Source organism: Rhinolophus sinicus, linkage group LG02, assembly GCF_036562045.2.
Source record: "Rhinolophus sinicus isolate RSC01 linkage group LG02, ASM3656204v1, whole genome shotgun sequence".
Classification (NCBI taxonomy): domain Eukaryota; kingdom Metazoa; phylum Chordata; class Mammalia; order Chiroptera; family Rhinolophidae; genus Rhinolophus; species Rhinolophus sinicus.
Window position 1 is genome coordinate 59,442,264 of NC_133752.1, and position 144,179 is coordinate 59,586,442.

A 144,179-nucleotide genomic window follows, 5' to 3' on the forward strand; every position below is an offset into this window, starting at 1 on the left:
GTTGGAAGATGATGTTATTTCCGGACTTTGGACTCAGACTCAGCCATCGTGGCCTGGGACTTTATGTGTCACCAGTAAAAACTTCAAGGGACTTGTAAATTGGATTCCAGTGTTCAGGTGCCTGAGGATTAAGAAATTGCTCTTTTCAGTTAGGGTTTTGTTAATTAATGAGGTCTGGGTAGCCTTGAGAAAGGGAACAAAACAGAGTTGTTAAGTTAATCAGTGAGGGGAGAAACAAAGAGAAAACAGCTGAATATCAGAATAACCCAAACTGCAAACAAACTAAGTCTGGCCAGAGAGCAGTTTCCAGGCTCTCGGCCTCACATGGAAAGGTGCTGGCTTGGATATTAGATGGTCATCAGCTGTAATCAGACAGCCATCCGCTGTGACTGGGTGGCCGTCAGCTGTTACCGGTTAGCCATTAGCCACTAATATAACTGCCGTGGCTACGCTAGCAAGGGGATTGGTTGGTTAGTTGGCAGGCAGAGAGGCGAATGGCTGATTGTGGATCATGAGGCTCCTGCTTCCTGTGTCTCCAATCCAGTCGCCATCGAGAATATAGTGGTATGTGACTCCCCTATCTATGGCTCCGTTGGTGTTCCTTTTTGGCCTCACCATATACTGCGTTCTTGTGCGGGGAGCGGGAGCTGAGACCCCGCATGACACAAAGTTTAATAACAGGTAGCTAGATAGCAAACTATGCAGTGAGTTAAACTGCAAACTGGCAAAGTCTAACTGCATTGTTGAGTTACCAATCACCCTTACATGCTCTTTTTTTCATGCCTTCCTCCCCTCTGAAGGCCCAGGGTGACTTGCCTCATCCTCAGTTCAAAATGTCATATGTAGTTCATTTTCGCTTTCTGTCTCTGAATCTGTGTTGTATGAAGGGTCCCTTATGCTCTCACATATGGGGAGTTCTGATGAGCACAAAGTGGAATTTGGTTTTCTTCGTCAATTTGTTTCATGTCAATTTGATTATTCAGCAAACCAAAAGAACCAGAGGAAGGGGAATTTTTCCCTTCCCTCACAGTATTCAATGAAGGGCACTGCGGACTTCAAAGGGAACAGATAACAATATTTGATTCCTAATCTTAATATAGTCACAATTTTGTGACATTTCTGACAATGTTGAATTTTACCTGAGGCCTGTGTTCCTGGAAAACAATAAAGGTTAAAGAAGTCTACCATTTTGAGGTCTAAAAATGGGCTTACTGCAAATAAACACCCTTCTCCATATTGTTACTGGAGAGCTGACACTTCTTGCAGCGATATTCAGGCTTAGCTTTCACACCAGGGGTCGAACCTAGTAAAGTCCAGACTAGATTCTCAAACTGGGGTTCGAACCCAGGTCTTGTGCAAAACTGGGAATCTTAGCTGCTCCAGCTCTCACACCAGGGGTTGAACTCGGCGGAGTCCAGGCTAGATTCCCAGACCGGGGGTCAAACCCATGCCTTTGAGCAAAATTGGAAATCTTAGGGGGCTCTGGCTGCCAGAGAATGGGTCCTCCTTGGCCCAGTGTTCAGGTGCTTGGCAATTCAAGCAAAGACTTGAATCAGATAGTGAGGCAAAATAGTGAAAAAGCAATTTATTAGAAGAAAAAATACATTTCAAAGAGGGCGTAGGAGGCCTGAGCAGAAGGCAGTGGCTCAAGGGCCATTATTCGAAGAGAAAATACACTCCAAAGAGTTTAGAGTGGGTCGAGCAAAAGAAGGGGCTCAAAAGTCTCAAAGGCACTGACAGGCAAGGACTTGGAGTTTTTATTCTTTTTTTCTCTAGAATTGGCTGTTCCTTTCCAGGCATGGGACAACTTGATTGACACCTGTGATTGACAAGAGGCTATTACCTCTTTTTAGACTGCACATGTTCCTTCACAGAATTCAGTCTGTTATAATAATATTAATGAATTTCTGGGCATATGATTTTATAATGATGGTATGAGGCTGAGGTGAAATGAAGGTCATTGTGGCCTTTACTGTGCAGGTATGAGTGACTGGTTTAATCTAGTTGGGTATTTTATACCCATTTGTTTCCTTATAGGGTAGATAATTATGGTGCAAAGGAGAAGTTTTGGGTGGAGAAGGGAGGTTTTTTGGGCGGTTGCATTCTGTGGGTTGTATTGGACATGCAGGAATGCAGAGGCCCAATGCCTATCTCTAACAGCCTGCCTAGTTTTTCCTTGAGAGATGTGATCCCCATAAAATCTCTGTGGGAAATTGAGGGACAGGAGGCCTTTTCTTCTATATCTGCTTCCTGTTGGGCAGAGGCATAGAGCTGTCCATACCTACTGGGGGATTCATGGAGCTCTCACCCTCTCTGATCTTAGATGAGTAGAAGGGGTCTCGAGATCTGCCTGGAAGATCATGTTGGCTTCTTTCTTTGAGACTGACAGTCTTGCTGGAGTATCATTTGTATCCCCAAAGCTCCAGAATGAGGAAAAAAATAGATTTTAATTAATAAATTTCTTAAAGAGCAGAGCTCAAAGCTATTGATGTGAGGTAGCTACATGACGGAAAATCCATCCGTCCTATGGAGCCCATGGCCACTTAACCGGTTATTCAGGTGACATTAATTGTCCAGGAGCTGGGCCCAGAACGGGTGGGAAAGAACATTAGGCTTCAATTATTATAATTAACAAGTATGAATTACAAGTTTTAGGGTAATTGTTTAAAGCAGGGGATAGGAACTAAAAGACTGGGGAAAAGGAAACTTTAAGGAAAATGAAACTTAAAAGTTTTTCAGTGGGGGAGGCTACTCACTTGGCCCATATCATTCCTGCTCTGATAGTAGTAGGGTCTCGTGTTTGTGAGACTGTTGGTAAACTATGAAATTCCCGCCCCACTTGGTTTAAATGTGAGAGTAGTATTTCTGGGTTAGCTCCAACCGCTGAAACTGGCCCAGAGCCCTGTTGAAGTGTCATTTGGAAGTTGATGGCTTATAGGCAGGAAGAAATAAATCTGTTAAAAGATTTAGCATGCAGGGTCCAACAACAAGGGTTAAAATGTTCATTAACAATGGGAAGAAGCCAGGATGCCCAACTCCAAATCTTGAATCAAGATCCCCAAGATTTGCTTAATTGTTGACAGATCCTGGAAGCTTTATCTTGTAACTTTTGGGCGGCATCTCTGACTATGTCAGGCTGATTAACATAGAAACAGTAGTCTTCTTCTAAAAATAAGCATAGCTCCTCTTTTCTAGCAGTTAGGAGGTTTAGTCCTCTGTGATTTCGAAGGACTACTTTTGCCAAGGAGTCTAATTGGTTTTCTGAAGCAATGATGCTCCTAGATGTATCATCTAGGCTATCAGAGAGATGTTTAGATAGGCTTTGGTAGTAAGTGATAGAGGTGGACAGCCCTGCTATGCCCATGCCCACTCCTGTGGTGATACTGAGGCCTATTAAGAGGGGAATGAGTTCTATGGTCCATTTGGCCCTTATATGAGTCTTCAAAGGAACTGTTAGGGACTGATTATTGGGGGCTATGTTGATCTCCGGAGCCAAGTAGACTACGGTATAGGTTCTTATGCAATTAGCTAGAAGGTGTAGATGAGACCTAGTCCCACACAGGAAAAATATAAAGCAACAGTGAGTTTTGTTTGAAGAGGAGCTTAAGGTCTTCAACTGGCTCACAGGAACAAGAGTGACAGATTTCCTTCTGGGGGCGTCCTGTGGAGACTTAAATAAAATAATTTTAATTTGAGGGAAGTGGAACCAGCCACTGACTCTCTGCACCCCAACAACAGTTGGGGTGCTTGGAAAATTTGCAAATGGTTCCTTTTTTGTAGGAAGAAACCAGTTTGTTAGAGACCCCTGGCTTTCCAGGGCTACAATGTGTAAAGGGGTGGGCCTGGGGGAGGTGCTAGTTCCCCATATTTCCTAAATGCCTGTTGAATCTTTCCCAAGCTAACAGCATAGGACATAACAGAATTGAGGTGAGAATTTAAAGCAATGGGCAGCAGTTATTGCCAGGGCTTAGAGTTCTTTTGAAAAAACGTTTCCAGAGTTCTTTTTAAGTTTAATTTGCTTATTTTACATTTCCTCTAAGGTATAGACCAATGATAAGGAACAGGCTGAGTAAAATAAGCCCAAATCTGGAGGCTCTCTTTATCTTAACAACCAAGCAGTTTTCAGAGGAAAAAGGTCCAAAGTGAGCAGTTGAGACCAAATAAATGGCTTCTATATCAATTAGGAAATGAACAGGCTTACCGGCCACGACATGGTCGCCTGCATTTAACTCCTGCGACGAGAATGGCTTGGGAGCCGCTGGGAACTTCAGGCCCAACAGTGATTGCAGGTATTTGTGGGGAAGGAGTTGGTCCCTGCTCCCTTCAGAACAGGGGCAATTCTTTCTCCAGTGCCCTTTGGAGGATTAGGACACTCCTTATTCCAGTGGTCTGTGCTTCCCCATCCAAAGCAGTCTCCTTTATCTGGCATTTCCCCTTCTGGAGACTTTGGGGTGCCTTGAGGTGGCTTTAGCCCTGAGTTGTCCATAACTGTGACCAAAATCTGGCCTGTCTTTCATTGTATTCTTTAGCTTCACTGTTCCTTTATTCCTCGTTTTTCGATCTTGGTTAATTTAATTTTTTAAATTAAAATTTATTGGGGTGACAATTGTTAGTAAAGTTACATAAATTTCAGGTATACAGTTCTGTTTTACATCCTCTATAAATCACATTGTGTGTTCACCACCCAGAGTCAGTTCTCCTTCCATCACCATATATTTGATCCCCTTTACCCTTATCTACCACCCTAACACCTTACCCTCTGGTAACCACTAAACTATTGTCTGTGTCTATGAGTTTTTGTTTCTCATTTGCTTTTCTTGTTCTTTTGTTGTTTTTGGTTTATATACCACATAGCAGTGAAATCATATGGTTCTCTGCTTTTTCTGTCTGACTTATTTCGCTTAGCATTATAATCTCAAGGTCCATCCATGTTGTCACAAATGGTCCTATTTCATCTTTTCTTACTGCCGAATAGTTTTCCATCGTGTATATATACCACAACTTCTTTATCCATTCATCTATGGAAGAACATTTTGATTGTTTCCATGTCTTGGCCACCATAAATAAAGCTGCAATGAACATTGGAGCACATTTGTCTTTATGGATAAATATTTCAGATTTCTTTGGTAGACACACAGGAGAGTGATTGCTGGGTCATATGGTAATTCTATTCTTAATTTTTTGAGGAACCTCCACACTGCCTTCCATAGCGGCTGCACCAATCTGCATTCCCACCCACAGTGTATGGGGGTTCCTTTTTCTCCACAGCCTCTCCAACATCTGTTACTATTTGTCTTGTTGATGATAGCCATTCTAACTAGGGTGAGGTGATATCTCATTGTGGTTTTTATTTGCATTTCTCTGATGATTAGTGATGCTGAGTATTTTTTCATATGTCTATTTGCCATTTGTATGTCCTCTTTGGAGAAATGTCTCTTCAGGTCCTCTGTGCATTTTTCAATTGGGTTGTTTGTTTTTTGATGTTGAGTTGCATGAGTTCCTTGTATATTTTGGATATTAGCCCCTTATCGGAGGGGCTGCTTGCAAAAGTCTTCTCCCATTCAGTTGGTTGCTTCTTTATTTTGTTGATGGTTTCTTTTGCTGTGCAGAAGCTTTTAAGTTTGATATAGTCCCATTCATTTATTTTAGCTTTTACTCCCCTTGCCTTTGGAGTCAAATTCATAAAATTAGCCGCTTGGTTTTAAAAGTGTCCTTTTTTTCCCCTGTCAGTTACCTTAGCCTCAGGCATTCTTGGTTATAAGTGGATTAGGGAATGGATGGAGTCCCCTTTTCTTTAAACTATCGATTTAGTTTTCTTTTTTTTTTTTCAAAGTTTATCATAATTTGGATCTTTTGAATTCCTTTTTTTATGCTCCTAGTGAGGGCTTCTAGAAACCTGGCATGTCTGGCTTTCCTTTCTGCAATGTTATAGTCCCAGTTAGGATCAGCAAAAGGCACTATATCTGGTCCTGGGGCATTGCCTTGTGGCTTTCTGGCAAATGCTTTATCTGTCTCTGGGGTGGGCTGCTTCTAACATGTGCTCCTTTTCAATCGCAGTACAACGGTGGCCAAGATAAACTGAACGTCCCTCCATGAAACATCAAAGGCCAAAGTTAAAGTTTGAAACCCATCTGCAATTCTGTCAGGGTTCTCAGCATACTTGCCTAGTTTTTCCTTACATTGTTGAATGTCTGTTATCGAGAAGGGGACTTGAACTCTCACTGTACCCTCTGCTCTGGGTGTTTCTCTAAAGGGAAAGAGAGCGGAAGTGGATGGTGGGATGGTAGGAGAAATTGTCCCACTCCTGGTATGAGGAGGGCTAAGGATAATGTCAGGATCCTTAGAGGGGGCATTGGCTGGGGAGATAGATACGACGGAGGGAATGCCTTCCCTTGGGAGGCTGGGGGAGCTTGTAGCCTTCGAGGAGCAGAGAGAGAGGCTTAGATAGGGTGTCATCTATAAGGTCTAGATGATCTGGGCTTTGTTTTTGATGTTTGCTCATATTGATTCCTTTGTTCCCACGGCATAAAGAGGGGTCCTGATAGAGGTATATGAAAGCCTGAAAATATGGAATTTCTGACTATTTGCCTTCACTTCTACAGAAAAAAATCTAACTGTAAAATAGTATTATAATTTGAACTTTCATTAGTTGGCAAATTTCTTGGTCACCTAGTTTGTATTGGGGCCAAGCAACATTACAAAAAATGACAGGACATCTTTTCTTTAAATTATTGGGATCACATTTGTCCCAGTAGTTAAGGATTCAGCTGAGTGTTGAATCCGACAGGATTGAGGTTGGTGGCCCATTTCCCATGCTGGTCTGCAAAAGAAGGAAGAGTCTAGGTAAGGGAAAACTTCCCCCTATGAGGTGTCCCCCTAGGGGATAGTTAGTCCAGATTGGATCCTCCAGAGCATCCTTCTGAGAGGTTCCTGACTTAGCTAGATTCCCCAACTGGGGTTAAATCTGGGCATTCGAGCAGAACTGGGAACCTAAGGGTAGAACTCCTGGGGCATCCCCTGAGGGGTTTCTGGCTTAGGATGCCAGATGTCTGTGACTGTTGGGTAGGCACCGGTGCCACTTTGACTTAAACTTAGACGCGGCACTCTTCCAAAGACTATGTCCTATGATAACCTTTGGTATCTCTGGTTGGAATGTTCAGCTCTTTGCATCCTGCCAGTTGAGGAGACCTTCAAGTATGGCTCCATGAGTGGCCAAGGTTCTAGTAATAATTGTTAGGAAAGTTTGGAACAAAGGGAATGGGGGTGGCTCAGAATCTGTCAGGTCCCTCTCTAAAATTCATAGGTGAGCAAAGAAAACCCATAATCACCCTAAATCTTGGGTATTTTTAGGAAGAGAAGGAGGAGGTTTGAGGAGAATCCTCTGAGTCACGGAGACCATTGAGTTGGGCAAAAGAAAAGATGACGTAGAGGTGCAAGCCAGAAGAGTGGGTTCAACCTCTCAAAGGTGGCCTTAGTGAGAGGTGCCCAGCTGAAAACAGAAATGGGGCAGATAGAATGTGGCCCCTCACAGCAAGAAGTAAAGCAGAAAAGGAGGACAACTTGAGGTCCTCAGACGATGTTGGCAAGGTGAGAAAAACAACTGGGGGAATGAAAAGTCAAGTCTTCAGAGAGATATTGTGCCGTATAAACATAGACCTGATGAGTGCTTGGATTTGTTTTGAGCCTGGCATGTCCTGAATGACCTGTTCCAGGACCAGGTTATCCTGTTATGGAAGTCTTCAAGTGGCAGATGCCCCACTGGCTGTTAACTGTCCGTCTCATTCCCGCCAATGTTGGCAAACAAAAGAGGTCATAGAAGAATGAGTGAGAAGTTTTGAGATCTCCTAAACAGGGCTTACTTCCTGGCTGGCTCACCAAAATGTTAACAGAGAGCTGGCCCTTCTCAGACAGATGTTCAGGCTTGGCTTTCACACAGGGGGTTGCACCCAGCAGAATCCAGGCTAGATTCCCAGACCTGGGGTCAAACCCAGGCCATCAAACAAAACTGGGAATCTTAGCCACTCTGACTATGGGAGAATGGGCCCTCCTTGGCATGGTGTCCAGATTCTTGGCATTTCACAAAGACTTGAATGAGATACTGAGGTAAAGTAGTGAAAGGGCAATTTATTAGAAGAAAAGGTACACTTCAAAGAGGTAGTAGTGGACCCAAGCAGAAGGCAGTGGCTCAAGGGCCATTATTCAAAGAGAAAGTCCACACCAAAGAGTTTGGAGTGGGTCAAGCAAAAAAAGGGGCTCAAAAGTCTCAAAGGCTCAAAGGCGCTGACTGGTGAGGACTTTATTCCTTTTTTCTCTAGATGGGCAGTTCCTTTCCAGGCATGGGACAACTTGATTGACACCTGTGTTTGACAAGGTGCTATTACCTCCTCTTTTTAGACTGCATATGTTCCTTTCCAGAATTCAGTCCATTATAATATTAATGAATTCCCCAGTATATGCATATTATAATGATAGTATGAGGCCAAGGTGAAATGAATGTCATTGCAGCCTTTACTGCACAGATGTGACGGGTTTAATCTAGTTGGGTATTTTGTACCCTTTAGTTTCCTTATGAGGTAGATAATTATAATGAAAAGGAGAAGTTTTGGGCAGAGAGGGGAAGTCTTTTAGGTGGTGGCATTCTGTGGGTTGTATTGGACATGCAGGAATGTAGAGACCCGATGCCTATCTCTAACTGCCTGCCTCATTTTATTCTTGAGAGACGTGATCCCCATAAAATCTCTATGGAAAGGTGAGGGACAAGAGGTCTTTTCTTCTGTATCTGCTTTCTGTTGGTCAGGGGTGTAGAGCTGTCTCTACCTATTGGGGGATTCATGGAGCTTTCACCCTCTCTGATCTTAGATGGGTGGAAGGGGTCTCAAGATCTGCCTGGAAGATCATGTTGGCTTCTTTCTTTGAGAATGGCAGTCTTGCTGGAGTATCATTTGTATCCCCAAGGCCCCTAAATGAGGAAAAGATAGATTTTAATTAATAAAATTTTTAAAGAGCTGAGCTCAAAGCTATTGACGCAAGGTGGCTACTTGATGGAAAATCCGTCTTCTATATGGAGCCCATGGCCACTTACCCGGTTATCAGGTGATGTTAATTGTCCCGAAGCTCATCCCAGAATGAGTTGGAAAGGACATTAGGCTTCAATGATAGCAATTAACAAGTATGAATTACAAGTTTTAGGGTAATTATTTAAAGCAGGGGATAGGAGCTAAAAGACTGGGAAAAAGGAAACTTTAAGGAAAGGAAACTTAAAAGTTTTTCAGTGGGGGGCTACTTGTTTGGTCTGTATCAATATAACCTAGTAAGACTTATGGATGCCCCCTTGTTTACTGGTGACATGCCAGACACAGACCCTCCAGATTCCCATTCTTTGCCTTATAAATGATTAGCTAAACTGCTTGTCCTACTGATTGATGGAAACAAAATGCTTGCTATCTAAACTTTGGTTAATATTCTCTTCCTTCCCCCCAGAACCTTAAACTGTGTCTTATCCTCAGCCTGAATCTGTAAACAACCTTTCCTTAGCAGACTATCTCAAGAATAGGGTGGCCTAAGTTTCAAATATTCTTTTATCTTCTAGTCCATCATGCCACTCTTTCATCCCATTTCTACATGCATGGTTCTTTCTAAATTTTTTTATTTATTTGAATGAAAGAGAAACCCTTTGCCTAACTTCTCCCCACACCCCAAAGACCTACTCTTTAGCAAATTTCAAGTATACATACACTATTATTAACTATACTTACTGTACTGTATGTACATTAGATCCCCAGAACTTATTAATTGTATAAATGAAAGTTTGTACCCTTTATCAAACATCTCTCCATTTTGTTACCGGGTTAAGATCCAGCTGCCTGTCTCTCGCAAAGTCAATAATTGAGAGACAAGTTTTGTGGAAGAAAAGCAGCATTCATTCAAAATGCTGGCATTCCAGGAAGATGGCGGATTCCTATCCAAAGGCCATCTCCCTGTTCCCCACATGGCCAAAAGATTTTATAGACACATAAGAAGAGACAGAATAAAGGAAAGGGAGAGGTGGTCCAGCAATTCCTGAACAATTTGAAATAGAAAAGAAGGTGCTTCCCAGAGTCTGGTTTGTTTCAGGCAGAGTCATTGAAACTGGTATGTGTAGTCTTGAGTAAACAGAGTCATTAAGGAGGGAAGCAAAGAAAAGAAAAGTTTTAAAAGGTTTTAAGTTAAATTCTATTGTTGAATGGAACTAAATTTTGGGCACCCTTACATTTCCCTCCAACCTCCCAGTCCTCTGGTAACCGCTATTCTATTCTGTGCTTCTATGTGTTTGACTTCTTTAGATTTCATATATAAGTAAGATCATGCAGTATCTATTTTGCTTAACTCTTAAGATGCTTACTGATCCCATGGTCAGAATGTTCTCCCTATTGCAGTAGTCCTTCCCTCCACCCTCATACCCTGCCACGTTACGAATAATTCTTATTAATAAAGACCTGTCTTACTAAGTCAACATTTGTTGTTGTTTGGGGGTTTTATTTTATTTTATTTACATAGCAATACTTAATACCTAGTCTAATTGTAATTTCAAGGTCTCCTAGGAGTGGAATTTTAAGCCTACAGTCTGGAATTTCCTTTACATCACTAGTGAGGTAATCTGCCTCATAAAACCCCCTGACTTCCCCTAGGGGAATGTAACCTTGCCTGAAATAATATACTTTTTGAACTTCTTGTCCCACCCTCTTCCTGCTTATAAAAAAATCTCCATTTTGTACACTTCTTGGAGCACATTTCTTTTTACTAAATAGGATACTGCCTGATTTTTGAATCATTCAATAAAGTCAATTAGATCTTTAAATTTACTCAACTGAATTTTTGTTCTTTAACAATAGCTCCTCACCACTAAGTACATATGCCTTATAGTCTAGATAAAATAAGAAATGTTTGTTATACTTTAGAACGATGATTTTTTTCTTTAACTTGTGTGAAGCATATAATCCCTAGATTACTTTAGTGTCCTGTGTAATATTTTGCTAAAATACAGTTTTCTTCCCTTATGTTAGCCTATATTATATACATCATGATATATATTAATGCAACCATTATTTATTTATTCAGAAGATTTCATTTGAAAAAAATATAGATTTATTTCCTAGGACTTCTATTTTAGATTTCATTAATTGAAAGAACAGACAACTGCAAAGCATCAGTGATTTAAATGAGAAAAGTTAATTTCTTGCTCATGCTACTTGAGGGCTACAATCGTTATATCTTAGCTGGGTTGTGCTGAATTTCATGTGTCTTCTTAATCAGGGACTGAAAATGAAAGAGGAGGTATTATTGGGGATGTTATATTCTCACCATGAAGGATAAGAACAAGAGTAAGAGCCCAAACACATGAAGACATTCCAAGCTTTTGCTCATACATAGCCTATGACATGTCTCTCATATTTTATTGGACAAAGCAAGTTACACGGTCAGTTGTAAGATTATTGGAGTAGACAACTATATTCCATTGACAGGTAGCAAGATGTGGATGAAAAAAGGGGTGCTGTGATAAATCTGACTAAAAGTAACCTCACAGGATTATCTGATCATAATTGCTTAACTGGGCAGGTCACGGTGGGTAGTCACACCTTAGACATACGACTTCTTCAGTAAAAGGTTTGCCTTAAGCAAGCTCAGGTCATTGTTCTTGTGCATTTAGGTTAACAAACCTTTGAAATGCCAGAGTAATCTTCTTTTTCAGACCCTTGAGTTTTAACCACCCTCAAAAAGAGCACATAATTGGGTAATTGGAGATCCATGATGGTGGAGTAAATAACATCTGTGCTTGCTTCATCCCATGAACACACCAAAATCACAACTAAATTATGGAACAGTTGACCTGCAGAGCCATCTGAGGTTTAGCTGAACAGAAGGTATAATAAGGATATAAAGAAGACACACATTGAGGATGGTAGGAGGAGCAGAGATGTGGAACAAGCTGGCCCCAAACCTCTGTGTGATATATGAAAATTGGGAGGTATATATCAGCCACAGATGTTCCCCGTGGAGGAGCAAGGGACCCCAGCCCCACTCCAGGATCCCAAGCCCAGATTACTGGAGCAGGGAAGAAGAGATTTCACAACATCTGTCTGTAAAAAACAATGGGGATTCCAATCATCTAGGTGGGATGAAAGGTTGCAAGAAACACAGATGTCTTCTTAAAGGGACTGTATAGACTTGTCTGTAGGCACTCATCCTGGACTCAGGAGGAGGGACAGTGACTCGAGAAGTATTGGAGACATACAGAAGGTGGGGGAGGGGTGCAGACTGGGGTATGTGGTTTCAGGTGAGGGCGGGAAGATAGCATCATTTTCCTTGTGTGGGGTCCTTCTTGAGTGCAGCTGGCAGGCAGTCACCATCTTTCCTGTGTTGAGCCCTTCCCCATACACATGGTCAAATCTGAATCGGTCTGGTGAGCTTTCCTTGCCACACTCTAGTGACTCACTGAGACCGTGCAACACCCAACTCCTGTATGAGGCTTTATAAACAAGAGCTGAACCTTATGGAAACCAGCAACTGGCAGCAGGCCTTGTTGTGTCCTGGCTTTTTGTGGAGCTACCCCAGACCTAGTACTGGTGGCAGTCATCCTTGGTTCACACTGTGGTTTGTCCTATGTGCCTCCAGGTCCATCACAAGTAGCAACCAACCGTGGATTACTTTGTAGCCACTACCAGGTAGTTCCTGGCTAGTCACAGGCAGTGGATGACTTGGACCTGCACCAGAACCCCACCCAAGAGGACCCAGAGTAAACATACTTGGAGGTTGGCTTCAGACCACAGCAGAGCACCACTTAATTAGCCCCACAAGCAGCCCACCCAAAGGGCTGTCTTACCAGGCACTAGAGGCAACTGGGGTGAATCCCACTCTGTATGAAAAGCTGTGGACTTGGCCAAACCCCATAGCCAGTCAGCCTGAAGGTCAATCCCACTCACTGATGTGCCTATACTGATCAAGGCTCGCATATAACAGATGATCACACACAATCCACACAACTGACACTCCTGGAGCACCTAGCTCAGGTGACCAGGGAGACTGTGCCACTGGTTCCCACAGAACACCTACTACATAAGGCCACCCGGCAAGACTAGGAGACATAGCAGACCTACCTAATGCATAGAAACAAACACAGAGAGGCAGCCAAAATGAGAAAACAAAGAAATACATCCCAAATGAAAGAATAGGAGAAAACGCAAGAAAAAATAACTAAACAAAATAGAGGCAAGCAACCTACCAGAGACAGAGTTCAAAACAATGGCTATAAGGATGTTCAAGGAACTTAGTGAAAGATTCAACAAAGAGATAACAAGCATATAAAAAGACAGAAATGATTGAAAAAGAACCAGTTAGAAGTGAAGAATATAGGAACTGAAATGACGAATGCACTTGAAGGAGTTACCAGCAGACAAGATGAAGCACAGGATTGAATCAGAGATTCAGATGACAAGGTAGCAAAAAACACTCAATTGGAAGAGCAAAAAGAAAAAAAGAATAAAAAAAAATGAAGATAATTTCAGAGACCTCTGAGACACCATCAAACATAACATTATCATCATAGGAGTATCAAAAGGAGAAGAAAGGAAGCAAGGGATTCAGAACCTATTTAAAGAAATAATAACTGAAAACTTTCCTAAACTGGTGAAAGAAATAGACAAACAAGTCCAGGAAACATAGAGAGTCCCAAACAAGGTGAACCAAAATGGCCCAACCCAAGACACTTCATCATAATGAAAATGCCAAAGGTTAAAGACAAAGAGAGAATCTCAAAAGTAACAAGAAAAAAGCAGTTAGTTACTTACAAGGGAGCCCCCATAAGACTGTCAGCTGACTTCTCAACAGAAAATTTGCAGGACAGAAGCGATTGGCACAAAACATTCAAAGTGATGAAAAGAAGGACTTACCACCAAGATTACTCTACCCAACAAAGCTATCACTTAGAAACAAAGGATAGCCAAAGAGTTTCCCAGACCAGAAGAAACAAAAGTTCATCACCACTAAACCAGTGTTACAAGGAATCTTAGAGGGACTCCTTTCAGATGAAATAATAAATAAATAAATATAAATAAAAGATATGAATAATAAAATGGCAATAACTACATATCTACCAACAATTACCTTCAATGTAAATGGATTAAGTATTCCAGCCAAAAGACATAGGGTAGCTGAATGGATAAGAAAGCAAGACCCTTACATATGCTTCCTACAGGAGACTCACTTTAGATAGAAAGACACACACAGACTGAAAGACAAGGGATGGAAAAAGTTATTTCATGAAAGTAGAAAAACAAAACAAAACAAAACAAAAACAAACCTGGGTAGCAATACTTATACCAGACCAAATAGATTTAAAACAAAGAAGGATCCAGGAATTCCATTTCTGGGTATTTATCCAAAGAAATCTAAAATGCTACTTCGTGGGTATATGTGCATCCATATATTCATTGCAACATTATTTATAACAGCCAAGATGTGGAGACAGCCTGGGTGTCCACTGATGGATGAACCAATAAAGAGGAGGTGGTACACATAATACAATGGAATATTGCTCAGCCATGGAAGGGAATGGGTTTTTGCCATCTGTGGTGGCATAGATGGACCTGGAGGGTACTGTGCTGAGTGGAGTATGAGGCAGAAAAAGACAGATGCAATGTGATTTCACTTATATGTGGAATCTAAAGAACAAAATAAACAAATAAAACAGAAACAAATTTGTAGATACAAAGAACATTTTGATGGTTGCCAGATGGGAGGGAGTTGAGGAGGTGGGTGAAAAAGGTGAAGGGATTAAGTAGTACAAATTGGTTGTTACAAAGTAGTAATGGGGATGTAGGGTATACCATAAGGAATATAGTCAATAATATTGCAATAACTATGTATGGTGTCAGATGGGTACCGGATTTATCAGGGTGATAGATAGAAAGGGTTTGGGGGACAGGGTATAAAAGTTGAAGGGATTAAGAAGTACAAATTTGTAGTTAGAAAATAGTCATGGGGATGTAGAGTAAAGCATAGGGAATATTATCAATAATACGGTAATACCTATGTATAGTGCCATGTGAATACAAGTCAGGGGGATCACTTCTTAAATTATACAAATGTCTAACCACTATGCTATACACCTGAAATTTATATAAAATAATATTGAATGTGAACTGTAATTGAAAACTTAAAAAAAGAGGGGGCAAAATTGAAGAGGAATAAAAAGTTCAAATTTCCAGATATAAAACAAATATGTCATGTGAATATAACATAAAGTATGGGGAATAGTCAAAAATATTGTGATAGAATAATATAGAGTCAGATGGTTGCTGGACTTTTGGTGATCACTTCTTTAGGTATATAAATGTTGAACAACTATGGTGTACCCCTGACTGATATAATGTACATTAGCTATATTGTTTTTAACAAAAATCTTTAAAAAGAACACATAATCTTCTTAAATATTTTGTAATCCAATCCCTGCCTTTCTTTCTCCTACCTTCATTTAATCTTCCTTATATTACCTTCTTAATTCCAAATGCATAAACGAAACTGCAAACTGTCATAAGAAGCATTTTCCTCAGTCTGTTGAGATCTTGCTTCCGACCATATCATCTCTTTGGCTCAAATAAACTCTTATAAAAATTTTGGAAGTTCTTATGTAGAAAAAGGGAAGTTTTCTCGGGCTGCCATAACCAAGTACCACAAACTAGAAGGCTTAAAACAACATAAATTCTCTCACAGTTCTGGATTCTAGAAGTCTAGAATCAAGATGTCAGCAGGACCATACTTCCTTTGAGACTTTGGTTAGAATTCTTCTTTGCTTCCTCCTAGCTTCTGGTTCTGTCCATCAATCCTTGGTGTCCCTTAGTCTTGTGGACCAAAAAAAAAAAAAAAAGGGGGATTCTATGGAAATTCATAAAACAAACTGCAAAACAGTTATTCTCCAGAACACTTGAGCTCTTGCTGCCTGGCATATGTCATCAGTTTGTCTCAATAAACTCTTATCAAACTTCTCTACAATTTTGGACATTTCTGATATCAACAGCTTTCAGCTGCATAACACCATAACTCCAATCTCCACTTCCATCTCTACATGAACTTCTTCCCTCATATCTTCACATTGTCTCCTTATAAGCACATCACCACTTTGGATTAAGGTCCCACCCTACTACAGTTAGATTTTTATCTTGACTAATTGCATCTGTAATAACCCTGAAGGAGTAGAAAATATTCCTTTCTTCCCTTCTAGGTTCTTTGGCTGGTCTATTCATAAAATCGATATAAGACAGATGAACAGAAGAAAAACATGTTTACTGACATGCATAACTCCTGTATACACGGGAGAGACCTAGGAAAACTTAGTGACTCCTTGAAATGGCTGAAGGCATCACCTTAAATACCATCTTCAGCTAAAGACAAGATTTTACGGTTGGGGAATCAATTATGAGAGATTATTAAGAAAAGCACAGTAAACAGGTATATGGGTGTTTACAGATTTAAGTCTTTGCCTTCTCCATTGATAAGAGTTTCTAGAGATTTAGAATTATCCTTCTCTTCCTGGAACACAGAAGGAGGCACCCTTACAAATGGAGATTTCTCTTATACATGTAAATGTTTCTTACAAAATGGTACTTCTCAGTGCTCAGAGCTTCTTTCATGCCATGTGCCTTTTAAGAATAATGAGTTTAAAATAATCAGTATGCCAAAGGGGCATATTTTGGGGTGTCAAAATCTCCCTTAACTTCATTTCCGTATAAGGCCACATTCTGAGGTACTGGGGATTGGACTTTAGCATCTTTTGGGGGAGGCGGTACAATTCAACCAAAAACAGGCAGAGAGGGAATACATTCTGTTGATGTAAGAATGTCCAAACATATAGAGAAATTTTCTAATAGTTTATTTGAGCCAAACTGGTGAAGCATGCTGAGGAACAAGATCTCAAATGCTTTTGAGAATAATAGTTTGCAGCTTCTTTTATGCATTTAAAATTAAGAAAAGAATGTGAGGAAGATTATATGGAGGTGGGAAAAAGCAAGTCTGGGATTGAATTACAGGATTATGTGCTCTCTTGAGGGTGGTCATGCTTTATTTAGAAAGAGGGGACTGCAAAGGGAGACATTTCAAAGGTGTGTTAACCTAGATGCACAGAAATAATGGACAGGGCTTGCGTAAGACAAAGATTAGCCTTTTACTAAAGAAGTTATATGTCTGGGCATGACTACCCACCTGCCCTGTTAGGAATTTATGATCAGATCATCCTGTGAGCTTGCTTTCCATAGGACTCCTTATTTCGTCCACAATTCTTATGAACAAATCATAAATCTACTACCATTTTTCTTTATCCCTGAACTTTCAAAAGTATAGACTACAAACCTTACCTCAAATTGAGGAAGTAGAGGAGTGGATTAAGATGCAAAATGGATTCCTTTCTTAGAACATGGCTATGTAGGGGTTCAGAGCAGGTCATCCAAAATGTGCCACTTTGGCATATGAATTATTTTGAGCTGATGGCCATTAAGTCCATTCAGGCTCATGAGAAACTTCTACCTCTTCCTTAAAGAATTTAAATTAGGGACTTTGCCCATAATAAGAGTTATCACCAGAGATAACTTTTTATGACCTACCTATAGGACAAACTTCTAATTTCTAAATATCTGCTCTTCTTATCATCCTGTAATGACCCTTTGAAATCCCCAAGGAAACAACTCATCCTTAGCTCAGCATGCCATATATACCTCATTTTAGCTTTCTGTCTCTGAACCTCTCATATATGTGGAGTCTCTGACTCTCTCATATACATGCATATGTATGTATTAAATTTGGTTATTTTGGCTTATTAATGCTAATTTGATTATTAGGCCAGTCAAAAGAAACTTGTGAGTAGAGGAAAGTGTCTTCCACCACCACAGCTAAAATAGTAGAAAGTGGACTGACTACAGAGGGGTGATCAGTGCAGAAACTCATGGTTACAGTAGACCAGCATAGGTGTAAGTTATTTTTGTGTCTCAGATCTTTAGAATTTACCCCTAGATTACTAGCCCTCTGGTCTAGTTAACTCCAACAAAGATTCCTTGGGGAAATTTTAACATGGCAATTTCATCTGAATCCTATAAATGAAGGCAGATGCCTTTAGGTACGTTGGAATGATTCTGATATGTCTTGCCTCTTTCAGAATTGACTCAAGTCTGACTAGGTGGTTTTCTCAGAGACAGAACTATAGGGAGCTAGCGAAGAAAAAGATAAGAACTATGATGCAGAAATTCAATATGTTTTTAAATGTTACCAGATGCCACCAGGTTTGAGAATACTGGGCTAGATTAAGCAGTTGAGAGAAGTCTAAAAAGCAGTCTCTTCCTACTCCCTCCCCCAAAAGGCTTTCTTATATATCATTACAGAGATCCAACAACAGGAATCTGATAGAAGTCATATAACAATACTCCTAAATCTCAGCCCAAAACTTTCTGATTCCCACAGCTGTGTCATTTCCTTATGTTCTGAGGAATGAGGATGAAGTAGGAAGTGTAGAGATGAAACTAGGGGTGGTTCATAGAGATTAGCGGTATTGAGCTGGTTCAGTTATTTGTCATGGGGTTCTATGAATGGATTCTTGGGTTAGTTGGCTTGGGTTCAAATTCCAAGTCAGCCACTTAATGACTGTAAATTTGTGCAACTTACCTAGCCTACCTGGGCTTCTGTTCATTTGTCTTAAAATGAGGATAATAGTATTAAGTAGTAGGGTTATTGTGAGAGCGAAAATAGATAATCCATGTAAAGTACTTAGCATATTCCTGAGATATAATAAGCCCTCATGAAACATTACATAATAGCTATGATTTAGCAGCTTTACAAATCAGGAGCAGGACTGTTTCTTATGACCAAAAACCTGCCTTATATTCCAGCTTTCTCACTTTTTCCCCATATCTGAATCTTCATCTGGTTACCTTATTTTCCCTCATATAGGAATCAGAATTACTTTTTCTGTCTGTCTGGAAATTATTTCTGCTCCTGTCTTGCTTGGCTCTCCCACTTGCTTGGCTCTTTGTCACCCTGTCTGTCTGCCAGATGTCAATGTATTGCCTGATCCTTAGAATACCACAAACTCCCCTGTGTTCAAATTCCTAACTGCTAACACCCACTTGCCTATTACAGGATTACCATATTTCCTCAATTCCATTGTCCTATCACTTTCGGCCTATTTGCTCTGTGATTATTATTATTATTATTTTGATCAAAAAGTCAATTCAAGCCTAGATCATTTTAAAGATGAAGGATATGCCTTCTGGAAAAGGCTTATGATTAGCCCAAGTTCTCTCACTCTTTCTTTACCATGAAGGTTCTTCTTGTTGCTGGATTACAATATCATAGGAGTGTCCTTTCACCTGCTGACCAAATCTCAGAACATAGTTCTAGGACACACGTCCGTATTATAAATGAGGAGATCACAGATAACTATACATAAACTAGGTGGCATGTAGTAAGTATTCTCTAAATTTTACTATCTCCTCTTCTTATTGTCATTGTTGTTGCTGCAGTAAAGAAAGAGCCCACTTATTAGATACAGTTAACATGGTACCAGAAACAAAGCTGACTCGCTATAAGTTTTCTATTAATATTTTTTCCACAACATGTTTTAATTGGCCATGAATTTGGAGTAGAGGGTTCAGGAAAGGGTGAATGAGGAAAGCTGAGCCTACATATTGGTATTATCTTTGAGAATTAGACCCATTAAGGAGGAAAGGAATCAGAACAAGACAAATATATAATTTCACAATCTTCCTGCCAGCTTATATTTGCTTGAATTCAAGGGGAAAAATACCCATAAAATAAATAAATGAAAAAAGAGTAGGGCGACAATGTGAGGATTTTCAGAATGTTTACAAAATTATCAGTGCTATTTTTAAAAGCATAATAATACTACACTAATTGTTGATGACCCATTTGGTAAAATATACATATATATATATATATATATATATATATATATATATATATGTATATGTATGTATATATATATATGAATTACAGTCTCTTCTGCATGCAGTTTATTTTCAAATGTACAAGATTTTAAAAATAATTGCATAAGTCTAACTTGTAATTAACACTACAATTTATAGGTGAACAACTCCTGTTTTTAGCTTTAAAGCTAACTCAACAATTGGATAACAGGAATATATCTTATAGGAATGACAACGAAATGATAAACTACTAAATTTGACATTGCCAAAATTTGAATTCAAGATTTTTCTTTTATTAAGATTTAAAAAGGATGTTGAGTTTTATAAATCATTTAATTTTTTTTGACATTTCAAAGTACCTATATGCTCAAATAACTGCTCCTAAAAAGTTAGTGGTTATGTCTTTCTTTTCTAATAAGAGTCCCAGGGACTTTTCATGAGTGCGAGAAGACTGTTCAATTTTACTTTTTAGGCTTGTTAAAGAGAAAACCACAAGCCCCAAATGGAGTCACTTGTGCTAAAGTCCATGACACTGAACATAGACTTAAAATCTGACTGAACTGCAGTTTCCCTCTTCTCCAGGACTATAATCTTAGTCAGTCTGGAATTTTCTGGTCAGTATTAATGAGGTAATCTGTCATGTGAGCCCTTACCATTCCACAAAAGAAGCCAGAAGCATTCTGCTTGATAAGAACCACCGCCTAGCGCCCCCAGCCCTCGCCATCCTTTCCCCTAAAGAAAATAACCTTGCTTGAAACAATCCTTTCTTTTCTTTTGCTAATATTTTCTTTTGCTAATAACTTTCTTGTCCTACTCAATTTCTGCCCATAAAAGCCTTCCATATTTTACAGCTTCTCAAAGCTCCTCTGCAGTTGCTACATGGAATGCTGCCCTTTCTATGAATTATTTAATTAAGCCAATTAGATTTCAAATTTTATTTGATTGGATTATTGTTCTTTGACAAGTCTTACCATACTATCCAGAAATGACTTTCCTAAATATTTACCCAAATGAGGTGAAAACTAGTCCACACAAAAACCTGTGCATTAATGTTATTAAAAGCTTTATGTGTAATTGTAGAAATAGGAAGCAGCCAAGATGTCCTTCAATAGGCGAATGGATAAACAAACTTGTACATTCAGACAATAGGATATTAATCAGCAATAAAAAGAAATGAGCTATCAAGCCACCAAAAAACACGGAAGAACGTTGAATGTACATTGCTACGTCAAAGAAGACAGTCTGAAAAGGCTACATATTGTTTGGTTCCAACCAGATGACACTCTGGAGAAGGCAAAACTATAGAGACAGTAACAAGATCAGCAATTGTCAGGAGTTCAGGGTAGTTAAGTGTGGACAGGGGAAAAAAAATGGGTTCTATGGAAAGTAACCTCACAGGGTGATCTGATCATAAATTCCTAACTGGTCTGGTGAGTATAACTTCTTCAGTAAAAGGCTGATGATCTTTGCAAGCCCTGTCTATTGTTTCTGTGCTTCTAGGTTAACACACCTTAGAAATGCCCCTTTTCAGACCCCTCCTTTTAAAGCATGACCATCCTCAAGAAAACACATAATCTTGTTAACTATCCTGTAATCCAATCTCAGCCTTGCTTTTTCCATCTCCATGTACTCTTCCTTTCATCCCTTCCTTAATCTCAAATGCATAAAATAAACTGCAAAATGTCTTCTCTGTAGCATATGAGATCTTACTCTCCAGCACGTCATCAGTTTTGACTCAAATAACTCATAAAAATTCTCTACAGGTTTGGATGTTTCTTAAATTGACAAGAGGCAGATGACTAGGTGGAGCACAAGAGATTTTTTTAGATGGGTGAAACTATTCTATATGATACAATAATGATGGATGCATGACACCATGCATTTCATAGAACTGTACAATATAAAACACAAACGTTGGTGTAAACTATGGACTTGATTTACTACTAATGCGTAAGTATTGGTTCTTCAATTCTAGCAAATGTACTACACTAAAGCAAGATGTTAGTTAATAAATAGGGAACACTACATGGGAGAAACCTCTGTGTACTACCTGCTCAATTTTTTTGTAAACACAAAACTATTCTATAAAGTCTTTTATTAATAATTTTTAAAATGTTCAGTCACACTGCCACTTATTTTTTCATTAGTAGTATTGAAATCTTGCCATTTATTAAAAAAAAAAAAAAAAAAAAAAAGGTTAGGATCCTCAAACTAGACCCAAAAGAAGTTAAGTATGAGATACAGAAGGAAAAGAAAAAGGTCAATTGTCACAAATAAGGAACAGCCATTTTCTTAGAAACATTTTGTCACACAAGCAAGCCAGTTTCGTTTATTTTATCAGTTTTAGGGTATAACAGTGGTATGATGACAGATCTGCCCAAATTTTAAGACTCAAGATAAACATTCTTTAAGAGGTTCTTATCTAGGATTTTTTTTTTTTTTTCTAGATTGAATGTACAAAGGAGGAAAGATCAAACCAAGGACTCAAACATTCTGTCATTTCTTCTGTACTCACCGCTTATGGAGAAGAATGAAGGTTAAGCTGACTATACTGCCTATTGTTTTATTTTTATCATCAAGTGACTCTTCATCATTTAAAAGATTTTTTAAGGCTAAATGTGTTTTGACCTTTGGTAATTGCCAGCATCATGTGATTTAGAAACGTTTGTAACATTTCTGTAGCCAATTGTTTATAAATAAAAGATAAAAGGGATGGTCTGAAGTTTAAACCTATTCACATTTGCTTGTGCTCACATCCTGAAATTTTGGATGGAAGAATATTTTTGATAAATAAGGAAGGAAGCCTCACAGATCTTCATCATTAAAAACTAATAATTAAGAAAAATAAGCTATGCAACAGGCCTAAAAATCTTAATCCATATTACATTTATATATTTAAAGATCAAATGTTTAACACATTTTATTTTACACAAATAAATATAAAATTATAATGATCAACCGCATAAAACAAAACAATACAAAATGCAAATTTGAGTCCCTGGGTTCTCATCCTACCCCTTGATCTTCTATCACGAAAAGCCCTATTTCTCAAACTAGTTAACTATTCTTTTTTACTTTGGATAGGGCTGGATATTAATGTCTTTTATAACTAACAACCATGGTTCTCTTTTTATCTTTTTTGAAAACATCAGCCACTTTTATTCAGTTAGTATGTATTCAGTGCCTAGACTCTAGACGCCATACAACGTGCTAATTACAGAGTAAGACTTTGTTTTTAAGCTTATATACAGTCTAGTAAGCTTTCTTCAAATCCCCTGATAAGGAAGCTGGGCAAATAAATTTTAACTTCAGCTCAGTGGAATAGGGGTAATTAAGAAAAAGTACAGGATTTGAAGGTTGCTCAGGATATTCAGTTTTACAAGAGTCACCAAAGGACTTTCAAAGGAAGTGCAATCAATAAAAATTGAGAAACAAATAAAAACTAATCAGGTTTTGAACTGAGTTGGAGATATTGGTGGGGGTGGAGGTGTAGGAGCAAGGGAGAATTTCCTGAACTGAAAACAGAGTAGGTGCAGAGACACAGAAAAAAAGGTGGAGTATTCATGGGTTCCACAAACCCTTAGCCTCTTATTTTTCTCATCCTCTTTTCTAAACTCCAGTGATGTTAATGGATAACTTTACCTGGAAATTCCACACTAAGCCTTGCATTAAGCATGTGATTGGGAGCAGAGAGAAGTGAGAATTTCAAGATAATAATCCAAAGGTGAAATTTACATTCTTAACTGTCATATGTTTTTTTTGTTTGTTTGTTTTTTTTTCAGGGCTGCTTACAAGCTAAAGACAATGATTTTAAATAGAAGAGATTTTCTACTTGTTAGGACACAACCAAATACTGTGAAGCTTTCTAGGACAGCACTCCTGATCCAGAGTTCGCCTGTTTCTTCCTTATCATTTTCTTCTCTCCTCTCATTCCTCAGCAAGTTTATTCTTTTGAAGGTCAATGTTACCCATTTTATTATTCATCGGTGAGTGAGTAAAAAGGCTTTCCCTTTCCACACTGTATTATATTTTGCTCCAATTTTCTCCCTCATGTTCCCCTTTACTTTCTCTCCCTCCCTTTTCCCAGCCCACTGATTGCTATTGGCAAATCTAAGAAGTTGATTATGAGTCAACAGAGAAAAATAACCCCAGAGGCTTTCTACTTCTCTGTGTGAATAAGCATAACTGTGTGTGGCTGAATGCATTTGCAGGTATGTATCTAAATTTGTGTTACTCCATTGCATCACAGACTCCAGAAAGCCAAGCCCCACAAATGAATCTCCGCCTCCTTCTCTGGCGTTTGGAATAAAAACTCCTCAGAAACATTCCAAATGCACAAGTGGTTCTCATCTTTTTTGCAGTTTAAAACCTGAGTGGAGATTCAAGGAAAACTACACTGGATCACCCAGTTTCTTTTACCGGGTCATCTGAACAGGTTGTACTTTTATTATTATTACTGATACTAATATTTAGATTTAGAAACAGGAAACAAAGGTGCAAATTGTATATCATGAAACTATTAAAAAAAGGAAATACAGGAAGTATAAAGTCTTGATTAATACTTTTGTCGCTTAATAATGTAAAGCACTTAAGCCTTTTTAAGTCACTTGTGTGTCATTAAAAATAACAACTTGCATTTATGTATTGCTTTGCTGTTTAAAGGCTTTTAACATAAAACTGCTGTATCATAGTTACCTTGCTAGTCCTGCTCCTTGCTGGACATGTTCTCAATTTTATTGATTAGGAAACAAATCAAGCAAGGTAGAAACTGACTGAAGACAGACTTCTAGTCTGGTGTTCACTTGTGTGGAAATATGTCAGAAGCAGTCTATTAATACCTTGGGTCTTACAAACATTACTATTACTTTTAAGCAAGAGACATCAGATAAATACAGCAGAAATACAAGTCCTTGGTAAATCATTGACAAGTAGATCTTTGGCAGGATTGTACTTATTTTATCTAGGAGTCCTTAGTAGAAACTAAAGAGCCCAGAGAGATTTGGGATAACAGTTAAATTTAACGAGTATTTTTGAGCATCTACTTTGTGACACAGTGCTGAGGCCTGAGAGAGAATGATGCACAAAAGGATATTCTCTGCTTTTAGCCACTTTCCCCAAATCCAGGCAAGTCCAAGATGGTGAGGACTAAGTGAGCACTGTGCATCTCTATTCACCATGGTATCCCAGCCCTTCACACTGTGCCTGAGGATGAAGTAGGCACTCACATAGAGTATCAGCTGGAAAGGCAGATTGTGGGATGGAGGAGAGGAGGACAAAGAAAGGAAGTTAAAAAAGAGTAAGGAAAGAGGAAATATAGAGAAAAAGAAGAAAAACTCTTTCTGAATTCAATTGAATTTATGAATCACAGTTTTAACAATTTTTTTGTTGGCATTTCTATACAAAAAGTAACCTGTGTACTCAGAAAATAAAATTGAAAACTACTAACTGAAATACATCTTCTGAGAAAGAACAGCTAGAGGGTGTGTCCATACATCATGATAAAAGATAATTTACCAAAAGAAGTTAAACAAAAAGAAGAGATTTTATCATATACCACCTAGTTTAACTTTGAGTCCAAAATTGATAATGAAGGAGAGGCCAAAAGTCATCCAACTCTTTAATGATCAATCAGCTACTCCCAACTGACTATAAGCCAATTCTTACGAACTCAGCAGAACATCAATTAAGTTGTTCACATGAATAAACAAATCAGTAGCCAGAGCAGCTAAGTCTTTCATACATATTTCTTCTAGTGAAAAATCTGTTTTCTCAGAACAAGAGGAGTTGATAAATCAACTTATTACCCAATCAAAACAAGTCTGATTCCCAATTAAAATATTATACTTTTGAGGAGATTACATCTGGTATACCTGAGAGGGAGATTTTAAAAGAGTTAAGTTAGAATTTACTTGTTATTATTTGTCTTATTGATGATAGCCATTCTAATTTGTGGGAAGTGATATCTCACTGGGGTTTTTATTTGCATTTATCTGATGATTAGTGATGTTGAGCATCTTTTCATGTGTCTATTGGCCATCTGCATGTCCCATTTAGAGAAATGTCTACTCAGTTCCTCTGCCCATTTTTTAATTGGATTGTTTGATTTTTGGTTGTTGAGTTGTATGAGTTCCTTATATATTTTGGATATTAGCCCCTTATCAGAGGTGTTGTTTGCAAATATCTTCTCCCATTCAGTTGGTTGCCTTTTTATTTTGACCCAGCAATCCCTCTCCTGGGTATATACCCCAAAAAATCTGAAAACATTTATCCATAAAGATATATGTGCTCCAATGTTCACTGCAGATTTATTTACAGTGGCCAAGACCTGGAAACAACCTACATGTCCTTCCGTAGATGATTGAATAAAGAAGTTGTGGTATATATAAACAGTGCAATACTACTCTGCCATAAGAAAAGATGAAATAGTGCCATTTGTGACAACATGGATGGATCTTGAGATTATTATGCTAAGCAAAATAAATCAGACAGAAAAAATCAAAAACCATGTAATTTCACTGATGTGGGATATAAAACTGAAAGCAACAAATGAACAAGAAAAACAAATAAATAAAAACTCATAGACATAGACAATAGTCTAGTGGTTACCAGAATGTAAGGAGGGAGGAGGGTAGTAGATGAGGGTAAATGAGATCAAATATATGGTGATGGAAGGAGAACTGACTCTGGGTGGTGAACACACAATGTGATACATAGATGATGTATTGCAGAATTGTACACTTGAAACCTATGTATCTTTACTAACCATTGTCACCCCAATAAACTTAAATATATATATATATATATATATATATATATATATATATATATATATATATATATAATAAAAGTATAAATAAGACAACATTTGTTGAAATGCTGTTATCACAAACTCAAAATTGGGTAATTTGGGGAGGGGAATGGTACTGAAAGTTGAAAGCCAATGAAATAAATTTTGCTTAATTAAAATTCTACAACTAACCCTGAACATGAAATATGTTGTTATGGGATCAGGAGATGAATTACCAAATGACAACCATCTTGTTTAAACTTATAAATTTCAGACAAGTCAGTCAATGGGATTGTCTACTACTTTACTGATTATTCAGTGAGAGAGAAAAGTAAGGGTAATGTCAGAGGTCACAGAGGAAATTTTCATACCCTCAAGAATCCTTGTCTTAGATATCCATTACAGTGTCATAATTTCATCTTCTTTTAAATACATTCACCAAGCATTTGAATTGTTTCATTAAATGAAAGATATTCAGGAACTAAGGAAGTTCTGACTTTGAGATCTGGCAATAGCTATAAAATGTGACCATCAATCTTTATTGTTATTTAATGTAGACATAATTAATCAAAGTGATTCTTTCCCAAAATATTGTTGTATTTCTATTTATATGCCTAGCAATTTTGACAGAAAACTTGAAGGCTCTATTGTTTTCATTCATTATCTAATTTATTATGTATAAATATTACATATAAATATGGTAATATAAATGTACACATATTTTACATAGTTTTAAATATTTTACTTTATAATGCCTTGTGCTTTATTATTTTTTTATATATTAGACTGATCTCCTTAATAGGATTAGAAACTCTTAAAAACACCAAGACTATGTTATATACTTCTTTAATATACATTTACCCCATATGCTCAACAGCTAAGAAATGATCGACAGCCAGGAAACCTTAGTATCCAGATCTATTATTAATGTTAAAACATAAAGTACATGCAAAGTGGGAAACATAACCTTTTTTTTCTTTTTTAGTGTACAATTTATGATGGATTCTTCTAAACAGGACTACTTTCAATACTTTGCCAGAGTCCATGGAATTCTAATGTATAAAGATTTTGTCAAATATTGGGATGATGTGGAGACATTTGAGGCAAGACCAGATGACATTGTCATTGCCACTTATCCCAAATCTGGTAAGTCTCCCTGTTATGTCTAAGTTATACCCTTTTCTCCTAGAAATGATAAACCCATCTTGAATGGTAAATATTAACTTGTTTACTTCCACCACACTCATTCTTCATATTAAATAATGACAGACATAGTAGTTTAGAAATAGCATAAAAAAGTAGCTTATGATAGCTCTATTCTAAGACCACAATCCATACCTATAACTTGTGCAGCATATTGAAAAAAATGGGTATTATTGACCACTTTGGAAAATTATGTAATATACATGGGTGAATATAAAATCATAAACTAAACATAAAACTACTAACTGTGTTTACCTTACGTCATTATTGTCATGGTTATATAAAGTATAACCAATTTTCACAGATTAAGATTAAAAACAACAAAAACTCTTTTTCAGCTAACCAGCTCCTCTTTATAAGTCTATGCCCAAAACTTCATTTTTAAACAACATCTTTTTTTTTCTGAGATTAGCTCAGCTGTTAATTATAGTTCCGAGTCATATAATAATAGACCTTTAAGAGTTAGAATGGTCCAGTTAAGACTTCTCTCTTGTTATGTTTAGCAGTTAAATATGTTCAGCACTTAATATGTCTTAGGCTACTACTAAATCTGTTCCTTCACTTCTCTTCCCTGTCAGAATCAATGTCAGCTCAATACCAGTCATCTGAAGAAGAAACCTGAGAACTATTCCAGATTCTCTTCCTCTTGCTTCTTCACCTGTCAAATGCAGTCAATCAAAATGTTTTGCCCCTTTTGTCTTGTAGATATGTGTACATCACAGTCACTCTCTTACAAGTCTCTTGTCTGTCTTCTTTTTTATTTTTAATGTTTTTTATATTAGTTTCAGGTGTACAAAACAACATAATGATTAGATATTTACACCCATCACAAAGTGATAATGCGCCATTGTCTCTCTTCTAATTGATCCTTCACTCCATTCTTTTATTTACTCTGCCACTAGATGACTTCTTCCAAAACACAACCCTGATAATCTTGCTCTTAATGTGTGTCAATGCCTTTCCAAACTTTTAGAAAATAACTCGAATTCTTTAATATGAACTACAAGGTATTTCATCCCCACCCATCTCTTCAGGTAGACTCTTTGATTTAGGCTTTACAATCTATTTCCCATTCTTTTCCTCACTACTATACTATTCTTAAATATCTAACCTTTGATTTAAAAAAAAGGAAAAAGAAAAGAAAAAGGAGAAGACAGTTCTTCTGCTTGGTAAAACCCTTCCATATCTCACAAAACTGGTGCATTTATGCCACTAATTTGTTCAGGCTAAGCTCAATTATTATGTTCTCTTGAAGGCATTCCTTGTCGAAACATTGCATCAGCAGCAGCATACTGAATTAAATGTTCCTCCTTTGTAGTTCTTTAAATCCCTGTGCCCACCTGTATTATAATATCTTAAGAAAAAGGAAGTGTTGTAATTACTGAACATTGTTTTTGACTTTCAAAGGGCTTTTGATCACAACAGGACAGGGAACAGGTTTATTATTTTCTATATCCTCTCAACTTGACTCAAAATGAGGAATAAGAAGTTAACTGTAAAGTTTGTGGTTTGAAAGCATATTTGAGTGTATCATCTATTATTTAAGCCTCCTTACTTTTTTTTTTTTGTCATGGGACATTTCATCATAAATCCAAATACCTTCTTCAAAAGAACCAAGTGACCCCACTCTTAGCTTCTGAGGACAGTTGACCTGGAAACAGGAAGTTCATAGACATGTGACATAGTCTGGCTCAGATAAGAGGAACGTGACCAAATTCTCTAAAGAATTTGACTTAGAAAATGCAGAGATAATGAAAAAAGTAGTAATGGAAATTGAAAGTAAAAAGATAACAGGTGTAGGTGGGTTCACAGCCATGAGGTTGCATGGGAAGCCCAAGTTATGTGGGATCAGAAACAAAGAAATAAAGAGAAGAGGAGTCAGTGGGGTCATGGGATGAGGCTAGGGAGGGAGAAGAGGTGGGGATTTAATTAATCACAAATAGTCAATAATTTAATCATCCATGCCTATGTAACAAAATATCCATAAAACACTAATCCAGAGGATGTATCTCTTCCAGATACAGTTACTAGAACCTGAAAATAACTATCATATATATTGTTCAGCCTTCTGTCTTGGCTTAATAGCTTCATGTACTTCAAACAACCAATCTTTTTTATAAATATATTTCCCTTCCACCATCCTGATTAATATGATTTACATCATCCCCTAAATGTAGTGGTCCATATTATAGCCATGAATCAAATAATAAATAGTCATAATAATATGAGTTTTACCAGGAGTATGAGGGTTTTAATCACTTTTGTATCCCCCCCAACACACTCTACATTACCTTTCATATATAGTTCCCACAATAACTATATTTGCAATGATAGCATATTGTGGTCCACATAGATAGCAACACAGAAGAAAAACCCTATGGATATGAGCCTCTATATTTCTATTAACCCATCCTAAGACCTAAGACCCTTTGATCCTGCGAGATTCATAAGCAGACCCATTCTTCTGAAGGATAAATGTGTGTGTGCGCACACATACACGTACATGCCTATTTTTCAGTTTGGATTTCCTAGAAATAAAGCTCTCTATCACGAACCACCTCTCTAATCCCCACCCCTAGCTCACCAGAACTGACTTTCAAAGGGCTTTTGATCACAACAGGACAGGGAGCAGGGAGTCATTTTTGGTAGGAGATTTTTTTTTTTCTTCATTTTTCAAGTGAATTGCCTTTAACAAAATAGCTGGGGTTATTGAGAAGTGGGGAAGGAGAGAAGGGGAAGGGTGGTAAATTACTAGAGGTGAATGTATGATCTTCTATAAACAGGACATAAACAAAGCATATGGAATTCTAGAGACATTGAAATCAAACCAGAAATAAGCAAAAAGTAAAATGAATATGATCATATTGAAATTTTACAGTGCTCTGAAGTTTGTTGTCTCATTCTATAATGGTTATAATGAAACTCCCTACTCATATCTGTCTGCAGAAGACCTGCTCTGAGGAGAATATATGCTGAATGTCCAGCTTTCAATAATTTTCTGATGAAAATGCTCATTGTCTTTGCAAAAAAATAAAGATCAGGGGATTTTACAGGACACAATAACATGACCTGAAATAACACAATAAGAGTAGAGCAATTTCAGTACAGCCTGGGGAGTTGAAGCTAGAGGCAAATAAGAATAAAATAAATTAATAATCGTGTATTTATTGGCATTGCAATATGCTCAGCACTAATTATGTGCATAGGGTACAAAGGCAAGTATACAAGTTGACCTCTGCATGGAATGAGCTTATATTCTATTAGGTAAATGATGATAACAACATGGTGATGATGATACATGTCCAATCTGAACTGAGTGCTTACCACTCTGACAAGTACTTTTCATAGAAAAGTAATTGCAATGAGCTTAGCAGTTAGGTAAGTCACATAAACAAAACTGAGGCACATAAAAATTAAGTAACTCAAGCATGATTCTAGGCTAGTGAATGATTGGTTAAGACAATATTTCACACTAGGTAGAACTGGAAGCTCTTGCTTTTAACCACAGCTACACCTTGTTAACTAGGAAGACGCCTCCTTACTTTTTAAATGTAAAACTTTAGATCCAAACTATTATCAGCTTGCATAATGTCACAGTTCATCATGGACAAATTGAGACTCCTACCACAGGTATGTTTTACTATAATATTCATCCTTATTTATTGAGGCTATTTTGGGGTCCTATTAGATTAAATATTAGAGAAAATAATTCTTAAGTCCTGTGGCTATTGTGACACCCTTCAAATAATATTGCATTGGTACCAATCTACTTCACCTAGCTATAAATTCATCATTTCTATCTTCAGCCCAGCATGGTCAGTGAGAGTCTCAGGTTTGTTTAATTTTAACAGGCACCACCTGGGTTAGTGAAATTGTGTACATGATTTATAAAGAGGGTGACGTGGAAAAATGCAAAGAAGATGTCATTTTTAATCGAATACCTTTCCTGGAATGCAGAAAAGAAGAGATGATGAATGGTAATGTTTAAATTGATTTTAAAAGCTATATGAATATATTTTTAAGTGTGAATGTAGATGATGCAAGGAAAGAGACTGTACGCAAGAGTGGCAATTAGTATTATGTCTCCCATATAGCAAAGCATGTAAATTTAAATTTAAATCTTGACAGAGTTTATGGTATAGCATGTGTCTGGAAAAGAGTGAATAAAGGTAGCTCATAAATGCCTTCAGCAGAGCCTAGCAATCAATATGAGCATTTATCTCTGTATGGGCTACATGTGATGATATTTTAAACACTAGAAAACTATATTTCTTTTTTAGGAGCTATGCAAAAGGATATTCACAGATAATTTTAATATTGTGAAAAATGAGAAACACCATAAATATTAGTCAACACAAGAATATTTAAAAGTGATATAATAACACTGTAAAATCATTAAAAATTTTAGGATGTCATATGTTTTCAACATTGCAGTTTCAGTATCATATTGAGGAAAAAAGGCAGTCAGAAAATATTAAAAATTCGTGTGTGTGTGTGTGTGTGTGTGTGTGTGTGTGTGTGTGGTACTTGAATGGCTATGACTCTGGGCATATAGAGATATATTTATATAGGAGGCTATTCACCAAAATGTTAATAATGATTTTTCTAAAGTGGTAACATTTTATTTGATCTTATTTTTTCTCTATAATTTCCTCTATCTAATCTTTTATAGTGAGTATATTATTATTATTATTATTATTATTATTTAAATATAATGTAGTATCTTAAAGTTACTTCTATTTTTAAAATATCTATAAATGCCATATAAATATTTATGTTTTGAAGTTGCCTAACCTTTCATTGTTTTTAAAAATCAGGAATAAAACAATTAAAACAAATGGCATCTCCTAGAATAGTGAAGACTCATCTCTCAGTGACGCTTCTTCCAGCCTCATTTTGGGAAAAGAACTGTAAGGTAACCAGAGTCAAGTATTCTTAAAACTTTATCCAACTCAAAGAAATTTTAGAATGCTCAAGTCATAACAGTGTCATATACAACTTGTTTATGTTTTCTTTCATTAAATCTATAAATATTTAACAAATGTAGCTTACAGTCAGTATAGTCAGAGTCTGTATTTTAATTTCAACTCCAGAGGTGATTCTGAATAAAACAAGTAAACTCTCTAAGGCAGTTTCCTCCTCTGTAAAAGAAGGTTAACAGTAGCATCTTCCTCATATAGTTGTTATAAAGGTTAAATGAAATAGCGTTTATAAACTGCTTAACATAGCACCTAGCATATTGTAAACAATAAATTGTAGCTACTTTTGTATTTGTTATTAGTACTGACTGTATTGAATATTGAATGTACTCCTTTTGCAAACTTTAGTACTTGGTACTATGAGGTATGCAAATGAACTAGACAGAGATAAACCGGACAAATATTATATAATAATTATTTACTGAGTGCCTATCGTACACCAGCAATATAACAATTAACAAGACATATGCAGTCCTTGTCTTCATGGACACATAGTCCATTGGGGGAAAGGGACAAGTAAATAGGCAATGCATTGTCACAGGTCAAGCAAGAGAAGAATTCTAGCCTATTGAGGGCTGGGAAGGCATCCAAGAGCAAGTAACATCTCAGTAAATATTTGCAGAATGCACAATGGTTAGTCTGTATAATCCCAGAGGCAACCCAGGGGGGATTTGAAACCAGTTTAGTTTAACTAGAAAATTGAGTGTACATATTGGCTGGATGAGTGAAGGGAGATAAGCTAGGGCTTGATTACAATAGACGTTGAAGTCAAATTATGAAGTTTGGACTCTATTTCACGATAATGAGGAGTTATAAACATATTAAGCTGATGATTAACATGATCAGTTTCACTTTTTAGAAAAAATGATGAGTAACCAAAAATACATACAAAACATTAAGTCTTGGAACACTGATACTGTTTATCAATGCCTTTCTAGCTTTTTTAAGGATACACTATGACCCATACCACATATATGAGTTATTAAAGTACCATATGCAGTTATTACTAATCCAAAAGGTGATTTATCACAGTCATGAAACATTTCCACTTTGTACTCTGTTGTTACATGGTGTATTTGACGTTTTCTGAGATCCATGATCCAAAATTCTGTAGATCCCAATGTTTCTTTGTTTTCTTTTACCATAAGCAATCCAAGATAGACCATATACATTCTGCTGAATTCATTCAATACATAACGCTCTCTCAGTATATTTTCTAGATGTGTCATTACCATTCTTTCAAGAGATTTGACTAAGTTACTTTATTTTTCCTTTGAAGAATGGGTGATAGCCTCCTTTACTTTTCAAATGGAAATAGATACTATACTTTTACAATAGTCGCAGTCTTCTCAAAATTGCTTCTTACATCAGAGATCATCAAAGCGTAGAAAATAGTTGGATGGATTCATGTTCTGAGTATTTCCAGGATATTCACTGCGGGACAAAAAGGCAGATGAATTGAGACTATTAGTGAAAGTGTGTATGAAGGTGTGGACCAGAAAATATAAGTGATAAAAAAGTGGAAGAAAAAAAAAGGAAACAGGTGAAATTTAGTTCTAAGATAATTGGTGTTTTGCACAAGATGATAGAATTTCTTAATGCTAGAACTAGCAACTAAAATCAAGCGTTCCTGGTTGTTAATTTGTTGGTGTTTCCACTACAGGTAAAACAGAAACTCACCAGGGTGTTGTTGAAGGTTATATTTTCACTGAGATCAATGTGCACACAAACCCTCTTACACATGTTTTTTGTCTGTTTGTTGTTAAAATTATGAGTGTGGAAACAATAGGACTTTTTTTCCCCTTTAGTATACAGCATGGTAGTATAGCATAAAAATCGGAGGACTTTATTGTTGACTGAATGATTTACCAAATCATTTACTCTCTTTGATTTATTCCCAGTGATGCATTCTGACTCAGCTTCAGTTTAGTTTCTTCATATAAACTGGGGATAATTATCTATCTGGCCCAATTTGTATCAATAGAATTGTGACACTCAAATGAGGTATTATATGTGAAAATGGCATAAAAATGTAGAGAACTAACATTGAACAACACTACAAAAGATGCTGTCACTTCAGGTTATTGAAGGACTTTTCTTCTTTATAATTTTATATATTTTATAGACTTTCTAAAACAAATATGTATTATGTTTATAATTGAAAACATAAATGCTTTCTTTTTAAGTCTTGAAGTATTTTTAATACTTGAAAAATATTAGGTGATTTAATATTTGATTTTATCCTCTTAGATGATCTATCTTTGTCGGAATGCCAAGGATGTGGCTGTTTCTTATTATTATTTCTTTCTAATGGTATCTGCTCATCCAAATCCTGGATCTTTTCCAGAGTTTGTAGAGAAATTCATGGATGGAGAAGGTAAAATAACTTATTTTCTCTGAATTCTTTCAAGGTAAATGATACAAGACAAATGGCATCTCTAAGCAAAAATTTTGGTCATCTTTTCTGGTCTGTTATCTTTCCTGATCCTTAATTAAAACACATATGTTCTAGATGCTCTTTAATTTTAGAGAAACCATAGGGTTTCCAGATGTGAATGGCAAATTGTGGAATATGACAGGTCAGTTCAATGCCTAAAAATATATAGAAGTATACTTGGGATTTGGAGGTAACATTTTTTCTCTTTAAGATTGAAACTCAGTGTCCAATTCTTTGTCTTGTCTGTTTTTATTAGAAAAGTATTTCAAAGCATGTTGTTACAACTCCATTGAACAACAAGAAGAAAGGAATAGGGGAGAAAGAATGCCCCATTTTTCCCAAGTTCAGGTGTTAGGAGGGTCCAGAATTCACAAAGAAGTCTGAATATCTACAGAGTTCTTATTCATTTTACCCAGTGTACAGTCTAAATGATTCAACTACATTCCTCAGAATAGTGCGAGAGTTACTTGAGCAGAAATTCCAGGAAATTTTGCCTTTTTATTTAATTCCATTCTAGAGCAATTGAATATTTAGATTTGAGGAAAAAAGGGTTCAAGAGATTCTATTAACTGAAGAAGGCCATTCTGATCCTGTAGTGATAATTCCGTGTTTCCCTGGAAATAAGACCTAGCCAGACCATCAGCTCTAATGAGTTTTTTGGAGCAAAAATTAATATAAAACCTGGTATTATATTATATTATATTATATTATATTATATTATATTATATTATATTATATTATATTATATTATATTATATTATATTATATTATATTATATTATATTATATAAGACCCGGTCTTATATTATAGCAAAATAAGACCAGGTCTTATATTAATTTTTGCTCCAAAAGACGCATTAGAGCTGATGGTCCGGCTTGGTCTTATTTTTGGGGAAACACGGTTGTAAGGAAAATAATAATAGCACTTTGATAACCATAGAAGCTAATATTGACTCAATAAAAGTAGGATATGTGTGCTTTGTGTTTGTTGCTACATTTTGGGAAAATGTATACTACAGCATCATGAATAAAATATAGGCAGTGTGATAAAAAATACAGTGAATGTTTTAAATAAAAAAAATTGTTACAGTAAAAGACACATTGCCATTAATCCCCCTCAAAATACTCCACCCTTACTTTGAACGCACTTATCTCATCATTCTTTCCACTATCTCGAGGAATTCTGTAAGTCTTCTTTCGTGAGAGTCTTTAGTTGTGCTGTCATGGCTGCTTCCGATGTCCTGAATCAGTTTGACTTTGAGGAAGAGCCAGAAGTCGCACAGTGCCAGATCTGGTTAATAAGGTAGATGAGGACACACCAAATGTTTTTATTTGACAGAAATTGCCATATACCAGGAGCAATGTGTGACATGAAGCATTGTCATGATGGAGGAGATTTATGGCACACTTTAAAACACACCTTCTCTCAACCATAGCTCACACTCAACTGACTACACCGAACAAGTTGAAACTTGTCACAGACTGTTACTAAGGTTAGATGCACTGCTTCTTGTATTGAAGATCCCTGCCTTTCCATTGGATGGCACTTGGCAGCAGCATTCATCATATTTTTTTTATCACAATGTGGAAAGGCTTCGTGTCACACATTGCTTCTGGAATATGGCAATTTCTGTCAAATGAAAACATTACAGTGTGTCCTCATCCACCTTATTCACCAGATCTGGCACTGTGTCACTTCTGACTCTACTCCAAAGTCAAAATGATTCAGGACAATTGAGGCAGCCACAACAATGCAACAAAGACACTCAAGACAGAGGACTTCCGGAACTGCTTCAGAATGTGGCATGAATAATGGGGTAAGTGTGTTTGAAGTGAAAGGGAATAGTTTGAGGGGGATTAGTGGCAATGTGTCTTTTACTGTAATAATTTTTTTTTTAAATTTAAACATTCACCGTATTGTTTGATCAACCCTCATATGCCTCAACATCATCAAAACCCACATTGTAAAAGAAAGATAAAGTTGCACCTTCACAAAACAGATGAATAAGATCACTATAAATATTATTATGTAACTTTTTTCTCTAAAGAAAAATCTCCAGTAGAATCAAAGAACAAAAAAGGTATGCAATGACTTAATGCAAAGTGGAATGCTTTGACTCACACATCTTATATCATTCTGTCATCTTTTTATTGGGTGAAACACTTGGATATACGTGAGAGAAGATAAAGGAAGAGAATGAAGAGACAGTATTTGGTCATATCACATCCTCTCAAAAATCTAAATTTTTTACAGTCAGAATACACTAAAGGTCCCAAGAGAGCACCCTTTGCCAATAAAATGCATGTAGTATTATATAATAAACAATTATATAGCTACTGGCTTCAGTTGCCAAAGCTAGTTTGTAAATGGCAAATTAGAGACCTGGACTAAATTCTGATTGTAAGAACATTGATAGATCCACTAACTCAACTCCCTTTACTAACACACACACACACACACACACACACACACACACACACACACACACACACATTTCAAAAATGCTTTCATAAGCTCTGAATCAAATTGATGGGAGGGGGACTTTCTTCACTTTCTCTCTGTGCCATAAACCATGTCACAATGGTGAAAATTGGAAATATGTTTCTTTATGTTGTTTATTCAACATACTTTTCCTCGTTTACTGTATAAGAATTTGCTTAAGATGTGTAGCTGATCTCTAGTTTTCATTCTATGATTACTTATTTATATTTATTTGTAGCTACTGTTTGAACACTCATTTTCAAGCTGTATACAGATGATACTATGCCCTTATGTTGTTTTTATTCCTAATTTTAGTTCCTTATGGTCCCTGGTATGACCATGCAAAATCTTGGTGGGAAATGAGAAAGAATCCACGTGTGCTATTTCTTTTCTATGAAGACATAAAGGAGGTGAGAAACTGAAAACATATGGACATCTTAGTAATGTCTAAAATGTAGCATTTGACAACAGTCTAGAGACAAAAATCAGCTTTTAAATAAATGATGTAGTCACCTCTAAAAGTTATAAGAATCCACATACTTTAGCACAGATTTAAAACTAGTAAACATAAATCTGTGGATGAGTATATTTAAAACCAAGTGTCAAAAAAATTAGCAAAGATACAATTTGAGAGAACTTGAGTTTATGAAACAAAATAAAACAAGACCACCACACACACATGCGTTCGCGTGCGCACGCGGACACCCACACACACACACACACACAAACACACACACACACACAGAATCATGACAGGCAAAAAGAGTCACCTGACCAGTCTCCAAATCTATAGATGTTGGAAATATCAGAGAACTTTAAAATAACTATGCTTAATATGTTTAAAGATATAAAAGAAGAAGTTTAAAATTTTACAAAGAAACAAGGGCTACTAAAATTAACAAGTCAGATAGGGAAAAAAAAGAGCAAAACAGAATTTCCAAAATGATAAAAAATTGAAATTAGAAATCAGGAGATGGTTTAAATAACAGATAATACATGGAAAATCATGGGTTAGTAATGTGGAAGATGGAGCTGAGGTAATTACATAGAATTTACCACACTGAGATAAATAGAATACTTTAAAAAAGAGAGTAATGGATATGTAGGATAGAGTGATAAGAGTTGATACATATATATCAACTCAAACTTTCAGAAGAAGAGAGTACAGAGAATGTTTGGAACAGAATTTGCAAAATTCTGATGTCCTCAAAATGTCCTTATAATCCAGTTTTTTTATAGTTTCATTCGTAATCAGGATAATTAAAAATAAAAAAAAAAATCACTATGAGATGTCACTTCACACCCACCAGTCCGACAACAATGAAAAAGACTGACAATAATAAATGTTAGTCAGGATGTGGATCAGTGAGAAGTAACACACTGCTGACAGTAGTATAAAAAGATACAAACACTATGGAAACAGCTTGTCATTATACACAAAGGTCAAACATGCACATAAGACCCGGGAATTTCACTAGTAGATATATACTTTTGAGGAACTCTGGCTTATGTGCTTTAGGTTATAGGTACAACAATCTTCATAGCAGCATTCTCCATAACCATAAACATTGGAAACAACCCAAATACACAAGAATCAATACATAATGTATATTATTATCCTATAATTAAATATTATATTGCAATGAAAAGGAATAAACTTCACATGTGTATATCAAAAACACATATATAGTATTGGTAAAAAAAACATATATAGTATTGTCTAGGGATACATATGTACTAAGTTTCAAAACTATAAAGTAAAGCACATGATTGATTAGGTCAACTTCAGAGTAGCAGGTCTTTTGTTGTTCTTGTTTGTGGAAATGGGAATGGAAAATGAAAGGAATGCCAATGGAAACTTGCAAATGGAAGAATTCAACAAATTTTGAATGTTCTGTTCCATAAATTGGGTAGTAGGTAATGGGTACTGTGTCATTTTAGTTCTTTAAGCACAAATGTATACATATCAAATAATTTTTTAAAAGACAGACAAAATACTGCGTCTCTTTATTAAGACAGGAGAAATGTCTTCTTTCATTCCTTATTAACACCAAGAAAGCAATTGATATCCATGTCTAGTTCACTTCTTTATATAATTATTAAAATCCATGTTGCTGTACTTCTAGAGGTGTTTTGATGAGGACATTTAAAATAAAATAATAAATAATATTTTAGAAATTTAATTATAATTTATTTGTAGAATTTAACACTAGCACAAATTCAAAGGAGAAGCAGCCATGATCTGTAGTTTATTACTTATCTAATACTGTGTTCTGTAACTAGAATATTGAAGACAGGAAATTTAAAAGGTACACAAGCAAAATTTATTATTTAATCCGACCATTAACTAATCCAACCATCTCAACCCCTTCCACCCAAATTGTCCATGTCCACTCATTTCCCACTTTAGTTAATAATGGCCAGGTTTAACTTTGCTCTATATTTGAATCAATAAGGAGTCTAAGAATGAATAAATAAAGGTTCTATTTTTTCTACAATTTATCAAGTAGAGAATAAGACATATTAACATTACTTATAAAGGCACAATATTTTTTGTGGAAGACAGACAAGTAAATAAAATATTATAAGAATAATTATATGGTACAATAGATTTATATGATAATTTATGGGAGTAAAAATAGTCATCTAACTTAAATTGGAATTGTAAAGGAAATCATCCCAAAGAAGGTGACACTTCAGCTGAAGTTTAATAGGTAGCTATAATTTGTAGGACAGAGAATTTGAGAACAGCATTCTATGTAGAAAGAACTACACACAGAATAAGCATTATAATTGGTATTGCAAATACTTAGTTGCATTGAGTGATTTAGCTGGATAATAGGGTACACTATAGGAGTGACATAGAGATAGGGATGTTTGTAGCTATGGTTTATATATTACTTCTGAGTTTCCATGCTGAGGACTTGACTTTTTACACATTTTCTTAATCTTTCTGGTTCCTTTGCTTTTCACTAGTTACACAAAAAAATTAGGAGAAAAATTAAAGCTGTTTGCATATTTTCAACCCTAAACTTGATCTATCACAGGAAACTGTAGTCTTTGAGAGTATATGTTAATATTCATAGGTATTTATTGAGCTTATACATCACCTCATTTAGTGTTCTAACAGTCTTTGAAGTATCTATATTTAAAATATTTTTGATTAAAGTATAGTTGGCATAATATATATTAATTTCAGATATACAACATAGTGATTCGACATTCATATAGCTTACGATGTGATCACTATGGTAAGTCTAGTAATCATTTGTCATCAAGCAAGTCATAATGGTATTATTGACTGCTTTCCCTGGATGTAAACTACATTCCGGTGTCTTATTTATTTTATAACTGGAAGTTTGTACCTCTTATTCTTCTTCACCCTTTTCACCACCATTCCACCATTCCCCTCACCTCTGGCAACCATCAGTTTGTTTTCGGTATCTATGAGTCTGTTTCTGTTTTGTTTATTTTTTTTTTGAGTCAACATATAAGTGAAATCATATAGTATTTGTCTTTCTCTGACTCATTTCACTTAGCATTAATACCCTCTAGCTCCATTCATGTTGTTGCAAATGGCAGTATTTCATTCTTTTTTATTGCAGAGTAATATATATATATATGTTTTACATCTTCTTTATCCATTTGTATATCAATGAGCACTCAGGTTCCTTCCATATCTTGGGTATTGCAAATAATGCTGCAGTGAAAATAAGGGTCCATATATCTTTTAGAATTAGTGTTTTCATTTCTTCAGATAAATATCCAGAAGTGGAATCACTGGGTCAAATGGTAGTCCTATGTTTAAGTTTTTAAGGAATCTCCATAAGGGTTCCCTTTTCTCCACATCCACACTAACACTTACTTGTTGACTGTTGATAACAGGCATTCTGACAGGTGTGAGATTATATCTCATTACAGTTTTGATTTGCATTTCCCTGATGATTAATGATGTTTATAGCATTTTTTTGTGTGTCTGTTGGTCATCTGTATATCTTCTTTGGAGAAAAGCCTATGTCCGTTGCCCATTTTTAAAATTAGGTTGTTTTTTGATGTCATGTTGTATGAGTTCCTTATAGATTTTGGATATTAACCCCTTATTGGACATATAACTTACAAATATCTTTTCCCATTCAGTAGGTTTTATTTTGTTTTGTTGATGGTTTCCTTCATTGTGCAGAAGTATTTTAGTTTGATGTAGTCCCATTTGCTTATGTTGGCTTTTGTTGCCCTTGTCTGAATTGACATATCCAAAAAGATATTGCTAAGACCAATGTCAAAGAGTTTACTGCTTATGTTTTCTTCTAGAAGTTTTATGGTTTCAGATCTTACATTTAAGTATTTAATCCATTTTGAGTTTATTTTTGTATATGGTGTAAGAAAGTGGTACTTTGTATATGGTATAAGAAATTATGGTGTATATGATGTGACTTATTTTTTATGTCCTCTCTATGGATGAGGAAAATTATGTTTAGAGAAGTTAAAAAAATACCACTTCCCCAAGAAGTGTTGTTCATCAATAGAAGCCAAATTCCAGTATCAGTGGGGGAAAAAATAAATTAAGGTTTCTCTCTCTTTCCCTCTTTTTTAATCCAAATAGTAATGTGTTCGGTTTTAGTAACTGAATCTTCAAAATATTTTTTTTCTCCCTAGGATATCAGAAGAGAGGTGATAAAATTGATAGAATTTCTTGGAAGGAAGCCATCAGAGGAGCTTGTGGACAAGATTGTACAACATACTTCATTCCAAGAGATGAAAAACAATCCTTCTACCAATTACACAACACTACCAGATGAAGTCATGAACCAAAAAATATCTCCTTTCATGAGAAAAGGTGAGAGAATCATGTGATTCGTCTCTATTGCTATAGGATGTCACAAGTTGAAATAATTATAGGGAAACACCTATTGAGGCCTATTCATACCTTGTTTTCTTCAGAGTTGTTTTACATTTGAGAATTCTCTTTATTGAGTTAGCAGTTCTTCAGAGGCATAAACCACTAGTACTACTAGTACTAATAATAAATAGCTATTACTTGTTGATTATTTAGTATATGCAGCATGTTATACCAAGAATGCTCAGCAGCCACTGCAGCTTCAGCGCCAGCACTAACACCACATCTACTATTATTATTTACTAAGCCTGTGTGCATTGGTGCTGGATCATGTACGTTATATAAATATATATAATTTTAAAATTGTCATTATTTTTCAATTTTAATCAAAGACTCAGGAGAGAATTTCTGTAATTATTTCATTTTGAGACGAGGAAACAAGCTTATAACAATTAGTCAGCTTTTCCTTGACCAAGTGGCCAACATTTTTCAAGACTAAGTGGCAAATGATCAAATTCAATAAATTGTAGATATATTAAGTATATATAGTTCTTTATATATAGATTGTACCTCAATAAAGCTGTAAAAAAGACTAAGTTTCAAAACCCTTAGTAACAAATATGGCTCTGTTTAGCAAAAAAATATCAAAATATAATAAAGTGACATTCTATGGAGAGGAGACATAGTCTGATGAGAAATGTAGTCAGTTTATAAATCCAAAGGGATGTAAAATATACAGAGTATGTATTAGGACATCTGGTCTTACTGATGTGTGAGAAAACATATCTGTTTGTTTTTTTTCCGGAGACCTTAGTAAAGCTTTGTTACTCTTCAATTACTTTTTTTTTCAATTGAACTCTTTTTTTCTTTTTTTTAAAGATTTTATTGGAGAAGGGGAACAGGACTTTTATTGGGGAACAGTGTGTACTTCCAGGACTTTTTTCCAAGTCAAGTTGTTGTCCTTTCAGTCTTAGTTGTGGAGGGTGCAGCTCAGCTCCAGGTCCAGTTGCCATTTTTCTAGTTGCAGGGGGCACAGCCCACCATCCCTTGCAGGAGTCGAACCGGCAACCTTGTGGTTGAGAGGATGCATTCCAACCAACTGAGCCATCCGGGAGCTCAGTGGCAGTTCAGCTCAAGGTGCCATGTCCAATCTTAGTTGCAGGGGGTGCTGCCCACCATCCCTTGCAGGACTCGAGGAGTTGAACTGGCAACCTTGTGGTTGAGAGCCCACTGGCCCATGTGGGAATCGGACTAGCAGCCTTCAGAGTTAGGAGCATGGAGCTCTAACCGCCTGAGCCACAGGGCCGGCCCTGTTTGTTTGTTTGTTTGTTTTTTAAGGAGCAGAATAAATAAAAATCTTGTTCTTTGAACTAAATTGTCAGTGAGAAGGCTAGGGAAATTTTTAAATAATAGGAATAACCTGCCACTGGGTGAAAAGAGGGAGCCCATGAAAAGAGAGTTAACACACAGATTACACTTTAATTATTTATTTCTCAAATTATATCTGTCTCCTTTCCCATTAGGTCCATACATATTTTTAAGATAAAACATTGGACTTTAATTGTCATGATTGTAAAGGGCTGCTTACTGCTATACCCTCAGAACTTACCCAGGATACATATTTTCTCTTTTGTTTTTTTGGGTATTTTACTGGGAAAATTTAGAGCTGGGATGGGATGATTTCCTTCTGCAAGGGCAGGGTTAGATATGATGGAAAGTAAAAGAGAAGGGCCTGTTAGACTGTTATAATAACCTGGGTGGAATCACTGAGGAGCCTCTCTGTCAGTAACAGCAGAAATGGAGAGGAAGCAATGAGTATTAAGCAAGTCAGAATATGAATAAGGAATTAGATGTAGGGGTTTATGGGATAATCTCCAAGTTTATGCCTTGGATACCTTGAGTTGCAGTTAATTGGGTTACGGAGGCAAAGGGGGAACCACAATTTTGTGGGGAAGAAAATGAATTAATTTTTGAACTAGTTGTTTTGGGGATACTTGTATGGAATCCAGGTGACAAGATCATGTAGACAATTAGATACGGAAACATATGGATTTGAGTGTTATTAGCTTATGGATGATATTTAGTATCTTGGAAATGGGTAAAACAACGGGTCTCATCTTAGGAGCCCCAACATTTTAGAGGAAATTGGAGAAGAAAAATTCAGTGAAGTAACATTAGAGGGAAGAGTCAGAGAAAGAAATGTGCTGTTTGTTGTTGTTTTAACAATCACAACAAATCCTTCTTTGCAAACTCAAATATGTATGTTATTTTTGGTATATATTTTGTTCCTATAATTGAGGATTACAACAATAAAATTTGATTCGGTATAAATGAAAGTGATGTATATTAGAAAACTTCATGATTCTGACTTGAAGACATAATATTTATTGTTTTTCTCTTTGTTACAGGAATTGTAGGAGACTGGAAGAATCACTTTACAGTAGCCCTGAATGAGAAATTTGATAGGCACTATGAGCAGCAAATGAAGGGGTCTACACTGAAATTACGAACCGAGATCTAAGGAGGGTTTTCTAAATATGTCTGAGATTAAAGCTTTCTTCTCATCATTCCTCAACTTTTCCTATTTTAGATGAATAGAGAAGGAGTCATGTGAAAGATTAAGGTCAGGTTCACATGGTTATTGAGATCTTCATATAAAAAGACAAGAAAGATTTTTTTCCTGCTATTATCTTTTTATTTTACTTTCTTCTTCTCCTTTTCCTCCTCCTCCTCCTCCTCTTCCTCATTCCCCTCCCCCTCCTTCTCCTTTTCCTTCTTTTTACAAATATGCACAAAGCTATAATCTATGGGAATGGTGTAGGAACACAGAGTTTGAGTTGTCAGAGGCTCATTAAAAATAATCAAGCTCTCCAAATTCTTTATATTTGTGTTGGCTTTTTTTTCCCCATTATGTAGTATGTTTTGTGTACATATGAACTTTGAAAATCGTGAGAGACAGAACAAAAAAATAAATAAATTTGGGGCCTTACTAGAATATTACATCCTCCTAACCTAGAAGGTTAAATCTAAGGATAAATAAATATGGTTTGTTTTCTTGCTCTTTGAAGAAATGTCTAGGGATTTCTGAACACGCTGTTCAACAGTATGATTTTTCAGAATCAAAGCTATTTTTTAAAAAAAGTATAACATAGTTATGCATTATTAAAAATTGAAGAGTGTTGGAAAATATTAAGATTTTGTTTTGGTCGGATGAGAAGCAGAATCTCAATCACTGAAGGCAACTATTGTTATTGATTTCTTTGTTTAAATTAAATTTATTAGGGTGACAATGGTTAGTAGACTTACATAGGTTTCAAGTGTACAATTCTGTAATACATCATCTATATATCACATTGTGTTCTCTCCACCTAGAATCAGTTCTCCTTCCATCACCATATATTTGACCCCCTTTACCCTCTTCTACCATCCCACTTCCCTCCTTACCCTCTGGTAATCACTAAACTGTTGTCTGTGTCTGAGTTTTTGTTTCTTTATTTGCTTGTCTGTTTCCTTTGTTGCTTTCAGTTTTATATCCCACATAGGAGTGAAATCATGAGGTTCTCAACTTTTTCTGTCTGCCTTATTTTGCTTAGTATAATAATCTCAAGATCTGTCCATGTTGTAGCAAATGGCAATATTTCATCTTTTCTTATGGCAGAGTAATATTCCATTGTGTATATATACCACATCTTCTTTATCCAATCATCTATCGAAGGACACTTTGATTGTTTCCATGTCTTGGCCACCATAAATAAATCTGCAATGAACATTGGAGCACATATGTCTTTATGGATAAATATTTTCAGATTTTTTAGATAGATACCCAGGACAGGGATTGCTAGGTCATATGGTAATTCTATTCGTAATTTTTTGAGGAACCTCCACACTCCCTTCCATAGTGCCTGCACCAATCTGTATTCCCACCAACAGTGTATGAGGATTCCTTTTTCTCCACAGTCTCTCCAACACTTGTTATTATTTGTCTTGTTGATGATAGCCATTATAACTGATGTGAGGTGATATCTCACTGTGCTTTTGATTTGCCCTTCCCTAATAGCTAGTGAAGTGGGGCATTTTTTCATATTGATTTCTTAAATGCCCATTTTGTTATGATTTTTTATTTAACATCAAAGTGTACAATAAAATGTTAATTTTATAATTTGTAAAACTCATAGTTGCTGTTGCCCACATGTAACTAAACAAGAATAAACTCACATATCTTTCTGACTTTAGTTCTTAGTAAACCAATATATTCCAAATTTGCCTGATTGAAATTTGAACCACTCACATTTCCCCACAGCTTGTTCAAACTTCTCTGCAACTTCCTTGGAGAAAGAAGGTACTTGAGATAGCTTAAAATTCAAATAGAAACTTTAACCCCCCTGGGATTCTTTGACATCTTTCTGGGGCTGGTCTTTTTTTATTTTTTATTTAATTTATTGGGGTGACAATTGTTAGTAAAATTACATACATTTCAGGTGTACAATTCTGTATCACATCATCTATAAATCCCATTGTGTATTCACCACCCAGAGTCAGTTCTCCTTCCATCACCATATATTTGATCCCCCTTAACCTCATCTCCCACTCTTACAGTGTGTGTAGGCTGGAGACAATGAAGAACTTGGATAGCATCATGTGGTGAGATATATAGGGGTAACCACTGTAGCTTTGGTTCTGTGCTTCCAAGAAAGCAAGAGATTTCTGGTTACCTTAGTGTTTAATATTTTCTAATAATTAGACCTCCTGAATAATGCTTTCAGGCCAAGTGTTCAGATACTCAGAAGCACTTAATAAATGTTTATTGACTAACTGATTAATCAATACCGTGTTAAGACTGGAAAGTGCTCAATAAGCATTTATTAATGAGGGTTGTAATAAGACATAATTTGAACCATGCCACAGAGTTTCTTTATATGACTAAAATACCTGAGAATTTGATTTGGGCAACAGAATAAATAAAGTAGTACTGAATTATACCCATGGTATAAAATTAATATCCATAAACACATGCTGATATAAATGATTGAATAAATAATTAAGTGGAGACGAATAGGTAAATAACCTATAAAGGAGAATTCAAACTAATTATGTGTAACATCCCATCCCTTAAGTGTGGGATTTACAGAGTGACTTCCTTCTAAAGAGTCTGCAAGGGCTTAGGGGTAGGGTGCACAGGGATAGTATCTTTACAGTAGAGAAACCTGGCAAATACTACCTCAACCAGTTAACATCATCAGTGATCAGACATGTTGATAGTAGAAATCCTTGAAATGTAATAAAAATGGTTCTTCACCTCGTTGGCCTTTCTTTCAAAATTCTACAATCATTGTGAAACGATGGGGAAACATCATATAAACGAAACTGAAGGAAAATATGCAAAATATCTGACCACTATGCCTGTTTTGCCAAAGTCATCAAAAACAAGGAAAATCTGTGAAACTGTCATAGTCAAGAGAAATCTAAATATACATGACTTCTAAATGCAACATGGTATCCTGGGTGAGATCATGGGATGATAAAGAAGGACATTAAGGACATTAAGTAATAACAAAAAATTCTTAAAATATATAGACATTAGTTAATAATAATGTATCAATATTGGTACATTAGTGTGTAAGAAATGTACCATAGTACTGTAAAAGTTTAATAATAGGGGAAAACTCTGTAATATTCCCAAAATTATTGTTTTTCTGTAAAGGACCAGTTAGTAAATATTTCCAATTTTACCGATTGTTGTCGGTCATTGTAGCAACAATTCAACTTGGTCACTAGCTTCAAAGCAGCCAAAACAACACATAAACAAATGAATGTATCACTTTGTTAAAATAAACATTTATTTACAAAAGCAAATGAAAATGCGGATTTGGCCTGAGGGTTGTAGTTTGCTAGCCCCTACTCTAGATAATTTTTCTTCCATTTTTAGAAATGTAGAGATGTCCTCTATTTTTAGAAGACCAAAGAATGAACCAATAGTTATATTTTATCCAGAACTTAGTTGCTCTTTTTTGATTGTCTTTCAGAATATCTACACAGCCATATTGCTGGAAGCAAATGTCTTTTTTTTTAAAATTTAAGTATAGTTGGTGTACAATCCTATATTGGTTATATTAGTTTCATGTGTGATCCTACACTTCCAATAACTTACAATGTGATCACCCCACCAACTCTAGTAATCATCTGTCACTGTGTAAACTTATCACAATATTATTGACTATATTCTTCTTCTCCTTTTCACTCATGCCCCCACAACCTTCCTTCTGGTAACTATCCCTCTGGTCTCTGTTTCCATGAGTTCCTTTTTGTTTCGTTTGTTCTGTTTTGTTTTTAGATATCACATGTAAGTGAAATTAGACGGTATTTGTCTTCCTCTGCCTGACTTATTTCACTTAGCATAATACCTTCTAAATCTCTCCATGTTGTCACATACATCAAACTGAAAAGCTTCTGCACAGTGAATGAAACTTTTTAACAAAGCAAAAAGGCAACCTATGAATGGGAGAATACATTCACCAATAAAACATTTGATAAGGGGTTGATACCCAAAATATATAAGAAATTCACACAACTTAATAACAAAAAATTAATCCAATCGAAAAATAGGCAGAGGACATGAAAAAACAGTTCTCCAAAAAAGACATACAGATGGCCAACAGACACCTGAAAAGATGCTCAACATCACTAATCATCAGGCAAATGTAAATCAAAACCACAATGAGATACCATCTCACACAAATCAGAATGGCTATTATCAAAAAGTCAACAAATAATATGTTGGTGAGGATGTGGAGAAAAGGGAACACTTGCGCATTGTTGGTGGAACTCCAAATTGGTGCAGGCCCTATGGAAAACAGTATGGAAATTTTTCAAAAGACTGAAAAGAGATATACCATACACTCAGCAATTCAACTTGTGTGTATTTATTCTAAGAAAACGAGAACCCAGAAATCCCTCTTCTGGGTATCTACCCAAAAAATCTGAAAACATTTATCCATAAACATATATGTATCCCTATGTTCATTGCAGCATTATTTATGGTGGCAAAGACATGGAATCAACCGAAGTGTCCTGTGATAGATAATTGGATGGTATGAGAAGGTAAAGGTGGTCAAATACATGGTGATGGAAGGAGAACTGACTCCAGGTGGTGAACATACAGTGCAATATATAGATGATGTATTACAGAATTGTACACTTGAAACCTATATAATTTTACTAACTAATATCAGCCCCAATAAATTTAACAAAAAATATAAATAAGTAAATAAATACACAAACAGATCCACAGTAAAGTGCAATATTTCTTAAAACATAATTGGTGTGTTTTCACTTCTGCTGCATTGAATGGGCCAAAGATATCATGGCCAAGTCCAAAGTCATTGGGTAGAAAAGTACACTTCTTACACAAGCAAAGTAGAGGACAGTGAATATTTCCAACATTAACAATCAATTCCCACGGTCTTCTCTTACCTTTTTATAGCTTTCCATAATAAGAATTGCTAAAAATACGCAGGAACAAAATTGCATTAGGAAGAGTTCAAGCACATCCCAGTTTCACTCTTAACCCCTTGCCACACCTAAAACTCAGTCAGTTATACATTTTCTTCTTATGAAAATGCTGAATTCATCACATACTGTGTTTCCCCCTAAAATAAGACCTAGACAGACCATCAGCTCTAATGCGTCTTTTGGAGCAAAAATTAACATAAGACCCGGTCTTATTTTACTATAATATAAGACTGGGTCTTATTTAATATAATATAAGGCCGGGTCTTGTTTAATATAAGGCCGGGTCTTATATTGATTTTTGCTCCAAAAGACTCATTAGAGCTGATGGTCTGGCTCAGTCTTATTTTCGGGGAAACACGGTAGTACTTGCATTGAATCCCCTGATATTCCCAATGTTTGGTCCAAAGTATCAGAACATTTGAGACTGCTGGGCCATGGTGAAAACATCAAATCGATCCACACCTTAAATGTCATCCATAGTACATACTACCAAAGCTAGTGTAGTTATGAGGAACTAGAAATCTATGCTTTGTGATACCCTGCCAATAGGTTCAGCCTTGTAAGAGCCAAGAAAGTTTTGTTGAAATACAGAGAGTACCAAAAAAATGTATACACATTTCAAGAAAGGAAAAAACTGTATTAAAATTGTAATACTCAATATATACCTATAACAAAAGATGAATACAAGTCATGTGCATACTTTTTTTTGGCACCCCTGGTACATGGATGCAATACCCTCCCTCAAAAAATCATAGTCTTGTTCTATGTATAACCCGTCTTTAGACTAAAGCATTTCTTTTCATTCATTTCAATCTTGATTTTTGTTTTTATATTCTGTGTGTATAGTCAAACTTATGTATTATATGTACATGTCTAAATAAACACAGTTTCTGCAAATTTGTAAAATTTATTCCTAAGAGAATATTTACTTATAAAATGTATCTCTACAAAAATATTTAAAATATGTTTCTCCAATCAAATTGACAATGCTTTTTAGAAAAATAATTATTAGGGTCACGTTAGGGTGTTCCCTCTGAAACATGGGATGAGTGCTGGATATCATTAATTTACCCCCTTAGATTTATTCTCACCATTTTCCATCCTGGACTGTGCACTGGGAGGCTGATTTGTATAGGTTACATCAACAGGATTCTGGACCATCCGGTTTCTATTTGGCAGGAGATCTGAGGGAAGAAGAAAAGTGAAGTCACGTTGATTATTTCCCTAGCTCTTTCCCATGAGGTCAAATTAAGTGGACTCCATACTTCAATCAAATTAACTGAAAGGGTTTTATCACTTAAATTCCGTGTTTTCATTATGACACACTTTCTTTCCTCAGCTATATCTAATGACCCTAAAGCTGTATCTCTCTACAATTTTTCTAGAACATAAATCTCCAATCTCCTGCAAAGGGCAGAAATGGGGGCATGCTAAGAGCCTGAGGATGATTTTCTGGTTGCAAGGCATGTGGGGAGGCAAACTAGGAATGTTTTTCTCTTGTTTTTCAGGCTAATCTGTAAAACTATCTAATTGCCTCCAGTTGTTTTGCCTTCCTGTAATTCTGCAGCAATGTGACATTCGGGCTCTTTCTTGATTACTGCTCTGAAGCAGACTACAAGAAAAAATCTTAATCTAGATTTTCCCATTAAATTCAAAGAAAATATCTGTTTGGGATGTTCACAGAAAACAATAATATAAAATATTTACATCTTCATATTTTGTTGAATGAGAAGTTTCAACTTCAAATTCCATTGTTGTGCAGACTGATAAACTCACAGATTTTAAAATTTTTGCCTTTTTAAGCATCGTGATTTCAGGACGTAGAGACAAAAAGGAGCCATGTCATAGAAGTATTTTGATCATATGGATAACGACAAGAGTCTCAAAGCAGTTTTCCCTATCTTGAAACAGGCCATTTTACCACAGTCACCACTATGACTAGGTGACTAAGAAAGATGACATACAGAGCTGCCTCTGGACGGTACAGGCATAATTTAAGACGCAGAATGTGCTCCAACTTTTCTTGGCTGCATTTCATTTCCCCTCTGCTCCCACCCAGGGAGCATGCTCATGCCTGTCTAACTTCCCAACTCTAGGAGTACAGACAAACAACTTTTAAGCGAGGGCTTCTAATTGGAGCACTGGAGCTATGAAACAGCCAACTGTGTTTCACTTTGCTTTTATAATTGAAATCGAAACAAAAGTAAAAGTAAATGTGAAAAGCTTCATTTATTATACATACTCATAAGTAATTCCAGAGACTTTCTCTGGGCTCTTTGTTTCATTCTATTTCCTCCCACAAGTGACAACAAAAGCCTTCCCTTAATCCTTTAATCTTTAAAATAAGAACAGACTTTATACAGCTTAATCATTAATTTCGTACAGCTCTACAGAGTTCACCTTTTGCCTTCTTATTGCCTGGTAACAGATTATCTTGTTTGACTGAAACAACAGAGTGAAACTTCCATTAACCAATTACTGTAGAAACAAAATCTGGACTTCCAGCTTCTCAAGACAGGCTCCTGGTAAGTGATTTATCAACTGTATTTAAAGTGCCCATATTTTATATAAAACTAAATTCAACAATTGAAAAATTAGAGAATGTGAAATGGAAAGTTCTAGTATGAATGTTTTTCCATAAAATGGAAAATACTTGGGGATTATTACATCCAGATTTCTTATCTTAAAATCACAGGATTATTTTTCATATTTAAAATTGTGTTAAAGTAGGCTGCTCTACTAATTTTAGGTTTATAAAGCTAAAATAATATTAAAGGCTATTAGTCTTTACCTTCTCAGTATTTCTATTTAATTCAAAGCAATAGTCTTGCATCATCCACCGCTAGGATGAGTTCTTAAAAATTCTAGTGTGTGAATATGAAAATGAGGTCTCAGCAAAGATATAGTTTTCACAAGTCTGCTTTTGTGTACTTCTCAAGATTCCCAAAGACAATGTATTGTACAGATACTAAATAAGTGCATTTTCCACTGATGACTGCTTTATTTCCTATTTCAAAAATATTTTAACTCTATGGAATGTTTTCACTACAATATATATTCAATCTTTTTAATCATTAAGTCAGAGAACCACTATAGTGTTGTGTTCTTCAAATTTCCAGAAACTCTTACTTCCTAAAGTGTTTTGAAATAAGATTTGATCTATTTTATTTTTTTCACATATACCCTCCTCTTGTCATTTTAATGAATAACCACTTCAGTATGTTCACTTAAAACATCCCTGTTTTTTCTCTTGTGTTTATTACCAAAGCATTATTTTAAGAACCCTACATTAGTACAAAAAGCCCTGATAAATGAAGAGTCATGTGACATCATTGTTTATCATAGTAATGAAAATACTTAACATTATATTTTAACAACAAATGATAAAAGCTTAATATATTTTAAATCCAAATATTTTAAATTAAAACAACTTTAGTAAGTCAGTATTTAGTCTAATGCTTGTGATTAGCCATTATAAGTTTTTCTCCAGTGGATAAATACTTCACAGTTACTATTTTTTAAAAATCTAAATACTGTATTTCCCCAAAAATAAGACCTAGCCGGGCCATCGGTTCTAATGAGTCTTTTGAAGCAAAAATTAATATAAGACTGGGTCTTAATATAATATAATAATATAATAATATAATGCCGGGTCTTATATTAATTTTTGCTCCAAAAGACACATTAGAGCCAATGGCCCATCTAAGTCTTATTTTCGGGGAAACACGGTATTTTCCACAGATAGTTGAAAAGTTATATATTTGAAATGTATAAGCCAATGTCCTGAAAATGTTCCAAAATTATATTTTTATTTACTTATGTTTTTCAATTACAGTTGACATTCAATATTATTTCAGGTATACAACACAGTGGTTAGACATTTATATTACTTACAAACTGATCCCCCGTAATTCTAGTACCCACCTGGTACCATGCAGTTATTTCAATATTGCTGACTATATTCCCTATGCTGTACTTTACAACCCCATGACTATTTTGTAATTACCAATTTGTACTTCTTCATTTCTTCACCTTTTTTCACACAGTCACCCAAGCCTCCTCCCATCCGATAACCATGAGTTTGTTCTTCCTATCTATGAGTTTGTTTGTTTTGTTTGTTCATTTATTTTGTTTCTTAGATTCCACATATAAGTGAAATCATATGGTGTTTGTCTTTGACTTATTTCACTTAGCATAATATCTATCTCTGGGTCCATCCATGTTGTTGCAAATGGTAAGATTTCATTCTTTTCATGGCCAAGTAATATTGCATTCTATATATGTACCACTTCCTTATTCATTTTTCTATTGATGGACACTTTAGGTTGCTTCCACATCTTGGCTATTGTAAATAATGCTGCAATAAACATAGAGGGGCATACATCTTTTCAGATTAGTATTTTGCATTTTTTGTATAAATACCCAGAAGTGGGAATGCTGGATCATATACTAGTTTTAATTTTTTGAAGACCCTCCATATTGTTTTCCATAGTGGCTAAACCAATTTGTAATCTAACCAACAGTGCATCCGGTTTTCCATGCTTTTTTCACTTCCTCAGCAACATTTGTCATTTGTTGCTTCATTGATGATAATCATTCTGACAGGTGTGAGGACATTCTATTACATTTTTTATTTGCATTTCTCTGATGATTAGTGACCTTCAACATCTCTTCATATATCTATTGGCCATGTGTATATCCTCTTTGGAGAAATGTCTATTCAGGTCCTCTGCCCACTTTTTAATCAGATTTTTTTTTTTTTTTGGTATTAAGTTGTATATGAATTCCTTATACATTTTTTATATTAACCCCCTATCAGATGTATCATGGGTGTATACTTTTTCCCACTCAGTAGGTTATCTTTTCATTTTGTTCATGGTTTCCTGCCCTTGCAAAAACTTTTTAGAGTGATGTAGTCTCTTTTTTTTTTTTTTTTATTTCCCTTGCCCAAAGAGATATGTCTAAAATACTATTACTAAGAGCAATGTCAAAGAGTTTACTGCCTATGCTTTCTTCTAGAAGATTTTTGGTTTTGGTTCTTACATTTAAGTCTTTAACCCATTTTGAGTTAATCTTGTACATGATACAAGAAAGTGTTCTAATTTAATTTTTTTGAATGTATCTTTTCAGTTTTCCCAATACCATTTACTGAACTGACTGTCTTTACCTCATTGTATATTTTTGCCTTATTTGTCATAGATTTTTTAAAATTTAATTTTTATTTTTAATTACAGTTGACATTCAGTATTATTTTATATTAGTTTCATGTGTACTGCATAGTGGCTAGACATTTATATAATTTACAAAGTGATCTGCCTGATAAGTCTAGTACCCACCTGGCACCATAAATAGCTTGGCATTATACATAGTTATTTCTATATTGTTGGCTATATGCCCTAATGCTGTACTTTACATACTCATGACTATTTTGTAACTACTAATTTGTACTTCTTAATCCCTTCAACTTTTTCACCTAGCCCCCAATCCCCTTCCCATCTAGCAACCATCAGTTTGTTCTCTGTATCTATGAGTCTTTTCTGTTTTGTTTGTTCATTTATTTTGTTCTTTAGATGCCATATATAAGTGAAATTATATGATATTTGTCTTTCTCTGTCTGACTTATTTCACTTAGCATAATGAACTCTAGGTCCACCAAAGTTTTCACAAACGGTAAGATTTCAATCTTTTCAATGGTTGAGTAATATTCCATACTATATATGTACCATATCTTCTCTATCCAATTGTCTATAGATGGGCACTTAGGTTGCTTCCGTATCTTGTCATTGTACATAATACTGCAATAAACGTAGGAGTGCATATAGCTTTTCAAATTAGTGTTGTCATAGATTTGTTGACCATATAGTTATATAGGTTTATTTCTGGACTCTCTATTCTGTTCTCTGCCCATGTGACTTTTTAAAAAATTTATGTGTCTTTTTAAAAAAAAATTATTGGGGAATATTGGGGAACAGTATGTTTTTCTAGGACCTCTCAGCTCCAAGTCAAGTTGTTTTCAATCTAGTTGTGGAGGGTGCAGCTCACTGGTTCATGTGGGAATCAAACCGGTGATCTTGGTGTTATGAGCACTGCACTTTAACCAACTGAGCCAACTGGCCACCCCTACCTGTCTATTTTTAATGCTAGTACAGTGCTGTTTTGGTTACCGAAGCCTTGCATAGTTTGATATTAGGTAGCGTTGTACGTCCAACTTTGTTCTTCTGTCTCAAGATTGCTTTGGCTATTTGGAATCTTTTGTGGTTCCATATAAATTTTAGGATTATTTATTCTGGTTCTGTGAAAAATGCCACTGGTATTTTAATAAGTATTGTATTGAATCTATAGATCGTTTTGGGTAGTATGGACATTTTAAATGATGTTAATTCTTCCAAGCCATAAGAATGGTACATGCTCCATTTATTTGTATCTTCTTCAATTTTCTTCTTCAATGTCTTACAATTTTCTGAGTACAGGTTTTTTTATCTCCTTGGTTAAATTTATTCCCAGGTAATTTACTCTGTTTCATGCAATTATAAATGGAATTCTTTTCTTAACTTATTTATCTTTCTGATAGTTTGTTAATGGTGTATAAAAATGCAATTTATTTCTGCATATTAATTTTGTATCCTGATATTTTATTGAACTCATTTATCAGTTCTAAGAGTTTTGTGGAATCTTATTTTTTTTAATGGTATGTAGATTTGTTAGCTATCAACATGTATAAAGCTATACTGGACTTTAAAATCACTACACCCTCAATTTAAAGTGAGAATAATATAATTGAAGTCTTATACTGTCATATGATATCTAAATTTCCAGATATACTAGAAGTTTTTATGTGATTTAAAAAAAAGTTAATTTTGGGTTACATGACTCATTTAGTATTTCATGATGGCCCACAGTATTTAGAGGATGTTTTTCAACATCAATTGGATTCTTTGTTCTTCCTGGAATGTTAGTAAATTTATATCTTTCTTCATTTCTTCTAAGAGCAACTTCCTCTTTGGTGCTGTAACTTGATACCAAAAAATGTAAAAGAGTCTTTGAAACTGATTTCAAACACTGACAGGAAATAACTTTCAAAAGCATTTATAAATTTGCAGAATACTTTCATGGACCTGTGGCCAGGCAGAATCTAAAATATTCCAGTGTAAGGTACACAAGTGGATTAAGGCAGGCAGTTATCTACTTCTATGAAGAATTAAAGAGCAGTTCTATCAAGCTTCACAATATACATGTCTCATCCCATCTCATTTTACCACATCCTGGGAATAGGTTTTAAAGAGGAAGAAGAGTGGAGATAACATTAATCTTTCATAGAGAAGAGAAATTCATTGCTAGGGGAAAAGGTTTGGCAACAAGGAATCTGACATTGCCCAGATAATTTTCTTTAGGTCTGATTCAGCCCACCATGGGTCACTTCACCCTTGGAAACGTGGATTTAAGATTAACCTTAACTCTAGTCTTCTCAAGTTAGCAGAAATTATCAATTCTTTTATTCTATAGAAATACTATCATTTCTCAAAGAGACTGCATTTTTTATCTTACCTTCAAAAGAAACTCATGCATAAAAGTTACTGTACTCATGTAGTTGTAGATGAGTAAAGAAGAAGGAAACATTTTAAATACAATAATGAATTTCCTCTGTTAATAAAATGACTCCTTGGTTTAAAAAAATCATATATATATATATATATATATATATATATATATATATATATATACACATAGTATAGATAGATAGATAGATAGATTTTTTTTAGTTTGTGTTGAGAAATAGATAACAGATATATGCAAAAAAGGTAACAATATTATTGTGTCATAAAACAAAAATGACTAAAGTTGTAGAAAGCTGAATCTATGACAATAAATATTATATTATATAATAAATACAAAACAAATAAAATTTTATGCTTCAAATAGCATATTTTCAAAGTAAAAATTAAAACTCATACTGTATATGTTAACAGTTTTGAGATAAATTGATCAAAACATGTTCAGAGGGAGATCTTACACAATCATAATCTATTTAACAGATTAAATTTTTTAAAAAGAGTAGCGGGGTCAAATATATGGTGATGGAAAAAGAACTGACTGTGGGTGATGAACAAACAATACAATATAGAAATGACGTATTATAGAATTGTATACTTGAAACTGATATAATTTTACTAACCAATATCATCCCAATAAATGTAATAAAAATATAAATTAATAAGATTTTGAATATTTAAAAATACATTGATATTGAATTCATTTGTATGTGCATCTATATATATACACACTCAATTAAGTTCATACTACCAATAGATAATAAAACTTACAATAAAATGATCATTTATCGGTGCAAGAAAATCACCCTCACATCTAAAATGTAGAATTTGTAATGTTTGCATTCTCTAGACCAGCAAGTTAACATTGAGAAATGAATTAAACATTGTTATAAAATACAATTGATTAGAAAATTAAAGCCAACCAAATATATTTTCTTTAAAATAATCTATTGGGTAAGCAATCTTCCTATAATTAAATACAAATTATGTAGTAAATAATAAAAACTGGCAATATTAAAAATCTCAGAATTGGCCAAAGCTGTGATCAAGGGCAAATTCAAAACTTTAAACACTTTTATATTAGGGTTTTTGTTTTTTTTAAAGAAAGTGAACTAATTATTTAACTGAAGGAAAAAAAAGGGAACAAGGTGGTTGCCAGAATCTGTAAAACCGATTATAATTTCTTACTTTATTTCATATATGTTGTTTCACTTTGGGAAATGCTCATACCTCTTCCAAGCCTCAGTTTCTTTTTCTGTAAGATAGGGATAAATAATATCTATCTTAAAAATGCTATAAGGCTAAATTATTATTCTAGTTATTTTTGTTGTTAGTGTTTTATTGATCTTTAGTCTGTGTCAAGCGTTGTTCTATGTACTTTACTCATTTAATTCTCACAACTATCCAGTGCAATGACATGTAATATTCCCATTTTACCAATGAGGACATTATGGCAAAGAAAATGCATTGGAAAATTATTGAAAACCGCACTTGGAAGGTTCTTTTGAAAACTTAGTCCTATCCATAGTAAATACTCCATAAATGTTTATTTCTCAACCTATCTACTTTTGCCTACTTTGGGTTTTATAAAACAGGAAACTTTCACTTAGTTGGTTGTCTTACTTAAAACTTCAGGTAAAATCATATAGCCCCATGGTGTCAGGAAACTAAATCATTAAAGAAACAAACAAACAAACAAAAAATCGCCACATATACAAACACACACACGCACACTTATGTTTTTAATGAAAATACATGTTTATCTTATTTCTAACATGTATTTCATTTAGGCTAACAAACAAGTAAGGCTTATTACAAAGCAGTTTTTTATGTTTTTGGGAACTGAAATGATTACCTTACCAATGTTTTCCATTGCTATGGCACTGGAAAGCTGGTTTCTGGATTTTATTAGGCCCCAGGGTTCTCAGATGGAAAAGAGTATAATTAATTCTTCACTGTCAAATACCTTTGTTGAAAGACCCTGCCAATAAAAAAGTGCCTAATAGCAAATGGCATCCAATACTTCCTGACTAGGTACAATTAATTGTCTGAGGATATCAAAGAATAGTGTATATATAACCTTAAAATTTCTGTGTGAGATGGAGGATACAGGTAAGTGCAATTTTCTCCTCCTAAAAGGCTAAAGTTGCCAAGCACTTGTAGGGTTAATGATTGATTATTAGGCAGAGATTAAATATAAAAATTTAGACCCATTATCTCTTTTTGTGTGGGACAGTGACAGATGGAGAATTGTTCTCTAGGTATAAGAGAACTTTTCTTTGAATTTGAGGCAGCATTAAAATTTTTAAAAAGCATAGACTTTGAGATTATGATGGTATTAATGGTGATAATATTAAATAATTTTAGTAATACTTAAGCTGTATTCAGCAATTTTTGCATGCCAGACAGCATGCTGCATCTTTATGCACTTTCAATTATTTCATTTATGAAATTATAACAATGACGATGACACAATGATAATGATTCTATGAATTGGATACTATCTGCTAAAATGAAGAATTCTGTGCACAAAATAAAGTTTGCTTGCCTAAGCCACATAGTTGGTAAATTCTAGATTTTTCTAACAGTAGCCATTCAGCAACAAAGCTGAGTGCTTTTATATTCGGTATGTTATGTCCCAGGATTTTAAACCTGATTTTACCATTTATAAGTTTTTTGTAGTTGGGCAAGTTGCATAAACTCTGAAAATTTCTAATGATAATATGAATTTCAAAGCTATTGTTATTAGGCTTAAGTGGACATGTGTGATATGGAAAGTATAATGCCTATAAGTTTAATACATATCAATCTTCTTTATAGCCCATGTCTTAAAATTGCTCCATGTTGTTTTAAGCAATTAAATTTGGTAACTGTAATATGAGCTAAGACTGTTTATAAGATACAGTTTTTGGGAAGAGAATATGGCCTCATTTATAGGTACACGGCAAACAACATACAACAATCAAAAGCCATGTAATTGGATCATTTATTGCAGAGATAAACTGCCACGGGTCGTGTGAAAAATACAGAATAGTACTTGTATTATTTTTGAGTTTTTATAAATGAGAAGTTTTATAAATGTGTACTTTGAGTTTTTATAAAAGCAAAGAAGCATTTTAATTAGGAATATCCTAATGGGGTGTTTTAGTGATAAAGGAGTGTTCTGTAAAAATGCTCATTCCTTTCTTGTTTCCATTGTTGTGATGTAAAGAATATAGTTTGGTAATCAAAAAATATTAATTTCACTTAAAATTGTATAATGTTAGGTGTGAAACAAACTGGAGTAACCGCTTGGTATATTTCCCTTATTTTTTAGATAGGTAAAATATGGCTCAAAACTGTGAGGTAAGTAAGTAGCTGAGGGTCATACCACACTGGTTTGTGGAAAAGCAGGACTTATTTGCCTCTATTCCAGTTCTCAAAGCTATGTTTAGAAAAACCCCACAAATACAGCATTCCTATTAGTAAAATATTTAGCTTTCACATATTGAAAAAGGAACTAATAAAATCTGTCCTGTTTAGGTTAAGAATCTGTTGAATATCAAAATATCACTTTCTAGGAAAATAATGTATTATTATCAGTTTAGTATTCAATTTGTCTTAATGATTAAGATGTATCATATCCTTAAGTACAATATTTCATTATTTTTATTCACTAATGGGCCTGAGAGTCAATAGTTTTGCTCACGTAAACATGGATTAACATTGACTTTAACAGCCTGAAGAATATTAAATTGTTTCCAAGGTTTTGCAGTTATCCCCCAGAGGAAGTATGTTTCAAGGGACATTTTCAGAGAAGTAAACAAAAGAGGTCTAAGGGAAACATTCATCTTCTTACAACATTTCCTGAGCTTTCACCAGCTCAATTTCTCTCACGTAGTGTTGTTATATATCACTCAAATATCATCCTTTTAATGATTTTTAACTTGAAGATACTCATTTAAAGCTCTCAGGAGTTTAAAGGTAAGATAAATTTGACTGCATTTCTTCCACGAATACTTTTGGGTTTTTTAGGAGTCATATTGTTAATTTAGAATATTAAACTCATGCAAAATTTGAATAGGATACAGGAAATATTAAAATACACTTATATGATTAGTTCACCTTTAATGAATGACCTGTAAATAACCAGATATTGGCAAAAACACAGATATTACAAAAAGCTACATAAATTGAAATATTTTATTATACAGCTTTCCACATGAAGCAAGGTCTAAAATGTACAATTTATCCCTTTAGAAATGGTCCCAAATAAAATTTTATGTAATGAGATAAAATATGAGTATTGAATAAAGACAAATATTATTGTAATAAATCATCAGTGTGATTCAGATTTTCTAAAAGTCATTTCATATGCACTATAGTAGATTAAATCTCCATATATTTACAGAACACTTTAGTGTGTGCATTATTGAGCAAAAAGGAACACTGTTTCTCTATCTTTTCTACCTAGAATATTCTTTTGCCAAACGTCATGGTCAAAATCTGATTAGCCAAACATCATGGTCAAAATCAAATCATATCACTTGTACTATAGATCTGATGACCACTTTACCATAATTTAACACTTCTTCTGTTATGTTGCCTTGTATTAAGATTTATTTCTTCAGTGTTTATATTTCAGTGGTAAACATTGCTGGCTGTGTAGTAAGACTATTAGGGTTTAAACCCAGTCCTGCCATTTAGTGACAGTATGTGATCTGGGCAAGTTACTTAAACATTCTCTTGGTTAATTTCTCTCTTGGTCAAATGGGGATAATAAGACTTAAATTAGGAGATTTTTTTATGAGGATTAAATAACAAAATACATGCGCTAAAAACAAGGTTGTGTGTGTGTGTGTGTGTGTGTGTGTGTATGTATTTTGGATAATGATTTACAATGTAAACTCCTTGTTGATTGTGTTTATGACATAGTATAAAAGTGCTAGTTTGACAATAAAAATTATAGTGGTAACATAAAATAATTTGATACCTGATTATTCCACCTAGACTATTAGGGAAGCTTCATCTCATTTCAATATACATTTATTAACCTCAATAAAGTAAAGGCCTTGGATTACAAAGTCAAATACATGTTCCAATCCTGGGACAAGGAACCTAAATTCTAATCAAGAAAACACATTGTAAACAGATAATAACAACACACTAAAATGTATAAAATTCTATCAGTATGTTAAAGATATGGAATTGGAGAAGAGAGTAATTTTGAGAATATCTGAAATTTGCACAAGATTTTGAGAAATGAATTGGCATTTTCCAGATAGACAAGAGAATTAAGAATATCAGATCAAGGACAGAAATGTCCAATTGCAACAACTAGAGGGGAGGAAGTAGAATTTTTGTTTTTTCAATGGCCTGGTTGCTAGAGGCTAAAGTCTAAGTGCTGAGTGGAGGTAAACAGAAAGAGGGTCAAAGAAGTTTAAATGCAAAAATCATGATAACGCTCTTTAAACTTTATCCTTTCAATGACGAGGCTGTGATCAGGTTTTTTTATATCAAGGTGATAACAGTTAATGAACATCTCAAAAGAGAGAAAGTTAATGTATTTTTCTTTTTTTTTAAATTAAAATTTATCGGGGTGAAAATTGTTAGTAAAGTTACATAGATTTCATGTGTACAATTCTGTAATACATTATCTATATATCTGTGATCAAGTTTTCAATATAACATAATGAGAGTTGGCAGGTAGAAAGGAGGAACTGAGCTTAGAGATAAGGAAACTAATTTTAAAACCATTGCCATAGTACAGGGTATATGATGATAGGACATTAATAAAGGCTTGCTTGGACAATAATAATGATAACAGTAATGGCTACCATTTACTAAATATGCACCATGTTCTTTCAACAACCAAGTTATATCCATCTTCTATTCTCCACCACAATAGCTGCATAAATTAAGTAAATCATTACCTTTGTTTTATGATTAGAAAATTGAAATCAGGTTTTTTGATTTGTACAGAGTCACTTTGGTAGTAAATGATAGATCTGGCATATGAATCATTAATCTAGAGAACTTATAGTCTTAACCACTAAACTAGTTCATGAAGAGAAGCTGCTTTTCCCAGGGATTCTTGAAAGACAAAAACAATTAGATTTGTGAACCAGCTGGATTTGGAAGAGTCAAATATAGAATCTAAGATGACTTCCAGATTTCTGACTTCAGTGGTGGGTGAATATGGTATCACCAAAATATAAGGTACATAGGAACTCTCAGACAAGAACTGTTCGCTAGAGAGTGAGACTCATGTGTTAAATTTGTTGTTATTAAATTTGAGATGGCTAAGGAACATCTGGGAGAAGATGGGCAATAGTAGTTGGATATACAGGTCTGCAGCTCAAAACAAAATAAAGATAAATCTACCTTTTGGAGGATCAGCCTATAGGTGGTTGTTAAAACCATGGTAAAGTGTGTAAAGTAAGATAAGAGACAAATATCAACTATAGGACTCCAAGAAAAACAAAACAAAACACACTTCTGGTCTATATATTATTTTGGGAAATTGAGAATTAATAAAGAGACAGGAGCATAAAAATCAAGAAAGTTTCAGAAGAATATATGGTCAAAAATATCAAATACCATATGTAAGTAAAATTAAACATGGATTTAATCATTTACATCGTATGTGAACACTGCAAGAGCATTGGGAAGTGATGAGGAGAATTACATGTTTCTTTATTTACAGTCAACACTTCCTCACATTTCCATATTAGTTCAATAATGTCATTCCTCTGTTCAAAATCCTAAGTAGCCCTTCATATCATTAATTGAATATACACTCTGGAGCACAACATTCACAATTGTCTACAATAGGGACAATTTTTCAATTACACATATATCCTTCACTACCCACTAGACAGCAAATTTTATGTAGGTAGAAGGCTTTTCTGTCTTTTGCCTGGCCAACTGTTAGTATGTAGTTGACACATAATTGATATTGTTGAAGGAATCAATGAAGGAATTACTCTCCTGAAAATGAAGAAACTTTCAGTCAGTGTGATCCACTCACCCTCTCCTGAACATATCTCATACATTTCTTCTCTTTTACCTTTATTCTTGCATCACATACTCTCATGAATAATCATGATATCTATTCTTGTTAAAACTCTATCAACCCCTCACACCTGATCTCAAATGTTATCATTCTCCAGGTCTTTTCTAGTATCCTCAATTAGATGTCTTCCTTCTTTAAATCTTGATGAAGGATTCTATTTCATGATACTTATATACATTCAGCTTTGTTTTATAAACATTTTTATCTTCAAGAATTACATATTTATTAAGATAAGAGTTTACAAAAATAAGTGTTATCTGTGTATATATTAGTGCATTGCACATAACAAGTACTTCAATAACTATTGACCATAATAAATATAATATATATTTTAAAGCTTGTAATAAAGTAATATATATGTAATTTCAATGTAAATGTACTGTGATGTGATGTAAACGTACTCAGTCAGATATGATACATCTGAGTATATTTCATCTATTGGGGTCAGGTTTTTCGGTGTCATAATGTAGACTATAACCTGATTCCCATGCTAGCCAATCCACTATTCAATATCCAAAAATTGGATATTAGATACTCACAAATTCATAGAAGGATAGCTTTCGAAGGGCTCTCAAACATAATATATTTCAACCCTTTCATTTTATAGATGAAAAATGGAAGGTCAGAGAGGTGAATTGAAATACTTAGAGTCCTATAAGAAAATGATGTCCATATAGGAGGGCAAATATGGCTAACCATGGAGATGAAGTGATGTCAGCTTCAACTCCACAGGCAAGAAAGGCTTTTTTTCTATCACATCTTTGAGACGCTATTATTACCTAGTAGCAGTATCAAGTGTGTCACTTAGATCATATGTATTTGAGATAGTTGGGATATTCAGAAGCTGTGTCTACTATTGAGAAAAGCAGATCTCATTTCAGAAGATTACTTTTCATTTCTCATAACTTAATTTACTTTAACTTAGCAGAAGATATGTTAAAACTCAGAGGGGATGGTGTTCTGTTGTTGCGAGTGTGTTTTCTAGAGATTTATAGTTAAGTTAGAACCTAGATAACAGAGTAGGAAAAGCAGATTCCTGTATAGGTTGGAAAGGGCTGATCTCATATTGATACATTTTGAATTTGCAACACAGTTTGAGACATTCACAAAAATGTTCAGAAGGCAACTGAATATATAAGTCTGTCAAGATATTGAAAACATTTGTATGTGTAGATCAGCATAGAGAGAGTGTTTAAAACTTTGAATTGGATGAAATCACTGAAAGAAAACTTACAGAGTAGAGAATGCTGAAGCCATCTGTGAGGCTTACCACATTTACAGTGTAGACACTCATTTATCTGTCCTTCATGTATAAATTCTAGTTCTCATTTCCTTACCATTGAACTCTTCATTCTTTACACTTTACCGTATTTTATTTTTTTTCGTGGTTCTTACATCTGTATACTATAATACTTATTCTGTGTTTATCTAACTCAGCATTGACTATAAGCTCTGTAAGAATAGATAGTTTCTCTGAGAATTTTCCTACACTATCCACAATATATTTGGCTGTTCAAAAAAAAATCACCAATATATCAATGACTTAACATAGTAACGAGTTACTTTTCACTGTCACAGTCTGAAGAAAGGTAAAGCAATCACCTCAGTCTTGTATCTAGGCATCTGAACACATTAACTCCAAAGGCTCCATGGCAGTAGAGATAGGACTAGAGGATAGAGGAAAGATTTTACATCACTTACAGCCCAACAGACAGAATTCAGTCGCATGCTCCCAATTTAACTGCAAAGGACAGTGAAAAATACAGTCTTTGTGCTGCGAAAGAGAATGCATTTTCTCTGCCTCAAACCCTGCTCTATCACCAGGGTCCAGAATATTCTTTGATACCCAGTACTTCCCAGTAAATGCTATTAAATAAATATAATAGAATTTGTTATTTAGAAAAAGGGAGGGAAATAACCTCAAATTCTGAACTTTTTGAATTTCTACACTTTCTTTTCACAGGCAGATATCCATGAAATTTAGCTAATATTTTCAGGAAATAGTGCAATAACAACACTATTAAATCATAGCACAATGCTGTCATAAATTTACTTTTGAGGCATAGCAAACACTAGAATCAACTTATCACCTACTGGAGGCATAGCAAACACTTGAATCAACTTATCACCTACTGGTATTGAAACTTTATAGTATTGATAAATCCCAAGACTTTTGGTAAAAGCAAAACAAACAAACAAACAAAAACTATCTAAATATATACTCCTCCCACAGTGACAATCAGGAACATCCCAGGATCGGTTACATATCACCATCCTCTCATATTAAGACAGAACTATGTTTAAAACTGTGCATAATTGCAGGGCAGAGGACACTCCTGTTCTGGAAGAGACTAGTCAGAAACCCAGTATTTCCCAGACAAACTTAATAACCCTGAAATCTCCAGTTTCTTACCACATAATTTGGCTTAGTATTAACCACCCCTCCTTGCTTTCTGCACTCCAGGCACACAGGCCTTATTTCTCTCTCCTATCAGAGGTTGTTTCTACATGCTATTTCCTGCCTGGGAAGTTCTCCTCCAAATTAACTCTTGCTCTTTCCATAAAGAAAATATTTCTAAGCAGCATCACTGTCAATTTTCCTCTATTTGTGGATAAACCTCTGCTTCATAACAAACTGAGAATCTGATAAACATTAATGGACTGAATACATATGGAAGGAATTTCTAGAAACTTTATTCCAGGAAGATTATAAAATCTCTTCTAGAAATCCTCTATCAGCATAGGTACATTTAATATAAGTAGTCATATCACAGAGCACAAAGAGCCCTTAACTCGTGGGATGAATTGCAAATCAAGTCAGTTTCAGTGGGGCTGGGACAGGGGCAAGATAGAGTAGAGAAGGTCAGCATCTCACTGAGCATTTACATACTGGTTTCAGAAGTGCTGATTACGTACTACATAGCAATGATACCCTAAAACATTTTTCATTTTGATTGTTTTTCAATGTAGTAAATAACAAAAAAATTAAAGAACTTGATTTGGAGTAATGAAACCTGAGTTTTAGTACCAGCCTGACAACTATTTCTTGTGAAAGAAAGAATCTGTGGGTAATTGAGAAGAAACAAGGTAAGGCAATTGGAAAGCTGAGCCCAGTCTAATAGAAATATGAAAAAAGAAAAGACCATGGACAAGATTTGAGAAGTATGAAGCAGGGACACTGACCTTAGCTACTTTGAGAAGTTAATATATAAAGAAAGCAATCATGATCATAAATTTAAAGTATTAAAATTATTTTTCCTGTTATTATATTTTCCTCCCAAGATCTTAATTTCTGGGTGGAGGGATGGAGTGGTTAGAGGAACATAAATGTATCTGAGGGCTATCATATAAATTTATAGGCTTTCTGTATTCTGAGGCTGAGTTACTTAAGGTAAAGTTGCAGCTCTTTTATGAAATTCTTGGTAAAATGATTTGGATTTTAATTAGAAAATAATTGTTAAATAGTTTCAACCATAGTATCTTACAAGTCAGAGTAAATTTATTTAAGGAGATAGACAATATTATTTTTATTGAGATATAATTGACATATAATATTAGTTTCAGATATGCAATGTAACAATTCAATATCTGTATATAGTGTGAAATGATCACAATAAATCTAGTTGACATCTGCCACCATACATAGTTATAGAATTTATCTTGTGATGAAAGCTGTTAAAATGTAATCTTTTAGCAACTTTCAAATATGCAATACAGTATTCTTTTTTTTTTTTTTTAAGATTTTATTGGGGAAGGGGAACAGGACTTTATTAGGGAACAGTGTGTACAGTATTCTTAACTATAATCACCGTGCTGTACATTACGTCTCCATGGCTTATTATTTTTTATAATTGGACATCTGTGCTCTTTGATTCCTTTCACCCATTTTGCATATTTCCAAAATCCTACCTCTGGCAATCACCAATCCACTCTCTGCATCTATGAACTCATCGTTTATTTGTTTTGTTTTGCTTTTTAGATTCCACATATAAGTGACATTAAATGGTATTTGTCTTTCTCTGTCTGACTTATTTCACTTAGCATAATGCCCTCAGGGTCTATCCAGGTTGTCACAAATGGCAAGATTTCATTATTTTTTTTATGGCTGAATAATATTTCATTGTGTGTATATACCATATCATCTTTAGCTACCCATTTTTGGGTATAGACTTAGGTGATCTTCGTGTTCTGGCTATTTTAAATAATGCTGCAATGAACATGGGGTGCGGTGCATATATCTTTTCAAATTGATGTTTTCCACTTTCTTCAGATAAATACCCACAAGTAGAACTGTCAAATCATTTGTTAATTTTATTTTTAACTTTTTGAGAAACCTCCATACTATTTTCCATAGTGGTTATACTAATTTACATTCCCACCAACACTTCACAACTGTTCCCTTTTCTCCACATCCTCACTAATGCTTATAATTTCTTGTCTGTTCTAAATATGTGAGATTATATCTCATTGTGGTTTTGATTTGCATTTTCCTGATGATTAGTGGTATTGAGCACTTTTTCATGTCCTTGTTAGCCATTTGTATATCTTCTGTCCATTTTTTAATTGGATTGTGTTTTTTTGTTTTTATTTTGTTTTGTTTGCTATTGAGTTGTATGAGTTCTTTATATATTTCGGATATTAGCCCCTTATATATGTGATTTAAAAATATTTTGTCCCATTTAGTAAGTTATGTTTTTATTTTGTTGATGGTTTCCTTGCTATCCAGAAATATTTTAGTTTAATATAGTCCTACTCGTTTATTTTTACTTTAGTTGCCTTTGCTTTTGGTGTCAGATCCAGAAAATCATTGCAAGACTATTGTCAGAGAAATTAAGAAAACTATCCCTGTTTTCTTCTGGGAGTTTTATGGTTTCAGGTCTTACATTCAGGGCTTTAATCCATTTTGAGTTAATTTTTGTGTATGGTATAAGATAGTGGTCCAGATTCATTGTTTTGCATGTGTGGCTGTCCAGTTTTCCCAACACTATTTATTGAAAAGACTGTACTTTCCCTAGTGTATATTCTTGGCTTCTTTATCATAAATTGACCATATATTTGTAGATTTATTTCTGGGCTCTCTACTATGTTCCACTGATCTATGTGCCTTTTGTTATGCCAATACCATATTATTTTGATTACTATAGCTTTGTAATATACCTTGAAATCATGGAGTGTGATGACTCCAGCTTTGTTCTTCTTTGTCAAGATTGCTTTATCTACTTGGGATCTTTTGTGGTTCCACACACATTTTAGAATTGTTTGTTCTATTTCTGTGAAAAATGCCATTGGAGTTTTGATAGGGATTGTATTGAATCTGTAGATTAGTTTTGGTAGTATGGACATTTTAGCAATATTAATTTTTCAAATAGATGAGCACATATATTTCCATTTATGAGAATTAGAATATATTTCCATTTATATGTCTTCTTCAATTTCTTTCATTAATGTCTTATGGTTTTCAGTGTACAGGTCTTTCATCACTTTTGTTAAATTTACTCGTGGGTATTTTATTCTTTTTTTGATGCAATTGTAAATGGGATTTTTATTTAATTTGTCTTTCTGATAGTTTGTTATTAGTGTGTAGATATGCAACAGATTTTTGTGTATTGATTTTGTATCCTGCAACTTCATGACCTTTGAAAATAAAAGGTCTTTGGATGAGGTAGGGTAGGGATGGAGTTGGGAAGACTTGAAAAAAAAAAGAAAGAAAAAAGACTGCACTTCAGAAAACGTGCAGATTAAACTTTATCTATGACTCCAGAGACTTCTGATTTTAATTCTTAAAGACAGATTCAGCAGCTGCTAGAGGGTCTCAGGAAGCCTTTTAACCCCAAGATTGTTTTTCTAGAACTTTAGAGAAAGAAAAATAACCATTCAGCTCATTCTAAATTGGGAAACAACATGTTTTAGAGTAGGACTTAGGATATATTTCAAAGTCTTCCACTTTTATATATAGCAACTAAAGAGGAATAAGAATACCTTCATTAGAGCTATGCCCAAACTACAAAATGACATATGATGTCACTAGTGCTAAAAACTTCACCAGAGCATTATATTTCCAATGCTACGTTTACCTCAAGCTCTTTTCTTTTACCTTGTCCTTTTTGTCATTTAATTTCTCTTCTCTATCCTTCCTTCACACACCCTTTCATTCTTGTGGTCTGTTGTAGATAACTTAGATATAATCATTTACCAGCCCAACCAGTAATTTAACAGAGGCAGGTACTAAGTTAGGCCACTCCTGATTTTGCAGTTAACAAGGCCCAGCGCAGTTTGGAGCTTGTTCAGATTTCCACTGCAATGAAACGGCAGTGCTGTGGTTGAGACACTTTCTCCTGACTCCAAAGTTTAGTCACATTATTACATATCCCAGAAATCCTTGCCTGAGGAAATGTTGTACAATATTGAGTACACTGATAAACAGTGTTGATATTTACCATATAAACAGCACATGTGAAATAAACTGTGCAAGACCTCATTAGTTTTTAATAATATTTCTTCTTTCACTGATTCATAATACACTGTACCATAATATGATGTTGCTGGATCTACAGTAATATTAATTTACTTAATTAAATATTAATTTGTTTTTTAATTTGATTGATGCTACTGAAACAAAGATGTTTTAACATATTTCCCTTTGTATAAAATCTAGTCTCAAAAATGGACAAGCTGGATGTCTTCAGAAGGGAGTTAGTGGATATCCAGGGTGTCCCTCTCTTCTGGAGCATTGTTGAGGCATGGTCCCAGGTGGAGTCATTTGAAGCCCGACCAGATGACCTTTTGATCTCCACCTACCCCAAATCTGGTAAGATCTTTTCATTTATTTGTACAGCTGACCCTTGAACAACATGGGTTGGAATTGCACAGGTTTACTTATTCACAGATTTTTTTCCAATAAATATAGTGTCAACCATCTGTATCCCAAGGTTTTGCATCCATAGATTCAACCAACCAAAGATAGCAAACAGTATTTTTAATCCCCAGATGGGAATCAGTGGATGTGAAAGGCTGACTTTACACATTGTTTTACATCATTTTATATAAGGAATGTGAGCATCTGTGGATTTTGGTATCCACAGGATCCTGGAACAAATTTCCTATGAATAACGAGGGTTATCTGTACTTAAGTTTTTGGGAAGCCAAATGTTAGTGTTGGCACCCCTAACCCCCATATTGTTCAAGGGCCAACTGTACTTGCTGATTAGTTATTGATCCATATGTGTAAGCCCACTGATCGGCAGATCACTAGTCAAAGGAATGCTGTAGCTATTGCTGAAATAGTTTTGTGTCAAATTAGACAAACTCACTGCCTATTCTGAAAGGTCTGCAATTAAATGGAGGCTCTGTCTGAAGGAAAATTAAAGCTGTCTGTCTCATTTTCCCTTTTAATTTCAAATACAAATTATTAAAACTGATATATAAATGATTTTGTTGCATTAGAATATAAATATATGTATATATACCCGCTATACATTTTAAGGTTTAGTTTGTTCATTCTAATATTTAAAAATATTTTGTCAAATATTCATATTTTATTATTTTAAACATATTTTATGAATATGTTTAGAAATTATTTGTTATAAATTTAAACAACTGCTGACTTAAGCATATGGTCTCAGAGAAGAAAACTGAAGATGACTTAATAGGACTCAATAACTTTTATATCTCCAGATCTTTTTATGACAGAATCTTCCAATTTACCCAGTGATAAATATACAGAGAAATAGCAGATAATTGAGGTTCTCTCACCTTTTGTCCAATTAATTTACTTGATCTCATACTAAATCAGTTGTTCTAATTACTAAACTCTCTAAAGTCAACTTTCTTTTATATTCTTGCCTCATTTCTTAAAGGAAATGAGGAAAAGGCATTTTTAATAAGTATACAGACCACTGATCTTTTTTAGATTATAAATATTAAAATTACTTCAAAAGAATATGTAACAAGTCCTGGGAGGAAGGCCCAGAATTTAAGGAATTCTAATGTGACAACATTACAAACATTGCGTGAGAACAAAGAGCTTCCACCAGAAAGTAAACAAACGTACTGTACAGAACTTTGTAGATATAAAAAACAAGCTTGTTTTGGCAAAAGCTTTTTTTTTTTCTTTCTTTCCTACTGCTTACATTGTTCTTTGAGCAGTTTATTGTACCCAAATTATTTAGGACCAAACCTACCTTTCATTTCCTTGTTGAGGTACAAGTTTAGAAAAGGAAGGGCAATCACTGAGAATGTACCTGCTCTTTTGTTTTTGCTATTTTTTTAAAAATATGTTTACAAGCAGGAAACCATTACAATAACCTTTGGAAGGTATCATTATACAAATAGTTCATCTACAAAGATGCTCTTTGAAGCTGAATTTTTTCTGATGTAGTGAAAGTTAGATAGCTAGACGGCTACACATAAATTAATCATATGCTCTTCAGTCATATTTTAAATTTTGTTTCCTCTACAAGCTGTTGTGAACATATCTTAAAGTTATTAATATACCAGTGCCCTGTTCATTTGTTTTAAAAGATCTAAGTTAACTACCACCTTACATGTACTAAATCATGTATTTAAAAAAAAATTAATGGAAAATAAACATTTTTCAAAGCATAGCTAAGTTGGCACTTCTTCCAATCAGGTTTCATTGACTACAGTTTCAAACACACACTGATAGAAAATAAAATGTGTTATATCGTACTTTGGAATTTAGTTTGTTGTTTGTTTGTTGATTGGTTGGTTTGTTTTTCTATGAAGCATTGCTTAAGCCTAAACCAGACCAGGCAACAAACTATTCAAGTGTAGTATCAATTTGACCCACATTTTTCTTAGCACTGTAATTGTGTCAGAATATGGGGGACAGAGTCTTTACTTATGATTTAAGGACAAGAAGGAGCGAGAGTTGTCCACAAGAAAGGACTAAATAAAGTGAAGCCTAAAGTATGCTAATATCTGGAGCCAATTCAAAATACATCTGTGTGCCGATCATCCTTCAAAAATTTTGCTGTTTTCACAGATTAACTTAATTTTTTAGTTTCCACCCATGATTATTCAATTTAGTGACTATCATTACCCGTTTGGTAAAGAAGAAGGAGATGGGAATAGTTAAGAAGATATTTTTCTCCTATGTCTTATAATCTCTTTTTCAGCAGTGCCTTGATAACCACATCATCGAATTCCATAGACAATTAAGTAGACCATATGCTCACGTACTTTAGATCCATTTCTCAAAGACTGGTGAGACACAATCTCAAAAAGATTAGAATGACTTGATCTACTCTGTTCAATCAGGATATATTGTTTTTTGTTTGTTAGTGACACAGTAGTTACCACGGATACAATCACAAAGTTGTCTTTGTTTCCCTTCATTCGTCTACCAAATGTTGAACATTTTTGACTGAGTACTCTTCATTCCCAAAGTCTAATAGTCTTTTTGATGTTAACAGGAAATATACAAATTTGTGGTCAGACTCATTAAACTTGGCTGCTGCTTCTATCTATCCCACACAGGAAGATGAGCTATCATTACTTACACAATGTCTCTTTTATATCCCATATTTTACTTCCTTTTCAAGTTTTACTTTTGTGATTATTTTAATCAGATTTTACACACATACACACATAATACATATGTATCCTGTTACCCCGAAAATAAGACCTAATCGGACCATCAGCTCTAATGCAGCTTTTGGAGCAAAAATTAAGGTAACCCTGCCTTATATTATGTTGTATATTATATCCAGTCTTATGTTATAGTAAAATAAGACTAGATCTTATATGGTCCAGCTAGGTCTTATTTTCAGGGAAACATGATATGAGGTTATACAATTAAGTTTGCGAACTCATCTTAGGAAAAGTGCCACATGCCTCATTGCCGAATATCACTAGGGTCACCTTTGAACTACTCCCCTTGGGAAGCTATGCACCAACGCCAACGCCTAGTCCACCCTTCAAAGCAATTTTGGAACTCTTTTCCTAGAATGGCCATCAGAGCTGTTGTCATAATACCCTTGATGTTCTGAATTTCACCAAAATGCCTTCCTTTCAATATTTACTTTATCTTCAGATAAAGAAAGTGTCATTAGGGGCCAGATCAGGTTAGTAGGGAGGGTGTTACAATGCAGTTATTTGTTTATTGGCTAAAAACTCCCTCACAGACAGTGCCGTGTGAGCTGGTGCATTGTCATGATGCAAGAGCCATGAATTGTTGGCGAAAATGTAAGTCGTCTAACTTTTTCATGCAGCTTTTCAGCACTTCTGAATGGTTAACTATTTGTGCAGTTGGTACAAATTCATAATGAGTAATCCCTCTCATATCAAAAAAGGTTAGCAACATCATTGCAACAAGTTTGCAAACTTAATTGTCAGGCCTTCATATAAGTTCAAGATAGATAAGGCTATCTCTTAAGAAAAGGGAGAAGAGAGAAAGGGAATGTAAATGGAGAGCACATTTTTGTTTTTGATGTTACACAACTTCCTGTGACCCTCTCACACTCTTTTTGACAGAGAGTTTAGAGTCCCTTTCATTATCATTTTTTTTTTTTTTTTTTTTCAGGAACAACCTGGGTCAGTGAAATAGTGGATTTGATCTATAACAATGGAGATACAGAAAAATGTAAACGGGATGCAATATACAACCGTGTACCATTCATGGAATTTATAGTTCCTGGATTCTCAAATGGTATTTCTTTTAATGTTTCTTTTCATTCTAGAAGTAAATAGATCCTCCTGTCTTTTCGTGGTATCTGAAAGAATCATGATGGAAAATGATACAGATAGAGCCTGGACAGTTGTATCATAAGTGTCTATAATAGAAGAGTAAAAATTTGGTTATTCCAGTAACCATATTATACTTCTCTTCCACCAAAAGATATTATCTGCATAAGAGGACATTTTGATGAGTATATTTTTTAATAGAACAGGTGGAAGTCTTTAATGTTTAAATATTGTATGAGCATTGTATATTGAAAATTCAGCATTTGATCCAATATAGAATCCTATCTCCTGCTAGTTAGCTGATGTTCACAGACACAAGAAAAATAACTATGAAAATATATGGTCTTCCATTATGAAAAATTTTTAACTTAGCCATGGACTTCACAGCTTAATTTGATCTCAGAATTTAATACAAGAAAGCTGGAAAGGGATTAAGAAATACAAATAGTTAAAAAATATTCATGGGGATGTAAAGGGTACTAGACTTATTGGGGTGATCACTTCGTAAGGTATATAAATGTCTAATCACTATGCTGTACACCTGACACTAATATCATATTGTATGTCAGCTGTAATTGAAAAACAAATACATTGAAAGGCCAAAAAAAGAAAGCTGGAAAGGGATTTTGAAAACTTCTATTAATAGTTCAATTTCCCCACATTGTGTAAATGAGACAGAGGAAAATAAAGGAAAAATTTGGACATCTTCACACTTGACCTACTGCTAGTTTTGCCTCATCAAGGCATTATATCTGGGGATTTTATAGACACTTATAAAGATAACAAACCCTACTATTCATAGGCAATAAAACAGCCTAACAAACCAGAATTTATCCCTTTTTTAATCTCATTGTAGATTTTAGAAGTATATGAGACCATATAGCCATTTCAAGCCATATAGAGGGGTTAATGTTTTAAAAGTCTTAGATTATAATGTAATTGACCTTTGTGATTCTACATTTATAATGTAATTAACTTTTGTGCTTGTAGGTGTTGAGGATTTGAAAGGCATGCAGTCTCCTCGATTAGTGAAAACACACTTACCTGTTCAACTTCTCCCATCTTCATTTTGGAAGAATAACTGCAAGGTAGCAAATTTTAAAGAAAAAAATCCTTATTTGTGTTGTAATTTCTTTTACTAATTATGCAAAAATTAAGGTGAGGGATTGCAACCCCTGAATAAATCATTGCAAAAGTAATAATGTGGTCCCTATATCCTAAGGATCAAAATAGTTCCAATGCACGCCAGTGCTATAGATAAGTGATTACACTCAGTGCCCTGGCCCTGAGATTCTCTCAGGTTTTTCTGTTCTCTAATATGCCTGTCTTTCTGTCTAAATTGCTTTACTCACTGTCTACCTATAAACAATAGATATTTAAATAAACCCAGAGCTGCTTCTTCATGAATTCAGTGTAATTGCAATTTATAAATATATAATTACATAATTTATGGATTATAAACTATATATAATTGTATAGCTAATGGAGTAGTTTTAGGCTTCTTATTTTTGTAATCATTCTAACTTAAGCATAACATTTAGGGAGAAAAGTGCATAAATCCTAATCTACGGCTGATGAATTTTCATAAAGTGAGCATACCCATGAAATCAGCACCCAGATCAAAAAATTAAACATTACCAGCCCCACGAAAGCTCTGTTCTTGCTCATTTCCAGGCAAGAATCCTCAAATCCAAAGATAACCACTATCCTGAATGTTTTCAACATGAATTAGTTTGCCTGTTTCTGTAAGGATCAAGTATATAACCTTGAATATTTAGCTTATTTCATTTAACATAATGTTTGCGGTACAATCCTTATTATGTTTGTTATTTTTTTCTGTTTTGTTTAATGTAGCCTGCTGGATCACAAAATATGGTACTCTGAGCAAAGATAGCTCATTAGAGATGCAAATTCTCAGGCCCAATTCTGACCTACTGAATCAGAAACTATGGGGTTAGGGGTCCAGCCAACTAAGTTTTAATAAGACCTCCAGATGAATTTGATTCATGCTAACATTTGAGAACAACTGATGTAAGGCATTTCGTTATGTTAATTACTTATCCATGGTACTATTGGTGGATAGTTGGGTGGATAGTTGCTACTTGTCAGTAATTAAAATAGTGCAGCAATGAATGTTCTTATAAAGTCTTTCATTGCACAGTATGCACACATTTTTCTTGTTTAGATAGCTTGGAATGGAATTGCTGGATCTTAGGATATGCATTTGTTCACCTTTAGTAGTTATTTTCAAATCATATGCACCAATTTACACTTTGACCAGTGTATAAGACCTGAAGTTACTCCACTTCCTTATCAACACAAGATATAACTAAAAGTATTTATTTTTAGCCATACTAGTAGATGTCTGGTGTCATTTCATCGTGGTTTTACTTTGTATTTCCCTAATGACTAATTAGGCAGAGAACCTTTTCATAACTTACGTATCTTCTTTTCTGAAGTATTTGTTCAAGTCTTTTGCCTTTGCTCCTATAGGGGCTTCTTTTCTTTTATTATTAAGGTAGAAATTCTCCATATACTCTGGATACAAGTCCTCTGATTGTATAATTAAATTTTTTATATCTTAATCCACGCTGCTTTTTTTTCTTTATCAATTTCTTAACAATATCTTTTAAAGTTCTTAATTTTGAGGTTGATCAATATATCATTTTTTTCTTTATTGTTAAAGCTGTTTGTATTTGTTTTAAAAAAATGCTACCTCCCAAAGTTATGAATATATTCTGCCTTCTGCTTATTTCTATAGGCTTTATTGTTTCAATTATCACATTTATAGCTTAATATCTGCTTTATATCTATAACATAAGTAAACATTATTTTTTAAAATTTCTAATATACTAGTAATTCACATTTTCTTCCCCCCCTCACTTTCACTTTCTCCCTTTCTCTTCTCACATACGCATGCACACATACACAGTCACACATTATTTTCTGAATGTTTGTTGCTAATATATGGACATAAACCTTTTATGCTAACATGTTGCTAAATTCACTTAATAGATTTAGCAGCTGTTTTGTAGATTCCATTCATTTTTCTATATAGATGCTCATGCTGTCAGTAAATAAAAAAATAATCTTACTTCCTTTTTCCCAATCTGAAGGCCTTTTACTTATTTTTCTTGACTTATTGAACTAGATATAACCTCCAATATATTACTGAATAGGAGTGGTGAGAGCAGAAGCCCTTATCTTGCTATTGATCTTAGGTAAAGTACATTAGTATATCTCTACTAAGTAAGATGATGTTACCTATAGGCTTTTGTATGTGCCGTTTATCCAGCTGAGGAAATGCCATTCTATTCCTAATTTGTTGAATTTTTACCAGGAATGCATTTTTTATTTTGTCTATTTTTTTTTCTGTATCTATTAAGACCTATCATATTGAGTTCCATTATTTTAGTCTGTTAAGATGATTAACTACGTTGGCAGTATTTCATCTTTTCTTATGACTAATATTCTATTGTGTATATGTACCATGTTGATTGATTTTCAAATATTCAAATGAACTTGCGTACCTTGTATTTAGTTATGATATATTGTATTTTATATGTGTTGGGTTTAATTTGCTAATTTAAAGAAAATTCCATCTTTGATCATGAGATATTGGTCCATAATTTTTTTTTTCTGTTTGTTTTTTGGGTTTGTTTCTTTTGGTAACATTAGAACTCCTTTGTAATGTTACAAGTTCATCATTAATGGTATTAGGGTAATGTTGGCTTCTTGAGTTGGGAGGTATTTATTCTGTTTTAATTTTCTGGAAGTGTTTGGTTGGAATTAATATTATTTCATTCTTAAATACTTTATACAATTTATCAGTGAAGCCATCTAGGCCTGAAATTTTCTTTTTATCTGGAAAGATTTTTAAGTGCAAATTCAATGTACTTAATAGATGTAGCATTATTCAGGTTATGTATTTTTCCTTGCATGATCCTTGGTAGTTTATACATATATGTATGTCTTTCAAAAAATTGGTCCATTTCATTTAAATTGTCAAATTTTTGTAATAAGATGCTCATGGTATTTCATTAATATTTTTAAAAATATATCTGTAGAATCTATACTGATGTCACCTTTCTCATTCTTCACGTTTCTATCAGTTATTAAGAAAAGGATATTGAAATATGACTGTAATTTCTTTATTTCTCCTTGGAATTCTGTCTCAACTTCGTATAAGCAAAATCATTCAATAAGCATATAATCAGTAAACATATATGGAAGAGCTACCATGTATGTATCAGATATTGTGATTTTCATTATAAATGCAAACATAAATAAGATATTCTCAGCCATCAAAGAGCATGTTATTTTATTTAATTTCTATACATAATATTAAATTTGCTTGCCAGTCACTTTTCTATGACGTGTTATGTAATGGTTAAATATTCAATGATCTCTGCTCTGTATAGCCTATGGTCATGTAGAACACTTCAAGTAGCAGGAAAAAATATATATATATATATAAAATAATTACATATTAGTAAGATAAGTGCTAATATATGAAGTAAAAAAGAATACTTCATGTAGTGGGAAAAATATATGTATGAAATATATATACACGCACTGACACACACACACAACCACACACACACTCACACACACACACACACACACACACACACACATATCATGTTTCCCTGAAAATAAGACCTAATCAGAAAATAAGTCCTAGCATGATTTTTCAGAATGACATCCCCTGAACATAAGCCCTAATGCATCTTTTGGAGCAAACCTTAATATAAGACCAAGTCTTATTTTCAGGGAAACAGAGTGTGTATAGATAGATAGATAGATAGATAGATAGATAGATAGATAGATAGATATGTGTATATGTATATTATATATGTATACACATATATATATACATATATGTATGTATATACATATCTATAGATATAAATCTATATATACATATCTATATATGTATATATAGATTTATATCTATATACATATATGTATCTTAATAAAATACATATATGTCTTAATAGAATACATATAAATATACATACATATATATATATCTCATATATATATATTTGAAAAATAATTACAAACATAATTACAAACCTAAGTGCTAATACAGGATGTAAAAAAGATTCTATGGGTCAATGACATCTCAAAAATTAAATCAGCATCATAAAGAAAGAGTAGGAGTTTTTCAGATGCACGAGGATATTTTACAGAAAGAGAACTACATGTACCTAGGCTAACATTTTACAAGTGGTTCAGTGTAGTTGTAAAATGAATTTGGGAAAGTAGGCAATCACCAGTCCTAGATCTGAGGAAGATGTTAATAGTATTCCTTTTACCACAGCACCTTTAATAGAATAACCAAAACAGCTGCTTTCTTTTGAAAAATTGATTGTTTATACCTTCACCCTTGTTATTCAAAAAGTCTTTGTACATGTGTTTATGTGTGATTTCCTTTTTTTCAAAGTCTAATTAAAAACAAAAGTGATAAGAAAGTATACATAAAGTTCATAATCTTAATTCCAGAAATAAAAATCCATAGAAATCCCCAGAAACACATGGCCTTGCTATTAACAGAACTGGGAGATATCTTCTGGATTGCCTTATGTCCACACTGAGGCAAGTGGAAACAGACCTCACTAAGGAATTTAGAGGTGATGATGATAGAAAAAGAAAACAGTAGTTTCATTACCACAGTGTCTTGGTTTTGAAATAAGAAATAATTGGTAATGTTTATAAGGTTTATTTAGTATTTTCTCAAGAAATAACATCAGCAGCAGAGTCTCAACTCTGAACGCTATAAACAATCTTTTGAAAAACTCCTTTCCAGTCATTCCCTTCCTCCCCCCACTCTTCTCCCAGAAAGTGAGAACTACTACCAGTGACTTGGTAATATAAAAGTTATCATTTCCTTTTTCCATCAGTTAGAAAAGAAGAAGGAAAGATACCCAGGAGAGGGATTTCTGGGTTATATGGTAATTCTATTCTTAATTTTTTGAGGAACTTCCACACTGCCTTCCATAGCATCTGTACCAATCTGCATTCCCTTCAACAGTGTATGGGGGTTCCTTTTTCTCCACAGCCTCTCCAACATTTGTTATTATTGGTCTTGTTGATGATAGCCATTCTAACTGGGGTGAGGTGATATCTCATTGTGGTTTTTATTTGCATTTCTCTGATGATGAGTGTTGTTGAGCATCTTTTCATGTGTCTATTGGCCATCTGTATGTCCTCTTTGGAGAAATGTCCATTCAGGTCCTCTGCCCAATTTTTAATTGAATTGTTAAAGGTATATATGCTCCAATGTTCATTGCAGCTTTATTTATGGTGACTAGGACATGGAAACAACCAAACTGTCCTTTGATAGAGGATTGGATAAAGATGATGTGGTATATATACACAATGGAATACTATTCTGCCATAAGAAGAGATAAAATAGTGCCATTTGTGACAACATGCATGGATCTTGAGATTATTATGCTAATTGAAATAAGTCAGACAGAAAAGGTCAAGAACCATATGATTTCACTGATATGTGAGATATAAAACTGGAAACAACAAAAGAACAAGACAAACAAATAAAGAAACAAAAACTCATAGACACAGGCAATAGTTTAGTGGTTACTAAAGGGTAAGGGGCAAGGGCATGGTAGATGAGGGTAAACAGAATCAAATATATGGTGATGGAAGGAGACCTGACTCTAGGTGGTGAACACACAATGTGATATATCAATGATGTATTACAGAATTTTACACCTGAAACCTATGTAAATTTACTAACCATTGTCACCCCAACAAATTTTAACTTAAGAAGAAGAAGGAGAAGAAAACGGAGGAGGAGGAGGAGGAGGAGGAGGAGGAAGCTCTGTTTCTATTAAATAAAAGGAGGTTTCTTCTTGAATGCATTTTCCCTTAGAAATATATTTACTGCATGGGTATCTGGAGCCTCAGCATTATTAGGTGTACTTCAGGGGAGACGTAGGCTTAATGGATTTCAGTGGACTTCATTGAAAACCTAATTACTAATGAGGTATAACAATGTCATGTCTATTGGGAAATATGTTCAAAATTTCTGCCTTCAAGCAGACTTGAGGGCTTCAACATAAAATAAACTTCAATCTCATACCAATCATTATAAACGTAATGATTATTATGTAGCCATGATCATGGACAGAATGTTTAATCTTTATTGACTAAATTTACCCAAATAATAACTTATTTTTAATAAAAAGTAGGACATTTTTTCAGTTATAAAAATTGCTGTTTCTTTTTATTTGTTTTAATAAGTGATGATACATTAAATATTCTAAATTTGAGAACCATATTAATTTTTGTTATTTAATATTTACTGTAATTTTTATGACACTTGGTTTTCCATGTTTCAAGAGATGTTCTTTTCAAAGGCTAAAGAGAACATGGTGGTATTAGAGATGAGTACTCTTTGTATTGTGAATATCCTGTGTGAGGATATAGATATGAACACCCAGGTCAGGAAATCAGAAAGACAAAATAAGCATTCTGTCAAGGTAGGCAAAGGTTTATAAACTATTAAAGAATAAAAACAAAATTATGATTTTCTATCTCTCCACAGATGGTCTATGTGGCACGGAATGCTAAAGATGTGGCTGTGTCTTACTATTATTTCTACAAAATGGCAAAAATTCACCCAGAGCCTGGTACCTGGGAAGAGTTCCTGAATAAATTCATGACTGGAAAGGGTGAGACCAACCCTTATTTTAATCATGGAATTCCATAATGAAAAGGTTTTTTTGCAAGAAGATAGTTCAGATATAAATTCTGTATTCATTATAAACCTAATATGTGTCCAGAACTTTACTAACGCAGAAGACAATAGAAGGAGAATACATAGTCATTTCTTCCCTTTAAGGACGTTTGGGGAATATGTGGTACACAGATTTTAGTCTCATTGGTTCATTAGTACTTGGTGATTACTGCTAGGTGCTTTCTTCTCTTGCTGTCCATGTCATTGTATTGTTTTGATTTTATACATATTTCTTGGAATCTCTTTTCTCTACCATTCCTTCACTTTTATTCTGTAAACTAAAAATTCTTGAAGTTTATATCCTCAGGCTCTGTTTTTGTATCCGTGTATCCTCTCTTTCAGCAAAACATACTAGTACCCATGGTAGTAACTCTACTTACAATTTTCATATAAACATTCTCCTATAAAAAGTGTCTTTTCAAGGCAAATATATCTCAATGGTATCTTGCAAATTTTTACTCTTGCCATTGTTTGGACTATTCTCTGTCCATAGAATGTCTACTCATTCTTCTTATTATCAATGCCTCTTTTTACAACCAGATGCACTCTACTTCCTCCACTGTCCTTTCTTAACCTTTTCATCCCTATTGTTTTCTCTTCCTCTTTCCCTCTCCTATGACTTCCATACTACTTATTGTCTGCATTACTATTTGACATCTTGCTCTTGTAGTTTTAGTTTTATTTATTAGAAGTTGTACTCATTTGCTCGGGCTGCCACGACAAAGTACCGCAGATTGTGTGGCTTAAACAGAAATTTATTCTCTCACAATTTTGGAAGGTAGAAGTCCAAGATGAAGGTGTCTTCACGATAAGTTTATTTTTAGGTCTTTTTCCTTGGCTTGTAAATGGCCACATTCTCTCTGTGTCTTCACAGGGTATTCTCTCTGTGGCTGTCTGTGTTGTAATCACCTTTTATTCTAAGGAGACCAGTCATATTCGATTAGGATCTTGAGGATAAGGAAACTTTTCCCTTTCCTTCTTATTTCTTCTGGCTGGTAGAATTATTAAAATGACATAAGGCAGATTAACAAGATAAAATCAAGTTTTAATACATGGGGGATTCACATAGGCATAAAAATTCCAAAGACAGTAAGGTAAAATGAGGTACATATGTCATTCTGGACCAAGGAGGGAGAAGCAGGGAAGTATGGCAAATGTACCAAAGATGAAAAGAGTTAGTGTTTAGTAAACAAATGTTTTCTGGGCCAACTTGAAACAATGGGATACAGGGAGGTCTCTGATCAAATGGGCATTGCTAGGTTCCTCCCTGTCTACCAGTTCAGATTAAGCTGTGGTTATCTATTATAATATTTATCTTCCTGGAGTAGGTCTGCTATCTTAAATTATTTTGGGCTGTGAAGGGGAAGACCCAAGTTTCTTCCTAAACCTTCTGAGCCTTGATTGTTTTTAGCTTGAAATAATCTGCATACCAGAGTGGCACATATTGGGGAGACTCATTCTGAACACCTACACACCCATGTTAATGATCCAATTTTAAACTAATTACCTCTTTAAAGGTCTATTTCTAAATTCAATCATATTCTGAATTAGTGGGGGTGAGGACTTCAACATAAAAATTTTGAGGGGACACAATTTATCTTATAATGGAAGTATTTCCTTCTTTCTAAGTAGATTGTAAATTCAGTGAGAGTAGGGGTTATTCGATATACTTCCCTAATACTATCATCTCTCTTTTTTGAACTAATAAGTAAACAGTATGTATGTATTGATAATGATGACTTGGAATAATACTTAATAATTTTTTACTTCATGTACATAGTTTTAATTTCGCAAATATTTTATCTTCCAATGTAGTAGCATTTGGTTCTTGGTATGACCATGTGAAAGGCTGGTGGGAGAAGAGGAAAAATTATCGTATCCTTTACCTATTCTATGAAGACATGAAACAGGTAAAAAGCAGTTACAATTTCTTTATTTTTTAAGGAAACCTAAGATTCACCTTCTTCATATCACACTTTTCTTTCCTCTTGATCTATAAATATGACTAATCTACTACCCTGTTAACTGTGCCTTGAAAATGTATCTTTCATTCAATCCACTTCTTTCTACCAGTACTGCCTCCTACTGTAGTTCAGGCAACAATGTTCACTTATTTGGATTACTTCATTTTGGTTCTATTATTCATTCAGAGAGAATGATCTTGAAACCTAAATCAGAATATGTCCACTGCCTTCTACAAATCTCTCAATGGCTTTTGTCCCTACGTGAAATAGAAAATCATCAAGATAGTTTATGAAGTTCCATATTATTTAGTTCTTGTCTCTCTCTCCAGCCTCTTCTGGTGCCACCTTTCCTTTTCTCTGTAAGTGAGCCTACCTGAAACAACTTTTTCCCCCTATTTTCAGATTAACCTCTTCTCATCCTTCATGTCTTTACTTAAATGTTAAGGGTTCTTTCATGTCAATAATGTCAAATAATGTACCTTGTTATTATCTATTACAATTTCTTTTTCTGCTGTTGTTCTTTTCATAGTATGTACCACCACTTCTCATTATTTTAAGTATGTGTTTCTTTACTTATTTTTTCTTTCTTTTTTTTTTATCTCCTCTACTATAATATAATCTCCTTGAATGTAGAGACTAAAATTATCTTGTCCATGGTTGTTTCCCCAAGTGGCAAACATGGTCGGGAAACAATGTAATTTACTTATTTCATCTATAAAACATCCAGTTTTTATTTACTGATCTTCCGTCTGATTATTAGTGTGGAAAATAACTCACTCTCAATTTGATCAAAAAATTATTCTAATTGAATTGTTTAAAATGCCCATTTAAGAAATGTGGAACATTTCTTAACCTGAATGTCTATCAGATAGCACATCTACACCTCCTCTTTTCTCTTTAAAATGGTGTCTAGGTGTGTGGGACAAATGGTAAATTATGACACCACAAAAATGAGAATGTGTTGGGATTCCTGGCAACAATGTCTAGTGACCTCTCCCCCCAACAATGTATCTGGTTTATCTGCCTGAATTTGCTCAGAATCCAGTACCTTGACTCAGCCTCATCTTGGTTCCTTATGTTTCTCCAAATTCCTTTAGATGACTATGACTACCATTGATTGATCTCTTATTTGGGAAATCTAGTTTACAGTCTCTAGGGAAACCACTATGCCCAGCTAAGGTGACTCCCTCTGGCAGATTTCTTCATCAAATTTTCTGTCTCTTCTGTACCTTGTTTAAGCCATTTTGTACCTGGCACTCTAAATTATGGTGATCTATTATGCTAGTTATGGATCTAGAAGCAACAAGTAGTAGCTGAGGTGGGTCTTGAAGAGCACAGACACTGTCTTGAATGGAAACTTCCCATATTAGGTCATAATAAGGTCTTCCAGCAAAGGAAGTTTAGTTTCTTCAAATATAAGAGGGCAATTTCCATCTGCTGGCAGAAAAGCCTCAACATTATGCAAGGGTTCCAGATCTCTGTGTAATCAGGTCCACCCCAGATAGTCCCATTACAAGTTTGAGCAGTCTACTCTTTCCCCATCACTTCCATTTAACTTTCACATGATGGACTTGGCACCACTGGGAATTCAATTTTCATTATAATATACTTGAGTAATTAAGGTATATGTCTAATTTCCAATAAATTCAATTCTGTAGCTACAAGAAGTAGATTATTTTAGAGCCACCAAAGAAACTCTCTGGTTCTGTTTCCATGAATTGAGATGGGTAGCTCAGGAAAGCTAAACTTTAGATTGCCTTTCTGTCTGATCTCACCAGGGCACTAAGATTATGGCTCTCTGCCTCAGTTTGGTTTGGACCACTAAGAAAACTTTCCTGATGTGTAGCAGAGCACAAACTATTTGGCTTGAGTGTTATCCTTTCATCTTGTCTAACATGCTGTCTTATGTACAGACAGAAGCACAGGGAAAGGAAATCATAATAAATACACCAAATGGATTTCTCCTCTTCATTATTGCCTCTTTATCCTTCCCACCTTTCCTTAGACTGGAAAATGGACAGGCTTATATTTTACTTCCTCCTGATATAGACATACTATGAAAAAAATCTATGTGGGTATGAGAGGTAGAAAGAATATCTTCTTTCCACTATAAGAGAACTCTCAGACAGGTAATCTATTCTTTTTTTATTGAGATGTAATTGACATATAACATTAGTTTCAGGTATACAACATAATTTTGGGGGTTTTTTTTAAATTAAAGTTTATTGCAGTGACAGTTGTTAGCAAAGTTACATAGATTTAGGTGTATAATTCTGTAATACATCATCTATATATCACATTGTGTGCTCACCACACTGAGTCAGTTCTCTTTCCATCACCATATATTTGATCCCCTTTACTGTCATCTACCACCCCCTACCTCCATACCCACTGACAACATAATGATTTAATATATGTGTATATTGTGAAATGATCACAATAATTCTAGCTGATGTCTATCATGACACGTAATTACAAAATATTTTTCTTATGATGCCAACTTTTAAGATCTACTCTCTTAGCAACTTCCAAATATCCAATATAATATTATTAGTTAACAATTGTTCCTGATCTTAGAGGAAACACTCTCAGCTTTTCACCATTGAGTATGTTAGCTGTGGATCTGTCATAATTGTCTTTGTTGTGTTAAGCGGTGTTCCCTCTATACCCATTTTGTTGAGAGTTTTTATCATAAATGCAAGTTGAATTTTGTCAAATTATTTTTCTGCATCTATTGAATTGATCATACGAGTCTTATCCTTCATTTTGTTCATGTGGTGTATCATTTTGATTTACTTCCTCTCTTGCTTTCCCTCTGGTACAGATAATGAACCATCCTTACATCCCTGTAATAAATCCCACTTGATCATGGTGTATGATCCTTTTAAAATGCTGTTGAATTTTGTTTGCTAGTATTTTGCATTGACATTCATCAAAGATATTAGAGTATAATTTTCTTTTCTTGTATTGTCCTTGTCTGACTTTCATATCAGAGTAATGCTGGCCTTGTAAAATGAGTTTAGTAATATTCCCTCCTCTTCTACTTTTTTTGAATATTTTGAAAAGGATTTGTATTAATTCTTTCTAAAATGTTTGGTAGGTAATCTATTCTTGATGTTAGCTATGGAAAAAAAAAAAACAGACCAAGGGATTTTGAAAATTATAGCTCATAATAATAGTATCTTGCTTTTTTCACCGTCTGTTATTAATTCTATTTTTGAGTATGAAATGTTTAATATTAAACCAACCTTTTTATTTGCAGATTTTGTAACAAATTTTAATCTTCCTTCTAGTAGATGGTTACTTGGTATAACCAAGAGTAGGATGTATACTTGGGAAATGGAACCGAAAATTGCATGTGAAAATATAAAATAATTTCCTTCATCAAATTGATATATGTAGAACTTTATTAAATGTATTGTCTACTTCGTGACCAAATCTACCTAAAATAATTGCTTTTCTGTATAATTTCTTTAGGACCCAAAGTGCGAAATTCAGAAGTTGTTAAAATTTCTAGATAAAGAGCTGCCAGAAGAAACAGTGAATAAGATCATCTATCATAGCTCTTTTGATGTCATGAAGCAGAATCCTAGTGCAAATTACACTACTGTACCAGAATATGATATGGATCATTCTGTGTCTCCCTTCATGAGAAAAGGTGAGAACATCATATACTAGGTTCTATACAGTTTGCTAGTCATATTATAGAGAGTGCAGGTGGGTTGATAAAAGTAATATTATAGCAAATAGAAATAAACTGAGTGTGCTGGGAGAAAACAAAAATGAGAAAAATAAAAAACCCTAGGGGAAATAATCTGTGGCAAGGAATTCTATCATTTTTGTGAGCCTAACATGTAAAACAAATCTTCTAATGAGATGTGTATATTCAAGAACCTACGCATCGATAAGCATGAGTCTTGGCACCAATTTCTATCTCATAAAAATACCTTTCATTTGTCTGACTTATCTACATATTCTTAATTTTTCTTAGAAATTTTGCTGTGGTAGATAACTAGCTTACATGATGTTAGACGCACTAAATTAACAACTCCTTGAGGTTGTTGCTATGATTATGGTAAATTCATTGCATCCTCAGCATGGAACTCAATGTATAACTAACATCTTGCACAAAACAGTTCTTTAACAAGTAATTAAAAACTGTTGAATTGCAGTGTGTGTGCCTGCATGTACACATGAGAGAGGGGGAGAGAAGAAGGAGAGAGAGAGAGAGAGAGAGATTGATTCTGTTGTTTTGTATGTATTAGTCAGCTTTGCTATAAAACAAACAACTCCAAGAATCTCAGTGGCTTAAAACCACAAGATTTATTTTTCTTTTAATGCTCATGGATGTTGGTCACCCATGGCTGCTGCATTTTTGCTCAACTCTTTTTGACTCTGATCAGTTTTGATTGTCTTTCACGGGCTCAACCTCTTGTGTCTTCTCTTTCTGAAACTCAGGCTGAAAGAGCTGTCCATTTGTGGGATGTGCCTAACATTATGGTATAGAGGGAAAGCAAGAGAGGAAGTGAAATCTTGAAATACCTTTTAAACTTTCTGTTCAGATGTGGTATATATTTCACATATTAAAATTCAATTGGACCAATATCAAAAATGCATATCAAAAATCCAAGCCCAAAGTTAATGAGGCAAGGAGGAATCACATACAACAAACGCCAATTGGCAGAGATATAAAGTCTGCTTACAGTGGAGGAAAGAGTGACTAATACAACCTGAGACAGTTTTGGAGAAACAGGTGTTTTTTGGTAACAGCCTATAAAGGGGCTATTAAGGGTAATTTTAATTATAATGCGTTTTTGTGAATTCTAGAGATTTTTTTTGAAGAAAGTTAGGAAACATGCCATTGATAAGACTTTCTGGGACTATATGGATCACTTCCAGTTATAATTTGGCCTCCCAGGGGTCATTTGGCAACATCAGGAGACATTTTGATGATCATGATAGGGGTATGCTACTGACATCAAACATGTAGAAGCCAAGGATGCTGATAAACATTCTACAATGCACAGGACAACCTCACATTGCCCCCTGACCCCCAGCAAATAATTGTCTGGCTTCAAATGTCAACAGTGGAGATACAAATAAAATAAAAAGCTAAAGTTGAGAAATATTGGGCCAGATCGACAGAGTTATTTTGGCATGTTTTCATCCCTTTTTTCTCTAAAACTGGGCTTCCAAGTGTGTCTTCTGAATTACTCTGTAAAATATTCTATGAAAATGACATTATTTTTGTTATCACATATTCATTGCAAATGCTCTGTCCTATATTCCTCCTTTGAGGTTTTAAATATGGTTAGTATTTTGAAAATTGAACAATCCTATAATTAACACATGTGTTTACCTACATTTAACACGTTTCCAAATCTTACTTGATTATAGAACATTTTAAATAAATTTTAACTTGGTATCGGAAAACATAGTTTTAAAAGTACAGAAAAATTCTCCGTATTCTTTGTTAACAAAGCTCTTAAAACCAAAGAGTGAATATTTTGAGATGTTGGATTTTATCCCAGTGACATTTCTTGAAACTATTTAAAGGACTATTTCATTATATAAGATACTGGAAAAATGAATAGGAATTTTGGGAAAACCAAGAAGGTCTAGGAGTCTGGGAGTGGTATTAGGGGTAGGTAATAGAGTTATGGGGTAGATATGACATTCTAAAGTTAAAGGCTTAAAAATACAAGTGTGATAATTTAAAGTAAAACTAATCCTAGAAAGAAATTTCACGTTTTCACCTTTTAACCATTTTACTTTTCTTTTCAGGTATTTCAGGAGACTGGAAGAATCATTTCACTGTAGCCCAGTATGAGAGATTTGAAGAAGATTATGAAAAGAAAATGAGAGGGTCTACACTGCAGTTTCGTTCAGAGATCTAAGAAATACCTGTTCTTTGTCCAACTCCATAGCTGGTACTTAAATTAAAAGAAAGAAATCTCTTAAAACATTTAGTGAAAGAAAACTGTTTACGCGAGTTTTCTTTATTTACTGTTAGTGATTTGTAACAGAATATTCAAAGAATTTCAAAGTCTACATATGAAAAATCAATACTGTCTCTATGATTTTAACTACCATCCACAATGTTATTATTCTTAAAGACTAAGTAATAAAGTTAAGTTTAAAATCTATAACTTTACCTGCTTTATTTTTTAAATTCAAGTTCTGGGTCTTTGGACTTGCAGAAAAGATATTTAGGGGAATCTTCAAGATGGATAGATTAGAACCAAAATATCCCCTTAAAAGGCTTTAATTTCTCTTTGTTATATACTTAGAATGAAAACTATGTGTGGTGGTGGATGTTAACTAGACTTCTTATGGCTACCATTTCACAATATATACATACATCTAATCATTATGTTGTACACCTGAAATTAATATGTTATATGTCAATTATACCTCAGTTAGAAAAACAACAATTGAGAGTGCCATTGTCAACTCCTCTGTCTTCCTAGAATTCCTGTTTCCTCAGAATATTTGACTGTCATACATGACTCGTGGTCATCTGACATAAGGAGAAAGTAAGGATGCCAATGTAAATCTATACATTTTATTAGAGTAAAACTCAATTTCTTTTTTTTATTTTGTCCTTATATATAACTATACATACATACATACATACATACACACACCAGGGGGCACCAAAAACATGTATACAAGTGGACACTTTGGTCAATGTTACTCAAGCAGTAGTTCGCCGTAATCAGAAGTGTCTGGGCGCTGATGGTAACCACTTTGAGCACCTCTTGTAATTGCAGAAGTCAAACGTGACTTTTATTCATCTTTTGTTATTGGTATATATCGAGTATTATAATTTTAATAGTTTTTTTTTTCCTTCCTTAAAATGTGTATACATTTTTTGGGGGGTACATACAAATCATGTTTGACTTCTGCAATTTCAAGAGGTGTTCAAAGTGGTTACCATCAGCATCGAAACTCTCTGATTACAGAGAACTGCTGCTTGAGCAACATTGACCAGTGTCCACTTGTATAGATTTTTTTGGCACCCCTGGTATATATGAAAGAATCACTATTTATATATACCATATATGAAATACACACACACACACACACACACACACACACACACACACACAATACCAAAAAAATGTATACACATTTTAAGAAAGAAAAATCTGAATTAAAATTGTAAAGGGCATCAAATATATGGTGATGGAAAGAGAACTGACTCTAGGTGGTGAACACATAATGTGATATATAGATGATGTATTACAGAATTGTACACCTAAAATCTATGTAACTTTGCTAATAATTGTCACCCCAATTAACTAATTTTTAAAAAAATTATAATACTCAATATATGAATATACCAAAGTCAGGCCTCGGATGCAGATGTCTCATTGGACTTCTGCAATTACACAAGGTGCTCAAAGTGGTTACCATCAGTGTAATTTTAATAGTTTTTTTTCCTTTCTTAAAATGTGTATACTTTTTTTTTTTGTCATGCTCTGTATTTATAAACTACATTTTCTTGAATCACATTTTTTTTGGCTTGGGTGCTCCATGGAGTGCATGCATAATACTTTGGAGACCAATCTTATAAATCAGAAATAATAACCCTCTACTTGTTGTCTACCTTAGAAGACAAGTCGTTAACTAGTTTTTTCCATACTTCTTTTCTATCAATATGTTATTTTCAGAGGCTCCACATAATACTACCTACCTTTCACTGACTAAGAATTTCCCATAACTCTATACTTAGTCTCTCATGCTCTTAGAACTCAGGTTTCTGAAAGATGTTTTTTTGACTCCAGCATTTAGATCACTATCTAGACAAAGACTACAATTAACTCATTGACTTACTCTGAAGTTGTTTGATATCTTAAGACATCATGACTTGGAAATAGTCAATTTTATCAAGGTCATGATGTCAGAATTCCTCATTTCCCCTTTATGGTTCATTTAGATACAATACATTTCAAACAGAATGGGCCAACAGTAATAATTCTGCAGCACCTAAAGCAAGGAAGTTTAGGATGATTCAGTCATTTTCATTTTTTATGTTGCATATTGAAACTATTGTGAAATTCTGCTGCTGTAGCTGGTGATATTTGCTCAAAATATTACCAGCAATGACCGACATTTTGTTTTAATATTTAGTAATATTTGGATCACTTTTGTCAATATTTTCATGTATAGTGAATCCCCTTTAAGTCAGACCTGTTTTCTTTTTTACATGTCTTCTGGCCTACATTAGAATACTCGGCTATAGCATTTCTACCTCTAGCATTAACCATTCTTACTTGTACAAACCCTTTTATCCAAGATTTACTACTACTGAACAATAAAAAGAAACAAGCTACAGATACATGAAACAACTTAAAGAATCTCCAGAGATTTATGTATAGTAAAAAAGCAGGCTAATCTCTAAAGGTCAAAGACTATATAATGCCATTTATATTGTAAAACAAAAATGACATAAACAGAGCCATTTCAAGATGGGGTTGGAACCGCCATCCCAGAGGAACTGCCTTGCATGTCTTATTCCTTGAACACTTTGGAATGTTTGATTGGGACAAAATAATCTTTGACTGGGCCAAACCAGCATTGTCTTATAAACAACTATTTGTAAAGCTAACAAGAAAGCAGACATTTGACCACTGGACTGATAATGATAGACAGTCTTTAGAATCAGTAACTAGCCATATATAGCTCAAGAGTAACTTAGCTTGTTAACACCAATAGAAATCCCTTTCTTCAATGCAATTATTTCCTTTCCTGTTTCTCATAAATATCCCTTGTTTTCACCCTGAAATCAGAATACTGTTCGGGTTTCTGCCTAAATCAGCGCTTCCAGTATTGCAGTCCTTTGATTTCAAATAAATACTCATTGTCTCTCACTTTGGCTTTTTATTTTTAAGGTTAACAATATAAAATTCTTGAAATGACAAAATTTCTGAAATGGAGAACTGATTAGTGGTTAACACAGAATAAGGGAGGGACTGCAGTGAAGTAGGTGAAGCTATAAAAGGGCAACCTGAGGAATCCTGTGGTGATAGAAATATGCTATATCTTAATTAACTATTAATATCCCGGTGTTGATATTATACTACAGTTTTGCAAGTTGTTACCACGGGGGAAAACGAGATAAAGGGCTTTTAGGTTCTTTGTATTATTTCTTATAATGTCATGTAAATCTATAATTATCTTAAAATTTAAATGTAATAATTAAGAAAATAACAATTTTAAGAAACTCATGGTAACTATAGCCTGTAAGAAAACCTAGTTAAAGTAAATGAATTATAGTGCAATTTAAGAAGGTTCTAAGGCTTGATTAAGGGGTGTGATAAAGGGAATCTCTAAAGAGGAAGTCACCTGCTAGTTACTGGGCACTTGACTACCTGTTTATAAGGCTCACTTAGGTCTGAGTCCTCAGGATACAGAGATGAATATGCCTTTTTTTTTTCATATCAAAATATTCCTTTTCCTCATTACAGAGTTAAAACTTTAAAGAATATTAGACAGTCACTTCAATAGCAAGGACCACAAAACAGTTGATATAAGGTAGTATGAGAACTTGCAAAAATAGAGTATTGTAATAATCCTAAAGGTATAGCATCAGGAAATGGTGTATTTCTTAAGTGCACAATCAGATGACAAAGTTCTAGATGAGGTTGATATTACTTGATTTTATAGTAGGATGAGAGCTTAGATGTAAAAAGTCAAGGCTAGAATCCATTGTTCTTTCTGTGAACACTCTGGCCAGGTCAAAGCCAAACATGAAAAATGGGATAGAGGTCTAAGGTTTAGGGAGTGAGGTCATTTTAGGAAGCGAGAAGACGGGAGAAATCACAGGGCTGGAACTCAGGCTCCAATATTATTAAAATAAAGTGCTTGTTACTGACAGGATTAGTGTTACTAATTTTTCCCTTTTGCCTCAGGCTCTAACAAGGCTCAGCTGATCCCGTCTTCTTCTTAAAAGTTTGGTGTTTTGTTCATCCTGCTTCTTTTTGGTGTTTTTAACTTTTTTTCAAAAACGATGGTAAATGTTACTAATTTTGATTACTAAGGCTTTTGACATGCCCTTAAATTTTGTGCCCACTCATTCTAGTCCTGGCCCTGCAAAGGAGAGGGAAAATGATGCAAGAATAGGACCAAAGACTGATTTCAGAGTTTGAAAGAAAGAAGGGATCAACATTTATAATCTTTCTGTGGTCTGCATCTCCATATGCTCCACTTCACTGACTCACCCCACAACCCCCACAACCCCAAGTTGGGGTGGCACCGTTACTTCTGATCCCCTTAATCATCTTGATTAAACTATGTAAAATCTCTTTTCCTTTGTATCCTGAAATGTGAGAAATTACAAAGGACTTTTAAGAGAAAAATAGTAAAACAAACACCATGCGGATGGTTAAGTTTAAAGTACACATATTTGACACTCTGGTCTACCACTCCACCTTGTCAGTAAATAAAATATGACTCACTGTCCTGGGCTTGTTCTAGTGTGCCACTCAGCCTACATACCATTGTTTGTTGAGTTTTTACATATTTTGAGAAATCTTTGCCCTTACTCTAATAATCTTGAATTAAGTAAAAAATCTGCAGTGGCAAGGTATATATCAAGACTGTTCAGTCTTACATGCTCCAATTAAAAGGAACAAACAGTGGTGTAGAGACAAGTATCAGGAACATTTGCTGTGCTCAACACTCTGAACATTTCTTATATAAACTAAGGATGACTAGACACTCAAACCACTGAGTGTTTTATTGAACAATTACTGAAGTGGTTTGAGCAAAATTCTATAACCATTTAATTCCCTTTCAGTGGTATGGCTGGATTTTAACTTTTTCTGTGAATATGAGAACCTGTACTTGAAAAAGCATAGGCTTGTGTTTGATGAGATATATCTGAACCGTATAAAGTATTGGGGGTTTTTTGGTACAAAATACATTAACCTCAACATGTCCATGCTTTAAACATAAATATAATTGATAATAGCTTATGTTTTTACTGAAATGTATCTGTGTAAATGAATTATAGTTTGTCCAGAAAATCATTTAGAATTTCCTGAAATATCCAAATTAAATAATGAAATAACACATTTTTAAAAACATCTTTTGTGGGTGAATTTGTATATATTTGTATAGTGCTTTATATAAGCATCTTCCCTCCAAAAAAGACACCATTAATAAGCTATGAAAGGTAGACAAACTCCACGATGTCAGAATTTCTACATCAAATTCTTTATATATTTTTCCTAACTTCTTATTTTAGTGAAATAAGGGTTAATAGTTTATGGCTTCTCCCACTCTATAATGTCTACAAAGTGAAATTTCTGGTCAAGATATGAATTTGTAAATTTTATACCTGGAATTAACTTACAGGAAAATAATAGAAACTTTATGACACTGAGCTGACAGTCTTTCGATAAATACAAATTAAGAGCACATTTAACAACGTGGGAATACCTAACTATCAATAAACTCAGATGTAGGTGTAGGCAGGATAGTTTCATACCCCTGAATTCCTTCTGTTTTGTTTTTTTTCTATACATGTCTTATCACCACACGTTGACCAACAGAGAACCTAGCACCAAAAGAGAACCTAGCAGGATGGTGAGCACTCCTATGTTAAAGATATTGTCCCACTTGAGACCCCATAGGCAGAACTATGTTTTAATTGCCAACATTAAGTGGGGCTTTCTAAGAAACTATGCATATGAATCAAGGACATAAAACAGAACTTCAAAGGAAATCAAACATTAGCTTCTTGTAATTACATGATAAGAAAAAGATTCAGAATGAATATTTCAGTTTTAAAATTAAATGAACTACAATTAGTATTTCAAACATTCTTTTATAACTTTAAATGAATATTAATTTAAAAATACTTTCATAAATATTAAAGCCTATAACATAAAATTAGTAGCAATTAATAGCTTCTTTTTTAGCTTTTCTATATAAATAATCAATGAACCAGTTTTTTTCTCCCAGTCTTGCAAAACCAAATAATCAATGCAATTGATTTCAAATTTAGCATTTTTAAAAATAATCACTCAAATATCCATAAAGTTATTTTACTAGTTTTGAAAAATTATAGGAATATGGAAGAAAAATTTTAAATTCTTGCACTTTTTACTATTAGGGAGTTCCAAGACATTGCAAAGTATTTTTCTTTTTAACCCAGGTAAGAATTATAATGTGCAGAAATATGAGAGATTTTTGTTATACAGGTAAGTAATTGTGCTTCAGACTGTAATTGCTTTTGAATTTATGTTATTTTCCCTCTAAAAAGAAAACAGAAAGAAGAGAATCCTGTGAAAGTCATAAGACATCCCAGGTGCTTTCAAACAATTCGGTTTCATACAGGAACTTCTAAGCAAGTACACTATTGTGTGGTTGGGGGTATCTTCCCCTCACTCCTATTCTTCTTCATCTGGCAGACCCAGTGAAGCTGTCTAGAGAAGATCTCAGAGAAAGAACACTCATGAATGCAGAGGCATATGTCTCCTCTGATGGCAGCTGAGTCTGGGCAGTTTTCTGCTCATTGCCAAATTAGCTAGTTTCTGTGCATTGAGAAGAGGAAGACTCATCATAAAAATAAAAAATACAAAAAAGAATTGTTGAGGGTGGCCTGATGGCTCAGTTGGTTAGAGCACGAGCTCTCAACAATGAGGTTGCCGGTTCAATTCCCACATGGGATTGTGGCCTACAGCGACTGGACTTGGAGCTGAGCTGTGCCCTCCACAACGAGATTGAAGGACAACAACTTGAAACTAATGGCCCCTGGAGAAACACACTGCTCCAATATTCCCTAATGAAAAAAATAAATAAATAATTTTGAAATCTCCTTTTTCTGCTGTACTAAAGTGGAACAATAGCTCTCAAAGTAAACCAAACTTCTTTGAATAGTTTGTGCAATATCTGTGTGGCTCTTCTCACATTCTAAAGACAAACCTCGAGTGTATATGCCCATCTCTTAAAAGATTAATAGTCTTGTGATACCAACAGATAAGTGTAAAAAAACAAACAAAACATTGAAATTTTTTAAAACTGCTCTTCTGACCTTAACTGAAGTAAGGTTGTGTCAAGTATTTTTCTAAATAGTCTGACTTTTCAGTTATTGTTTGTAGAATAGCAAATATAGGAAAATAATATTTATTAGTATTCTGGTGGTCTTTTAATAACGGCCTCATATTATTTAATTATATGTGAAGTAGTGATCATATGATGTATCCATTAATCTCTTAACAGGAAATCAGTTTAACGCAAGCTGATTAAACAGCTTGTCTCCAGGAAGAAAAAAATCTACACACATACTGTTCCTAAAAGAAAAGAAATATATCCATGCTGTAGAATTGGGACTTTCTTTTAAGCCAGATGGGTTAAAATTTTTCCTTCTTTCCTCGGGTAAGTTTCATTATTTATTTATCCTTCTCAATTACCTACACCTTTACCATACATTAGTTAAATGCTTCTCAGGTTCCCAAGGCATTCTACAAAGTGAAATAAAATATTCTACCTATTTCAAAAGTGCTGTTCTTGAATCAAATTATTTTTCTTATTAAATTTATTGAGATGGCATTTGTTAATAAAATTATATAGGTCACATTATACTACGTACTGTGTGAGGATACTCACACCAGGTTTAATAAGTGTGGTTAACTCATCTACGAGTTACCGAAGGATGAAAAGAAAGCAAGGAAAAAAAGAAAAGGGATTACTGATTGAGGTCAATTTATTGATACAGCCTAAAATATCTGACAGCCTGGAAATAAAGGCAAAAAAGCTGTAAAGACTTCTGCCCCCATAGCTTTTGGTCCACTGTTGCATGCTTGTGGAGCAGTAGGGGACATTAACATAGAATCTTCTCATGCCAGGGGTGCTTCATGGGTGAGATGACTGTGCAGTAGAAAAGAATGTCTTTCTAATGTGTTCGGATTTCCGTGATCTCCTGAGCATAGAATCTGTCCACGTGTAGTAGCTGTGTGAGCTACTGTGTTCTTTAACTTCTCCAAGCTTCATTTACAAACACATCTATGATAAGGATAATTATAACAACTTTCAAGATTACTATGGGGAATTGGATTTCATGTAGATGAAATGCCTAGTACAGTGTCTGGGATTTAACATACACTCAGTAAGTATCAAGCTGTTATAAATATGATTGAGCAAATGGAAGAGAAGTACCTTTAAAGGTATATTAAAGGAGAATACCTTTAGCAGAAGTGCAGAGGAAATAATCAGCCTGAAGTGTTTTTGGAACATTCTTTTGTTTTTCTGCTCCATTACATAACATTTTCTAAAGTGTCATGAATACGGCCATGAACATGCCATGGTAGTATCATAATACTCCTTATCCAGTTACTTCCTCATTTCATCAGATCAGTTTCACTTGTTTTATTTTTTTTTTAAATCTTTTATTGAGAATACATGGTAAAGAAAGCTCTTTGTTAAACACTATAAAGGGTGTTAAGATGAACCGGATACAGATTTGCTCTCAGAGGATTTGTGTGGAGGTTGGGCTCAGATATCCAGTTATGGTAACCGGAGGAAGGACTGTGAGAAGTGGGGAGCAGCGGGACGAGTGGGAGGTGCTGATTACGGCTGAGCCAGCCTAAAACCCTGACTTAGGACTTGGACACTTCCCAGACCACTGGGGGCCTGGCTGCTGGTCTCCTGGTGTGGGAACAGGTAAAGATCTGAAGGACAATACCTTTTATAACCTACATTTGAAGTTTGAATGATGGTGGACAGTGAAGAAGCACTTTCTTTAGGGTGTTCCCCCAGCATCTTGGAGAACTTTTGGAGGGATACTTAGGACTACCTGATGAAAATTTGATCTGAAGTGCTCTTGTTGTCCTTTCTTGTATTGTATATTCTTTGTGGCAAGTGTGCTCTCATTGATTCTGTGTTTGACAGTGCAAATAATGTCTCATTTGTTATTGGCCTATCTCGGTATTAGTAACTTCACTTGTCCCCGATGTTATTCAATCTAGCCTGCTTTTAAAATGTGTAAGTAAAGTTTTGTGGACTGGATTTTCTTGAGGCTTTCTTTTTTATCCCCAGCACACCCTAGTCCCCTCATCCTTTATCTCACATGAGGTTAAGTTTCTTCCCTGAGTCCCCAAACTCAAGGCATTTTCTTGAACGGTGGCCAGACTCCAAGGAACTGAGTCCTGGAGTTTGCTCCTAACTCTAGAAAATCAAGTCTTTACATCTCAGCTGGAAGCCTCCAGAAGTAGATTGAATAGGAATTTTTATGATTGAATATGAATATTATTATAAAGTAAAAAAACTGATATTTTTCACTAAAACAACAACAATATGGCATTTTTAGATCTAACGAAACAGTGTTTATCCAAGTAGTCATGTTTAGTGGAGCTTTTTATATGCTCTTTTAGAGTGGCATTAGAGCAGATTTCCCAGCAACAGAAGGTTCCCCATCTTGTGACTGGATTTTTTTTTTTTCACTGCTTAAGATCTCCTCCATTTATTTTCTTCACATCCCTTCCTTGGCCCTTGGCTAGTGCATCAAACTCTAAAATATTAGATGCCATATTTGAAGTATGAAATTACAGAAGTAATTTAGAATAGTTCTCTATCTACCTTAATATAATTATATCCATTGTATTTTTTTCATTGCCTTTGATTTGTTCAACTGTGTTCACCTACTCGAATGAAATATGCAAATAAGAACTTTATTCCATGATAGAAAAAACATTTTGAAATGAGAAAGCTATCCTTTTGTTTTTTGGCAATAAGGAAATTTCACAACAAAATACTGAGTACACTTAATATGCTTTATTGTACAAGTATTTAATAAAATCTAAGATTTACTTAATTATTAAATGAAAATCCACATTTAAATATGTGAAAATGCCAATATATTGTTTGGCTAAAAGAATTTTATTTAATTTTGATCTATAACTTATGCTTTTGTTCTTAAGACATACTTTGTAATAAGCCAGCCCTGAACCCTGTATTTGCTCCAGCTGACAGGTGAGAAGGATTATCATTTATATTGGAGAGTTTTCTTAGTAAGAAAATGGATTTCTTGTGGAACACACGAATTTTGAAACAGTATGGAAAAAAATTACTTATTTTAAAATGTTCAAGTCAAAATAAATAACTTCTTGGATATTCTTTTTGTTTTTCTTGTCTATGATAGATATACATAATAGAGATTTAATAAGAATGGAATCAATATTAAATGCTATAAACCAATTCTTCAAACTTATTTTAGTCCATGTTTATTTTCTTTTTTGACTTACATTAGATCTTGAAGTATCCGTCACTTTCCTTTATGCTATAGGTATTCTTAACAATTATGAGTATTTTACATAAAGAAAATGCATCACAAATTAAAATAATTTTTTAAAATCAAATGTCTAGAAAGCAATCAGATTTGATCTATAATACAAATAACTGATACCTGTTTTCCCAGTGCAAGTCATTGAAATGAACCAGTGGACATCTCAAATTTTCTATCAATATCCTCTATGCCCTGTCCTTTCTTTTATTCAATTGAGATTTTAAATGGTATTTTGAATATATCAAGGTATTATTTTTTGCTTAAAATATGCTAGTTTGGGGCTTCTTTGTTTTGTTTTGCTTTCATACAACAATAGTGGAGAATCAAACACATTTCAAATTTATGTAAAATATAACCAACATGCAGCTATGGACAAAACATAACTCCCATTCAATATTAACGCTGCAACTATAAACACTGCATGCTCTGATAAGGAAAACAATGACATGAACAAAGAGACCACACACTCTGGATTTTCCATAACAGTTCTCATTTGAGATAGTTTGCCTCCTTTTTCTTATATATATGCAAATAATTTTCAGATCATTTTCCCAGTATTTTGATTCAGAAAACACTGGGTACTGGACATGTAATTCTTGACTTAATCAGTATAAAAATAACAACTTGGGCTTTAAAAATATTAACTTTTGTCTATTTACAGCATTCAGTTTCAATGGAAGAGTTCAAATGGACTTATCTAAAATGTACATTTGACATACAAATAATGTGAAGAGTGTTGATAAATACTGTAATCTCATGTGATTTTGAGAACCAGGTCCTTTTCAACTCTCAGCAATTCTAATTTTATAATAACCGTCATGAGCTCTGAATTGAGGATAGGAAAACTTAATTTATTGAAATTAGCCATTGAATAATTGAACATGTCATGTTCCTGATTTCTATTAGGAAATGTGATAGTTCTACTTTGAGTGTCTAACATTCACCTAAAACAAATTATAAGACAGTTGTCAGATACCATTTTAAACATAGCCACATTATACTTTTAAAACTAAAATTAATATACAAAGAATAGATATTCAAGATTAAAACTGCAGGTGGTTGCTCAAAGCAACCGTCTTATTATGTTACAGTGAGTGATGTGTAGTCACTTTTCTTGTGATATTAATTTTGCAAACCAATAACATACTTATACATAATGTTAAATGGCTCATTTTTAGTGATTAAATAACTTTATAAAGTGTGTATAATGTTTCATAAATTCAGTAACAATACAATATTTAAATATATATATGTACATATATATATTTGTACACACACACACACACACACACACACACAAATATACCAACTCTAGGTGAGACATGTTGGCATACTTATTACTTATACAGAATCCAAAGAAAAAAGGGCAAAAATTGGAGCTGTTTCTAAGGGAAAAGAATGTAATTAAAAATACATGTGATTTAAAGTTATGCATATTCTATTCATAATGACAACATTTAGAAAAATTAAAGCCATAGAAGTAAATAGAATTCAAAGAATCATTAAAAGAGACTGTTTCTCTAAACCATATTTTTCTAGAGCTTATTCACTTATTTCTGTCAACCAATTAATGAACATGTGGATCTATGTTTTTATCACTATACTAGTCAAAGTTAGAAACAAATTAAAAAACAACAACAACAACAACAAAAACAGAGCACATGGCTCCTGTCTGTCTTTGGGGAGCTTACAAATGAATAAATCAAAGATAAATGTGGGATTGCATATTATGTGTTAAATTGTCTTCTGCGGATACTAAATACTTACGGAATACTGATATTTATTTCAGCTGTTAGAGACAGAGTACATATTGCCTGTTGGCATCAGACTTTGTCTCTAGACAAAAACAGTAGGGCATTTTTCTTTAGGATTTTAGCAATTAATTTTCTTAGTAAACCCCTACTGCTCTATATGGGAAAAGATAGGGACTAAGAAGATGTGAAGCAAATTACTAGAATCAAAACAACTAGCTATAGATCAGAATTTCTATGTTAAATGCTAAATAGCAAAAATGGAAGAAATATTTTAAAAATAACTTTAAAGAGTTGGTAAGAGGTAGAAGAGAGGAGGAAAAGAAGAGGGCAGAGAAAGACAGAGATAAGAGAGAAAAAAGAGAGAGATAATTCCATTTTATACATGTGGTCTAAGACTACTACATGAGAGGTGTGAAGATGAAACTTATCTTCCATTTCTTCCTATTCTTTATCTTCTTTAGAGAGATAAAATTTATCAATACTAGAAATCGAGTCTTTTTTTAAAATTTATATATTTTTCAAAATCAAAATCTTTTTAACAAGTATAGAATCCTATGTGATTACTTGAACAGTTTAAACCAAAAATAAACTTTATAAATCCTGTTCATTAGTATGGTCTGCATTTCTGTCTTTCAAAGTGGAAAAAAAAAAAAAAAACTATGCTGAAAAAATGGAGAAATATTTTACATTTTTAATCTCAACCTAGGACTTTAAGAAAGACCCTATTCATGTAAATATAAGGGTTTACAACTTCGATCAAAAGTTATGGAGGATCCCTGAAAATTTTTAAGCAGTATAGACATGGCCAAGTTTATTTTTTAAGATAATTTAAGAAACAATGGATTGTATTTTACATATAAACATGGTATAATGACATGTATATATACTGGAGATGAAAAAAAATGTATACAAGTGGACACTTTGGTCAACGTTGCTCAAGCAGTAGTTCGCCATAATCAGAAGTGTCTGGACACTGATGGGAACCACTTTGAGCACCTCCTGTAATTGCAGAAGTCAAAGGTGATTTGTATTCATCTTTTGTTATTGGTATATATTGAGTATTATAATTTTATTTTCCTTTCTTAAAATGTGTATACAATTTTTGGTACCCTCTGTGTGTATATATATATAACATGGACACAATATATGTATATGTATATTATGTATATATCAGTATCCACCATTATATATGTATATGTAATGTATCCACCATTATAATATCATAGAGAATACTTTCACTACCCTAAAAATTCTGCGTGTTTTGCCTATTCATCCATTCTTCCCCTAAACTCTGACAACCACTGATTATTTTACTGGCTCCATAGTTTTGCCTTTTTAAAAATGTCACATAGTTGGAATCATATAGTATATAGTCTTTCCAGATTTTTCTCCTTTCATTTAGTATTAAGCATTTAAATTTCCTCCATGTTCCAAGTCTTGGTAGCTCATTTTTTATTTTTAGAGCTAAATAATCTTCCATTATCTGGAGTTTATTTATCCATCGACCTATTGAAGGAAATTATGAATAAAGCTGATATAAACATACTCATGCACATTTTTGTGTGGACATGATTTTCAACTCATTTGGATAAACATCAAGGAGTGCAATTGCTAGATTATATGGTAAACATATGGTTACTTTTGTAGGAAACTGCCAAACTGTCTTCCAAAGTGGCTGCACCATTTTGCATTCCCATCAGCAATGAACGAAAGTATCTGTTGCTCCACATTTTGACAGCATTTGATGTCAGTGTTTAGGATTTTGGTAATTCAAATATGTGTGTAGTGCTATCACATTGATATTTTAATTTGCATTTCCCTGGTGATATATGGTGTGGAACATCTTTTCATCTTTTCTTATTTGCCATCTGCATATCTTCTTTGGTGAGGTGTCTGTTAAGATCTTTGGCCCATTTTTGAATTGGGTTATTTGTTTACTTATTGTTAGGCTTTAAGAGTTCTTCGCATATTTTGGAAGACAGTTCTTTATCAGATATATCTTTTGCACCAGTCTGTGACTTGTCTTTTCATTCTCTTAATAGTGTGTTTTAAGGACCAAAAGCCATAGAATAACAGGCAAAGTGCTGTGAGAAAATATTTGTAAAATTTAAATTATGTGGCTTTCATTGCTGCCTGTGAAATCTGCTGAGACCAATTGTTATTTCTTTACAGGTTATCTCTTTCTTACTTTTAAAATATTTTCTTCATTGTTGTTTGCAGCTTCACAGCTCTGTGTCTGCATGTGGGATTTTAAAAATTATATATATATATATAATATATATTTGTTTGCAACATGTTGTACAGCTTGAGCCTGGGAAGGCACTTTATCATTTCTGGGAAATTCTCATCCATAATTTCTTTAAATAATTAATCTCCCCTCTTCTTTCTATTCTTTCCTTCCATAACTTCAATTACACATATCCTAGAATTTCTCATTTTATCTTATTTTCTACATCTCTTACTTTTCTTCTATATTCTCTCTTGCTAGAGTCCTTTTTCATTTTCAGGACTGTTCAGTGTCTTAATGTTGTTCACTTTTACTGTTTTGCTGTTTGCCCATTTATTGAATTTTTATTTCAATGACTTTATTTTTAAATTTAATTTTAGTGTTTTCTTATAGCTACATAGTCATTTTCATAGTTTATTTTTTATTGATATTTTATTTCTGAAAATACTTTATACATGAGTAATTTAAATTCTCTGATACATACAACACCTGATATATTAGAAGATTTATATCTATTTTTTTGTTTCTACAATCTCTATTTAATAGGGGACTTTTTCTTCATGTACTATGTAATTTTATTGTGAGGTAATAATTGTATGAACTTTATATGTTGAAATTTTTAGAGATCCATATTTAAATGCTTTTTTAAGAGAACATTTATATTTGTATCTCTCAGGCATAAGTGGCCATACTGACCTGGAATAATTTTATTGCAGCTTTAATATCTGGTCTCCAATTTGCAGACCTATGTAGATAGTACACATTTAATCACAGACCCACATGTGGCAGGCTAATGGTTATGAATGCAATGTCATTACTAATATTATCAATTCAGAGTTTTATCAGATGGAGTCAGCTTTCATTCTGGGGTTTCCTTGATTTCATTAGCTCTGCGATATGTGTTGTAACAAATTCTATTTTATTATGGAAGGATGTGTTAAACATTTTGTTTGACACACTTAAAAATCCTGTTTTATGTTTTCACTTTTTCTTTCTCATTTCTAGGAACTGCTGGTGACTGGAAGTTAATACATAATGGCACAAAATAAAAGATTTTATGCATGTGTTACCAAAATGTTGAAAAGCAGGGACCACACAAAATTTTAGAAATAAAATGAAACAGCACTGGCGTCAGCATTGTGGAGCTTACTGTTGGATTATGGTGGTTTGTATTGCTAGCGACACTCTTCAAATGTGCCCATGGAACCAGACTCAATTAGTATTCAGCTAGTACAAAATTGGGAAAAGAAAAGAACTAGTTTTATATTAATCAAGTTCTAATAATTATGAAGCCATATGTTCTGCTTCACTCTCAGATCACCAACAATTCTCATTAAAGTCTGTGTCAGGAAAGAATAACATCTGTGCCTATATGGTTTCTGACAGTCAAATAATTTGCAATGACATGTGTGTCCTGCTTACATCCCTTTGTTAGATATCTGCTAAAGATTATCACATGAGGCTTAATAAATCAAAACCATAGATTAACTCAGCAATCCACGGTATACTTTTCTTTGGAAAGCAAATAAATACTCAGTAAAACAGAAGTCACAATTTCTTCACCTGTGTCTGTAGTAAGAGCTTCTATGACCAGGGCACTGGGATGGCTTTCAAATTCCTGAGAAGAAATTTCATAAAAGCAAATATAAACAGTGGAGTGAGCAATGGAGCCTGTGGATGCTTATGATGTGTGAGTTTTAGGTGTAGGTGCTGGGGTGTTATGAGAAAAGACGGTAGTAAGACAACTACAGAAGGAGAGGAATGCCGACATGCATTGAAGTTTTACATCCCACATAGGTATACAGGAACAGCAATATAATGAGCTTTCTGAGACAATGGAAAGGAAAACTCAAATGTAATTTCTAGGAATTCCCTCTAAAGAAAAGTAGATTTAGTATAGCTGAGGGGGAAGCCAGCTCTCAACGGCAGGTCCTGGGGATAAAGTCACTACTGTTGCGGACAAAACTCTTTGGAAGCATGACTGCATGAGACTCATTAAGAATTTAACTAAACATCTCATTTCTGCCTAGTTACTGCTCCTAAGCCATATCCATTTTTGTAGCCTATCCTGCTATTAAGTTAGAAAGTGAATTGAAGGAATAATAATGATAAAAGTTGACACTTAAATAGTGCTAACTACCAGTGGAGCATTAGCCTGGGTGCTTCACAGACACCATTTTAAATGTGAATACTATTGTTATGAATTTGGTACAGTATTATCCCCATTTTACGTAGTATAAAATGGAATTACAGATATACGAGGTGTGATCAAACAATATGGTAAATGTTTAAATACAAAAAACATTACAGTAAAAGATTCATTGCCATTAATCCTCCTCAAAATCCTCACCCTTGCTTCGAACACACTTATCTCATCATTCTTGCCACTTTCTGAAGCAGTTCTGGAAGTCCTCATTTGTGAGTTTCTCTAGTTGCACTGTCCTGGCTGCCTCAATGTCCTGAATCATTTTGAGTTTGGTGAAGAGCCAGAAGTCACATGGTGCTACATATGGTGAATAAGGTAGATGAGGACACACCGTGATGTTTTAATTTGACAGAAATTGCCATATTCTAGTAACGATTCATGACATGGAGCATTGTCATGATGGTGGATGATTTATGACACACTTTAAAACACACCTTCTCTCAACCATAAGTCACACCCGACTGATTGTACTGAACAAATTGAAACTTGTCACACACTGTTACTACGATTAGACATGCCACTTCCCCTGTTGAAGATCCCTTCCTTTCCGTGAGATGGCACTTGGCAGCAGCATTCACTGTATTTTGTGACCACAATGAAAAGACTCCATGTCACACATCACTTCTGGTATGACAATTTTTGTCAAATCTAAACATGATAGTATGTACTCATCCACCTTATTCACCGAATCTGACACTGTGCAACTTCTGGCTCTTCCCCAAAGTCAAAATGATTCAGGACATCGAGGCAACCACAACAGTGCAATTAAAGACACTCACGAAAGAGGACTTACAGAACTGCTTCAGAAAGTGACAAGAACGATGAGATAAAAGTGAGTTGGAAGTGAGGGGGAATATTTTGAGGGGGCTTAATGGCAATGTGTCTTTTACCGTAATAATTTTTTTATTAATTTAAATATTCAGCATATTTTGTGATCATACCTTATAGTATACAAGTTCCCCAATGTCCAACCAAACTGGGATTTGAATCTGGGTAATTCTGCTTTGCTATAAAATCCTATCTCATTCTGACCAATGCCAGTGCTTTATAAATTAGAAAATTAACAGTGAAGTAATTAAAGAATATTTCCCAAGATGTACTGATAGCAAAGTGGCAAAGACCAGGTTAGAAAGTATCTTCAGTTCTGACCTTCAACCCTAAATCTCTAACATAATCAGCTGAAAATTGTGCAGACTAGAAAGTGAAGGGGATTTAAAAATGAAGTCATGACAAAATAAAACAGAGTTAACTACATCCTGGGCAAAAAAATATGCAATACTGGGTATGGGGTAAGGGTATGTTTTAATATGTCATTCTGTGCTTTCTATAGTTTTACCCCTTATGGATTTTCAATGTACTCAGTCTGTCTCAGAAATTTAGAGTTCTTCAGGAAAAGTTGAAAATGATACCCAGAATAGCAAATGCATGAGCTACCTATATTTATAAAAGTCTGAATCACCGTTCTGTATTTATTTCCTGGTTAAAGGTCTTTATTATTTTTTAGTATGTTGAAATATATAGATGTTGTGTATTCACCCAACTATGTCAATTAAAGTATGGTACAGCCAGGTGACATGAAATTAAAACCTAAACTCCACAATATACAAAATATACAAAACCTTAAAGGGTCTCACAGATCTCAAGTTAACATAAGTTTGGAAAGTTCAATAGCTGTAATGTATAATACCACCTTAATTTTACTAAAACCAAAATGAAAATATTATTATTCCTTTTAAAAGAAAAAAAGATCCATTTTTATTTCATGCAAGTAAAATCAAAACAATTATTTTTGTATTCAAATAGTCATAAAACAACTATTTACGCTAGCTACTCTTTGATATGTGTTCACCTCATTCAGCTCTGAAAATCAAAATTCTCAGAAGCATTAAGAACATAACTTCTAAGTCAGTAAATGATGGCAATTATCTGAAAAGGCAATTTGGGTAAAAATCTAGAAGGTACATGGTTAAAAGACAGCAGAAAAGTCTTCTAAGGACTAATTCAGCTATGAAATAATTTCAAAGATATATATTTGCAATTGGTTATCTAATATTTTGACTCAGTTGTTGATGTGTGCACAAAGAGATATTACTCAATTGGAAATACAAACCACTAAATATTCATTTTTTAAAACTTATACCAAGCAATGTATTCCACAGGGACATTTGCGCAACCATACGCTTCATCAGAGTGGGTGAGGTGCAGGTATGGAATGGGTATCTGCTAAGCTGCAGATGTCAGGGAGGGAGGAATAATAGGATAAAGGTTGGGATATTTAAGTGCAAATTACATGTTAATAGAAAATATCTTTATGTTTTGCTGAGGCAGCTTGTGAGTTCTCAGGCCAGACACCTTCTTTAAGACAGGTGGGGTTTTGTTTGTTTTCAGGAAATGGAAACCCCAGGCAGAAGTATGGGCGGTAGAGGCAGCGTCTCATCTTTCCTAAGGCTACTAACGGAAAGAAAGAGCCTACTTGTGTTTCTACTTACTTCTTCCCTCACCTTCGAAAACTCCAGTCCTTTAACTCTAGCGTGAACAAGAGGTTGGTAACCCTCCCAGTATTTTTGTGAGTCAGAGTGTGAGCGTTGGTCTGGTTCCCGGAAAAGCAACTCTCCAGTGCTCTTTTTTCTTTCTAGAATGTGTGTGTGTGTGTGTGTGTGTGTGTGTGTGTGTGTGTGTGTGTGTGTGTGTTGGGGGAGAGGTTGGGTGGCGTGAGTATAAATGGAAGGGAGACTGGACATCAAGTTGCTGACTTTATTATTACTTCTTTCTCCAGTGGAAAGATAAAGTCAGCAGTAGAGATTTCCCCCACTATCCAAAAGTAGAGCCCTTCTATGAAACTTTAAGTATGCTGAAATTTTATAAAGAAGCAATTTGCTGATGGATGCACAAAATAAATTGAGATAAAACACAGATGCTTACAGACACATCTCAAAGCTCTAGGGGCTTGATGTTGAGTTGCTGAGTGCAGTTTCCAGGGAAGGAGCCCCTCTAAAGGGACTATTCTCCCTGCTCAGTGTTCCTGCTGACTCTGCAACGACTCAAAACAAATGCTAATGTTCTTTATGCTTTTCACCTTTTCCACAAAAGCAAAAACCCTCTTCAGATTTCTTTTGGTTAGTTTAGCAGAAGCAGGTACAAATGCAGATATTTTGTAAAAGCGAAGTGGCCTAAAGTAAACTTTCAAAAAATGTGGATACCTGTATATACAAAACCACAGCTGTCAAACAAGGCTTTGGTCTTTGACAGCTATGAAAATAAGCACTCCTATAGCACCCAAGATTACAAATTTGGTGCTGAGACAGTCGCTGACTATTGTTCTGTAAATTCACTTTTATTAACAAGTAAAAAAGAAAAAAGAAAATATACACATACTCATAGTTCTGCCTAACCAAACAATCTTCCTTTCTTGACGAAAAAGGGACTATATTTGGTTAGTGGCAGTTGTATTACTTTTGTGCTCATTTTGATCTCGATAGCCGTTTACCCAACAAGGAACAAGTGGGAGAACCTAGGTTTGAACTCAAGTTTATCTTCCAGGTACAGAATTCATAATATCATCACAGCACTACGTTCTCATTGAAAGCTGATTACTTGGACTTTGGGTTAAATTGATAATTGGAGATAAAACAATACAAGATTAAGTGCACCCTAATATTTACCAAGCACAATTGACTAAATAAAATTAATCTATTTCCTATAGCTAAGATTAAAGCTTCTTTTTAATATATCTTATAACTCTATGGTTATTAACATAAATCTAAAGACTTTCATTCATCAAAACATTTACCAAGTGCAGTCTAAGGGTCAGGAGTATTGCTAGTCTGTAGCACCAGCAAGTACAACTGTGCATGTTGTGCATGCTGCAATTGCAGTAGGTACCATTCATATTGTACCACACAACACCGTGTCACAACCCAGACCTTGAAAGACAACTACTTTATAAAATTTGCTAAACTGATAAATTGTTGAGTTTGGGATTAAAAACCCAAGAAGTCTCAGTCTAGAACCCACCTTCTTGCTTACTAGGCCTCTCCCACTACTTTCAGTGTGTCTGCTGATATTTCACACAGCTTTCTACTTATGGCTAGGATGGCACAATTGTCTATTGCACTGGTAAGTTTACATAAGAGAACCTGAGGTAGAATTCCACAAGTCTCCAAACTGCCTGATTTCAGGTGGTTTAAATGTCCATTATTATCTTGCCCATTTCAATTGGTTTTTAACCAACACTGAAAAAGCTGAGTTTCAGAGGAGAGATCCAAGATGGCAGAGTAGATAAATACTGTGCCTGCTCCTTCCATGAACACATTAAAAATTACAACTAAATTACAGAACAATCAACCTAGATAATCATCTGAAGGCTAGCCAAACAAAAGTCCTATAACTGAAATTATAAAGAAGCCACACCAACACTGGTAGGAGGGGTGGAGATGCAAAACAGGCCCCAAACCTCCCTGTGGCAGTTAAGAATCAGGTGTAATATCTTGGCAGCCTTAGTTCACCCCAGAGGAGCGAAGGACCTCAGCCCCCCACAACAGATTCCTAGTCTGGAGTACTGGTAAGGAGAAAAGGAGCCCCTACAACATGTGGCTGTGAAAAATAGTGGGAATTCCAGCTGTTTGGGTGGGATGGAAGACTACCAGAAAGGCAGATGTCCTCTTAAATGGCCTGCACACAGACTGCCTCGCTCGCAGACACTTACCTTGGGCTCCAGCGAAGGGATGGTGACTCAGGGTACCTCAGAGACATATAAGGGTGAGCAGATTGAGGTGTGTGGCTGCAGGGGGAAGGACTGGAGGACAGTCAGCATTTTCCTGCTGAGGTGTCCACCTTCTGTGCAGCTGTCAGGCAGGCACCATCTTTCCTGTGTTGAACCCACCACCTCTGGCCAAGTCTGAATCTGATAGGGCTGGTGAGTTGTGCTGCTCCTTCCTGCTGACTCACCTGAAATTAATATAAAATAATATTGAATGTCACTGTAATTGATATATTTTAAAAGGGAGGAAATGGCAAAAGGGAATAAGTGGTCTAAATTTCCATGTGTAAAACAAATAAGGCATGGGGATGTAATGTACATCCCCATGTAAGCATGGGGAATATAGTCAATAATATTGTGATAGCATAGTACAGTGTTAGATGGTTACTGGACTTATGGTGGTCACTTCTTTAGGCATATAAATGTTGAATAACTATGGGGTACCCCTAAAACTAATACAATATTGTATGTTAGCTATTTTTAATAAAAATGTTTAAAAACAAATAACACACTGAAAAAGTTAAATTTTCACAAATCTATATACCCAATTAAAGATATAATTATACAATTTCCCAAATGGTGTTTGTTTGTTTGCTTGTTTTTGGTGGTCCACTGCTGCAGGTGGTAGACCAGGAGGTAGCATTCCAGGAGGTAGCATTCATATTTTACCACACAACCCAGTGTCACAATCCAGATCTTGAAAGACAACTACTTTATAAAATTTGCTAAACTGATAAATTATTGAGTTTGGGATTAAAAGCCCAGGAAGTCTGGTTCTAGAGCTCACCTTCTTGCTGTATAGAATTGTATTGACCCTGTGTTTTTGGAATGTATCATTTCGTTGTGTGGCTAGCTGGAAAGGGAGGTGATTTGTGGTAGCTAATGTCTTTATGTGTCATCAAAAGGAAAAAAAAATTACCTTAGTCTACAGAGTCACAAAAATCATACAAAATCATACCAAAAAATGAACTTAGAAAATAGCTCAGAAAACATCAGATGTTCCAGATCCTTAAAGAAAACCAGTTTGATATTACTGTGTTGTGTCTCAATGCTCTCCAAATTCGGGTACCAGATTCACTGAGAAGGATTATGGATCCCCATAACTGCAGCAAAATACAACTATACCAAGTGCACATAAATACTTTTACTTTGTGTTCTCTCACACACACACTTCTACCCTCCACACAAACTAAACATTAAACAACACTGGCTGGCAAAAAAAAAAAAAAGAAGAAGAAGAAAGAAAGAAAGAGAGAGAGAGAAAGAGAGAAAGAGAGAAAGAGAGAAAGAGAGAAAGGGAGAAAAGAAATATGTTGACCATGGCAAGGTCTTTTAGAAACACAAATATGTCTTTAAAATTTCCTTAAAAGTCTGTAAGTGAAATTCAAGATCTAAAAGAATGGGTGAGTTTCTTTCTGTGCTTTTTGACTTCCCCCGGTTATAGGTGTAATCGCCAGAGCAAGGCAGAGCAAGGGCTTCGTGGTTGCAGCTGTATCTAAGTTAGAGACAAACGCCCTGAACAAAAGGATTGATACCAGAAACTAGACCATAAAAGAATCTTATGGGTGGTTGAGGTCGTGGGGGTGGAGGATAGGAGCATATTTCTTACCCTCCACACACAAACTTCTTGTTGACTCTCTCTGTGTATCTGTGACTCAGCACACACACACACACACACACACACACACACACACACAAAGCTGTAGAGCTTGTAGAAATGATTAGAGTGACAAAAGACAAAAAGCAAGTACATTCTGAAAGCATTCGTTCTATCCTCTCTCTTTCTGCTGCCAAAATTGTTATTTCATCTTTAGTGTGTTTGCTCTTTCCATGATATTGAGAACACGTTCTTCCAGATGAAAACACACATAAACATATATGCATACAGGCAACACACACACACAATTTTTCATCATGACCAAAATTATTAGAAGACATTCTTATATGTCATAGAGAAGCAACAGTCTTACATCCACTGACCCCTCAGATTCTCTCCCTATGCATTTCTCTCAGACCCTTTGAAAGGCTTGAGGGAACATTCAAATCTAGGCAATCTCTGACTTTATTCACTGTGGCCTCCACCCTGCTCCATTTCCTGCTTAGGGCTTCCTGGCTCTGAGCAGGGCTTGCCTCTATATGTATGTGTGTTTAGTTCAAACATTTTATATCACTGACTATTATATTCAGATCATATCCTTGAACATATTTTTTCCCCTCCCCAGGCTCCCTAGCCTAGCCCTTCCAGGACTATTCCAGCTTCCAGGTTCCTTTCAGCAAGCAGCAGCACCACTGACTAAAAATTAAAACTGAAAAAGGTGATTGAATTGTAAGGTAAAATTTGCTTTTTAAATCTCTTTTGAAGTTTTTGTCCTTCATCCACACAGGATTGTGCTCTTGGAGTGATTTCCATTTGAACACATTTGTAATTTGAATGTTTTTGCTTACTTTCAGTTTTCCCATAGGAAAATCAGGTATTGTTTATACTGTACAGAATCTCTTAGGGCTTTCAATAATCACTTTTATTTTTCTGAACATGCCAGAATTGTCTTCTTGTGAAAAATTAAGCTTCATAAGGGAAACAGGAATACAATTCAAGTCCTCACTTCTTTGCTCCCATAGTCCCTCCACCTCTACACACACACACACACACACACACACACACACACACACACTACTTTAAGGCACTTTCCAGAATATAGAATATATTGTTTATTATATTTATTTCAGTAGCTGAGGTTCAATGTGGACAAAATAGAGCTGGACATTGTATAGAATGAGACAAATGGGAAAATTATTGCTTTCTCATTAAAAGAACCATTCAATTTTAATGTCAGATAACTCAGTTTCTCCTAAGAGGTGCATTGCTTTTCATTTTTCTTTTTCCATGAATCTTCTTTAAAACCAAATTTTAGACATTTTAATTTTCAGCTAATAGCTTAACTTAAATAGAAAGACTTGCTGTGTCATACAAGCTATAATATATAACCACATAAAATTGTTACTTTCTGGTAGGATTTAAGAGATTTTTATGAACTAATTTTTTAATTGTAAATAAATATTCATAAGCCATCTTCTAAGGTATCTGGTTCAATTAGATTAGTTATCTTATGTCTTCTGCACCGTCCCCCTGCACACATCTCCCCATATAATTTTGAACCCGTCATCATCCACTGGTCACAATGAAGCAATGCTAATTCAGGACTAATCCTCCTAAGTTCCTGAACTGGTTACACCCACTTCTCAGATGTGACTAGTATGTATTCAGAATCAGCTGCCTTGTTTTCATCTTGTTACTCATATCCATTATTTTCTAACTTTTTTTTTAACTAAAGTGTATTGGGGTGACAATGGTTACATTTCTGCAGTGTGGAGAGCTTGAACTTTTTGTCAGAAGGAAGTTTGTTTTGTCAAAGAAAGATTTTCTTACAAAGTGTGAACACCCTCATTTGACTAATATAAATTACGGACATTTTTTGACTCTGGTCAAGCCCACACATGGTAAATTTGCATTATGAGCAAGTGAGCAGACCTGGGAAAACTGAAGTCTATTTCTGGATTGCCACTCACTTGTTTTGTGTTTTTATGCCGACTCGCAAACAATCATTATAACTGTATTTACTATGTTCGAAAAGTTGAAACAGGAAAAATATAATCATTCCCAAAATGATCTTCTAGAGAAGAAAACTACAAAGTCTGATAAAAATGCATTGGTTGGGATTAACATCAGATTACACATTGTAGAATAAAAGTTTAGTGAACATGAAGGCATAGTAATAAATGCTATCAAAATGAAACAGAAAGAGAGAAAAATATTTTAAAAAATGAATAGGGTATCAGTGAGCTGTGGATAACTACATGGGCCCTGGAGTCTCAGAAGGAAGAGGGAGAGGCAGAAAAAGTATTTGAAGAAATAATGACCTTAAACCCACATTTCTAAGAAGGTTGATAAACCTGAAGCACGCACTCACACACTCAGACACAGGCACTCACACACACACACACACACACACACACACACACACGAAAGTAACCACACCAAGGCACATCATAATTCAATTACTCAAAATCAGTGATAAAGAAAAAATAATCTTATAAGCACACAGAGAAAAAAAGGTGCATTATGTGTACAAGGACAATAGAAGAAAGAAAACAGATTTCCTATTAAAAAAGGTGAGGTAAACTGAAGTGTAATGATGAGTGATAGATTTATTTTGCCTGAAGTCCAGATACTTTTTAGCATATTTCTATCAAATGTAATTTTTAACTCAAAGCAAGCTATGCAGTTCCATTTCTTACCAACGTTTCCACTAAAAGACCTTTGTTCTTCTTGTCACTGAGCCAGTTGCTGCTCTTGCAATCTACAGCTTTATACCCACAGAAATGCCCTTTGTATTTAGATCTCTGTTTTCTCGGTGTGTTAAAGGCCAATTTTACTTTGTAACAAGTTGTAGGATCTTAAGAGTAAGATTTGTTACTCAGTTTAAATTTTTACCCTCTTTATTTCTCCATGATTTGATTGTCAGTGAATATTCTATTAAGTATTTGCACAATCTAGTACAAAAATGATTTCTCCAAAAGACTTCCTGAGAAAAAATTTGAAGATGGTCCATGGTTACCCCATGATCTGTGTTTTTGCGGACAACTGGGAAAAGGTTGAACAGTTCCACAGCAGGCGAGATGACATTGTGATAGCCACTTACCCCAAATCAGGTGAGTGTTGTGGCCTGACAAATGCAGCTCTGACTTCAACCTTTGTTTCCTGAAAATCAACTTCTCTTTAAAATTACTATCATCCTAAATGAAATTAATATTCCTATCAGTCAGTCTAGCCATCTACTTCAAATATATTACAATGGGTTTGAGGGCATATAAAGGGAAACTGCAGCATTAAATTTCTAATAGAATATATTAAGATGGCAGGCTTCCAACAGGTACTTTTTCCCTCAGATTCAGGTGATGGTTATAAAAAATGTTGCCTTTTACCACAGGTACCACTTGGATAAGTGAAATTGTGGACATGATTCTAAATGATGGAGATACTGAAAAATGTAAGCGAGATTTTATAACTGCTAAAGTTCCAATGTTGGAAATGGCTCTCCCCGGACTAAGAATTTCAGGTAATTTTAAACCATCTGGGAATTATAATTTTGTAATATTATTTATGTAGTATATTAATTATTATATTTGTGATTTCCACTCAAAGGAAATGGAGTAGATTTGGTAATATAAAGTGCAAGTTAGAAAGTAGTACAATAACTAAGGTACATTGAGAAACTAGTTTTAGTCCGTTACATATCCAGGTATGATAATGAAAAATGAAAGAATTTTGTTGTAGAAAACAACAAAAAATTTGGTCAATGAGATTAAAAACGTTCCTTATTTTTTATTGACTTTTGTTGTATAGAATTTGGCAGACTAAAGCAATAAATTCCTAATTTAGGACATTGCTTTAGTTAAATAAATAAGTAAAGATGTATCAATACCTCTTAAAACATAAAAGTTATTATTAATCCAATTCATTTTTCCGTTCCACAAATATTTATTGAGTGCTTCTAAAGAATGATGTAGTGTGCTATGGGTTAGATACAAAATGATTAGTAAATTAGATGTCTTATCCCCAAGGAGCTTACAGTAATATTGTAACATTAAATAAGTAAATAAAATAACAATATGTGACTCTTACATATCCAAAGACTTGGTCTCTATGAAAGAGAACAATAGGAGAGTTTACTTTAGATTGGATAATTAGGGATAACCACTCTGAATTGAGATCTAAAGCCATGCACATAGTTAGAGAAAGCATATTTCAGGAAGATAAATTATTTGTTTTAAAGTCCTAGAAGCAGGAAACACACTGGTATAGTTCTGAAACTAAAAAGCAATAACAACTGCACAACCAATAATAACAATAATGAAAGAAGGGAAAGTGAGATGCAAAACAATTGACAACGACTAGGCAGGAACAGATCATGTAAGGCTTGTGGTTCTTAAGATATATTCAGTGAGCTCAGAGAGAATCAGAAATACATGATGTCCTGTGGGCAAGTGAGAAGGGTTTAAGAAGTGAGGCCTGGCTCTCCAATGCTGTTGGAAACCTGGGATAAGAAGAAGTACAGTGGTGAAATTGTATGTCAATAGAAAGAACAGAATCCAAATTCTCTCCCTTGCTGGAGCTAGACAGAGAAGGACCAACTGGCAGGGTGTCACTCCTGCATGGCTTCCTGAAGTCAGAGAGCAAACGCTGAAGCTTGGAACTAAAGGATTATTCTGGGGTAAGCAACCAAAATGAGTGCAAGAGTGAGTTAAGACTCCAGAGTCATAGAAAGTATAAAATGAACAAGTGATAGAATCAAAGTAACCAGGGATCAGGAAGTCAGGGATTGTTGGTGGGAGATGGGGGTTGAGGGTGGGGAGTGAGGCTTGTATCACTGCTAGAGAGTGAAAAGGTGAGTTTCACCAGGTAAAGAAGGATAAACTGGCACTCAGGTTTACTCTGGAGCCTGAACGTGAATACTTGTGATGTCATTACATATTCCCAACATTCATAGTTGAGCATGTAAAGGGTTCATTTAAAGGACCTCACATGGCAAAACAATTACAAGACAGAAGAGGTTGATAAATCCTTCAATAAAGTTGAGGGAGAGAAGAGGAACAACAATATGGGAAAACTTCATAAAAGAAACAGACATAAAAGTTCATGTCATGGCATTGAGGAATAATGAGCTGTGGAAGATTATGATTTCTCATTCCTGTATGCTGAGCAAAGTGTAACTGCCAGGTCATAATGAAATACCTGGTGGAATTTTATAGGTGTATAATTAATTTTTCCAGATAAAATTCAGGTTACCCAATTAAATTTGAAATTCAGATAGCTATTTTATTTAGTAATAGTATATCCCAAATATTACAGTGGGAGATGCTTATATGTAAAGGTATCTGTTGTTAATCTGAAATTCAAATTTAACTGGGATTTTTGCATCTTTATTTCCCAAGGCTGCCAACCCTATCTGCATTGGTATTAAGAGGTTCTTCTGAGTACAACCATGGGTTATGCACTATTCTCTACAGAACATTTGTTGGTGAACAAAACAAGCAACCTCCCTGATCTCATGGACTCTTCATTCTAGTGTCTGTGTTTGGGGGTTGGGATAGGGAGCATGCATGGGAACTGACAATAAACAAATAAATAAGTTATAAATAAATAAATAAGTTATAAATAAAGAATGAAACAAACAAACAAAAATAAGTTCTATATATAACAGTTAAAAGGATATTTTAATAGAGACACACTGGGTGGCTTTTTAGCATATGTAATAAATTTGTGTAAGCAATTGAAGCATAAAATTGTTTTGAAAGAATGAGTCATACAATTATGGGTAGGTGTGCCTTCATATGCAAAAGGTGGGAAGATAATATAGGATTAACAGGTAATCTAGAGGTTAGACTGGATGTAAGTAATAATGTGAAAAATATGCAAAGGACTTTAAGAATTATTGCATGGGAAACCTGAAGAAAGAGACAACAATAATTGAGATCTTAGGGTCTGGCGACTCTAGAGGAGATAGCATCCTTAATAGATATACATGGGGTATAACAAAGGCCACTCAGTCCACTAAAAGAATAGTAAGTGAAAATGATTAGCCAGATCTTGTCAGTCTCTGTCAGAAATTCTCTGAGTATGTCGTTACCCTCAAAGTGCCTTCAGAATGGCTAAATCACTATGTAGTGAGATCCAGGCCCCTGGGTTCTTCCTGGCTGGAAATATAGAAATAAATGGATACTTTCTGTCTCAAAGAAGTTCATATATCCCTTATCCAAAGACTTAATATGAAACCAAATTGTACCACATATTAGTTGTATCACTTTGGAGAGTTCAGCTAATACCTAAAAATTACACAACATTTTCATTTTAAATATATATGACACATAAAGGAAATAATGAAAATGATATCTATACTAAAATAGCTCATGCAAAACAATGACTGATGTGCGAATTACTAGTTATCAACATCTCTTTGACATACAGAAAATAATTTTATAATTATTTATAATATACACAGGTATGATAAAACTCCAAAGTGCTAAGGTTGGTATAATATTATTACTCCTCATTTTGGAGAGGAGAAAGTGAAGCACAGAGACTGGGCTACTTTCAAATGTCTCACAGTGAGAAAGTGATAGAGAGGATTTGAATCGAAGGAGGCTAACCTCAGAACCTATACCTTTAACCATTGTACAGTATTGCCTGTTAGGTACATAATGCCTCTGATTGGTTCAAAATTTAGCAGCATTATACACTGCTCAGAAGTATTTTAAAAGGTTGGTCGAGGAAACCCAGAAATGCGGGCTTCTTGGAGACTCTAATATCTCTGTATGCCAAACTATATTTTCCAAGGTGCAGAGCAATTAGAGAAGAATCCATCACCTCGGCTTGTGAAGACACACCTACCAATTGATCTCCTTCCTAAGTCTTTCTGGAAGAACAACTGCAAGGTACACTATAGACTACAAGTCAGTTTCTTAATGTGACCCTACCTCTTTACTTACTCACATAATTGCTCAAATGTTTCATTTAGTTGTTACCTTGAGAACTGAGCTACATCAGACAGGGTTTCAATTAAAGTGTTTCAATTATTTCAGTCTGAATCTACATACTCAAGTTTTCCAAAGTTATATAGTAACAGGATTCTCATCTCAGCACAATATCTCCAGATGTTCTGGCCTTCTCTGAAAACCCAACATAAGGATGTCAGTTTTTATTTAGTTGTTTGGTAAAATTCTCCAGTGAAAGATCTGTGACTGGATATTTGCTTTTGGGGAACTTTTAAGTTTGAAATGCAGTTTTTTTCAATAATTGTGGGTCTAGTCAGATGATCTATTTCAACTTGGCTGACTTTTGCTAGTTTGTGATATATGAGGAATTCTAAGTTGTTAAATTTTGTAAAGAGAAGTTATTCTTATATTCTCTTCTCAGTCTTTCTTTTAACAGACTTTAGGTTTATAGCAATTTTATTTATTTTAGAGCAATTTTAGGTTCGCAGCAAAATTGTGAGAAAAGCAGAGATTTCCCACACATGTACACCCCGGCCTCCACACATGGTCGGACTCCCCGTTATCAGCATCTCCACCAGAGTGGTGCATTTGTCAAGTTGATGAACCTACACTGACACATCATAATCAGCCCAAGTCCATATTTTACATGAGGGTTCACTAGGTCTTGCACATCCAATGGGTTTGGACAAATGTATGATAACATATATTGTGGGTGCCAAAAAATGTATACACATGACTTGTGTTCATCTTTTTTATCAGTATATGTTGAGTATTACAGTTTTAATACAGTTTTTTTCTTTCTTAAAATGTGTGTAAATTTATTTTGGCATCCTCTGTATATTCGCCATTGTAGTACCATACAGAGTAGTTTCACTGCCGTAAAATCTTATGTACTCCATCTGTTCATCCCTCATCCCCCCAATCCTGGCAACCACTGATCTGTCTCCATAGTTTTGTCTTTTCCAGAATATCAGATAGTTGGAATCATATAGTATGTAGCCATTACAGATTGGATTCTTTTTTCACTTAGTAATAAGCATTTATGTTCCCTCTGTGCCTTTTCATGGCTTGATAGCTCATTTCTTTTTAGTGCCAAATCATATTCCATTGTCTGGATGTACTAAAATTTATTTATTCATTTACCTACTGAAGGACATCTTGGTTGCCTGCAAGGTTTTTGTGTAGACCTTATCTGTCAGCTCCTTTGGGGAAATACCAAGTAGTGTGATCGCTAAATCATATGGTATGACTATTTTTAATTTTATAAGAAATTTCCAAAATATCTTCCAAAACAGCAGTACCAGTTTGCATTCCCACCAGCAATGAGAGTTCCTATTTCTCCACATCCACAGCAGCATTTAATGTTGTCAGTGTTCTGGATTTTGGTCATTCTAATAATTGTAGAGTGGTATCTCATTGTTCTTTTAATTGGCATGTACTTCATGACATATGATGTGGAGCATCTTTTCATACCATTATTTGTGTCTTCTTTGATTTTGTCAGTCTCGTTAGCTGTTTTTCAATTTTATTGATTTTTCTTAAAGAGCCAACTTTATGTTTGATTAATTCTCTAATGTTTTCCTGTTTTTAGTTTCATAGATTTCAAATCTGTTGCTTTCCTTGACTGTACATTAATTTTTTTTTTGTCTTAAATAAAATACAATTCAATTAATTTTCTTTCTCCTCATCCTGTAGATGATTTATCTGGCTCGAAATGCCAAGGATGTTGCAGTCTCATATTACCATTTTGACTTAATGAATAATCTGGAACCCTTTCCTGGCACATGGGAAGAATATCTGGAAAGATTCATGACTGGAAATGGTAGGTAGGACTTAGCCTAATATTAATAAGTTTTTAAAAATATTATCAGCTATTGCTAGTATAACTTTTTCTTTCAAAACAATTATTTTTCCAAGTCAGTGACAAGTACACCCAAATATTATTTAAAAACTAAATGAAATACGAGGTCAGACAATTAAGTTTGCGAACTCATCCTAGAAAAAGTGCTACATACATCATTGCTGAATATCACTATGATCACCTTTGAAGTACACCCCTTGGGAAGCTATGCATCGTTGCCAGCACCTAGTCCACCCATCAAAGCAATTTTGGAACTCTTTTTCTGGAATGGCCATCAGAGCCATTGTTGTATTACCCTTGATGTTCTGAATGTCATCAAAATGTATTTCCTTTATCTTTGTGTAAAGAAAGAAGTCATTGGGGGGCCAGATCAGGTGAGTAGGGAGGGTGTTCCAATACAGTTATTTGTTTACTGGCTAAAAACTCCCTCATAGGCAGTGCTGTGTGAGTTGGTGCATTGTCATGATGCAAGAGCCATGAATTGTTGGTGAAAAGTTCAGATAGTCTAACTTTTTCACACAGTCTTTACAGCACTTCCAAATACTAAACTTCGTTAACTGTCCAGTTGGTACAAATTCATAATGAGTAATCCCTCTGACATCAAACAATGTTAGCAAATCATTGCAACAAGTTCTCTAATTTAATTGTCTGATCTTGTATTTCTAATATTTTACTATGATATGAAATATATAAACCTGGTATTAAACACTGGCTTAATGAAAATATTCTTTAATCTCTTTTCAGTTGCTAGAAATCCAATCTCAGTTCCTGTTCACAATAGAAATTGTTTACCTTGCCGAAACCATTAGTAAAATCTATCATACATATAAATATAGTACTTAGATAAATAGTTGATATGAGTACTTCATAAAAGAATAGTTCTTTCCATGTGAAGTTAAGTATAACCTATTGAAGGTCAATGTATTTTCAGTTGAAATGCTTCCTTTGTACTTTATTTTTTTTAAATCTTGTTGTTTGTAAATTCATATTTGGCTGATTATATATATTTTTTAAATTAGCTTTATTTCTCAGTTCCCTTGATTACAAAATTCCAGAGAATGCTTAGACAATTTGACTTATTGTTCAGAAACAAAGCTTTAATTTCATGAATGCTTATGGAAACAGACTGTTTCTCTGGTTTTAGTTGCCTATGGTTCCTGGTTTGATCACGTTAAAAGCTGGTGGAAGAAAAAAGAAGAACACCCAATACTCTTTTTGTACTATGAAGATATGAAAGAGGTAAAAATGGTAGAAATTCATCCTGGATAATTCCCCCACTAAATCATGGGGTAAAAGTATAAATATATAGTTTTCAACATAATCTATAGAGTCCAGAATGATATGATTGCTTTGCCTACTCACCATGCCTGCTTACCCAAATCTTGCTAAGATAATTAATGACTTTCTAATTGTAAAATCAGTTATGTTTTTATTCCTCTTATACTTTTTAACCATTGTGTTTTACTGAGCACCTTTTCTTTTTTCATGATTTTTTATTAAATTTATTGGAGTGACATTGGTTAGTGAAAGCATATAGGTTTCCAGTATAAAATTCTATAATACATCATCTATATATTCATTGCATTGTGTGATCACCACCCAAAGTAGATTCACCTTACGTTACCATGTGTTTGATCCCCTTTACCCTCTTCTATCACCCCTCACACCATTATCCTCTGGTAACCACTAACCTATCTTCTGTGTCTATGAGTTTTGTCTGTTTGTTGCTTTCAGTTTTATATTCCACATATAAGTGAAGTCATTTTTTCTGTCTGACTTATTTCACTTAGCATGATAATCTCAAGATGCATCCATGTTGTCGCAAATGGCAGTATTTCATCTTTTTAAATGGCTGAGTAGTATTCCATTGTGTATATGTACCACATCTTCTTTATCCAGTCATCTATTGATGGGCACTTCTGTTGTTTCCATGTCTTGGCCACCATGGATAGTACTACAATGAACATGGAGTACATATACTTTTATAAATAAACATTTTCAGATTTTGTGGGTAGAGTCCCAGAAATGGGATTGCGTGGTCATATGGTAATTTTATTTTCAATATTTTGAGGAAACTCCATATTATTTTCTATAGTGGCTGTACCAGTTTCCATCCCCACCAAGAATATGAGGGTTCTTTGTTTCCCACAGTCTCTCCAACACTTGTTATTACTTTTCTTGTTGATGATAGCCATTCTAACAAGTGTGAGGTGGTATCGAATTTGATTTGCATTTCCCTAATAAGTAGTGAAGTTGAACATCTTTTCATATATCTGTTTGCTATTTGTACAACTTCTTGGGAGAAGTGTCTATTTAGGTCCTCTGCCCACTTTTTAATTGGATTGTTTGTTTCTTTGTTGCTGAGTTGTACAAGTTCTTTATATATTTTGGATATTAGCCCTTTATTGAAGGTGTTTGCAAATTGTTTGAAATTATCTTCTCCTATTCAATTGGTTGCCTCTTTGTTTTGTTGACAGTTTATTTTGCTGTGTAGAAAATTTTTAGTTTGATATAGTCGCATTCATTAATTTTTACTTTTACTTCTCTTGCCTTTGAAGTCAAATTCATAAATTCCTCTCTGAACCCAAGGTCTATCAGTTTAGTATCTATTCTTTCTTCTTTGCAATTTACTGTTTCAGGTCTTATATTCCAGTCTTTGATCCATTCTGAGTTAATTTTAGTACATGGTAACCGATAGCAGTCTAATTTCATTCTTTTGCATGTGGCTTTCCAATTTTCCCAGCACAATTTATTGAAGAAGTTTTCTTTACTCCATTGTATGTTTTTGGCTCCTTTGTAAAAAATTACATGCCCATTATATATGTGGGTTTACTTATGGTTTCTCAATTTTATTCCTTTGGTCTGTGTTTGTGTTTTTCTTCCAATACCACACTTTTTTGATTATTGCCACTTCGTAGTATAATTTTATGTCTGAGAGTTTTGATACCTCTGGCCTTCTTCTTTTTTCTCAGGATTGCTTTGGCTATTTGGAGTCTTTTGTAATTCCATGCAAATCTGATGATTTTTTGTTCTATTTCTTTAAAAAATGTCATTGAGATTTTGATGGGGATTGCAGTAAATCTTTATATTACTTTGGATGATATGGCCATTTTAACTATGTTGATTCTTCCAATCCACGAACACAGAATAGTTTTCCATTTCTTTGTTCTTCTTCAATTTCTTTTTTTTTAATTAAAGTTTATTGAGGTGACAATTGTTAGTAACATTACATAGATTTGAGGTGTACAATTCTGTATTACATCATCTAAGAATCCAATTGTGTGTTCACCACCCAGAGTCAGTTCTCCTTCCATCACCATATACTTGATCCCCTTTACCCTCATCTACCACCCGCTTCCCCCCTTGCCCTCTGGTAACCACTAAACTATTGTCTGTGTCTATGAGTTTTTGTTTCTCATTTGTTTGTCTTGTTCTTTTGTTGTTTGTGGTTTATATACCACATATCAGTGAAATCATATGGTTCTCTGCTTTTTCTGTCTGACTCAATTTCTTTTAACAAAGTCTTGTAGTTTATAATGTATAGAAGGTACCATATCTGTCATTCTTCATATCTATCATATCTGCTGTGATAAGCAGAAAAATTTGACCCATAATTAAGAGGAAAAATCAATCCATTTTAACTACCCCAGAACTAACATAGATTCTAGTATTAGTGGGGAAAACATTATAGTAATTAGTATAAATGTATCCCATGTGGTTAAAAAGCAAGATGGGAAGATTAAATATACTAAAAAAAAAAAAAAAAATGCAGTACCTGATATAGCACCTACCACATACATAGGGGCTCAATAGTCACTTGTAGGAATAACTGATTGCTTGAATGAATGAATGAATGAATGAAAAAATTAGTAATAACAAACATTTTAGTGACATCAATCCTACTTTGCATAACAGAAATCATGCCCCAGGTAAAAATCTCCTTTGCTCCCAAGTATTTCTGGGAAACCCCCAGATTATTTCTCACATCTTATCAAAAAGAGTCCTCTAAGTTTTTCTGTTCTGCACAGGCCCCACCCTGCATCACACTTGTTTGCAGCCCACAGGGAATCTGTGGTAAACCTTACTAGTTTTTGAGGCAATTAATGTAAATTTGCCAGTATACATATACAGATGCAAAACAAATATGATTTTGGTTAATCAAAGTTAAGTTACAAATTCTTTAGAAGAGAGAAAATTGTCCTTCTGTACCAAGTATCTCTCTCTACTTTCTGGATGCACGAGCAGCATTTATTAGCTTTATGAAAGAGCAATTTTCACTGCTGAATATATTCCCTTTTCTCCACAGAATAGAGAAGTACATTTGCTGGGTTGAGCTGGTATCCAAATTCTGAGTCATATATAATACTGTCCCCCACATGACACTCTCATGTTAACCATTTCTCTTATTCAGCTAAAATGCCTTATTCAAATCAACTCATTATATTGATTTACAGTCTGGCCCAATCAGCTTTATAAGCATATCCAGATATTTTGAATCCCACTCAAATCTTCTACATACTTCATACTTAAAAGACAATGTTTTTCTTCTGTCATGTGTAATTTTTAGACAAAATTATATAAGAGGTTTAATATAATAATAATATAACAAAATTATAAGTACATATCAAGAATAAAATTCAGAGGGAAATCTAATAATTTACATCAGGTTTATGAATGTCTGCATAAATTCTCAATGAATGAGGTGAAAGAGAAACACAGCAGAGAAAGATTCAATAGAAGTCAGCACTCTGTACTTTAACTTCTACTGGTTTATAAACTAACACCATCAGTGATACTTTGGCAGTGGACAGATTATTCTCCAAATACTTTGAATCCCTAACAGAAATTTCTCTCTATTTGCCTGTCCATCTATTTCCTAGTACCACTACGAACTTTTCTTTTGGCCTTTTCTCCACTATCATTATTTCTGACCTTTTACTCATTCTAAGCACTGACACCCCTTAAATTAATTAGTCATCTCATTCTTCTCTCTTCAAGGTCTGATACATAAAATATTGCTATAACTTTCCTTCTGGGGAACTCCCTGCCAAAACATATACATGTGTGCACACGTATACACACACACACACACACACACACACACACACAGAGTTAATAAGACACACTATTAAACGCTATTGCTTCCTTATGGCATTATAGATACAGTCCAAATCTTTCAGTAGGATATCCAAGGATGTTCTCAATTTTATTCTAACTTATCTTTCCAGTTTTATAGCCTCTCTCACTCCTGAGCACAACTCAAACCTAACTCCAACCACTTTGCTTTTTTTCCCCCTTTAACACAATGAGACACTAACACCTCCAAGAGTTTTAATTATTTTCTCTATTGGAAATTCACCCTCTAACATCTCAAAAAAACATGCATCTTGGTCAATTCTGATTCATCTCTTTCTCGGCTTAGATGCCATCTCCTCAAAAATGTTTCTAGACCTAATCCATGCAGCTTTTAGTTTAGCTTCCTAAAAAGTTACAAATATTAAATTTACATCATTAGTATCTGGAAAATGATCCATTTCTTAGATTTTGTTCTTTTTAGTCTCAATGGCTAATGAATAATTTGGGTCTTGGTAGCTTTGCCCCTTCATTAGAATTTATTTTTAATAAATTATGTCCAAGCAAGGTCTAATCAGTATTTGCACTTTAAGGCAAACATACTTGAAGTTGTCCATAAATTTATTATTTTTGTTCATAAATATTGTTATTAAAAACAACAAATAAATTTTGAATAAAAATAGAAAAAAAAGAGGTAAGACGAATATAAAAGATAGGGTGTCCCTAAAACATGCACAGTTCAAATCTGATTACAAATTCAGCTTAAAATAACTTTTAAGATTTTTTTTCTAAATATTGTTAATATTTAGCCCAAGGTTTTTTCTTATTGTACTTTGAACTAAAAATATAAGGCTTAGTACAAACAAAATATTTCTATTTATTTTTGCTAACCACAAATTATTGTTTTTTCATTTTTATGATTAATTTTTAAAAATTATTACTAGACTTAACCAAATATGAATTAAATATTCAGAATTAACATTTAAGAAAAAAGATTATAAAAATTATAGTTTTTACATTGTTAATGATTTGTTTACCATTTTCTTGGATATATTTCTTTACCCACCAATAGAATCCAAAACAGGAAATCAAGAAAATTACTAGATTTCTAGAGAAGAACCTGAATGATGAGATCTTGGATAAAATAGTCCATCACACCTCATTTGGAATGATGAAGGACAACCCTCTGGTGAATTATACACATCTACCAAAGACAGTGATGGATCACAGCAAATCCTCTTTTATGCGCAAAGGTGAGTTTAATATCCCTCTTTCTGAGTTTAATTTCCCTTTTCACTTTCTATTGAATTATTCTGAAATGAGGATTAACTTTGTGATCACTACCAAATTACTTAGCCTTGAGTATTTGATACATATTTCTCTTCTTATTTAATAATCTGCTAAATGGGAGAGGTCTTGTCAAATCTGATGTCATTCTAGATTTATTTTTAAATCTTCAATCTTTGTCTGAATTGGAATAGGCCTCCTTCTCCTTCTCATTGATAAACTCAGTACAGTATCATTTTTTTTAAAGACCCCCATATCATTTAGAAAACAGTGGTCACATTATTAAAAAGGATTCACCAAGAGAAAGGGCTTTCTCTTTTTTTTTTTTACTTTATGGGAAGTTTTTGCTCCCCCCAAATACTGACTGAATTATAGGATACATGGAATCTAAATATAACTTAGGTAGATGACAATAGAGAAATATTGCATTCATTGTGGAAATACATCTTTACTTCTATTGAAGCAAGTCCTATATATTGTGGCTTGTTGTATGTGACTTGTGCCAAATGTTTTAATAATGATAAAAACAATGCATTTAACAAATTATTAATTTAAACAAATTTGAGAACTTATCCACCTAATAACGCTACCCTTTGTTTTCAATATTCTTTATTTAATTGGACAGAATTGAATTGCACTTGGTGCACTGGGAAGTAAAAATAACCCTAGGAATGTATTGTGCATAAGAACATGTGGATGAAAACCCTTAATTTTGAAGGAGTTATATGGTTAAATTTTTGTCTAAAACGTTTTTCTCCATAACTTATTAAAATGGCAAATAGTCCCAGTGTTTTAATTTTTTTTAATTTTCAAAAACACTACACTTAAATGCTATTTTTCTCCAGATTTACCTTTGTGTATATGCTTTAAACAAAGTTATTAAATTTATTGGGGTGATATTGGTTAATATTATATAAGTTTCAAGTGTACAATACATCTACATATTCTATAACACATCATTTGTATATTGCAGTATGTGTTCACCACCCAAAGTTAATTCTCCTTCCATTATCATATATTTGACCCCCTTTATCCTCTTCTACTTCTCCCGTCCCCCTTTACCCTATGGTAGTCACTAAACTCTTGTCTGTGCTATGACTTTTTGCTTATTTGTTTGTCTTGTTTGTTTGTTGCTTTCAGTTTTATATCCTATATATGAGTGAAATCATATGGTTCTCAACTTTCTCAATTTGACTTATTTCACTTAGGATGATAGTCTCAAGATGCATCCATTCTGTCGCAAATGGCAGACTTCATCTTTTCTTCATTACTCGACAAATGGCCAAGTAATAGTCTATTGTATATTTGTACCACATCTTCTTTATCCAACCATTTATTGAAGGACACTTCGATTGTTTCCATATTTTGGCCATCATGAATAGTGCTGCAATGAACATAGGGGTGCATATATCTTTCAAATAAATGTTTTCAGAATTTTGAGTAGATACCCAGAGTGGGATATCTGGTCTGATAATGCTATTCCATATGATAATTCTAATTTTTTGAGGAAACTTCATACTGTTGTCCATAGAGGCTGTACCAATTTACATTCCTACCAGCAGTATATGAGGGTTCCTTTTTCTCCACAACCTCTCCAACACTTGTTATTACTTGTCTTGTTGATGATAGCCATTCTAAGAGGTGTGAGGTAGCATCTCATTGTGGTTTTGATTTACATTTCCCTAATAGCTAGTGAAGTTGAGCATCTTTTTATATATTTGTTGGCTGTTTGTATGTCTTCTTTGGAGAAGTGTCTGTTCAAGTCCTCTGCCCATTTTTAAATTGGATTGTTTGTGTTTGTTGTTGTTGTTGTTATTGTTGAGTTGTATGAATTCTTTATATATTTTGGAAATTAGCCACTTTTCAGAGGAGTTGTTTGCAAATATCTTCTCCCATTTTGTTGGTTGCCTTTTTGTTTTGTTGATGGTTTCTTTTGCTGTGAAGAACATTTTTAGTTTGATATAGTCCCATTCATTAATTTTTACTTTTACTTCTCTTGCCTTTGAGGTCAAATTCATCAAATCCTTTCTGAACCTAAGGTCTATCAATTTAGTCTCTATTTTTTCTTCTTTGCAATCTATTGTTTCAGGTCTTATATTGAGGCCTTTTATTCCATTTTAAGTTAATTTTAGTACATGGTGACAGCAGTCTAGTTTCATTGCTTTAAATGTAGCTTTCCAATTTTCCCAGCAGCATTTATTGAAGAAGCTTTCTTATCTCCATTATATGCTTTTGGCTCCTTTCTCAAAAATTATCTGCCCATATATATTTAGCTTATTTTTGGGTTCTCATTTCTATTCTGATGGTCTCTATGTCTGTTTTTCCTGCTAATTCCATGGTGTTTTTATTATTGTCACTTTGTAGTAGAATTAGAAGTCTGGGAGTATGACACCTCCAGCTGTGTTCTTTTCTCTTAGGAATGCTTTGGATATTCAGGGTCTTTGTGATCCATACAATACTACTCTGATACCAAAACCTGGTAAGGATAACAGAAAATAGAAAAAAAAAAAAAAAACACACAAAAACTACACACCAATATCGCTGATTAATACAGATTCAAAAATCCTAAACAAGGGAGCATTTGATATCTTGCTCCCCAGTATATGTCATCAGTTTGTGTCAAATAAACTCTTATGAAAATTATTTTTAAAAAAAATCCTAAACAAAATACAAGCAAATCGAATACAACACATTAAAAAAATAATGCAACATGATCAAAAGAGGTTCATTCCAGGGGTGCAAGGGTGGTTCTGCATATGCAAATAGATCAATGTGATAAACCACATAAACAAAATAGAAGATTAAAATCATATGATCATATCAATAGCTGCAGAAATAGCATTTGACAAGACACAACATCCATTTATGATTAAAACACTTAATAAAATTAGTATAGAAGGAAAATGCCTCAACATAATAAAGGCCATCTACGACAGCTAATATCATACTCAATGGTGAAAATCTGACAGCTTTTCCTCTACGATTAGGAACAAAGCAGGGATGCCTCCTCTCACCACTGCTTTCAACATAGTATTAAAAGTCCTAGCCAGAGAGATCATGCAAGAGAGAGAAATAAAAGGCATCCAAATTGGGAATGAGGAAGTCAAATTGTCACTTTTTTCAGATGACATGATTCTTTATATAGAAAACCCTAAAGACACCATTGAAAAGCTATTAGAAACAATAAACAAAAACAGTAAAGTTGTTGGCTACAAAATCAACGTATAAAAATCTATTGCATTACTATATACCAGCAATGAAATATCAGAAAAAGAAATGAAAAAAAAAATCCTTTTGCAATTGCAACAAAAAGAATAAAATACCTAGGAATATACTTAACAAAAGATATTTTGTGAAAGACCTATACACTGAAAATTATAAGACAGTATTAAAAGAAATCGAAGAAGATACAAAGAAATAAAAAGTTATTCATGGATAGGAAGAATCAACGTAGTTAAATGGTCATATCAACCAAAGTAATATACAGACTTAATGCAATCTCATTCGAATGGCATTTTTTTAAAGAAATAGAACAAAATATCATCAGATCTGTATGGAATTACATTTAACTTTTCAAAAGTAACCTCTAGTCTAGGAGGGCAAATAAAATTTTTCATTGTAAATGGTGCATTATAAGTTTGAACAAAGAAGACTAACATACACACACACAGAGACACACACACAGACACACACACAGTCACACACACTTTTTTAGTGTAAGACTCAGAAAAAAATGTATTTCTTAAACAGGGCAAATTTTCATTATGCCAGATCACTGAATGTAACTTCCAGGAGAATTTTATCCTTACTCATGAAAATTGATGCCACCCTCATGATATCTCATTAAGATATAGAGGTAGAGGAGATAAGCTCAGTATGTGAATTCTATGATTTCTCCAATTTCATCCTTAAAGAATGCATACTGGTCTAATAAGAGATGTCTTTACATGCTTTCCAGAAGTAGTAAATAATATGTCCTTTGTGGTCAGATCAATCTGGGATCTGCCACTCCCTGAATCTATGACTTTGAATACATTCATTAATCTGCCAAAACTCTGGTTACATCACTGACAATATGGAGAAAGTACTAACATCTATGGCTCAAGTTTTTTGGGAGGATAATGGTAAATAATATGTAAGCATTTAGAATATTTTTCTGATCATAAATAATACATACAAAAATAGCAAGTCTTACTAACTCAAATAGTTTAAGATTCATCTCTCCTTTACTCATTCATGCATTCAATAATTCATCCATTAATTTACATATAGGAAAAACTCTCCATGAACACCTATCTGCAGCATGAATTCTCTAAGACACACATGGTTGAATGACACGTGCATCTGCCTCAAGACATTCGTAATGTAATGCAAGAGCCATGCATGTAAATAGATGGTGAAAAGGGCTCAATATGACTGAAAAGCCAGGCACACATAGCGTTGAAGGATGCCATGCTGGATAAATCAATGTCATAATTTAGTCACACAATAGTAAACATAGTAGGGAGAGGATAGGTGATGTCCAGTGTTTATACCTATGTCCCAAATTGCAATAAAACAGGAAAATCTGGGCTTTGACCAGAATTTATTTTATCAAAATAAAAATTTTTATACATTCCTTACTCTTGTGAAGCAAATGTGTTTGTGTGTTATAAAATTTATACTCAGATTATTGGAATACTTTATATATGACTCTTTATTGTTTAAATCTGTGCTCTCTGTTTTTAATGACATCTTTACAGATGTACTGTCCTGAAAATACACTTCCCTCACATACATCCCAAAGAGCTCTTTCCATCTGGTAAACATAGAACAAAGTATAACAACCAGGGAAACAACCTTGTCTAAGGGTATGTTTTTCATTAAAAGGATTCGAAATCTTCATCAAACCATCAGGGTTAATATAGCTTGCAATTCAATACCGTGTTTCCCCAAAAATAAGACCTAGACAGACAATCAGCTTTAATGTGTCTTTTGGAGCAAAAATTCATATAAGACTGGGTCTTATACTGATTATATTTTGTAAGACCTGGTCGTATAGTATAGCAAAATAAGACCAGGTCTTATATTATGTTATATAAGATCCGGTCTTATAGTAAATTAAAACTGAGTCTTATATTAATTTTTGCTCCAAAAGACGCATTAGAGCTGATTGTCTAGCTAGGTCTCATTTTCGGGGAAACATGGTATAGTATATTTAATAACACATTATAGAAAAAGTAAATATTTTCTCCCAAACACATTGGCAGTGCATTGAAAATGTTTTTATTTTTTAATAAATATTTATAAACATCTAAGTATAACAGATTAAATAAATTTATATCACATATGTTTTACTTTTGAAGAAAGGGTTCAGGGATGTTATATGTTTAATGCTATTTTTCACATCTAAAATGCAAATACAGTATAAGTCTAGGGAACTCAGAAATAACAAGTATCCTACAAGAATTATACCATCCGTATTTACACATTCTGAGAAATGATACTTATCAGCTTTTTATTCCGAGGTTTGATTGTGCTGATGACCAGTCCTTTGTAGAGTTTCCAAAAGTTATTCATTAAATAAAACATGCCCTGACCATTTCCAGTGTTCAGTGGTAACCCCATGACCCAGGATAATTAGAAACAGTAAAAGAATCTCTTTCAGGAAACTATTCTATAGCCCATAAATTTAGGCAAGGAAATTAACCCTTATCAGAACATGTCTTTAAATATCAGCCTCTGTTTAGTCATAAGCCACCTTTCTAGATGGGATTACCAGTAAAAGAGAAATGACATTTTAAAATATTCAAATACAAAGAAAGTCTTTCTTTAATTTTTCTAAGTTTTTCTTTTGATATACGTTAGCTTTTTTTCATAATGGAAATATTTCGTTCCTTCATATATTTTCATATTTGTTATTTTTAGGGATTACAGGCGACTGGAAGAATTACTTCACAGTGGCCCAAAATGAGAAATTTGATGCCATATATAACAAGGAAATGTCTGGAAGTGAACTTCAGTTCCGCACAGAGATAAAAGAGCCTACGCAGCAAATCTGAAAGAAGTGACCTGTGATTTGTTGAAACGGGCAGTTCTGACTTGACTTGGATTTACAAAGGAAAGAAGTGTTTTTAAACAATTGATTTTTCAGTGTCATTAATCAGTTTCCAGTTTTGCTCCTGACTCTGAGCTTCCAAATTCCCTAAAGTTAAGGCCAATTGCTATCTTTTCATAGGCTGTTCCTGCCTTTTCCTATACTAGTACTGACAAGAAAGCATTTATCCGACCTAATCTCCATATATGTTGGCTTAGAATTAAGTTCCCCCATTTACTCACGTGGCCCAAGAAATGCTGTCTGCACACTGACACCACATTTCCTAGCTCTGCCCTAATTTCCCTTTGCTGAAAACTTGACCCAGGACAGTCTGTTCCACTGTTGCCTTCTGGGTTTCAAGTTGTTCCCTGAGTCATAGCTCATCTTTGTGCAGTGTCTCTATTTTGATAACACAGTTCATGTGCCAAATCATGTGATTCGGAGTTTGAAAATGTTTCTATTCCTAATCTGATTTTCCAAATTTCTGATTACTGAGTCTCTAATTTCTGAGTTTTCAAAGGTGAAAGATCTACATTAGTCTCCCTTGAGCTCTTCCTTGGGAACTAGAGCTCTACTCTGAGATCCCAGACTGAGGGGTGAAACTGCTTCCTGTGTAGAGTCCTTTCCAGACCTTTATGGCCTCTTTTGAACTTCTGAGAATCACCTACTGCCGTGCTTGGTCCCCATTTGGGAATTTCAATTATTTCACCTTGTGTCTAAATAGGTTTCGATACCTTAATAGTACCATCAGTACCCCCAGATTAAGATCATAGCTGCTGCTAAAATTTCCCAATCTGGTCCCTAAGGGAGATTCTCTAGGCTGAATTTCCACTATGCCCTCCAGACCCACATCCCTTCTACCTACTATCTTATACTATGCCTCTCAAAGTAGATTCTTTGATAAATGTCTCCTTAGAACACTCATTGTTCAATTCCAGCTTTGCCTTAGAAATAGTTATTTCTATAGCCTTGTACAGCAAGATCTTTTGCCAGCAAGTCATAGTTGCATGTGCCAAATTCAATGCCAAGCCCAGGTTCCCAAACTCAACCTTGGTTTGAATGCCCTGGGCCCTTATTCATTCTGGAGAAGAGTTCTGACACATAACAGGCCTCCTGAGCCATAACTGAGTTAAGGTGACAACTTGGGTTGCAATAGTTGGCCTTCACAGGTGCATCTCTGCTGTCAGCCTCTGCAGCTGGAATAGCTCCTCAAGCTTATAACTTCTTTCTTTCCCAATCCTAGGGGATTGATCTAATGCCAACTGCAAACCTCCTAAGAGTGTTATATCTATGATTCTGGAGATAGTTGTTCTGATACATTTATTATCACGTGTTATAAATTATTTCAGGAAATGAAATGTATGTGTACGTTCCTCAGAAACATGTTTAGTAGTTAACCTTGAATGCTTAGGGGTATTGTAAACTAGCTCCAGCTTTCTAGAATACTCTTGCCAACAAGGAAGTAAAGCCAATCATGTATCCATTTGTTTTATTATCTCTATTAATAAGTTAATGTGGTATGATTTCTGATACTATAATCTATTTTCGAAAACAATTAAATGTCTCTGAACTAGTCTTTAATCTGTCTAGTAGATTGGCTGCACTAACTGCCTTCACTACCAGGATAAAATAATTCCACTTTTCTTAGTTTTCCTGTGTGGAAATAAGTCTCTGTAACTGGACTTTATTAATAAAATTTGAGTGAGCTTTAATTATGCCCTAAGCATTTTGGGGGCACTGGAGATAGAGTGGAAAAAAAAATAGAATTTAGATTTTCCCTTACATTCCTTACAGGTTGTTGCCTCTTATCCATTTTATAAAATTAGTTTCAGGTGTACAAAGCAATGTAATACACGTTTACACCCCTCACAAAGTGATAACCCCTTCCCCCAATCTACTACCGCTCTGACATTATGTATAGCTGTTACAATGCCATTGACTATATTCCCTATGCTGTACATTACATCCTGTGACTATACACATATACATATTTAATTATAGTTGACATTTAATATTATTCTCTGATTCAAATATCGACACCCTGGTTCACTGTCTCATCAGCTCATGCTCACATCACACACATATAATAGCACTCCTGCTAGAATTCCAGCTTCAAAAGTACTTGATATCCTGTGAAATCATTCAGAAAACTGCCACCAAATTAATTTTCCTAAAACAATGAATTTACCATTATTTCTCCAACAATCATTAGTATAATTATCAAACAAAGCCACTTAGAATAGTCTCATTCTATTTTTCTCTAACCAAAGCACGTGATGTAAGGACAGTGAACAAATATGTGGCAATGACATGATTACTCCCCCAGCCATGTCACCTCACTAATCAATCAATGAGTGTTTTCCAAAAAGCCAAAGTATGGTTTAAAAAATATTTTCATTATAGCATTCAAAGCAAGTACTAGCACTTGTTTAGAATAGGTACCTACTGTGAAATTTTGTTATTATTGGTCAAAGGGAAAGCGCCAAAAGACTCCCAAGGGAACGGTATCTTGGATTGTCCATTAGTGAGATGCTTAAACTTTAGAAAACCTGTAAATACGATTTTAGTTTCGCATCTGTAAAATTAGGTAATTGGTTTGTGTTTCTTCCACATTCCAAAATTCTATGGCTCTATTTGCTTCCTCTTTCCTAAAAACTGTGTGTAAACTGTTTCCACATGTGCAAGCATATACACAGATACATATATGCAAATACATATATACATGTTCATATGTTTACATATCCCATTGGTTAGGTTTCTCTGATGAATATAGTATATATGCTGAACTTTATTGCTAGTTCATGCTTTCATGAAAGCTTTTGGACCAAGTCTTTTGATTATTCAGTTATTGCATGTGTTGTGAGCTTCCAATAGGTTAGAAGTATTTAAAGCTTTATGATTCCTCCCTCATAACTCTTCCAACATGTAGTGTGAAACAGTATCACAAAGCATTCTACCTTATATGCCAACAGCTATTAGCAAGGAGGCAAAAATAAAGCTATATATCCTTGTTCTCTGCCTATCAGGCACTCCATAATACCTTTCATGAAAGATGCTCCTGAGTGAGATGGAAAATTGTTCTTACTAGCGGTAATTAGTTGACCAGTTCAGAATCGTAATCCTAGGGCATTATTCTAATTATCTAGTGATCTTAAAGGTTTAGCTTGTAGTGTCTCCAAAATAATCTTGAAAAAATTATGTACCATCTCACACATTTTAAATTCATGTTTGATTGAATAGCTGGGTAACATACACTAGCCAAGTTGACACCTAACTTTTTTTCCAATTATAAGCTTAAATAGTAGTGAAAGATAATTTACACTGTCCAGAAAATGTTGACATTTTAAAATAAAACTTTTGTAACACTTTCAAAAATGTTTCCAATGAAATTCAAATACTTTAGTGATTTGATATTCACCATTATTCATATAAAATGCAGGAAAATGTCACTTTACAAAGTGATTTGGAAAATCATGATTACTTTTCTATTTTAAATAAAATTTCAATATCACTTTTCTACAGAATTTTATCACAAAACTGCTTTCATATTTTATACTGATGCTGTTTTATTTATAACCCTATTATATTTCTCTGCAATAAAATCATGAATATATATTTAAATTTAAATTTTAAAATGTCTTGTGATCATAAGTCTTTAAGTAAATGATAAGTCTTTAAGGTAAACTTTTATAGGAAATGTCTCATTTAATAAGATAGATGAATATTCTTTTTCAATTAGTTCTTCAGTCCAGATAATGATTACATGTTGATACAATAATATAGAATTCAGCATCTGTTCTACCCATTTAATTTTTTATTGCTATAAGTGTCAAAAATGTATTTCTTTAAATAAGATAGGAATTTTGTTTTACAATGTCTCTCAATTATGTGAATTACTTCTGACAAAAAAAAAAAATCACATATCAAAAATCATAAGAATCACCAAAAATTATAATGATCTATTGGATGGCAACTCTATTAGATTCTCCTTTCTTGTTATTTGTTGAATGCAAAGAATTGAAAGCCACCTGATGTTCAAAAGGATTTTCTACTCAGGAATTAGAATCATGCTTTGTCTCACTTTGGAGGAAGAATGACAAAATGACTTTACTAAGACTTAGCATATAACCTTTAATTACTGATGCTACATTTTAACTTAAAGGCAAATTATTTAACCTGATGAACATTTCAAAAGTTGGGAAAATTAAAGTATTATTCATTAATATATACCATTTTCAATTCAATACTTCTGGTAAAATATTTTTTATGATGTGCTGTAAATAAATTTTCTTTATAATTTTAGGATTTAGAATAGGATATTCAATCTTCCATTTATACTTATTGGTCATGTCAGCCCATATTATCACATGAGTTAGATCAGATTTATTAGCATTTTATTATTTCAAGGACAATAAAGAACATTCTAGTAAATTCAGATAAGAGGTAGAATTCTACAATATTCAAAATCCATCCTCAAAATCATAGCTTCTACTTTCCAGAACTTGCATAATTATAAACCAAAAACCTTATTATAACACGTTTTAGATACATTGAAGAACGTATCAAAATGCTTTGCAGTATATTGGTCAGCACTAAATTTGACCCTATAAAGAAAAAAAAGATTATACCAAATCAATTGTATATGTAACATAATAGAGGGACAGATCTTGAAGAAAAGAGATATGGGCTTTTCATTTACTAGGCCTCAGTTACATTTCTATTTCCATCTTCCAGTCTTATTGACAGTTAAGTCCAGAGGTTTATAAATCATACTGCAAGAAATTCCTGGGGTTTGTAATAGTCTCTCCAAAGGCTGCCAAGGGACTGGAGACATAGCAATAGGGGTGATGGGCATTTGGCCTATCCTCTCTGGTTTCAAGTACAGCAGGTATGCATTTTTGCTTTTTTTAAAATTAAATTTATTGGGGTGACACTGGTTATTAATATTATATAGGTTTCAAGTGTACAATTCTATAATACCTCATCTATATATTGCATCATGTGTTCAGCACCCAGAGTCAGTTCTCCATCTCATATATTTGACCCTGTTTATCCTCTTCTACCACCCCTGCTCCCCTTTACCCTCTGGTAACCACTAAACTGTTATCTGTGTCTATGAGTTTTTGTCTATTTGTTTGTCATGTGTGTTTGTTATTTTCAGTTTTATATCCCACATGACTGAAATCGTATGGTTCTTGACTTTTCTGTCTCACATATTTCACTTAGCGTTACAATTTCAAGATTCATTCATGTTGTTGCAAATGGCAACATTTTTTTCTAAAGGCTGTGTACTATTCCATTGTGTATATGTACCACATCTTCTTTATCCAATCATCTATGACAGGACACTTCGGTTGTTTCCATGTCTTGGCCACTATGAATAATGCTGCAATGACCATAGAGGTATATATATCTTTACAAATAAATGTTTTCAGACTTTTTGGGTAGATACCCAGAAGAGGGATCGCTGAGTCATATGGTACATTTAATCTTAACTTTTTAAGGAACTTCCATTCTGTTTTCCATAGTAGCTGTACCACTTTATAATACATTCCCACCAACAATGTTCATTTTACTCCACAGCCTCTCCAACACTTTTTATTACTTATCTTGTTGATGATAGCCATTCTAACAGGTGTGAGGTAATATCTCATTGTGGTTTTGATTTGCATTTCCCTAATGTCTAGTGAAGTTGTGCATCTTTTCATATATCTGTTAGCCATTTGTATGTCTTCCAGGGAGAAGTGTCTGTTCAGGTCCTTGGCCAATTTTTTAATTGGATTATAAACTTCTCATTTAGAAAACTTTTAGATTTATAGAATTATTCTAAAGACAGTATAGAGGGTTTCTGGGTACCCACACCCAGTCTCCCCTATTTTCAATAGCTTACATTAATATGGTACATTTGTCACAATTAATGAACAAATATTGATACATTACTACTAACTAAAGTCCAGACAATAGATTTTCTCCGTTATTCTACACTGACATTTTCTGTTCCGGGATCCCACTCAGGGCACCACATTATATTTAATCATCATATCTTCTTATGTTCCTTTTAGGTGTGAAAGTTTCTCAGACTTTCCTTGTCCTTGATATTTTTGAGGAGTACTGGTTAGCTAGTTTGAAGAATATTTCTCAGTTGGGATTTATGTGACATTTTTCTCATGGTTATACTGAGGTAACGTGTTTTAAGGAAAAATGGCATAAAGTACCATTCTTACCACGTCACATCAAAGGTATATACTAACTGTATGACTTATCATCATTGATGCTGACCTTGATTACCCAGTTGAAGTAGTGTTTACCAAGTTTCTTCACCACAAAGTTACTCTTTATTTGTTTCTTCCTTTCCTTAGAAGAAAAGCAATCTACAGTTACACTTAAAAAGTGGCGAGTAATGGTTCACCTCCCGAAAGGTGGAGTATCTACAGAAATTATTTAGAATTATTCTGTTTGGGAGATATTTTACATTCTCTACCATTCATTTATTTATTCAATCATTTACTTATATCAATAAGGACTTATGGATATTTATTTTATATTTTTGGTTATAAGTCAGTAACACTTAATTTTCTTGCTCAAAATTTCCAGTGTTGGGCTGGCCCGGTGGCTCAGGGGGTTAGAGCTCCATGCTCGTAACTCCGAAGGCTGCTGGTTCGATTCCCACACAGGTCAGTGGGCGCTCAACCACAAGGTTGCCGGTTCAACTCCTCGAGTCCCGCAAGAGATGGTGGGCAGTGCCCCCTGCTACTAAGATTGAACACGGCACCTTGAGCTGAGCTGCCTCCCAAATGGTGCAGTTGGTTGGAGCACGGGCTCTCAACCACAAGGTTGCCAGTTCCATTCCTCAAGTCCTGCAAGGGATGGTGGGCAGCGCCCCCTGCAACTAAGATTGAACATGGCACCTTTAGCTGAGCTGCCGCTGAGCTCCCGGATGGCTCAGTCGGTTGGAATGCATCCTCTCAACCACAAGGTTGCCAGTTCTACTCCCGCAAGGGATGGTGGGCTGTGCCCTCCGCAACTAGAAAATGGCAACTGGACCTGGAGCTGAGCTGCGCCCTCCACAACTAAGATTGAAAGGACAACAACTTGACTTGGAAAAAAGGCGTGGAAGTACACACTGTTCCCCAATAAAGTCCTGTTAAAAAAAAAAAAAAAATTTCCAGTGTTGTCCATTGGGAGCTCTTTAATTTCCTGGTCCACATTGTTAGCTGGCTTCAAAGTGTACATATATTTTGCAAATTACTGAGAGTCAAAAAGGTTTCTGACTTCATTAATATATAGGTATAATGTATAATGCAAAATTAAATAACATGAGATATGTGGAATAATGTAAAATTCAATAATAACAACAATGATTATTATTATTATATTTTATAACTTGTTAATATTTGCATTGATTATTTATTAGCTGTGAGGCAATCTTGTAGAAGTATTAGTATACCTCTTTTAAACTGAGGAAAATCAAATTTTGCACTAAGATTTAAATCTAAGTCTGTTTGACTCTAAAATGTCTTTTTAAACCACTCTATGACCCTATACAGAATTATACGTAAATAATGTGCTTCAGATATTAGATATTAGGTTACCTCTCAAAACGTTATCATAAACAGAGTTAAGTAAAGGTGCCCAAGCCGACAATGTAAAGTTTCCAAGCTCTCTCCACTCTCAGAGCCTTATTGTTGCAGAGACACTACCTACAAACCTATGAAAATTAGGTCTGTGAATGCTTTTTTCTCAGAGCTATGTCCTAATTGACTCTTGTTTTCATTTAAAGAAAGATGACAATACCATAGTCCAAGCTCATCTAGATTAAGGTTAGTTTCAAGTGTTGATTTGAAAACTAAAAAGAAATGTCTCCGTTAAAACTCATCGAGTCCAAATAAATGACTAACAAGATAGTTTTGGTAATGCAGCCTATTCATACGATGAGGACTGACTGTACTCTGTCCTGTTCTCTCTTATTCAGGGAGGAAAAGAACAAGCTGTCATACATTTTATGGAGAAACTTCACATGCAGCTTTAAATATGGGAGCAAAAGGAGGAGAAGGAACAAAATATTTCTTCACAGCTTGTATCTTCTCTGTCTCCTCCCTCCCTCTAGTCCTATTAGCAGCAGCACCAAAATTCCTGAACTTATTGGAAACATTTGTAAAGAAAAGAAGATTCTTGTGGTTCTCCTTGGAGATTCTGATAATATAGCCTGGAAGGGGGGTGTGCACATTATGAATTTTATATAAACACCAAAGGTGATTCAATAGCTGTATTATCTATTGCTATTTCCAAGTGATAAAGATTATTCTTGTTTTCCAAGTAATAGATGACAGATAGATAATAAAGACATGTAATAACAGCTACAAAGACACTCCTTTTGTACTGATTTGATTCATATTCAGAGATTGAAAAAAAATTAAGCAAATAAAACATAAACTTATAATTTAAAAAGAAAGAGGAAATCCAGAAAATCCAATGAATTATACAGTTCAACCCTAAGCCTTCCAGCCAAATATGCACTGTGTTTTAAAATAAAAGAAATGGATAGGTATTCCAGTACAGTTTGTTCAGTGTGGGAACTATTTGTTAGCTTAAAAAAATTGGTGGAGATTCAGCTTCATTGAGAATGTTTTTGCTTATTTCCTGGGTAATTATACCTTCCACTGGATAAAAGCTAAATTTCTAACTGGATTAGTACATAAGAAAACTGAATTGTTTTTATTGACATATTTTGGTTTTGAAGCACGCTGGGCCTCTGCCACAAAGCCAAAACACAAAGAGAATAAGCCAGAAAAAGGCAAGAATATATAATTAAAAACTAATAATATATAAAGTAAAATCTTTTCAAAGCTGCCTAATAGTGA

General features: G+C 34.4%; 3 protein-coding genes and 1 long non-coding RNA gene across 8 annotated transcripts; 3 read left to right on the forward strand and 1 right to left on the reverse strand.

The window, feature by feature from the left end:
* The first annotated feature begins 24,240 nt into the window (after positions 1-24,240).
* On the forward strand, positions 24,241-46,456 carry SULT1E1 (sulfotransferase family 1E member 1). Its single transcript, XM_019715659.2, has 8 exons — positions 24,241-24,396; positions 27,734-27,894; positions 31,803-31,928; positions 32,769-32,866; positions 35,181-35,307; positions 38,164-38,258; positions 42,502-42,682; positions 45,091-46,456. Exons 2-8 carry the CDS (start codon positions 27,744-27,746, stop codon positions 45,201-45,203), a joined length of 891 nt encoding a protein of 296 aa, XP_019571218.1. The 5' UTR covers positions 24,241-24,396; positions 27,734-27,743; the 3' UTR covers positions 45,204-46,456.
* LOC141569964 (uncharacterized) lies at positions 46,304-52,234 on the reverse strand. Its single transcript, XR_012493702.1, has 3 exons — positions 51,899-52,234; positions 51,283-51,375; positions 46,304-46,439 (listed from the first exon to the last, which is right to left on the reverse strand). It is a non-coding gene; the product is annotated as an uncharacterized LOC141569964 (long non-coding RNA).
* A 38-nt stretch (positions 52,235-52,272) lies between these two features.
* On the forward strand, positions 52,273-91,377 carry LOC109436821 (sulfotransferase 1 family member D1). 4 transcript variants are annotated; one of them, XM_074324485.1, is made up of 9 exons: positions 52,417-52,716; positions 55,824-55,861; positions 71,451-71,603; positions 75,339-75,464; positions 76,490-76,587; positions 83,073-83,199; positions 85,080-85,174; positions 88,706-88,886; positions 91,013-91,377. In XM_074324485.1, exons 2-9 carry the CDS (start codon positions 55,828-55,830, stop codon positions 91,123-91,125), a joined length of 927 nt encoding a protein of 308 aa, XP_074180586.1. In that variant the 5' UTR covers positions 52,417-52,716; positions 55,824-55,827; the 3' UTR covers positions 91,126-91,377. The 4 variants fall into 4 exon arrangements, with proteins under 4 accessions (XP_019571215.2, XP_074180586.1, XP_074180588.1 ...); XM_019715656.2 differs by lacking the exon at positions 55,824-55,861 and having other exon boundaries at positions 52,273-52,716; XM_074324487.1 differs by lacking the exons at positions 52,417-52,716; positions 55,824-55,861 and adding an exon at positions 61,681-61,704.
* A 23,348-nt stretch (positions 91,378-114,725) lies between these two features.
* Positions 114,726-138,806, forward strand: SULT1B1 (sulfotransferase family 1B member 1). Of its 2 annotated transcripts, XM_019715641.2 has the most exons (8): positions 114,726-114,799; positions 116,992-117,178; positions 117,457-117,585; positions 120,864-120,961; positions 122,717-122,843; positions 124,027-124,121; positions 129,028-129,208; positions 135,150-138,806. In XM_019715641.2, exons 2-8 carry the CDS (start codon positions 117,031-117,033, stop codon positions 135,281-135,283), a joined length of 912 nt encoding a protein of 303 aa, XP_019571200.1. In that variant the 5' UTR covers positions 114,726-114,799; positions 116,992-117,030; the 3' UTR covers positions 135,284-138,806. The 2 variants fall into 2 exon arrangements, with proteins under 2 accessions (XP_019571200.1, XP_019571199.1); XM_019715640.2 differs by lacking the exon at positions 114,726-114,799 and having other exon boundaries at positions 116,865-117,178.
* Positions 138,807-144,179: the final 5,373 nt, after the last annotated feature.

Excerpts from the sequence above, each read along its gene's own strand:
- LOC109436821 (XM_074324485.1), top strand. The coding sequence starts at position 55,828 with ATGAACTCTAGGTCCACCAAAGTTTTCACAAACG. Across the intron at positions 55,862-71,450 it reads CACCAAAGTTTTCACAAACG|TCTCAAAAATGGACAAGCTG; the intron begins GTAAGATTTCAA and ends TATAAAATCTAG. Across the intron at positions 83,200-85,079 it reads TAAATTCATGACTGGAAAGG|TAGCATTTGGTTCTTGGTAT; the intron begins GTGAGACCAACC and ends CTTCCAATGTAG.
- SULT1E1 (XM_019715659.2), top strand. The coding sequence starts at position 27,744 with ATGATGGATTCTTCTAAACAGGACTACTTTCAATACTTTGCCAGAGTC. Across the intron at positions 32,867-35,180 it reads TTTGGGAAAAGAACTGTAAG|ATGATCTATCTTTGTCGGAA; the intron begins GTAACCAGAGTC and ends TTATCCTCTTAG. Across the intron at positions 35,308-38,163 it reads GAAATTCATGGATGGAGAAG|TTCCTTATGGTCCCTGGTAT; the intron begins GTAAAATAACTT and ends TCCTAATTTTAG.
- SULT1B1 (XM_019715641.2), top strand. The coding sequence starts at position 117,031 with ATGATTTCTCCAAAAGACTTCCTGAGAAAAAATTTGAAGATGGTCCAT. Across the intron at positions 117,179-117,456 it reads AGCCACTTACCCCAAATCAG|GTACCACTTGGATAAGTGAA; the intron begins GTGAGTGTTGTG and ends CTTTTACCACAG. Across the intron at positions 129,209-135,149 it reads ATCCTCTTTTATGCGCAAAG|GGATTACAGGCGACTGGAAG; the intron begins GTGAGTTTAATA and ends TGTTATTTTTAG.